This window comes from Diospyros lotus, chromosome 15 (assembly GCF_014633365.1).
Source record: "Diospyros lotus cultivar Yz01 chromosome 15, ASM1463336v1, whole genome shotgun sequence".
Lineage (NCBI taxonomy): Eukaryota > Viridiplantae > Streptophyta > Magnoliopsida > Ericales > Ebenaceae > Diospyros > Diospyros lotus.
Window position 1 is genome coordinate 29,646,812 of NC_068352.1, and position 122,192 is coordinate 29,769,003.

Genomic DNA, 122,192 nt, shown 5'->3' on the forward strand with positions numbered 1-122,192 from the left:
GCTTGAGCAGTTTGGTTGGAGAAAGGGAGTTTTTTTGGGCTCTTAGTTTGTTTTGAGACACTTTTAGTTGGGCCCAAACAGGTTTCGTGTTCAGCAAGGGTAGTGTTTTCTTGGGCTCTAAATTAATGTTGGTTTTCTTCATTTTAGTAGTGGGCCATGTAATTTGATGTTTGTCTAGTGTTTTTTTTTTTTTTTTTTTTTTTTTTGCTTTTAGTTTATATTTTATCGAAAAATGTCTTCGAACCCCAATCATCTTTTATAGTTGTGCCTTGACTTGAAAAAAAAAAAAACTCAGTGTATTTGTCTTTTATGGGTTTATCGTTTAATAAAATGAAAAGAGGATATATAAATCGCACTCAAACCCTTTATGATTTGAGTTATTTATTCAAAGACAACATATAGTTTAAAAATACCACAAAAAATTCTTATAATTTATTTTGTATGTCCGAACACTCTTTGTATTAATTTATAAATGTCCGGTGTCTAAGCAAAAAGAAGTAAGGGTTAGTAACTTTTAGAAATATTTTTAAATTACAGAAAAAATTTGTGGAAATAACTTGAATAATAAAGAACTTAGGTGCAATTTTTAAAAAAAAAAAAAAAGAAGAAGGCTCTCCCTTTTAGGGAACAAAATATAATCAATATATATGTATGTATGTACATGGAATATTAAGTTGGATGGTTGTATATGACTATACTTAAATCGGGGTACCAAATAAGGCCAGATTTGTCCATTAACAGTGACCATTTTGCATGATTCTTTTCAACAACTCTCCACCTTTGAGGTGGTATGTCTAAGATATTACTTTCTATATTCAAATTGAGATGAGACTCACTGCCCTCATTAGGGTTACACACCCATATTGATTAGGATTTTTAATCTCCTCACGAGTTGAAATGAGCAACATTTTGATTAAAATAAAATAATTAAATTGAACTAGTTAGAATTATCGATTCGATTCAAGCAATAGGTTAACTCGGTTTGATTTTTAAATTTGGCAATTTTGATTTTTTCGCTTTAGTTTAGTTTTTATATTGCAAAAATTAAAATAATTGAACAAACTAAAATTAAAAAAATGTTATTTTTGCACTTTGTTATTTTGATTTTTTTAATTTTTTTCCATTAATTCAGTTTTTTTATTTTTTTTCAATTTTTTAGTTTGTTCGGTTTTGAGTTTAGTCGGTGCGGTTCGTTTTTTCATACAAATTCAGTCTAGTTAGTTTGAATAATTTGATTGGTTTGGTTTAAGTCCTCACTCTTGTTCATGAGTCAATTTTTGAGTGACAGTTTTTTATTGAAATAATGTCGCCCAACACTTCTCATGTAGGGTTCTTTGCACCTAAATTTGAAAGTCATTTATATAATTGTGTAGGGTTATTTTGATTGAATATAGAGTCGATGTTGTTAATAGAATTAAAATATTATTAAATGATATTAAAAAAACATATATCATAATAACTAACTTAACCCTTAATCTTAAGATATAATAATTTATTTTGACATTTTTTAAAATACAACCACTAATTTAATCTTACTATTAAAATATAAAAATTTATTAATCATCACTTTTTAACATAAAATAATAATCAGTCTAACTTAACATCAAAATACAATTATTTGTTTGATATGTTTATTAATTAAGAGAAAAATCCAAAAGGAGTAGTCAATTCGAATGGCTAGTCCAGAATGGATGATGCAGGTAGCAGTAGCACCGGCTTCACCGGCCACTGCCTGCGCATGGTCTCTCTCTTGTCCTCTGCCGAGGACTCATGTTGCCAAGCCAACGACCACAACCATTTCATGTATTATTATTATTCTTTTGTTATTATAAGATGAGAACATTTATACAAAATATTAGGTAAAAACAAGACTTGACTCCACTCGATTAATTGTTAAGTAAAAAATTAAACATATATAGTAAGTAAAAATAAAATTGTATTATATATACGATCTTACAAAAATTCTATATATTACTGTACAAAAGTTGTCACATGTAAATAGATTTAGGCAATTTGACTAAGTCAGGGGGCCATTAACATCTCGAGAATGTAGTTCCAACTAGACTTTACATATGCTAATCTGCCTTTCATGTGCCAGATGTATGGGCTCTCCTTATAAGACTAATTAATTGGCATGCATTCCATATATATTTAATTATTTATTATTCAATACCTAAGAATTAAACCACAAGAAATGGGTTTCCACTACCTTCCCAATTCACCCACGCAACTATTAAAAACAAAGTGAAATGAACACTCAACAGTCATGCATGGGAACATAAATCTCTTCTTCTTCTTCTTCTTCTTCTTCTTCTTCTTCTTCTTCTTTGTGGTGTCATCCATGGCCAGGATTTATATATATATATATATATATATATACAACAGATAGCTAATTAATCAAGAGTTGACACACTTTAATCAAGATTAAAATAGTGGGTATACGTACCGGCCGATTGTCCGGGCAATTTTTCAATGGCAAGATCAGATCAAGACATTAATACCAAAGACAGATGTCCACAAAAAACTGTGCTGCATGCTATGGATCTACAGCGCATAAATAACTAGATTTCATGTATCTGTATCCATTATTTAAGCATTTTGTGGAGTTATAGTGCTGCCCAAATCAATGTTTCATCTGAAGAAAGAAGGAAAGAGAGGGGGGAAAAAAACAAACAAACAAATACTGTTCATGAAAGTCAATTTGGGAACTGGAGATGCCTTAAAATCATTGACTCTTGTGACGAAGACAAAGAGATGAGCCCCAAGGTGTGAAACAAAGAGGCCTGTTCATGGCCCACCTGAAGAAATATTTGGAAGACTGCCCTCTTGAAAAACAACAAACATATATGAAAGGCTCTTTGTCTTCATTTTCTCGGGAAAATCCTTTCCCTCTCTCTGTTGCCCCCCCTCTTTATAACTTTCCCCCGTTTTTACGTATCCATTTGCAAGCCTCTTTCTGATCTTCCTTCCTCTCCTTGGAGGGCCCTTCTCGGTTCAGAAAAAGAGTCATATTTATGCACAGCTATTTCCCTTTCTTTCTCTCCGGGTTCAATTCAAATTTTGACGCCATGAAGAGGGGGAAGAAGCTTGCTGCAGCTTGTTCTTTGCAGCCTCCTTGAAGGCTAGCTCGGCGAAGGGGTTCTCATCGGAGAGAAGGGTCTTCAATGGCGTACATGGGAAAGCCAGGCATTCACTATCTTCTTCTTCTTTTTCTTCTTCCTTGATTATTGTATTTTTTCCCCCTTTATTTGTCGTTGGAATTACTTAACCTTAGAATGGATACTGATAATTAAACAGTTTTTAGGAACATATCAAAGGAAAAAAGGAAACTGAAAACTGCTATTTATACAATGGCAAGGCATATTCATATATATAAATGAAGATTTCCATGATTTCAAGTCCCCCATATTTGTAGCTTCTGTATTGAAATGCTTTACATCTCTCTCTCTCTGATTATTTATATGTATATATACATACATACTGCCATTATTTTCTGCAAGCTAGCTTCAACAGAGAAAACCAGATGCAGCAATGGACATGACAGTGGTGCAACAAGGAAGCACCATTAACCTTCATTTTTTGCGCTCAATCTAATTATATATTTAAAGGGTTTTGTTAAGAGTGTTGCATTCATATCGTTAAAACATTAAATGCAAAATTCACTACCAAAACCCTAATCCAAATTAACCAATAGGTTTGGTGGTACAGCAGTTAATTAAGTCGACAATTTCAACAAATTTGGCGACTGTCAAAAAGTCATTTCGCCAAACCCATTAGCACGCTCGGTGACTATATTAATTAGTCTTCACTCCACTATTATGCATTTAATTTGTGACAGAAATCATATTATTATAACTATATATAAACATGATTAATACATTTAATATTCGTGTAAGAGACTTAGTTCAAAATTATACGGCTTGCATTACGCCCGAGGGCCTCCATTTATTGACCTTCTTGCTTCAGTGCTCTTGACTGTTCCTTTTTAATTAGGTCTACATTTCCATCCAAAAGTGACTAATCTCATAAAAATACAAATTAATACACAATGACACTGTAACAAATTTTAATCTCACTAGATGAGATTGATTATATAAATCCTATCCCGTAAGAAAATTTTATACCATACTCCAAAGTCTTCCACTAAATTTTTCTTACTTTCTCTTTCTCTTTTGCTAAAATTTTGTTTTATTTCATCCACTCTTCTCGAATGACTAAATCATCTTCCTTATGTATTTCAGCCATCTTATCCGAGCTACTCTATTAATCTTATAAGTGATTTATTTTTAATTTTAAACAGAAAAAAAATTAATTATTGATTGATCACTTTCAAATGACAATTCTTTTTTCTAAAAACCCGCAACTATTACCAATACGTCTCGAGGAACACAAAGTAAATTCATCTCATTCATACTAAGATCTATAAGTGGATTCACCTAAAAAATGTTTGCCACCTTAACGGTGGCAAATAATTAAAACCCTTATAATCTTTTATCACCAAACAATCAAACAGAGTGTTTTTATTAAATTAATTTATTAATTAGTGAGCCTAATTACTATGTGATCATAGGGAAATGAAATGAAACGAAAGGAAATGGAGCTTTGAATTTTCAACGACAAGAATGCCTTGGAATCTTGCATCTGATTAATCTCTGCTAATTAATTTATAATATCCATGAATTATGACCATAGAACATTGCCCGTTTCTCCCGGCTCCATACCTTTCTACGTGCCCACCACACGTGTGGTGTCATCAATAATTAAAAAAATAAATAAATATAATTTGAATTGAAAATAATCAATCCCATAATATAATTAACTATAATTTTTGTAGTTATTATAGATATATATATATATGAAGAGAATTCATAATTGAGAGTATATTGTATTGTTATTTTGGTTGAGATTTTGATGACTTTTATGATGAATTATGGGTGAGGCCTCAACTTTGAAGGCATTTATTTTGTGGGCTGTAGTGTTCCCAAACTGCAAGGTTTTGGTTACTTCCAAGAGAGTTTATAATTAAATGTGTTATGGGGATGGTAACTTTTACCCGTTTGACTGGGCCATATAGATTTTGATCCAAAATGTGATGCACTTAATAATAATATATTTAGGGGTGTTTGTTAACTAAGATAAAAGGGAGAAAATGTCAGATATGGAAAGCATTCCGGATGTTTGGTCTTTCCAACGTGTTTGTTAAGCTTATCTGGCCATTTCCGGAAAAGGCATCACTTGACCTCTTATCTCCCTCTTTCAAGATAAATTTATCCGACTTCCCCCATCGGATAAATTTATCTGGTTCTTTCAAGATAAACCTCAATTACTTATCTACCCCTTGTAAGATAGTTAATGCCATTTAATGCATTTTAATGATTTAAATTTATTAAAAAGTTTATTTATTTATCTCTTATAATTAATATTATTTAATCTATTTTTAAATTATTATATGTTTTGACAATTTTTAAAATTTAAATGACATTATTCATTTCATTAATTTTTAAAATTTAAATTTCTCTCTCTATATATATATTTTATTAACTAATATAATTCATTTCATCAATTTTTAAATTATTTTATTTAATTTTATATTTTATTATCTATTATGAAAATATGTTTTGGCTATTTTTAATTATGTAGGTGGAATTATTGTAATCCTAACAATTATTATTTATACTTTTCAACTCTTTTTAAATTTATTTTTGAACTTGAATTTAGAAAATAAAATATTATTTTAAATTTTAATCTTAATTTTTTTGACAATTCATATTAATCATAAAATACTATTTTAATCATAAATTTGGTAATAGGGATATTTTGGTAAAAAAACCCTTATCTTGGTGCTTATCATATATATTAACAAACACCTGGAAAGAAAAAATACAGTTACCAATGGATTCTAAAAAATTTAACAAACAGTCTGATAGAAATCTTGGAATGCTTCCCGGCCTTATCTTGATCATTCCATATTTTGGTCCGGAAAGTATCTCAATCTTATCTTGATATCACCTTATCTTGCTCATTTTAACAAACGCCCCCTTAGTGTGATATTTGGATATTGATATATTATGTGTTAGTATCAATTAGATACAAAAAATAATGTGTCAATACAAAAATGTTACACATATTATCGGTTGAACACAACGATGAATTTATAAAATGAAAACGTCATCATCCAATAACCTAGAGTTTGTAAAAAAGATAATGATTAAAGAGTATAAAAAAGTCACCGCACAGACACTTTGATGTTTAAATCAAATATTGAAAACTTGAATGTCCTATTGAACATAATATTAGAGACGTATATTTTCTATAATATGAATCTATTTATTTATAGATAAACACAGAGTTTTCCTAAATTATCGATAATTAGGATTCTTATAGATAATGTTTGTCCTGTCATCTTGGAATCCACTTCAAGCTTGTATAAATAACATTTACCTTGATATTATAAAATCTTGATAGAATTAAAATTCTTTATAAATAATATATATCTATCTTTTTTAGAAAGGCTCTCGGATAAATTTTTGGATATCTAAGTTATTTGATTTGTACTTTTGTGAGGAAACTGCCCCTTTCCCGATTAAGGGAAAATTTACACCTTCTTTTAACTAAAAAAATTATTTGGAGTTTTTAGCCTTTTTTTTTATCTTTTAATGGGTTTTTGATCATCATGACACAACAACATCAGATATCAATAGTGTCTAAGGAGTATTTCTGAATTTTAATTAACTTAGATTGAGTATATATATATATATATGGATATAAGTTATTTTTAAGAAAATATTATATCGGTAATAAATTTGACAAATTATTTGCTTAACTAGCATGATAAATATAAAATTTATAATAATTTTATTTAAAATTAATAATAATCTATAATTGTAAGTAAATTCATTGTTAATTTTTAATATAATTATCATAAATTTCATGTATCGTATTAATTTGTGAGAATTATTTTATCTAATATATTAATTTTTATTTACGTGATAAATATATGATTAAAAAAATCCAGTTAAGTGTGTAGGGTGACAGCTATGTGTAGGACTCATTGACTGTAGATTACATGTATTTAACAAATACATTTTTTATTTTATTTTATATGGATATTGAATAGAGTGAAGCTCGTTACCATCAATTGTATAGAAGCGTAGGCCCTTGTAGTGAGTAGTGAGACATTGAACGAATTTTAATTTCAATGGGAATTCAATATATTAAATTCAAAACTTTAATCCCCAGATACATTCAATTTTTTTATACTAGTTGAAGTGCCAGCTAGGCTCTTTTAAAATTTAATAGAAAGTTCAAATATATTATTCAAATTTGAGTGTTACTAGTATGGTATAGATTTAATTTATATTCATTAAGACCTTCGCCCTCAAGTGCAAAGTCTAGCAGACCAGCGGGTCATATGGGGTGTTTGCAGGGACTCCTTGATTTACCTTGTCTACCATTTCCTTCGGACATGGTGGTATAGGGTGTTCGCGAGGGGACGTCATCCCAATGAGATTAGTTTTTTATAATTTTATTGAAAAAGAGAATAATTATGAATAATTTTATATTTAAATTTCGTGTCAAGGTAAAGTTTATAATAATTGTGATTCAAAATTTATATTTGACTGTGATTGAAACACATCTATAATTAAAGATTTATTTTCGTGTCAAGATTTATTTTTATGACTCATCTTCTGATTATATTACGAATTTATATAAATTTTTTTATATATCTATAAATAAGTGGTAGATATATAAATAAGTATTCAATACGTTAGAATTATTGTAGCAATATTATCATAATGATATTTTGCTCTTTCTACCCATAATTTTTTCTAATTTAAATTTTTCATGTAAAATTTTTATATTTATTTATGGGTTTGATAATTTTATTGTAATTTATTTTCAATTCTAAATTCATAAAATACGAAATAATGTAAAGCATTAATCATCCTTTGTTGCTATTGTGGCATGAAGTATTGGTTGGAGCAATAATAAATTGTAATCATATTTCTTGAACACAAAGTATGTATGTATACACATACAGCCATTGGGATCTCATGTGTCAGGGGTTCAGTGCTTTATAATTATTTGGGTAATAATGTATTATAGGTGAAGTGTGATGAAAGTTCATTTAGGGTGGTATTGGAGTTAAATTGGTTATTATTATATTTTATAACACATGAAAATCTTAGACTTTATGTAATCAAATTTATTTATTCAAATTAAGACTTAGAATTCGTGTGAAGAAAACAACTCCCAAGCTTTTTTGTATAGAAATTAATTACGAAAATGTTATTTAAACATTCAAGAACACACTTGACACGATATTTGTATACTAACGTATACCTGTATTTAAAAGTACAGTGTAAATAATATTAAGATTAAAATATAATTATAATTCATACGTATTATATTGAAATTTATGAAGAACTTGTAATAATTTTACTTGTATTAAACGTTTTACAAAACTCAAATGAGAAACAAACATATAAGATTTATAATGTTTACTAATATTATAAATCAAAATATAAGAGCAAGCAAAAAAAAATTATAAACATTGAACAAAAAATAAAATTTAAAATTATTATATACTTGTTAACGTTTTATAATAAAAAAATAAATATTAAATCTATATAATAAAGTACATCAGTAAGTCCTCTACAATTTGAACAAATTAAATTAAAAATTAAATATCAAACAATACATACCAGTCGCCATAGCCACGGCCATCAATCGGGGGAACCCCGGTTCGAGGTCGGAGAACCTTGAGTGGTCGGGAACTCTTTGATTTTTATATTATTTTAATTTTAACAAAAATTATTGTGCTTAATTAAAATAAAAAATAGAATTAATAAAATAAAAATAGAATTAAAAAAATTAATGAAATCTTTTTGAATATTTGCATCTTTAAGTAACTCAATATGATAGATTAACCAATTTCACATTTTTTTAAGTATTAAAGATTCAACACCTAAAGATAAAAATATTAAATTTCGAATTAAACTTCCTACTTTGATATCATTATTTTACATCAAAAATAACATTTAATTATCAATGATTTAAAAAAGAGGTCTTTATTTTTTTTAGAATTGAATCATCCATATTAAATTCTAAATGTCAAATTCTTATACATTAAAACTTACATTGTTGATGTTTTTTTATTTAAATTTTTTTAAAAATTAAATATTAAAACTTACATGATATTTCAAAAACTTACACAGTTGATATTTTGAATACTTAAAAATTAAGTATTAAATGCTTTAAAAATTAAATTTTAAAAAAATTAAAAATATCAAAGATTCAACACTTAATACTTTGATATCATTATTTGAATAAAGTTTTACATTAAAAATAGTATTTGATCATCAATGATTTAAAAAATAAATTTTTATTTCTTTTGAAATTGAATCATTCATGTCAAATTCTAAATGTTAAATTCTTATACATTAAAACTTATACTATTGGTGTTTTTTTATTTAAAACTTACATAATATTTCAAAAAAATTTAAAAACTTATACTGTTGATATTTAGAATACTTAAAAATTGAGTATTAAATGCTTTAAAAAAATTAAAAATTTAAAAAAATTGAAAAATAGTCCTTGACCTTGGTATAAAAAAATTACACTTTGGTGTTTTTTTATTTAAAAAAATTTCAAATACAATTAAGTATTGATATTTAGAAATTAAAAAATATATATTAAATTTTAAAAAAAAATTGGAGTCCTTGACCGTCGCTGGTCAGGGGTGTCAAGGGCCCCTGACAGCAATCGATCGGGGGCCCGCAATTCAGGGGTTCCTTGAACCTCTATCTCTGTTAATTGTGCGAGTATATATATATATATATATATATGTGTGTGTGTGTGTGTGTGCATGTGGAGCTCCTGATCGTCGTTGGTTAGGGGCTTCAAGGGCCCCCGACAGCAACGGTTGGGGACTCGCGGGTCAGGGGTTCCTTGAACCCCTCATTGTCGCCAATCGAGGGCGATGGGTCTGTCAACCGATCGTGCGAGTGTATATATATATATATTTGCTTGTGTGTTTGGAGGCGATGACAACTGCCGACTGCGATGAGAGCAAGAGGGTTGTGTATATATGTATGAGTGTATATATGTGCTTGGGATGGGTCGAGAAGGGGTTGCGGCCAACGATAGAGGGAGGTGGCGACAACGGTGGGGCTGGGCCAAGAGAGGGTGTAGCAAATTGCAAAGAGAGGGGCGACGACGACTAGTAGGACGAAGGGGGGTCAATGATGGCGTGGATTGGTGAGTCTGTGAGAGAGGAAAAGAAAGAGACAATAAGTAAATGAATGGAAAAGAAGGTGCAACAAACGAAGAAATAGAGGTAATGAGTAGGCGGGAACATTCATTCATTTCAGCTAATATCAACTATTGATATATATTTAAAATTTATCTTAACTATTGAAATATTTCTCTCATACGTATAAATTTAATAGAGAGGCAGTCACAAATTATTTTTTATTAATCTAGTAAATATTAAATATTAAAATTTATTGTAACTTAATTAAATCTAGCCCTTTAGTAAAAATATACCTTTTTAAAAACAGAGAAATCAAAATTTAGTAACTGTAATAATAAAAAATAAAATATAATAATTAATTTATTATAAAATCTAAAATTTAAAAACCGGCGATATAATTTAGCCCTTTTGGTAGGAAAAATTTGGAATTTTTAATGGTGAGGGCTAATGGCAATTCATTTTGACTTTCAATGATTTAAAATGCCATGAGAACTGAGATAGTGATGATTTGACTTTACTGCTCGTCCACGTAAATTCAAGTAGGAGAAAACCTCCTTACACATCTAATTTACTGCAATTAAAAACTAACAGTTAATAAACTGTTAAATCCCCCAAAATTAACCTCAAACCCATCGAAATCCCTAATCTCACCTCACCTGCCAGCCACTCATCTCTAATCCAAGCATCGATGTCGGCCGCCGGCCACCGGCCACCCATCTCCTCACCGCACCACCGCCGGCCACCCTCCTTTCCTCTCCTCTCTCTCTCTGTCGCGAGGAGTCCGCGTGTGTGGGTTTCGCATGTAAATCTGTGTATATAGATATATATATGTGTGTATATAGATATATATATATACATGTGCCTGTGTGTGTATATAGATATATATGTGTGTGTGTTTGAAAGGAAGATGGATGGTTGCGTATGTGTGCGTGATGGCTGCGCTGTGTGTTTGGAAGGATGGAAGGGAAAATTTTTAATCTCAGTCATCAAGTATCAGAAAGTGATCACAGCCATTGAAATATCTCTCCATTGAGAAATTTTCAAAAATTTTCATGTTTTATTATATAGATTAATATATTATATTATATATTTAATTAATAAATATATAATACATTAATATAAACATGTCACGTCAAATATCATTCTTAATTAGTTAAATAGCATTTCCCAATTAACTCCACTCACAAAAACGAATTTCCACTTTTCTTTATCTCTCTTTTTCTATACATAAATGTTGTAACATTTCTTAAATTTAACATGAAGACACTCTCTTTAATTTAATTTTATTTATTAGATAAAATTATATTTAATTAAATTAAATTAAAATTAATTTAAAAAATTAAATAAAATTATAAATTTATGAAAATGATTCATGATTAGCGAATTGTGAAGGTAAGAATGTTGTTATTATTATTTAATATTAAAAATATTTTTCTTTTTTTATTAAATTAAGAAGACAGTATAAAAAATGTTTTATAAGTCAAATATATATTTATATTTTTTATTTAAATATTTAATTTTTTAATTATTTTTAAAAACACTTTTGAACTCAATTACACTTTTAAATTTTTTGTTTTCTAATTATACTATTAAATTATATAATTTCGAGTGAATTATACATCTTAATAAATTTATTAAGAATAATAAATTTAAAAATATAATTAATTCAAAGATATTCTTAAAATAATAAAAAAATCGATTCGAGTGTATATATTTTGCCACGTGTATATGCAGAGGTGGGGTTGCCTCCGTTGCAACAGTCAGTGAAGCTTAACCTTTTTCTTCTTCCAATAAATATATTATTTCAATGGTTTGAATTTAAAATATTTTAATCATAATGAAAGAATTTTACCATTATTATAATTAATCAAGAAATAATTTATAAAGACAAATTAAGTGCATTATTATTATGGGAACATTGGATTCCATCAAATCAAAAGGTGACAACTTAGAAGGTCAATCAGTAATTACAAAGCTTCTACGTTAAAACACTAATTTTGCAAAAGCTAATCATGGCAATGATTGCATCTCCCCTCTCTCTCTCTCTCTCTCTCTCTCGATATGGTCTCTGCAAGCGCCAAAAAAGCAAGGATGTATATTTAGAAAGAAAATTTGGAAGTTCAAATTACAAACCCTCCAATTAGGCCAAAACCCACTTCAGACAAACCGATTCTTCCTCCCAATCATCCATTTCCTTCGGAACCCTCTTTCATTTTTGTTATTTCAGGACAAAAAAACACCTTCTCTTTGATTCCTTATCTTCTTCTTCCCCACAAAGTAGCAGCACGAAGATCTGTCTGCTTCTAATTTTTGTGCTTCTATTTGTGGGTTGTGATTTAATCCCTCTCTCTCTCTCTCTCTCTCTCTCTCTCTTCTGAACTGTAGTTTATTCTTCTGTTTTCCCTTGTGCTTTCTCTTTCTCTGATCTGGGGGTGGTGCTCTGTAAATTTTCAACTTTCTCGCGAACCCAGTTGAGAAAAGCTTCAGAAATAATTTTCTTTAAGATGTGGGTTGCTTTGACGTTCTTTTTCCTATCAAACCCTTGGTTATCCATTTCCAGAAAGTTCAGCTTTAGATCATCCACTTTCAGGTTTTTAGCCTTCAAAATTGAACGTTTCGTGGTTCCAACACCCTACGGATTTCAAATTTAACCCCGCTTTCCCTCATTTTCTCTTTGTTTCTCTTGATCCATTGTTAGTGTTGGGGAATCAGCAACGGCAATTTTGGAGTTGACAGTGATCTATAGTTTATCTCTTCTGTAAAGCCGGTATTCATGTAGTAAATTTCGTTTATCTCTTAGCCCGTGGATGTAGGTAATTTGCTGAACTATGTTAAATATGTGTCTTTGAGTTTGACTCTACGTGGGCGTGATAGAATTCGTTTCTGTTTGTTTTATTCCGCATTAAGTGGTATCAGACTCAGGTTACGTAGCAATTAGAATACCATATACAATGTTTGGGACTCAGAGCACAAGAGACATAGCCTTAGAGTTTCAGGCCCAGTTTCCAGTTTTGAGGCCAAGCATTCATGCCAGAAGGGCAAACATCATTGTAAAGTTCCAAGACATTTACGGGTTTACAGTAGAAGGCAATGTGGATGATGTTAATATATTGAATGACGTCAGGGAAAAGGTTAGGCAGCAGGGTAGGGTTTGGTGGTCTTTGGAGGCCAGCAAAGGAGCCAATTGGTATTTTCAGACTCAGCTTTCATCTACCATTAAATCTTCCCTTAAATTTTCAGCTTTAGGTAATGCAATTACGCTTAAGAGGCTCATCAGGAAGGGGATTCCCCCAGCACTGCGGCCTATGGTCTGGTTTCCACTCTCTGGGGCAGCTAAGAAGAAGTCTACAGTGCCCGACAGCTACTACAATGATTTAACCAAGGCTGTTGAGGGTAAGGTCACCCCTGCGACCCGGCAGATCGATCAAGTGAGTTATTGCTTTAGGCTTGGATGAATTATTGGGATATTTTCCTGGATTTGTTAGTTGTGGCATTAATTGTGTAAAAACCGGATGGTGATCGATTGTTCTGGATGCAATGTTTATGGTATTTTTATCGCTATAATCTATAGCCAATGTTTATAATAGTTATGCTATCTGTTTGATTCTGAAAATGAAATCTCCAGTTTCAATTGCGCGTGCACTCATGACTAAACAGTGTAAATGGTATTTTCATGGTCTGGCCTTTAATGAATTAGCAAATGTGAGTGATATTAGGAGCTTTTTTTTTTTTTTTGTGTGTGTGTTTCTGCTCCTGGAAATGTTTTTATCATTTTTTTTCTAAAGGGTTGCATGGATGGGGGGACCTTTGGGTAACCGAAATACAAATATAGCTAGATTCTGCATATTATTTATTGTTTATGGTTACTTGGGACACCAAACTGAAGGCAAGCGGTGGTAGCATAGGTAAAGTTGTGGAAATAGCCTCTTTGTAAGATAAGTGTAAAATTGCGTACAAAAACGACCCTTGCAGACCCTCACACAAATGTTATTGTCAGTTCCCTATGTAGAAACATGCTAGAGCCCTTTAAGAGAGGTCAATCAATATGAATAATGGCCTCATAGGTAAGCCATGGTTCTGCAGGGTAAGTTTACTGAAACAGGGACGGTAGATTATAGAAGTTTTTTAATCTGTTAATTTTTTATTTTTGACATGAAAATTGAACAAAAATCTTTCGTGAATGGTTAACAATCCTTGATTATCATCAAGTTATTTCGTACTTAGCATTTGGAGTTGAAGATGAGAAAGTGCAAAGTTATGTTTATTGAGGGTTGTCCTTGTTGCTTATTTCATGATGTCTTGGCTAGATATGAAGTTTAATTATTGATTATAGGATAAATGTAAATTTCTGTTCTTACTGAAATTTGTGAAAATTTCTTAACTGGATAGATGTTTCAATTTGCGTTTTTGAAACTAAACCATTGTTTTTCTGATAAGTGAAAGTTTCTTGATTCCAAGGCACACCATTTGGTATTTTGCATTAAAGTGATAAGATCATGGTTGGCGCATTTTGTTGTATTGATTTTATCTGGATAGGACATGCAAGGCTGTCTTTTCAAGAGATGCCAATATCACCGATGCAAAGATTACCATTCACTTCTAATACTTTTGCCCACATCTATGTACAGGATCTACCACGAACGTACCCGGGTCATCCATGGTTGGACACTCCAGATGGTCATTCTGCTCTCAGACGTGTTCTTGTGGCTTATTCTTTCCGTGATTCTGAAGTTGGTTATTGTCAAGTTATGATCCATTTTCTCTATTGATATCATTTTCCTTTTTTTGCTAAGTAGATCAATATCAATTAATAGTACAAAACTTTTGTGAAAAATAAAAGAATAAGACATAAGAAAAGGTTTATAGAATGATACAATGAAGCACTTAACAAATTTGTATCCTTACCTTCTCCATTTCTACTTTGTATTGCAAGTACTGGAAGTATACTCAAGTACTTTGTATTTCTACTTTGTATTTCCACGACGGTCAAATGCATCTATCCCATTGAAACCCCAAATAGCCCAAATACATAACCTCGTACCAAAAGGGCCAGATTCTATTAGAATTTACATCTTTGTTAGAAGATGTGATATATCAGACCGACTCTGTCAATTTTGTATTTAGTTGTTTCCTTTTGGTACATTGCTCCAGCTTGCAGCAAATCATTTTTTTTTTCTCTTTGCCGTTGCTTATTGCATATTCACTTTTTTTTCACAATTGATCTAGTTATCAGGTTCCATTCTATTTTGGAAACCTAACATATTCATCAGATATAAATTCAGTTTATGCCACAATCAAGGCATGGATGTTACTTTTTATCATTGAAGACAAAGTGGGTAGGCAATAGGCATGGATGTTATTTTATCATCAAAGAAAAAGTACCTATGAGATCAAATCTGATGATGAATTGCATAACACCTCACATGCGTGTCACCACTACCCAGTCTCTTTGTTGCTTGGATTAGTTGGGTTTTTGTTTATGCGTGATGAAAAAGGAATAAATGGCCTTCTTTTATTCTTCAAATGAAACAAATTCTAAAATTTGTAATATTGAGCTGATTTGCCATTGTGCAGGGTCTCAATTATGTTGCAGCACTGTTGTTGCTTGTGATGAAAACAGAAGAAGATGCGTTTTGGATGTTAGCTGTGCTCCTAGAAAATGTCTTGGTTAATGACTGCTACACAAATAACTTATCAGGATGCCATGTTGAGCAAAAGGTGTTTAAAGATCTTCTAGTGCAAAAATGTCCAAAGTAATATCCCTTTTTTGCTTGATAAGACAGCTGATCTATCATGTTCTTTTCCAGTGTCTGTTCTTTCTCTGTTTCTCAAATTGGAAAAGAAAATTGCAGGATGGCTGCTCATTTAGCAGAACTTGAGTTTGATGTCTCCCTTGTTGCCACTGAGTGGTTCCTCTGCCTCTTTTCCAAGAGCTTGCCCTCAGAGGTCAAAACATCTCTCTCTCTCTCTCTCCAGCATGATAAAATTTTCAATGTAATTGTAATACCACATTCTCGTGCCGCCTCTTTTCCAAGATCACAAATGCGTGGTAGTTGGTGGTTTTGATAAATTTAAGTTTTATCTTCTCCAACTATCAGCATGATGGCATGATATCACAATTACATTAAATATTTTCTCCTCTAACAACATAGTAGCTCAGCGCACTTCAAGCTCTTTAGCTAACCTGCCTTCATGCCTGCAAATTCATTTTCAGACAACTTTGAGGGTGTGGGATGTGCTCTTCTACGAGGGAGCCCAGGTCCTATTTCATGTTGCTCTGGCTATATTCAAGGTAAATCTAGTTCGTATTATTTTGAGTTTCCGGTGTTTCTTCAATATTGATCTTTTAAACTTGACGAAACATACAAGTTCAATGTTTTAATATTTCCAGTGGATGGTTAACAGATGAAGGAAGAAGAGTTGCTTTTAACGTGTCAGCTTGGGGATGTAATTAGCATACTACAGAAAACCACCCATCACCTCTTTGATCCGGATGACCTACTAACGGCAAGTATTCTCTTCTGACTCTATTTCCTTTTTAACCAACGTATTAGATATTGTACATATTTAGAATTAATTACATATGCCAGCTATATAACTAACTCTAAATATGTACAATATCTAATACCGATCTAAAATGAATTGCTAAAAGCGGTGTATTTTATGCAAAGATGGACTTCATGGCAGATGGATCACTACAAAAATCACAGTGAAAAGAACCCCTCCCCCCCCTTGGAAAAAAAAGGAGCTTCGTGCGCTGGAGATGTTCTCTTTTAGTTGTTAAACTTGTCCTGATAATATTGTTTGTTGTGGTTGCTATTCTTTTTTCCTTAATATGGTCCCAATTGAATTCACCTACAATATTTGCAGGTTGCTTTCGACAAGATAGGATCTATGACAACCAACACCCTGTCAAAGCAACGGAAAAAGCAGGAACCGGCAGTCATGGCAGAGCTCGACGAGCGATCCAGACGCCTAAATTCTATGAGCACGAGTTACAAATAGTTGAGTTTTTGCAACAAAGTAATATCAAATTGTATCATATCAGGCATGGATGGAGCTTAGGGGTGAGGGGGATGACTCAGTTCCCTCTTCTTTCCCACCCAGTTCATTTCCTCCAAGAAAAAAAAAAAAAGATTAGTTAGTATTCTAATTTAACATTTACATCTATAATGATGTTTTTTTCTTTGTTTGGTCCATGTAAATTAGGAGAAGTATGCTTGGGAAAATGATTGTGCCAATGATTACTGTTTTAATTAGATTCTCATTTTCATGGAACTACTTTCAGTGACAAAACTATTTGGTGGCAAGTATGTGACTACATTTATTACTATTGACGGGTTTAGCTGCTCTTCGAAAAGATTGAATTAAGGTTTATGATTATTATTATACTTGTGGGCTGGGGCTCTTAGCAAAATTTCCAGGCTCTTTCCCTTCAATTGGTCTGTTGTTCTGAGGAGAAAATATGACAAAAGTATGCTTCTCAGTTGTCAACAAGAGTCTCTTCTCTTGTAGTTGTTGCTGGTGATTCTGAAGTTTTTAGGCTGTTAGCTGTTATGGTTTTTAATCAGCAGTTCAGTTGGTTAATATCCATTCTGTTGTTTGTGTTCTGATGGAGATGTTCACAGCCTTAACAAAATGGCTGAAGATTTGGTTACCTAAGACCACAAGATGGTAGTTTAGTGGTTGCCTTGTTGGTTCAAATTTGTTGCCTTTATTGAGCTATATTGGCTCATAGCACACATGATAGAGAATCCGTCATTCACAGTGGCGGAGTCAAAAGTTTTTATCTAAATGGGCAAAAATTAAATAGTAGAAAAAAAATTAAAATAACATAATATTAAAATTATATATTAATAAATTACTACAATTATTTTTGACGCATTTTCATGTATTACAATTTCGATAAACAATTTCAAATTAATTGTCTTGGCATCTAATGGAGAGCTAAATAAAGAAATGATTGAGGATGAAAGGTAGCAAGCCATTTTTGTCTATTTATTAGACTACCAGCAAAATCTTCATGAATGCTAAAAAAAAAAAAAAAAATTCAAGTATGCCTCAAAATATAATCTCAAAATCTTTTAAGAATCCTTTAAATTGCAATTATTAAAAATGCCCCAAAAAATCAGTCTCTAAATACTTTAAAAAAATCTAAAAAAAATCAGTCAATAAATCCTTCAAAATAGCTCTAAAATTCAGTCCATAAATCCTTTAAAAAGCCTCAAAATCCAGTCTCTAAATTCTTCAAAAAAAAACCCAAACCTTAAACCCTTAAATCCTTTAAAAAATCACTAAAATTTAGTTCTAAATCTTTTCAAACCAGTCAAAATAGAAAAAGAGATACTAAAGAAAGAGAAAACACTATTGTTGATCAGTATTTGATAAATAATTTTATTTGATCAATTAGAGTGAAAGATAATGATAAAAGATCAAGAAAATAAATAAGATAAAGACTGAAAGTTTTTTAATATCGTGTTAAATATGTTTTGTAATTTTTAATTAACTAAAAAAATAAAAATTTAAGATATTCAATAGCCTACCCTTAACCATAGGTGGTTCATCATATGTCATTCAATTCATCGATCACTTATTTAGGTTTTATACTTAGCACATAATATTACAAGACAAAAAAATAGAAAATAAAAGAATGTGGATAACTTTTAAAATGACATGAAAAAATAATAAATAATCATAACCCATATTTATAAGATTGAGAGAGAATAAACATTTATGACCACTCCAAGGAAAGAGATTCTTTGTTTATAAAATCGTAAAAAAGAAATTTGGGGAAAAAAAAAATTCTCATGTATCTTTCAGACATCCCTCCTAAGATAGCCGACAACTTTTTTCCCCGACGTGACAATTCTGCCCCTTGGATTCGCTTCTTCCACACCCTATAAAATCCAATCCCGCTATCGTCATCCAGCTTTCGCTGGTCTATCTAATAAAACCCTAACCGCAGCCGGAAATGTTCCTCCGTTCGAACCCTAGCCCCTGCTATCATGGATTCGAAACCTAATTTGCTTAGAACTGGAGACGAAGACCTAATAATATTCGAATTATGTCCAACTCAAGGTCGTGGACCATCGACTCGGACCTGGACGGCATCGACCTCGACCCGCAGGACTTCGCGGCGTCCGTTCCGCTGAAGAAGGTGCCGTTCGGGGATGTGTTCGAGGCCTCCCGTGCCGGTGACGTCGTCCGGCTGCGGGACCTGCTTGAGTCAGGCGTGAATGTCAACGCGAGGGACCAGTGGGACTCGGTGGCGCTGTACTACGCCTGCTTGGCCGGGCACCTTGACGCGGCGAGGATGTTGCTGGAGAGCGGCGCGATTTGCTCGGAGCATACGTTTGACGGTGACCGGTGCCACTACGCGGCGCTTAATCTGAAGGTGCGCAAGCTGCTGAAATCGTTCGAGGCCCGGCCGCCGCCTCTAGGGCCGTTGCAAGCAGCTCTGAGGGAGACGTTCTTGGGGTGCCGAGCGAACGGGACATACCTCGAACAGTCTGACAATCTGTCCGAAGTTCCAGGTTTGATATGGACCAGATTACTGTAGCTTGAATGAAACTTCCAAGTGTTCTTTTTTTTTTTCTTTTTATAGTTTTCTATTTGACTGGGTAGAGAATGAGAGAAAAATGCACAGGTATTAGTTAAAAACCTATGTAATCATTTGATTATTCATTCGAAAGAGAATGTGTATAGGAGATTCTTCGCTCCAAGCACTTAGAATTATTTACCTTGCTTGAAACTTAGTAAAGACTGCTCGTGGAACTCTAGCAGAAATTCGTTGGATGAGTATTATCTTAGGACTTACTGTGGCTGAATTTTGGAAACCAAGGAAACCAATAATAAGTAACTCTTCTACTGTAGGCAGTTTTTCTGTGGCTGAATTTTGGAAGCAATTAATGCTATTGGAAAAGCAATATATGGAGACCACAATTTGTTGAGACTAATATTTGACTTACGGAGAGCATTTCTTTTACATGCAGTGCAGCAACGAGGAAGAATTAGCTGGGAAGAAGATATCTACTAGACCTGAAAAGAGCCAAATATTATATAAATGTATAAAAGAAATCATAGCAAAATAATGCATCTGCCTTAAATATCAGGGATAGTGTGTGTGTTTCTCTCTCTCTCTCATTGCTATAGCTTGTTATACTTCTAATTTACACATGCGAGGAATTTTTCTCCTAAACTCATCTCATTAAGGGCAATCATGAGAATTGTTTGGGGAAATCTTCTTCTTCCTCTTTTCTTTTTCCCCTAAGTAGATATCATTTTTATGTAGCTTACATGACTTATTATCTTATGCAAGCCTTACCCTGGATTTTGAAATCCATTTCAATCCAAGTAGCAGCTCATATAATAAGGAGAAAAGCTAAGCCTATAAGGTATTCTTCCAAATGTCAAACCATCATATATTCTTTCTGACCTCCTTGGAGACCCAATCATGTTTCATCCAAATGCCACCTTCCATCCAAACTCCACTTACCAATAAATTGCCCTACAGTGGCTTGTTGAAGACCTCGAGCTATCATACCACTCTATCTCAAATGGATAGCAAATCACTTCTAAAAGCTCTGCTTTATACTTGACTAATTGATAAGCTCCTTGAAGGAAAATGTTGTCTAAACTGTAAAGTTTCTCAGGCTTCTGCAGTGGAGGCTGGAATCAGGCTATATGCATGTAGTGTGTCTGCACCGGGCTGACTTATGGAAATGCATTTATTAGCGGCTGAAATATATTTTGGACTGAGTTCCAAAAATTATCAATTCTTTACAGCTGAAACAGTTAATTTTGAACTGTGCATCCAAATAGAGCCAAGAAAGTTTGTTACTGTATGGTGCAAACTGCAAAGTCTGCACATCAGTCACTCATGCCTTAGATCCATGTCTCATATTTTGTTCAGATTTTAATTAGGTTTTCTATTTAACATATGAAGATAAAAAAATCTTAATTTGAACTTCATCATTTATTGTCTTTATTTGGTTGATGCTAAATGAAGGTTTTCTAATCTAAACGTGAGAGAAAAATGATATTCTTATATAAAATTTACACAAAAACTGTGACCTGAATAACATGTTAATTGGTTTGTCATGATTATGAATTACTAATGATTAATTTTAGGAATCTAATAGTTCGTAATGAGGGATGCATTCTCTTTACATTCTTGTATGATACATATCAAGTCACTTGATTGTGGTTTTCATATCTTGTGCTTTATATTTTTTTCTTGATAAGTTATGCTTGATTGTTTATTTGATTTTGCATGTTGATCTTCTTTGGCATGGATAGTAGATAATTCATCCACCGGGGGATCCACTTCTGGTCACTTCCTTCCAGATGTTGTCTTTTATGTGCAAGGAAGACCTATTGAAGCTCACAAGGTCATCTTGAGTGCTCGGTCACCTTTCTTCAAGAGAAAATTTGAAACTGATTGGAAGTATCGAAAGGAAGTAAGATTCTCAACGGGGGGTTTATTCTATCCTGCTTTTTATAGCCTCATCCACTTCTTTTATTCCGACAGACTGGAAATTGCAGTAGATGACATGGAAGATCTTTTGAGAATTTGCAAAGGTTGCAAGTGTGGGTCATTGCAGAGGGTCCTTGAGAAAGAATTGATTCACCAAAAATATGCAGAATACAAAGCACTTACAGATATAGATGACTCTCAGAAGCGGTTTATCTTGGAGGGCATGTCCCTTCCTGAGGAAGACCGACTTCCAGCTGCTTTAAATAAGATTATCCAAATTTGTCTTGCAAACTCCAACAAGGAACAGAACCCTGACGGCAGTGTTGATAATTTAGTATCTTGTCTTGGTGCAACGCAAATGAGTGAGTTTGATGATGATCTTGCAGATGTTTGTGTAAGGGTCAACAAAAAGACATTCCGATGCCATCAAGTGGTTTTAGCTTCCAGATCAGAGTACTTTAAAGCAAGATTATCTCGCATGAAGGATTTTCTTGAAGGAAAAGATGGCTTACCTGATTATATTCTTCCTTGTCTTGAAGAACATGATTTGAGCACAGAGGCATTTGAGAAAATGATTGAGTACATGTAAGTTTCTTCTTTCTAACTCAAATGCAAAACTCATTGAGCACTTTTCACTGAAGAGTACATCAACCTCTCAATGCCCTAGTTTTGGTTGTTTCGATAAGTTGCAAGTTGGCCCATCAATCAGACGTACCACCTAATCAATTTTGTCCTCTGATAATTTTTACCTTCTTGTTGTCCTGAATTAGCTCTTAGGTTACCCTTAGGATGCCTGTACGAACTTCAGACCTGAAATCCTATTCCATTTTAACTTCTGTCTGATTGAATTAGTCTACTGGATCAGGTACACTGATGGTTTGACAGATATAGACCCAGATCAGGTATGCTAACTGAAGAAACCTTAGGATGCCAGATCTTACTAGCTTGTGTGTAAGCCTCATTGTTTTTATGGACCAGGCTGAAGAAATGTTTGATGCGGCTTCAAGGTACTTGTTATTTCCTCTAAAGCGTGCTGTTGCTGATGTACTGCTGCCACACCTAGAAATGGTTCCTCCAGCAGAATTGTGCCATTGGCTGATATTATCAGACTTGTATGTTTCCTTCCTTTAGCTGTTTTTCTTGAATTTCTTGATAGAATTGGGAATTTTTAAGTTATGCTTTGCTTATCAAATCCATTGGTGATCTTCCAGTGCTTGTTTGAACTTTTGAAATTTTTCTTATTTTTGGTAGTAATTATTATTATTTTTTGAACATTTTTTTTATGATTGAGGTGCTGGTTCCAAGGACAAATCATTTTCTTATTCTGTAATTTGGATGAAAAGAGCCGTGTGAGGGTCATTTCTTTGATTCTAATTTCTTGTGAAAAACTAATGGGATGCCCATGATGGTGATAGGCACCTAGTACATCTGCTTGGCTGAAAACTTATGGCCCATTCCATTGAATTTTCTTGTCAGTTTTTGAGCATTCATTTTTAGTGTTTGTTTTCAAAGTTGTGTATTTAGTTTTTGTTTTCAGTTGGAGAGATGAAAATATAATGTCTTTGACTCTTGCTGTCTTCTACTCATCCTCAGAAATTTTGAAAACAAACAAAATGTGGCTGATGAAGTTATTTGTGTTATTTTTTTCTTCATACTGTGATACAATTTTTGTAAGTATAATATAATCTTTTTTTTTTTTTCTAGATATGTAATATAATCTTATTTTACATATGTATTGATCTTTTTACTTAATATTTGCAATTATTTGTGATAATGCATATCTTAAAAAGCTATTGAATAAAATCAAGTTAGGAAAATTGACAGATTGAAGACGAACATGACATAAAACACCCAATTATTCTTTTGCTTCCTTTTTTGGTAAACAATAACACCCAGTCAAACAGTGTTCTCTGTTATTGTTTTGGTTCAAAATTTTGAAAATAAACACAAAAAACTGAAAGCAACGGAATCAAACAGGGTTTAGCTGTCACAACTGTTTACCCTTGAAAAATTGTAAGAGGAAATTGGCAATGGTGCAGAGTGATGAAGACTTGCCAAGATTCGATACTTGTTCTACCAAAAGATGGACAACATTACATGAGTATCCCCAACCCCATCTTTACCCAACTGATTTAGGAGGAATATGGGTCTTGCTGGTTGATATAAGACTTGAACATTCCTCTACACTACATACTGAGAATTAGGGAAAGGTCTAATGATTGAGTCCAGTTCATGCTTACGATGGCTCTTGAACTGACTTCGACTTTGTTACGGTTGCCTGCAGGTACGGTGTTCTGAAGATTCGGGAGTATTGTCTGGACGTGATAGCTTGTAACTTCGAGACATTCGCTGAAACTCCCGAGTTCCGGGCAATGTTGCTGACCCTTCCCCCTCCATCCGGAGATTCATCACTCCGAACCACGGCCCCAAGTGCTCCGGGAGCTGGGGGGAATACGGACCAACAAAATCTTCTTGACGATCTACGAGAGAAATGGCTGGAGGCCGAGGCTGCAGAGCTCGACAAGAGAGATGAAAGTGCACTGTTGTTCGATAAGCGGCTTGAGATGCTAATGCTGGTTGCAGAACAAGAAAATTCAGGTGCTCTTAGCAGTGATGTTCACCAAGAGTGCTCTAAAGAAGAACCTGCCCTTCCCCCGTCATCCATTGTTACCCCAAAATGGGCCTAAAGGAAAGATAGACGACATTTGTATTCTTTTTATTTTTCTCCTTTTCAAATGTATCTAAATAAGTGCCTTTTCAGATAGTAGCATTCGAGAGAGAGAGAGAAAGAGAACATCTTGTGCTTCTGCATCTTCCTTCGTGGCAAATGCCCAATGTATGATGAAATTCATTGCCCTTCAAAGATTCAGCTTGGACTGTTTCAACCCAAAGTATTTTACTTTTGTATGAAAATGTTTTACTCTATTATTTTCCCATTTTTCTGATATTTGGCTTTGCCTTTTCAAGTTTTCAAACAAAAACCAAAATTTGCCTTCAAATCCACATAAATCTAGTTTTGCATTTTGTATGTGAAGTGTATATGTGAAAATGATATGTTTTACATTCTTTCAAATTATTATATTTTATGCAAAAAACACTTTTTATGGCAATTTTAAATAAAAAATTACAAAGTCAAATTCTCGAGTGTCTAATCTAACAATATTCCATGTACGTGTATAATAAAGTCGAACCGAAGCTGTATATTGCTGGCTGGGTGAAAAAAATGATGATTCCGCATTGGCCCATGCAGGTCTCGAACCTGCGACCTTCGCGTTATTAGCACGACGCTCTAACCAACTGAGCTAATAGGCCACGCGATTCCATCTCATATCTCTCAATCTTTGTTCTTTGCTTGTCTGGTGAGCACTACCATACGAACAAGAAAAGCATTTCAGAAAGTAAATTTATTCCCTTCAATTCAAATGCAGGAGGCCCAATAAAAACCCCTCGAGATTTACAAGGTGTGTTTCACAAGCAAAGTGACCACCACCAGCCCCCATAAATGTGAAGAGACTCTTCTGAAAAATGGCCCACTAATGAGCATCTCCCATGTGAGATTGGTTCGCTCCAGCATATATATATATATATATATATCACTTCCTTTTGATGGCGACTCTCGTAGCAGCGCGACGAAAAGATTTACGTTTTTTTATGACAGGAATGTCATTAGTTCAAGTTATAAAAATAACCCTTTTACATAAGCGCTATACAGCACGGGAGAACAAAAGAACACAGCCATTCTCAAACTCAAAACCAAGTAAAAATGCCATTTAAACAAAGAGAGTAGTTACAGCAGATGAATCCAAATTCTCATACATTGTAAATCTTAAGACAAATTAAATAGCCGGCATAATTCAATCGCCCTCTCGCTTACAAGAACAATACAAGGCAGCCCGAAACAGCCAAAGCCAACTGACTCCAAGTACTCATCAGGCCAGCAATCCTACATGAGGATGATGATCTAGGGGAAGATGTTGGACTAGATTTGCTGCCTACAGGCCCAGCATGAGCATTTCCATCTGGAGCAATATTAGGCAATGGAGCTGGTGCCGGGGTTGGAGGAATGTTGGTGCCAAAGATGGCTTCGGGAAGGAGGACCTTGTCAACCTGATAAACGGCGACAGGATAAGTCGAATGCACGCTGCTGCTGATTTTTGTGTGCGCCCATCCTGAGCTAAGGTGCACCGTTCCAGACTCATCGGTGAAATTCAGAGAGTATTGGGCACCGGCTAGGGTACTAACCGGGCTTAATTGGCTGAGGTTCTTGAAGTCTGCTAGGCTGTAGTAGTGTGGCAAGGCATGGAAGAGGCAGAGCGATTTGAGCTGGTCTTGGGTGAGGTTGGAGAGGGAGGGCTTCTTAAGGGATGAGAATGCTTCATCTTTTGGCACAAAGATGGTGATCCCTTCATCACTTTTGTTGGCTTGGTTTTGGAAGGTTTCAATCACTTTGGTGGATTCAAGGTATGTCAGGAAGGTATGGAATGGGCCAGCCACTGTGAGAAGGTCTGTCAGGTTGACGAATTCTGGGCCCGGAGCCGGAGCCGGGGCCGGGACCGGGGCCGGTGCCGGAGATGCAGCAGTTGCGCCATGTGTGGATGGACAACAGAGCAAGGCTAATGCGGTGCTGATCATGAAAATCAGGCTCAATTCCAGTTCCATATTTTCCCCAAAGTTTTAGCCCTAAGTCCTGCTAAGGACAAAAACCCAGATATCAGTATTTTCAGTTTTTATAGCACATGTATTTGTTAGAAGAAACAAGTAGCTCATAACAGTAAATTTTGTATAAGGAAGTTATACAAATTGATGATCTGATTCTGTGGTCTCAACGGCATTAGTAAACAACACCCCTAAAATCAAGGAAATTGTGGTGAAACTGTCCAAATTCTCCAAGATTAAACCCTGGCTTTGCGATCCATATTTGATACCTGGCTTCGGCCTTGGTTTTCACTAGATCAATACGCCGTTGGGAAACTATCATAATTTGACAAAATAGCTTCAAGTGAAACAAGATGAGCATCAAATATTGGGAATCTAGAAAGAACAATTGCAGAGCCTGATCAAGAATACCCAAATAAACCAAGAACAGAGGGAAAAAGAGAAAAATGAGAGATGGCAATTACAGATGAGAGTGACAGTAGAAACGGTGAAGAATGCCACTGGAGGACCCAGATCAAAAACACCCCATTTTGATCAGATGGACTCTTTCAAAAACAATACTAAAGACAGAAAAGCGAAACCCTTTTAACCAAATTGACATGAAGATCAAACTAAAAGATGAGCCATGACATCAAACCGGGAAATGCTGAAAGTACTGACCTGAGCAAGAGGGATTCAGAGAGACGCGCTGTGTTGGGTACCAATGCAGTGCAGTTTCTTATGATAATTGAGACTATTTAAAAGGAATGTGCTTGTTAGGAAAGAAAGGTAGCAACTGAACATTGGAGGGTGGCAGCTGGTGAAGGTAAAAGGAGAGGGAGGGAGAGAGAGAGAGAGAGAGAATTAGGTAGAAATTACATACAGCTGGGAGTTGGCTTTGGACTGAGGAGGGCGATTTCTTGGGAGTAAATGTAGTGGCATGGACAGAATGCTCATGTGGGGTGGGCTTTCTCTGTCACAATTTCAACTAACTCATATTTCAAATAAAAAATTTGTCCTTATTAGAAAGTAAATTATAACCACAGAACTATTATCACCATATTATTTAGATAGTATTTTTGGGGGTAAATTACATTCCACACTTGAGATTTCATCAAATTACAATAGGCAACCTTCTCATTTTAAAAATTGCACTGACTTCCATTAAGTCGAAAATTGTTAAGAAATTTATGTAATAATTCTATAAAACCTAGAGAATATCCATTTGAAATAACTTTTGAACATTAAAAGTAGTTAGTGTAATTTTTAAAAGTTGATAAATGCTCTTTGTATTAATACCAAAACTCAAGGATGTTGAGTACAATTTATCTAATTTTTCTATGATAGTGCCATAATATTTTCACAAGTGTTTCTTTAAATTTATGAATATTGATAAGTCACATCATTTTATATGAAAAATGCAATACCTTAATTAATGATATTTTTTTAAAATTATAAGTTACTATAATGAATTTTCTTTTTACTTGCCATTACAATGATATAAATAAGCCATTCATTTTTTTTTTACCATATTTTCTATAAAAATTTTATTGTTTAATATTATAAACTAAGATAAGATGATCAATATCGCTCTTTTTTAGTCATTAGAAAATCACCCTCACAAAAAATAGAAAGTTCATCTTGCTTATAATTTGTTAATATAACATCATACAGATAGAATAATTCATGAAAAATAATCAAAGCCCTTTGCCCTTGATTAGATTTGGCACTTCGATGCCGGTTGTTCATCGCCTGGAGCTATAGTATGTTTCAAAAGTTGGACTATTCGCCCATTAAGATAGTACGTAAATTGAGTTTAGAATATTATAAATAGATTCTTACAAGTTACTCCTCAATCCATCATTAGAAACACCACTTTTTTTAACTAAAATTCCATCCATGAGCTATTAATTTTTGGATTATTATGGCTACATTATCTTGTGTAAAAAAATATTAAGATAACTTATTTTCATTGTACTAATATTTTTAAAAAATATTTTCAAAAAAAAAAAAAGATAATTACTAGAAGGACCACAAGATCAAAGTCAAACTAGCAATTGAATGGTAGAAGATGTCATCTCAACCATCAAGCTGTGAATTTAATGCAACAATTATAGGACTAATTAAAACTATATCACTCCTTAATAATTATACTTAAAAATAAAAACTATTTAATAGGCACTCACTATTCTTTGAGTGCATATTAAATAAACCCACCAATAAAATTCTTTTTTACACTTAATTTTCACCAGTTTTATTTTTTTTTTTTATCAAAGAAAGACTTATTTTTTTAATTAACTTGGCGTGTAAAATAAGCATCATAGACCATATTTTATTTATTTATTTAATTTACTTCTATATCATTTGAATTTTATTATTTATTTGCAACAACTCTATTCAGGCTTTGTGGGTGGAAATGCCTTGGAAGCAAGAGCCAGTGGACATCATATAAATTAATAATTTTGGACACCATCTAAGATTGTTTATTAATTAGTAGTTGCAATGTGCTTATCAAAAGACAGCCTTGGACATGGATCCAACAGTCAATCTGTTTTTCTTTTTTTTCTTTAGGGTTGGTGATGTGAATCCATTGATAGAGTTAATCAAATAAACTAGTCAAATCTTAGTTTTGTTAATCTTGACTTTTGAGATGTGGAAAAATTAAAAAATCGATCTTTGTGTTAAATATCAAACAAAAATAACAATGCGTACAAACACTACTATTGTACGTACATACATACACTATTATATGTTAATTGGATCAGTCTAATCTGATCTTCTCTTTATTTGATTTAGTCATCAATTCAAATTTTATTAATTTTAATTCCAATTTGATCCGATTTAAGGCAGATCAGGGACACTTAAACACCATCAATGAGGTGATAGATATAGAAGTTAATTACACCAATAATCACTCAATTTTGTATTTTGTTACTGTTTGATCACTGAATTTTGAAATGTTATCTGTTAGTCACTAATATTTCAAAATCGTTTTCTTACCCATCACTCGTTAGTCACTGAACTTTAAGTTCACGAGTGACGGATGTGAAACGGTTTTGAAATATTAGTGACTAGTAGATAATATTTTAAAGTTTAGTGGCTAAGTAGTAATAGTTTTGAAATATTAGTGATTAACAAGTAACATTTCAAAGTTCAGTAACCAAACAGTAACAAAATATAAAGTTGAGTGATTATTGGTATAATTAATCCTAAATTTAGAGTTAGTTTGGAAATAATAATGTCAATTACATAAATATAATCATTAAAACATTGACCACCATCATATACAATAGATACAAATTAATTAAAATCAATGATAAATTAGATAAATATTCTAGAAAGAGCTTACTTTTATAGTAAAATTGGGACACAAAAAACATTGATGAAGGGGCAATTTTGGACTGTTTCCATGCTTACCAAATCATAGCTTCACATCATTGAGAGTTGAAAGGGAGAAAAGATCTTTGTTTATGATTAAGCTTGGGTGCTATACCAACTTTTTTTAATCATAAAAACCAAGTCATTTGGATAAACAAATATTTGAGGGAATTTATATCATTTTCATCATCTTGATTTGATTGATGTTTGCAGACCTAAAAGATTTGGTGGAGACTTGTTTGACTATATGGTTGAGATTTTGAAAAAAAATTAGGGTTATTTATATGTGGAGAGTGTTTTTTATTTTTTATTTTTATCTTTGTTTTGATTTGAGAATTGAAAGAGAAATTGTTGGTGTTGCAGTGGCGAAGGGAGATATAATGGTGTTGATTGAGAGATGAGAATGACAAGATTAAAGGAATAGAATACTAGGAGTGCTCATGGTCGCAGTTGCAGAAGAAGCCATCGCAGTAGCAAGGATGAGAATAACAAAAGAAAATGTCGGTTGTGCTCGCTATTACAATGGTAGAAGGCATTGGGGAAGACAAGATGAAGGTGTGGTAAGTAGGTGGGTGGATGTGAGTGAAACACTAGGAAAAAGGAAAAAATTGTTGTTGATAGAATTTGAAGTGGAGCTCAAATTAAAAAATGTGTTTTCTCGATATAACATATTTTAGATATTTGCTAAAGTCTTGATAGGAATCAGGTGAACTATGAAGTTAGTAAAGTAATACAATTGAGGTAATCGAGTAACAAAGCAGAGAATCCCACATAGCACTTAACCCTAATCGGGGAAAATACAATCTCTCTAAAGGCGACACAACCACTTCGGCCCATTGGCAAAACAATCCTGCTTAGGAGGGACAACCTCGGCATATGAACTCGGGAATCACCCCATTGTCATTGTTAGGCTTTACGCTCCAACCCAACGCAACCCTAGCCTCAAGAGTGTCACATCAGCACTATCCTCGGAATCGACGTCACCTCGGCATTAATGCTATTGCTCAAAGGAACCTGGGGTGGTGTCCACTCGCAGCCCCGCCACTTGAGCCAACAACCGGGGTGGTGTCCACTCTCAGCCCCGCCACTTGGGTCCCGTAGGGTGAAGTCCGTCTCAGCCCCGTCCTAAGTGGGTCACCTAGCATTAATCCTAGGTACGCATCCCGAGTGCTGTCACTCTGTGCTACGTCACAAGTTACCAACCCACGTCCCCATGGACGACACAAAACAAGCCAATGCCGAAAAATCATAATATGCATAAAATCAACATCTCAATGTATGCAATTTACCGTATGAAATTCAATGCATGTGTAAATAATTGTTTGGACAACCATAATAAACCAAGCCATAGGGATGAACATTCACAGTAAACCATTCACGTGTCACTTAAAGTCTTTTCGGGTAGAACCACTCACAATTCAAAACAAAGTTGGGGGAGCGAACACTCACCTTGACAGATTCGGACTGCCTCGATCCTCGTGCACAACCTCGTTATGCGTGCCAAATCACAGACACTTGAATTTACAGTTAATCTCGAACCACAACACTTCCTAAGCACCATAAGTAATAAAGGAAACATTAAAATCCATTTTCCTCAATTATTTCACAACTTTCTCTATTTTCTCCCATTTTTCACCTCGATAATTCCAAAATAATTATTTTCTCAACTATTTTTCCAAATATTTCAACACCATAATTCTTAAAATAATTAATTAAAAATACTGGAGTTGAAATTACCGAAATACCCTTGCTCACGCGCCCTTACGCGCTTGGCGAGTGTCTGGGCAAAATTTGCTGGCGCGTGGCAGTCACACGCCACCGTCTTCAACCTCTAGCCGGCCGCCGGAGGTTGCTCCGATCACCACGAAACTGGAACCCTCCGAAAGCCCTCGATTGGTCGATCAAGATGCCACAAAAATTAGGCCGAAAGGCCACCGGAAAACGGCCCAAATGGCCAGTTGCAGGCGGCAGAAGGCGGACCGCCTCAAACCCTCGGCCAAACTCGAAACCCCCTCAAACGTTCACCAAAATGCTTCAAAATACTCCCAAAATGATCCTTGATGCCTAGAGACCAAAAGCCCTCTATCAAAGCTCCAAAAATCGTTCAAGAACGAGCTCGATTTGGTGCTTCTTTCTCGACCGAATACCTTCGGTATTTATAGGTAAAAACGACCCCTACGTGGCCTGATTTTCGGCCATTTCTTCCTCTTCACGCCACCAGGACTATCCTCGGCCATCCCTTGACAAGATTTGGCTGCCAAATGGCCGGATTTTCTGGCCAAAACTCGCGGCCAGGCTGCCATGTGCGTGCGAAATTTCTGAAAAATTACACTTTAGCCCCCCGAAATTTTTCTTTTGCATTTTGGCCCTTTCCCTTAAGCCCCTGGTCTTTCTAACATCCTCACTAAGACCCTCAAGATTAATACTTTTCATTTCCCCCTTGAAACTTTTGAAAAATTGCCATTTAGACCTCTCTCGGGCAATTTTTGAAAATTACACTTAGGCCCGATTGATTTATTTGACCTTAAATCTACTCGATTTAATCTGAAACCACTTAAGGGTTGTTCTATACATCGAATACTAGTCCTTGACACTCTCCGTTGACTTTTTGGTCGTTGTTTACAACAATTCGATAATACGGCCTAATTGGCAGTTGTATTTTTGCTATACCGAAAACTGTTCCCGATCTCATTTCTTTTATCACTAAAAATCATAATTTTAATTGCTCATCGATACTATACCATTTTCCTTAGCTATCTAGGGTCCGAGGTACCTCCTCTGATTAATTCGGTCGTCCAAAGCTGTGTTAGTGTGCCCTATAGTCTTATTTTTTCCAAAATTCCAATTATGCCCTTTTATCAAATATCATTTTTATCCTCAAAATTATTCTCGGGTGTTACACAACCTAAAGCTGCGTTCTCTTTGCTATTTTCAAGTTATTTTTAATTTTTAATTTTTTAAAATAATGAAAACGCATCCTCTTTACTGTTTTAAAAATGTATTTTTTTAAATAAAAAAAAATTATAAAGAAAACTCAAAATAACAAAAAATTATTTTCAGTGTTTTCATCCAAAACAAACTCTAAACTCAAAACATATTTATTTATTTATTCATATTTTATTATTATAATGGAAAAAATATTACAAAATTTATTAACTTTAAAATGTATATATTTTTAATAATATATTAACATTAAATATTTTTAATTTACTGAATAATCAAATTTATTGAATAAAATATTATTAAAATTTATTTTCAAAATTTCAAAGAAAATGCGTTTTCTAATTTTTTGTTTTGAGAAATAATTTTTCAAAATAACAAAGAGAACGTATTTTTAATTTTCTAAAAATAAACTTCCAAAACAAAAAATTAAAAATAAATTAAAAATTTAAAATTAAAAAATAAAAATTAAAAAATAAAGAAAACACAACCTAAGTCCCGACTCTTCACTGAAAAAAAGTTAACACCTATTGGAGGATAACCTTAGCAGTCACTAGAAGGGTGTTCATGGGTCTTGGGTTGGTAGCAATTGGGTCGGAGCCCATCTTCGTCCAATATCAAATTTCGTGATATGGTTTTGGAGATGGATCGAGTTACTGGCCCATATCAAGTCTATTACAATTTAGAAAATAAAAAGATTCTTTTATATTCTCCAATTTAAAAAAAAAAAAAAAAAGTCTTGAACACAATTTTTAATTTTCAGGCACTGCTATGTGTTCACTCCCTCTTTCTCAGTCAGGCAACTGTTAGATTGCCCGACGGTGGGCAACATAACAGTTGTCTTTAATTTTCTATCTCTGAAGATATTTTTTAAAAAAAGTATTCTAATTTTTTACAAGTAAACATGTTCTTATTTTTTAAATAAAATTACATCTACAATTTTTTTTTCCATTTTTGGCCAAAAATTATAATTATGTTTTTAGTGACAGTAAAAAGTTATTTCTCTAAAATGCAACTAAATTAAAGTAAAAATTTTGAAGATTTTGCTTTAAAACAAAGCATGAAATTATTTTTAAACAAAAAATAACACCAATCAACTTTTTAAATAACATTAAACTTATGCCAAACACATTGACTAAATACTCTATTATAATTTTATTTTTTATTTTTTTAATATAATTGGCCAAACACATAATAACATTATGGGCAAATAGTAAAAAAAATTCAAATATGTAAATTTATTCAAATGTTTCAATTTTAACAATTGTATCCCAATTGGCTCAATTAGAATACAATTGTTAAAATTGAAACGTTTAGATAAATTTATAAATTCACGAAAATATGTGAGTTTTTTTTAGCTATTTGGCTAACGGGTGCTTTTTGCAAATACCTATTTTTGCAACTTGCCGTCACGAAGAAACAATAATACCATTGCTACAAGGACTCACACCCAAAGTTCTTCCACCACAATAACACCAAGAGCAAGTGATCAGAATATCCATAATTGCTTACAAAATGTGGTTCTTTGAGCACAAGAACTATGAAGGAATGATCACTCTGTTCAACAGTTCCACACAACACAACGCGAAAGCAAGCCATTCCTCAAATACTTGACCTATCCGCCATGATGATCCTTTCAATTTCTCATCAATTTTATTGATAGAGCTTAGAAGAACTCTCTGGAATCTTGGATTGATCGAGAACAAGTGGAAAGGAGCCATGAAAAGAGCAAAATAGAACAAAGATAGATGCAATAGCCAATATAATTAAGAGGAAAGAAGAAAAGAAGATACAGTGATCAAACAAATCAGATGCTCAACTGCATTGCTCTGAAACTCCCAACATATCTACTCTACTAATGGTTAAAAAGATTGGTTACAGAGTTTAACCTGACAAGACGAATTTGAGAGAACTGACAAGAATTACACGATAGAATCGAGCTCGAGCTAGTAGCAGAAGGGGAACTTAGTACAGGATGAAGAGTGTCTAAAACTGAATCTCTAGGATATCTCTACACTAGCATTATGCTGGCATGGATCGGTTAAGAATGTAGTGGAATTTGATAATTAATCTGTGCGACGGAGGCAGACTGAAGTCATTGTGTTACAAGGACATAACTGGATGAAGATAGATGCGAGTACTGGACACAAGATGTGTGTTTTCAAGGGGTGGCCCAATCCTTCTTGATGTCAAACGTGTAGTTGATCTCCAAGTGGCATTTGTTGTCATCGTCGACGAACTGAAACCAAGAAAAAATGAAACCAGAGTATCAGCATAATTGCAGTTGCAGTCCCAATGACAACATTAGATAATGAAAGTTAACGATCAAATTTCATGCACAGTTTGGTTCCCGTGGTGCATGGTTCTGTGGGTTTGAGTTGTGAGACGGGTTTATTGTTTCTTTGAATTACTAAAGAATGCAAAGGGACGGGGGGATGAACTCATAAAAGCTAGTAAAAGAAGGTCGCTATGCAGTATATTAGCCCTAGCCTTGCAAAGGAAGACTTTGGCAGGAAGCTCGCGAGATGGAACCTTCATAAAGAGCTAGGCAAGGCAATTGGTACTCCTTCGTCATCAAGACAACAAGGGGCAATTCAGAAATTGTAAATAATCATAAATATATTGAAATACAGAAATTACACAGGATATAAGATCAGAAGAGTGGGCACTCTTGGCAAAATATTTAGCACACGAATTTCTAAATGGTAATACCCATAGATTTTCAGTTAAGAGAACAAATACAATAACCCAAAACAAGTCAGAGAAAGCTTTTAATGTCTACCATACCCTAAGCTTTACTAGTTAAAGCCAAAGTTGGAAAATTCATTGCTAATTTTGTCAAAAGAAAATGCAGAAATGGACCCAAAAAAATGTTTTCTTTTTAGATAACAGACCCCCAAAAAAGAAAAATTAAGGAACAGCTTTTTGACATTCCCCTAATTCTCATCTCAAGTCAAAAAATGAGATCACAGAAGCAAATGGATTGTAGCAAGAATTCATACGATAACATGTAGCTGTTATCATATAGCCGTTGAAAGAAACACAATTCTGCAAGTTCCAGAAGCACTATTTTTTCACCTTCCTCATTTGAGTTGTTCCAAAACATAAGAACTTCAAAACCTTACATTGTGAGATTACAAGCAAGGTGAACTTACCATAGATAATAACGGCAAAAAATTTTAGTATTGTTTATAAGTTCACTAAGGTGCTCTTGTACAAGCAAGATGAACATACCTTTGTTCTTGCTGTATATGAACCTCTGGCAAAAAAGCCAGAAGGGGTGATCTCTTCAGGTATAACATGTGTGTAAGGCTCTTCCTGAGGGCTAAAAGTTCCAAGCATCTCTTTTGAGCTGTCCACTGAAATGAAACCCAAAATGAGGTGAAACATTCAAATGGTACGGTTTCAAAAATTCTGAATCTTAGATAAGATTTTTGAGTACATTACCTTTCATGCTGGTTTTCCAAACAGTGTTTCGGTATTTTAGACCCGAAACAATGTTATTCCCGACTCTGAAAGAAAATTTCAATCTGTAGCGACTACCTTCTTTCAATGTAAACCACGACCCTTTGGGTTTTCCATCTTCCGGAATAGGAAGAACAATCTCAGGTCTATCAGGAGATAGAATTGAGAGACTGAGGATCTCACATCCGGTTCCAGTGTTTCTACAGTACGCGGAAACAATAAAGTCAATGGTATGAAGCCCAAATTTCATCAGAAAAAGTAGTGCAAAACAAAGCTTAGTTTTGAATTAACTTAATCTACATTTAAGCAGGTGATAAGATCAGTGAACGTGAAGAAGTTCGAATAACTGAACTATTTGAGTTCCAATTTGAGTTCTGAGTGTTAATGCCATGATAGCAGAAGAAAATGATTTGTTAATACTCATGAAACTCTGAAAATGATTCGCGGGTAGAAAATGATATCTAAACATTAGCAGACTTGACTGTTGGGCATTTAGGATGGAGACGAACTAAAATTTTGGTCAGAAACCATGTCTGAATTAGCATTTTAATAGTGCAAGTATATTTACGAACCATCTCTCTCTCTCTCTCTCTCTCACACACACACACACACATTTGCAAAAGCTTTCTTTTTCTAGGAAAGCTTAAATTTGGAGAAATCAGGGATATACTTCTTGATATAAGCTTTTGCAAAAAGAGCTTGTGATATCTTATGGATTGATGGTGGAATATCTATAAACAGAAACCCAGCGAAAGCAACAGAGGTCAAAAACTGTAATCTGTTCAGGAAAGTCGCTAAATTGCCGATTTATGAATCTTTAATTTTAACAAATAGAAAATTACTGTGCTATATAGAAGGAAAAACAATAGAGTAATGCTAGCATTAAATTCCTTAAACATTAGCAGAACAAAGCAATGAATTGGCTTACAGATCCAAAATATTTCAAGAAGCTCATGCTGAAATCAGCAACTAATGCCAATTGGGGAAGGAGAAATATTTTATATATTTTGTGAAGCATCTAGTAATCCAGTTTGATCAGGACTAAATCAGTAATTGATCTTTAAAATCCAAATTGAGTTAAATTGGAATCATTCAATACCTCCAACACTTTCCATATCCACACTCCCAAGAAGCTGTTCCTTCCACCTCCTCAGGCTCTCATCCTCCTATAACACATCAAAATCCGAACAAAAACATAAGTTAACCAGAACTTGCAACCACAAATCAAAGATCCAATGAACTACTTGTACATCAAATTGGAGAGGAAAGAACGACCTTGTCCTTCTCAAGCTGTTCTTTGAGAGAGAACTGAGGGCCAGGCTGAATCTCTTGGCCTTCATCTTCTTCTTCTTCCTCCTCCTCTTCAGTTGTACATAAGGAGTTCTCGCTCACGCTTCTCTTGAGGCTTTCATCAGTAATCTCTTGTGCATTGCTCTGCAGTCCGGTAGAACCCTCTTTGTTTTCATCCAAAGCCATGTTTTTGGAACTAGAAACAGCTCCAACCGCCAAAGACATCAATTCGTCAAACAGTAACCCGGAAACCTTTGAAATCTTGAACCCCAGAGAGGGAGAGAAACCCGCGAACCAAAATCAACGGAAGAACCAGATTTTTTCTTTTTCTTTTTTTTTTTTCTTGTTTTTGTGAAAAGATTGGAAAGTGGTGGAATCCCAGAAAGGCAAGAGTTGTCTATGCCCAAGAAAATCCAACAAAGTGAACCCAACAAAAGCAAGAACAGAAAGAAAAAGAGGACAGGTCCCACGACTCCCACCAAGAAAAAGCGGAAGACAAGAGGGCCACTTTCTTGAAGAGGGTTGTTGAATAATCTCAAATCCAAGACTCACAAGTGGATGAGAAATGGGGAGAGAACGTGACGACCATTAATGGAAGTTTTTTTTTTTTTTTTTTTTTTTTTAATGAGAGAGAGAGAGAGAGAGAGAGAGAGTGTGTGTGTGCGTGTCTTGAAGTTTGGGTTTGGCAGAGTCTTAACGTTTGGGTTTGGGAGAGTCTTGAAGTTTGGGAATTCTTCTTCTTCTTGAGAGAAGAAAGGCCGGACTCAGAGGATTTCTGTGACTCTTCGTTTTTGGGATTGAAGAAGAAGAAGAAGAACGTGAAGAACGGTCTGATACATGACGTGATGGTGATAAAGCTGGTCCCTTTGCTTTTTATGTGTACTATATTTCAATGGTCCCATGTTCAGAGATTGATTTGAATTGTTGGGTGAATGATCATGTTGCCAGTTTACCGTTTGTTACCATCATGTCTGCTTGGTTATTTCCATCGAGTCATCCACCAATTTTGTAAGAGTTACTGAATTATTACACATAATAATAAGGTAGAATCAAATTTAAATAATTGATTTAATCAAGATAACTAAAACCACTAGGACTAAGGACCTTAGTAGGGTCTAAAATATTGCCTTTAGACCATCTCCAACTCAACCCCAAATTTGAAATAAAATCTCAAATTTGGGGTAAAATCTTTTCCAACCCACCCCCAAATCCTACCCCAAATTTGAGATTATTAATAGTATTACCCCAAATTTAGAGTTGCACTATTTCTTCACCCTAAATTTGGGGTAATATATTTATTCTTATTTTGCCCTCCTTATTTTAACTATAATAAAATTTAATTCCTTCTGTATTTCACTTTTATATATTTTTATATTTTTATTTACTTATTATTAGTATTAATAATATTTAAATACTAATAATAAATTATAATCAATTAATGAATAATAATTAATAAATTTTGTCGTGTTCAATATAATGTTTTATTAATTGAGATAGTAAATGTAATGTTTTTATTTTTTTAATATTATTGATAATTAAATTTTTTTAGTTAATTATATAATTTTTAGGTAACAATTTAAATTGATATATAATAAATAAGTAAATAATTTACATTATAAAAAAATATTTAGAATCAAAAAAATAATAATAATAAACTATTCCTTTACCCCAAATTTAGGGTTAAGCGTTGGAGAAGAATTAGGTCTTACCCCAAATTTGGGGTGAAGGGTTAGAGATGCCCTTAGAGCATAAATTAAAATAATTGAATAAGTAATATATCGGTGTCATTTCGGTCAATTGCGAGTTCAATTCTCGTGCAGAGCCAAAAGTTTAACTTACGATTTATCTTCCTTGACATAATCGAGGGCATGAGCACTAAGATCTCGTAAAGACAGTCATCCTAAATAGGGTCTAAGATATTTTATAAAGTATAATTATTATCATAAATATCAATTTAAGTTTATTTTAGTGTTAATTCTAATTTCATAAGTACCTATTTATATGAGTAATGCTATTCATTTAGACTCGAGATGGATTTCTAATCTAGTTAGCACTCTTTTATTGAAAATTGAAGAGGTGTAAATGTCTATATTTATATGAACACCTTCTCAAGGGCGAAGCCAAGTAAGGCCAGATCATAATTTTTTTTACTTTATATTATTTTTAACTAAGTCTAATTCCTAAAATCAATTCAAAATTATTGTATTAAAGTTTAGCCTAAATAGGTCAAATAGTCCTAATCCACTTATTCCTAAGTCCTAATTCATTTTATTTCCAAATTTATCTCATTTCTTGCTTTCTTTCCCAATATCTATTTGATTTTCTTTCTTTCGATTGCTACTGCTATAGTTAAAAGAATATTTTTCGTAATAAATATTGTGAAGAATCAATTATGTAGTAGAACTAAAGACTAATGGATAAATGATAATTTTGTTGTGTATGTTAAAAATGATATATTTAATAAAATTAATAATAAAATCATTATACAGTGTTATCAAAGTATAAAAAATTATAGAAAATAATTATAAAAAATATATATTTTAATATTATCATTATTATTTTATTTTTAAAATTATATTTTTTGTATTTAAATTTACTCAATCAAAATCCTGACTCTACCTCTTGCATCTTATGAAAAAATCTTAGCTAGACTAAAGCACTCATATATACATAATTTTTAAACTATTATAATTACCCAAACCCAATATCTAAAATTCCACTTGATACACTTTAAACAGTAGATATTAAGTAAGTTAGTGTCACCCAAATGAAAGAAATAATAAAATAAAATTATATTATGTTAGTCAACATCTTGTGCTTGATGATAGCATGCCATTGATTGACAACATCATGTTTGACTTCTTTGTTCTTTCATTTTTTAGAAGTAATATAAAAAGAGGCCCATGATTACCATTAACATCCTCTTTCTACTAAAAACAATATTTATAAAAAATATTAATATCACTTCCCTTTTTATATATTTAATTTATTTGGTGCATAAATATTATTTTTCCTATTAGAATCAGATGGCAACACCTGCAAAACTGGTGGGGCCCAAAACCGTCCACCAACTAGGCTCCACTTTGTGGGCCCAACCCAGCGGCCCAACCTTTAGGCCCACTATCTCTCAGCCCATTCCTTGAAATAGAAATGTTTCGTGCAAACAAGGACTCATTGAGCAACTAACCCTGCTTGCCCTTCACAACTCAATATACTTAAAAGCTACTTCTAAAAATAATATTGACAAGATAATATAAATTGTAGTTAAAATTAGTCAATATGAGTAATATAGGCCTACGAGTATTACACTCACCGATGAATCACGTCACATCAATTCAAATCAGCCGACGTTGACATATGGGCTATGGGCCCAGCCCAAGTTCACCCTGCGGGGCCCATTCCCACCGCCCGACAACTCAGCAGTCAGCACTCCCATGCCCACCTCCTTACAACTCTATATTGTGTAAAAATATATATATATATATATACGATATTAAATAAAAATAAAAAAATATTTTTTAAAAAAGTAAAAGACTAAAATTGGAGAAAAATTCATAAATATTAAAAAATTTAAGTTATGAAATTTTTTTTATAGCTATTCATAGATAAAAATGTATTTTTAAATTGAAAATATATTTTTGATATTTTTTTAATATTACAAAACAATCAACAGAAAGTTCCTAAATTATCTAACATTTAATGATATCTTTTTAAATAATTATAAATGTTTATTATTTCGGACGGTGGGGCTAAAAGAAGAACTATAATTATATAAATATTAAATAAAACTTTTATATGTAATATTATAATATGTATTATTATATGATTTATTTTATATAAGGTACAGGTGGCATTGGTGGCTAATATTTCAGGGTAAGGCCATGATATGGTCACATGGCGGTGCTTCCACAGTGTAGACAGCAACCAACGTACGAAATTTGCAGTTAAAACCCCCAGATTGGAATGGATTATTTTACGGTGGGAGGGGGGACATGCCAAAATAATGAAAATGTATTTCACCCAATTGTGAAATTATTTGTCCCCTCCTTTTTATATCTTTTTTTAATTTTTTTTCTTGTAGTCATTTCTACTGGTTGTCGTCATCTCTTGCCAATCACTCTTATATTCTTCTCTCGTCACGAAAAAAAGTTTTCTCTTATCAATCACTCTTAAGGTGTATTTGATAAATATAAAAAATAAAATAAAATTTTAATTTCATAGAATTTCAATTCTCACTCCAACACGTAGAAATTCAAATTCTTTGATTTCAAGAAAAATTTTTACTTTTTGAACTAAGATGGAATTAGAATTCCATGAAAAACTATTTGATAAAATTTCTTGAAATTTAGATAGAATTCTAATTCCACTCTCATTTTCTACCTTTATTAAATACACCTTATATTCTTCTTTCTTGTCACGAAGAAAAAAGTGTAGCGATAACCGACATAAAATAGGCAAAGATGGTAAAAAAAAAATTATTAAAAATAATAATAATAATAATAATAAAATAAATTTACAAATAATTAAAAAATATTTTCGTCATTTTAACGTATCTCGATCACCTTCTCGATAAGTCCGTGCAACAATGTAAAATAATCTGATTGGGATCGACCATCGTTGCCCCTGGGAGTTGGGAATCTATGTGACCAAAATACCCTTGCAGAATAGCTACACGCAGGCAGTGGAAACGGGTGCATTATCGTACTTTTACAAATCTATAGGGGTATCATGATTGCAACATATGATGTGATGATCACGAGTCTGACGGTGATCCAGCGAGGACAATGCCGTGGGCCCCACGTGGTGGCCGTCCCATCTGCCGTTTATTCTGTGGACCCCGCCGGCTCCGTTTATCGGACGGAAGTCTATGACCCTATGATGCTTACTTGGATTTGATATATTTTCCCCTAAAATTACAAAAGAGGCCAGCTTTAGCCGGTAACATGGCAAGAATAAATGCCCATCTAAATGTTTTAATAATTTAAAATTGAATAAAAAGGGAAGAAAATTGATATAAAAAGCCAAATTAGGTCAGAATCAAGGTGGCCTTTAGAAAGGCCAACTTTTCTAGAGATGACTCATTTCATAGACTAATCTAGGTGCCACGTCATCATTGCCCACATTTTCTCTCAAGCTATAATGTGCTCTCACCGTCCAACCATTTTTCCTTCTCCTTTTTTTTTTTTGTCGTTTTTATTTAATATTTCTTTAAAATAGATAAAGACAAGCACTTGACAAGTTTAATTATTAAATCCATGGAACTGTTTAAATTAAATAAAAAAATATTTTTTAAAAATTAAACTGAATCAATTGAATAATTAGTCAAACTAAAAAAATTAAAAAATTGAAAAACATAAAAAATAAAAAGTTCGAACAAATAAAAGTAATACTTCAGTAAGAATATGTGTTATTTAAATAAAAAATAATATTTCATTATGAATAATTTTTATTTGATTAATTTTTATGAATAGATTTTAGTTTTAAAAAATTACTCAAGCAAAAATGATATTACTTGATTAAAAAAAAATTTTACCTAAGTAAAATTGATATTACTCAAATAAAAGGTTTTTCCTAGTCAATTGATAAATTGAGTACAAAGAATAATACTCTTGTTCAATTATTATTACTCAATTAAAGCATTTAGTTACTTGACTAAGTACTCGATTAAGAATAATTTCTTAGTCAATCAATAATTCTAGCACATAAATTTTATTTAATATAGTTATTTTAATTTTTTCAATAATTAATGAGATTGAATCAAAATAAAATAACCAAAAAACTCAAATTTATAAATCGAACAGAATCGATCTACAAATTGAACCAAATCGAACTGTTAGTATCAATCGATTCGATTAAGTTAATTTGATTTAATTGAAATTTTGATCACCCATAAAATAGGTAACAAATGTTATATAGAGTAATATATTTCTTCAAGGTTCTTGAATAATATAGATAAATATTTTTTAAAATATTTTAATTAGTTAGACATTTGTAATGGCTTTATCATGTCATTGGAATTAAGAGACGCTTTAGATGTTTTGTAACTAGAGTGCAAATTTCTCTAAGAACTAGCTCACGTTTACATTTAATTTATAGTTTATTTTTAAAAGACTTTTCAATTACGAAAAATAATTTTATTATTTCTATCCACCTTGACAATAACTTTTCTCTTAATTCTTTCTTAAAAAATTATGTATCGAAAGAGTATTAAAGCAGCCTTCAAGAACATTAGTCCAGTGATTGGGGCAATCGATTATGAAAAAAAGTTTTTTATCTTTACGTTTGTTGTGTGTCAGTATTCGAGCATTGGTTATTGCAGTTCCCTGATTTATATTCTCTGTTGGAATTGTGAGGCCAAGTAGCGGAGTGTCTATGATGAAACGTCATCCAAAAAAAAAATATATATATATATATATATTAAAATAGGTACTTTATACTTGGTGATCAGAATACTAAATCTCAATGAATAAAATAACACAATAATAATCATAAAATAACACAAACCACGATTAATACAAATCTTAATACAACAAATATTCAAAGCAATAATCTGATTGTTACCATCAACATACATTGAACCCAATTAAATGTACATGAAACAGTGGAATATTGGGTGGGGGGTTCCGATTATTGATGTGCTAAACATGTCACCTCCATCCCTAGCTGCCCCAAAGCACAAGATCACACAAAACCAGAAACAAAATGGCTTCCATAATTCATCAACCGTACCCTGGTTGGCTACCCACGGGAATGATAAAAGAGTAGAAGCAAACAAACAAGTCTAAGTCTAAACTATACAAATTTATTGATATGGCAAATCTCATCTCATCAGCCCACCACCCTTTGTTTTTTCATTTTTAATTCCAAACACTCTAATCTCCCACTGCTCATCGAGATGAGTTGCCATCTTCCTAACATTCTTCATGGACCCCCTGCAGTACTCCCCTCCTTTCCCTCTATTTATACCCCCCCTCTCCCTCCACTCTCTTCATACCCTACCAGTCATCCAAACCATCTATTTTTCTCTCTTCTTCATCCATCTTTCTTGCTTCTTCAATGGCCACTGTTGAGGTAATTAACCCCACATCTTCCTTCACAATCATTTTTCCTTTTAGTTTTTTCGTTCGTCCAACCTCAATAGCTTAGAGTCCCTAGCTAGCTTTAATTTATCGCTAAATCAAGAATATAACCTTAGCAAAAGGCCAATCAAACCCAAAATTTATCATAAAACCCGAGTCGTTTCGCGATATGATATATATTTTTTATCATCTTTTTCATATTAATGTATATTTGTGTGCATGTATCTCTTTTCTTTTGATACGTAATGCTATCAGCTATGACTAGATCACACGCATGAATTATGAATATATTAGTAATCTTTGTGGGGTTATTGTGATCGTGAAGGTTGTATTAGCCAAATCGGCGCTTTCGGAGGAGACCAAGGAAGAGACAATCATCAAGGAGGAGGAGGGGTCGACAGCAACCACAGAAGAGCAAGTGGCAGCACCGCCGCCGTCGGAGCCTGCGGCGGAGGAGGCAGCAGGCGAGAAGGCTGAGGCGGCGGAGGAGGTAGATGCTGCTGCCGAACCTGAAGCCCCAGCTGTGGAAGCTGAGACTGAGGTGAAGACGGAGGTGGAAGAAGAGAAGGTGGAGGTGACCGAGGAGGTGGTGGTTGCTGAGGAGAAGAAGGAAGAGGTGGATGCTCCGAAGGCGGCGGCGGAGGAAGTAGCTGAGGAGGCTACCGAGGCACCGCCGGCCGCCGCAGAGACAGAGCCGGAAACAGCCCCTGAGGGACCGAAAGATGAAGTCGCCGGCGGGGAGGAGGAAAAGCCAGTGGAAGGTGCAGCTGAGAAGACTGATGAATGAAGAGCTTAATTAATTAGTGATCAAATTAAGATTTTAATTTTCTGGGTGTGGAGTTGATTATGTTGATGCAGTGGAGTTTCTTCTACTATGATGGCTGTGTGTTGATGCATGATGATGGGTTTGGCTATGATCTTCCATAATAATATACTTTGTGTCCACTTTTCAATGGCTATGATCTTCCATGACAATATTTATATACTTTGTGTCCACTTTTCAATGCATTCATATAAATAATTATAATTAAATAAAACAAAACTTAATTGTAATTGAAGATTCAATGTCTTAATTGTTAAAAATTATATTAATTTAAGTTTTTATTCTGATGGTACGATACTGCTTGTATGAGCATGCTCATTTTCATGACTGACATGCCATAAAGTTGATCGATTTATAGTATTTAAATAGATTGAATAGTTTATTTTGTTTTTTTAATAATTAAAAAATATAAGTCTTGTTTTATTTGTTGTTTTCAATTTTCTAAAATAGTGGTAACGTATTTACTTTCGTATTTTTAAAAACATATTTTTAAAAATAAAAATAAAAAATTATAAAAAAAACTCAAAATAACAAAAAGTTATTTTGATTGTTTTCATCACAAATGTATTCAAAATTTTCAAAACGCAAAAAATATTACAGATGAAAAGAACACGTTTTTAACTATTTCAAAATAGACACTCAAAATATAAAATTGAAAATGAATTTAAAACTTAAAACTAAAATATGAAGAGATCAACTTATAGCGTTAGATTCTTAATGTACAAAAAGTCAAGATTATGTATTTTAATTATTAAAAATTATTATTTTAAATTCTTACCTTAAACACAAAAGAAGATATAAATAAAAGAGTGAAAGAGCGATAGAACCGAGTTTAATAAAGAGAAATGAAACAGATTAGTTCTGCTATATTTTATGATTGAAAATAAAAGAAAATATCGATTTTTGAGTTAGTGATTCAATGATTTAGATATTTGAAATTTAAGATTTTTTTTAAATCATGAGTAATTTGATCTTTTTTTCATCAAGATAAATTTTAATTTGACTTTTCTTATAACATTGCATATCCTCTTTTTTACGTATATGTTTTATATGGCGTAAATAACAACTTTGTTTACTCTCGATCAAGGTAATAACTTAAAGCAATAATTTTTAATAATTGAGATATAAAATCTTGATTTTTTATATATTAAGGATCAAAATAACATATTTTTTAATTATTATAGGAGTCCAACAACCAATGAGACATATTTAAATACTATCAGCTAATCATCCACATAACGTGTCACTCTCGAAAATGGTTAGTTCATACACACGTTAACGTTATGTCATAATAAGGATTTAAAATAAAAAAAATTAATAATTAAAATATCAAATCTGATAGAGAGAATAATAATAAAAAAAAAAATCCTTTTAACACTAGATGGCCCATACTTGGTGGAGGACAAAAGTAGAGGCCATAAAATAATAATAATAATAAAAAAAAAAGAAGCATGACGAAGCTGTGTCAACGGAGAAGGCGGCGGCGTCGTAAGGTAATAAGTTTGGCTTAGATTCTCGGTTAATAGATTAAATCTAAATTGTAACTTAGAGCTCTCTTTCAGTGGGGGCTCTATCAAAGCTTTACTTAAGCTCTACGGCTATCAACGGGTTCTACATTTTTAAATTTATGTTCAAAATGAGAAACACTATATATATATATATATATATATAGTAGGGTGATCAAAAGTTCGATTAAACCGAACTGAATTAATAAATTTGATCGATTTGGTTCGATTTTTTAAAAGGAATAATTTGGTTCGGTTATTTTTTTTCTTCTTAAAATCAGTTATTCGATTCGATTCAATTATTTTAGTAAAAATAACCGAACAAACCATATAGCAATAACCCTCTTATCGAATTGAACCAAACCGACCCCTCACCCTCATGCAGGCACAACACTTTCCCTATCGAACCGAATCGACCCCCTCTCCCTCACGTGGGCGCAGTACCCCACGTCTTCTCTTCTCTGCGAACTATATTCTTTTCTCTTTCTCTATGATTCTATCTTTATCTCGCCATTTCATCTTTCTTCTCTTTGAGATCTGGCCAACCGCAGCATTACCTCATCTCTTTATAGATCTGGTCGCACGGCAGCACTGCCTCATCTCTTTGTCCCTTCTTTCTCCCTCCACCATCCCTCGTCGGCGCTGATGGTGAAGATGAAGACGAAGGCCGGAGACGAAGATGACGTCGATGCGAGCTGCTGCTGATGGTCGAAGATGAAGATAACGCCGATGCGAGTTGCTGCCAATGGCCGAAGACGAAGATGACGCCAATGGTTTTTAGGTAAGTTTTCTGGGTACAACTTCTCTTTTATATTGAAAGTTTGAAACCTAAATCTACTTAAATTTAACTATTAGATACTTTTAATTTTTGGGTATGTGAGTTACCGTGGTTGAGGGAATCTGATGATCGATTTCGATCATCGGAATCACCAGCCGACTAGGTGGTCAACGACAACAGCAAGGTCAATCTCTTAGTTATTTTTGTGTTTCAATCCATTTTCGATTAGCATGGTTTAGGGTTTGGTTAGTTCAGTTTCGGTTTGTTGGGATTAGTTGGTCGGGTCGGGTCGATTCGGTTCGATTATTAGATATAGTTTGGTTCAGTTCGGTTTATAATTTTTGATCGGTTTAGTTTGGTTATTACTGGTTGTACATCCCTAATATATAGGATTAAAAATTTAATGAAAATTATATTTTAAAATGATTTGGGTCTATTGGGCCAATGGTGTAATCCAAGCACAAATCCGATGTTATGCTCAATCCAGGTTGGCCCACTTCATTTGAGCCAATGCTGGCCAAGAACATCCAAGCGTCCTCATCCACAGAAGTCCAATTCTAGATGTATAGCAGACACACAGTTCAAACTGTACAATCTAGGAAAGAAATGGTCACTGGGCAAGCTCAGCAATGGCGTCTGTGCTGAGCAGTACCGCCACAAAATCAGCATCACTGATCAGAGGAAGAAGAAGATCAGAGGATGAGGTGTACGTTGCAGCAGTGCCCTTAAGAGCCACAAAGGGACCTGCCAAGCTGGCCATGGCGGCGGCTTACTCCCTCAACCTCTGGGAGTTGCAGCACTTCATCGTCATCCTCAAGCCCCCCTCGTCTCATGAGGTCGTCCTCTTGGATCAACATCATCTTGAGACTCACAAAGACAAAGGGAAGGGATCATCTGTCCTTAATTAAACTCACATATTCTCTGCTTCCTGTTGCAGCCATTGGTGTTTGATTTCCAGCCTCAAGATCCTGAGGACATATTTGTGGCACTCGCAGCCCTCTCAGGAAGACAAATACCAGGTAATGATGTTCACTCAGAATAAAGGTGCCCATCAAATCAGGTAGATTCGAGAATCAATTTGAATTATTTTTTGATTAATTTAATTCAATTTCAAACTAGTACTCTATATTCTAATAAATCTCAGAACGTGACTTGAACCAACTATGATAAGTAATAATTATACATATTATTATATTATTAAGGTCCTACTCGAAAGTGTTCCTCATGGTTTTGCTTTTCAACCTGATGTGAAGGGGTGGTTCTTGTGAGGAGGATGAAGAAGCTGCCAACAAGGAGATGTTGGTTCATTGGACATTCCAGAGGGGATGACGCCGTGGATGTAGCCCACAAGTTCAATCAGAACTGGCAAACTGGTTTGAGGATAGGCAGCCATGATTGCAGAAACTACACAAATGGTAATCTTCCATTATATATATATATATATATGCAGCTAAAAGCTAGGTTTATTTTCTTTTTTTTTTTTTGGCTTTTCTTTTCATGTATTCTGATTGGGTTTCTCCTGGCTTTGAAGGATTGGTTGAGCATCTCACTGGTGAGAAGTGTGTCTTGGAGCAGCTCAGAAGGAAACAAGTGCATTTGGAGAAGTGAAGCTATCAGACATAAAGAAGCCATTTTTGTATTCATGTTTTTCTTTAATTTACAAAACAAATTACTTCAAAATTTATGTATAAACTGGTCTCACGCAGGGCGTCCTTTTCTTTATTTTATTTTATTCTAATTATTTTAGAACTTAAGAAGATTTAATTATTATTGCTTAGTTAGTCTATAATTCTTATTTTAGAGTATTTAAGATTTTTATTTTGTTCTTACTTTTACTTTTACTTTTTTTATTAGAATTCTCTGGCCTCTTAGAAATAGATAAAAACATCTTTGATATTTGAATTTAATATTTAAAAATGACAAAAATTGTTTCCAGACTTTAAAACTCCCACCATACTTTTTCTTGCTATTATTTCAAACATTTTAAATTTTTTGTTATGAAAAATAATATCATTATGTATGTTTTCTCTTCCTCTTCATCTCTTCCTGTCAGATGATAAAGTACTCAAAATCTGATTGTCTGTCAATCTCTTTATTTCCAGTTGAACGATGGCTTCTTAATCATCACCAAACTAAAAAAAGAAATAAAAATAATTAAAACTAATTCACTGGATAAAAAGGAGAAAAAATATAGATTATTTTTGTCATATTAACAATTTTAACAGCTATAAAAAAAAATTATAAAGTCATAGGAAGTCACAATCATTTCTCTAATACCAGGAGTCTCTATTTTATTGGCCAAATCTCAACATCACCTATATTTTATTTTTAAGGGAGTCTGTAAAATTTTTGCCAAGTTAAAAATATTTTATTTTTTAAATTATCATCTTTGTGCATTCCCTTTGTACTCATGTCGTTGATTTTGTAAGAGAAGGTAAATTGTTGGATGTGTCTTGAAGATGATGAGGTTCGAACTCACAATTCACTAAAATAATACTAACACATACAACCCATCTTTTACTATCCGAACTATGTTTTGAAGATAAAAAAAAAAAAAAACTCAATTATTATTTTTTTTATTTTAGATGACGCTCTATCACGAGTGCTCCCACCAACCAACCCCACAATACGGTGGATAAGTAAATCAAAAATGTGGTGACTTTAAGTTTGCTAAACGTAAACATGATGGCAAAGCACCAAACAAGAGTCGCCAAGACCACCAGCTATAGCCCTGGGGGTAGAATGCTAAACCCAAAATATTTGGTTATTGATCATACAAAGTGTAATTCTAATAGGAATTAGAATTTTCATGTTCATGTAAGTGTGATATTATGTCATGGTGCACTAACTTTTGGTACAATACTCAGCACTATTAAAATATTTCCGTATATTATATTCTCTTGGCCAATAAACTTGTGTTCTTCTTTCTCAATGGAATTGGATCTCTCCATGTGCATGTTAAAAGCCCATTAAGAGAAAAGAGACAAAGTGGCAAATTTTAGAATAATGCTATTGGTATACATTTGTATACATCTTAACCTAAAAGGTAAAATCGTTCACCCCGGGGCCCCCCACACCCGACCCGATAGGACGTGAGGGAGGTTAATCATGGTGACTCAGCCGGACGCAGTGGCTAGATCCGGGCTCATCGCGCACAAGGAGCCCTTTCTCACTTTGAAGAAAGGTACCCCACACTGCCGCTTACGAGACTCGATCCTCGATTTTGGTCTAAGATTCACCACGAAAGGCACTTTGTGTCCCCTTCTTAACCAACTGGGCTGCCCATGCGGGTTACTTTTGTGTACATCTTAGACTACATAAAGGTGTACTAATGATAAAAATATCCCTCATAAAGACGAGGGATATTTTGATCATAATACCTTTTTGTGTAGTCTAAGATGTACAAAAATGACGTACATCTAGCATGATTCCAAATTTTATGGGGTTGTAGCAGTTTTATTGGTAATCTCATTTAAGTGGTTAGGTAACTTATTGGTAGTATTTATTAATTAAGATATAGATAAAAAAAAAGATAAGATATTAAAAATATTTTAAATTTTTATCATTTTCAATATATTTGTTAAACTTATTTAGCAACTTTTAAAAAAAAATTACATGACTTCTTATCTAATATTTTTCATATATACTTATCTCTCTCTCCTCAAGATTAATATATTTTAAATTTTACAGCTAAAAAAAAAATAACTCATATACCCTTTAGTGCATTCTAACAAATTTAACAAATATTATGATAAAAATCTTAGAATATTTCATAATTTTATTTTGATAATTCTATATTTTGGTTCGATAAATATTTTAATATAAATTTATCTAAATTATTTTAACAAATGCTAAAAGAGATTTCAAGACTTTTTATCTTATAATGATTAGGGGATGATGATATTTGTAATGCAACATTTCATATATTTTTCGTAAATGAACTATAATCTATAGTTATAAAAAAAATATCTTGTTATTATTCTCAAGGCTCCTATTATGGTAGGTAACTTAACAATTGGAATCAAGTATGACTAATCTCATAAATATGTGCTACAAAGGAGTCTTTTTTTCTCGCACACCGTCAGATTATATCGCACCATTTTCAAGTTATATTGCATAATTTTTATTTTTTATTTTTATGGGACACCCAAAAGTAATGGTCTCATAAACATAGACTACATTCTCTTTGCATTTTTTATTTTGAATTTATTTTGAATTTTCTATTTTCATAGTCTATTTTTAAAAAATTTAAAACGTGTTATTTTTATTATTTTAAAAAATTATTTCTTAAAATAAAAAATTATAAAATGTATTTATTTTAAAATTTTGAAAAAAACTTATTTTATAATATTGTATTCAATAAATTTGATTATTAAATAATAAAATTAACTATTTTTAATAAATTCTACTATTAAAATAAAATAATAAATTTGATTAATAAATTACTGATATCTAAACGATAATTTATATTAAATACTATTATACATAATATGTGTAATACATTTAATAATATACTATAAATTATCTTATATTTTTAATTATAATATAGATATACTATATTTTTAAAATTTTAAATAAATAAATAATTTTATTTTCAAAATTTAAGAATAAAATTTTCTCCTTTTTTTTTTTCCTACTTTTCTTTTTTTTTTTCTCTTTTCTTCTTATATTATCTCCGGCACCCTGCATCTTCTCTATCATTAGCGACTATCGTCGGCCGAAGATTCACATAATCAAAGCCTACTATTAGAAACGCTAAGCCAAGAGGGTACACAAAAATGGACCATATTTAATGGCCTGGAAAATAGATCTGATTTTTAATTTTCGGCCAATACTGAAAAGTGCACTGTCAATTGCCATTGGCCACCCGACACCCCATCCCCATTGACCAACATATCAAAAAATCAACAACATTTAATAATCGAATCTCCATAGATCTAAATTTAAACTTTCAGCCAAACTCACACACGCGTAAATGTACTAGCAGTCGCCACCGACCACTGTGGCCGATGGTTTTTGATGATCAAATCCACCCACCCAACACATTTATCCCTATCGACCAACATACCTAAAAGGAAGAGAGAAGAGAAAAGACGAGAGAAGAAATGAGACAAAATCAGTGGGCAGTCGAACGACGAGGGGCAATGATTGTAGCGACCTGTAAATTGCTATTTAATTTAATTATTCATTATTGAGGTAATTTAATTTAAAAGAAATATTAACATAATTTGTTGTTATAAATAATATTAGATTATGTGATTTTAAGAAAATAAGAAATTAAGGTAATTAATTAATTATTTTAGAATATTTCTGGAATAAAAAAAAGAAATAAATTAAATTGTGAAATTTTTAGAAGTTTTGGGCGTTAGTGTAATTAATTAAGGGGGTGTGTGTGTAAATAATAGAAGTTGGAGGGTGTTAGTGCAAATTCCAGAAAAGGTCGAAAAATCACCTTAAATATAATGTAAGGTGTATATAGGTTGAAGGTGGCGTGCGGGCGCGAGCGATCGCGGGCGAGGGCAGCCGTGGGCGAGGTGCGAGTTCGAATCTGCTGGCAGGCGCGCGAGGCTGAGGGAAATTGGCTGATTTTAATCAGCCTTGGGCGTCGAAACGACGTCGTTTCGATTGAGGCAGTGGCCTCCCAGTGGCTGGCCCGTGCGCTGCCATGTGGCCGCGCCCCTTCCGCTCGTTTTTGCCCGATTTCGAGCGTTCCTTTTGCAGCAAAAACAGCAAAAATTTTGGGAGAAAAGCAGCGTGCGCGCAGGAGAAAAATTGGGAGATTTTGGGGCTGAAATTCAGATTAAATCCAGTTAGATTGAAGATTTAATTTGCCAAGTATGTAGAGAAGCTAGTAATAAATATTCTGTACGGTCGGAATTTCGTTTGGAGTCCGATTTTGTTAATTTTAACAAATAATTTGGGTGTTGCAATTTGTATAAATTTTACCACGTTTGGTCGAAACGAGCCTAAGGATATCTTCGTAAAGGCAAGTTCTTTATACCCTCCTTGTCGATTCTTTCGTTGTCAATTTATTTGACCTCCCTTCGTTTGTTTCGGCCGTTAATTAATTATAGAATTTTAAATGATTTGTTTTAAAATTTAATTTATTAAACTGGTCTCGAGGATTTTATTCGTTGGCTGCCTACGGGGGTTTGTGCCACCCCCAAGCCTGTGGGAATGATGCTGTACTCACTCGGGGCTAGGTTCTTAGCTGTTCGGGCATTATTATGGATTTTAGTTGTTTATAGGCTAGAGTGGTTGAGCAGTGGGGGCAAGGATCGGTTATTTGGTGACGGAGTGACTATCGTACGGTCTATCTTAGGTCGTCGACTGGTCTCTCCTATCCACTGAATATTGACCAGTGCCAAGCACTATTGACTAGCTCTGCCGTTACGTGATTATAGCATGACTGGTATCATTTATTTCTTGTTGCATGTTTTGGTGTGCACATGAGTACGGGCTGCATGTTGGGGTTTTCATGATCTGGTTATGCTTGGTCACGGACATCCTAGCTTGGTTATGATGCATCCAGCACGGGCATATGCATTGCGTGTGGTTTACTATATGGGCGGAGCATGGCCTGATGCCTAAATGTATGGGCGCCAGTGTATCATGTTGATGCTCACTACGCCATTGCATTGTTATGTGCATTGTATGGTTACTGGTAGTATTTAGTTCTCAGACAAGAGTACCGTTCCGATGGAGCCTATGGCTCGGGTGTCGGGAGTACCGACCCGGGACAGCGCACGTAGGTTTGTTAGAGATTTATGTTGCCTTTCAGGGCAACGGCAAGTTGGTATGGGACTTGGGTGCCAGGTGTCTTATGTGGGCTCCAAGGACCGGTATGTGCTTTTATTATGCTGCACTATTGTATTGTTGCGTCTCATGGTTTGTGTGTATATGTGGGACGGTTTGGGGCGACCTTCTCCTCTATTTACTGTACACCATTCCTTTTCTTATAACTTGTTGAGTCTTGCGACTCATCTTGTTTTCCATCATTCCAGGTAAGGGTAAAGCAAAAGTCGAGGGCGAGGATCGTTCCACCTAGCAGCCAGCCGTGTCGGTAGGGTATACATTTAGCTTGCTCCCGTTGTTTCTGATATTTTGTTAGGGTTTATGTCTCTCATTTTTTACTGTGCCGGGTTGTTCCTTGTATCTTTTATTTGTTGGCACAGGTGTCTGTATATTTTTATATACTCCTTGACCGCTGTTCCAGCGAGATACTTGTGGACGTGCATGTATATCGTTTTGCTTCCGCTATTGTATTTTTTTTTATGTATGCATGTCAGGGCATTTTTGTCTTATGTTTTTTTCTCTTCCCTTATATAAGCGTTTTCGTTCTGATAAACCGGATGATTGGGATATCCAAACGGGGGTGCTTACAATGATGGCAGTGGCAAGCATGGTCAATGGCTAAGCCTTGAGAAGAAAGAGACGAGAGGAGAAATGAGAAAAGAAATGAGAGATGTTCTTGTTTGTGAGATTGGGGAGAAAGGGAGGTGGAAGTGTTTTCCACATTTTGGTATTTCCAGCTTAGTTTGGCTGAAAATACCCAAAACAACAAAAAAAAATATTTTGAGTTTTCTTTATAATTTTTTTTCTTATTTTTGAAAATGCAATTTTGAAATAGTAAAGTAAACGTGTTTTTAGTATTTTAAAAAATTAAAAACTCAAAATGAACTAAAAATAACAAAGAGAACGCAATCTTACCTTCTTAACACCCTTCTAATCTTGTCATTTCGCCATTTTAATTGGAGCAGAGCTATTTGGTGGAAGGTAGCGGTGCCCAAGATATGATTTTATCCATTTCAACTCTTAAACATAATTTCTGAATCAAATAATCATGGAAGGTAAGAATACAATCTCAGTTTTTGGGAGGATAAGTAAGTATGTGACCTTGTTCCCATCATATCTGATACGAAATGGATCCCTTCAACATATATAAGATAAGCCAATGTGGCAACCAATATGTCCATCCTCCAAACAAGACATCTGAGAGTGGGAAGAAAGATTAGAGGAAGGGAGTTTGTCATCATAGTTTGGTTTAACACTGCAAGAAATAATTGGACAAAAAAAGGAGAATAAATGGCATACTTCACCATTTATAGGGACTTATGGGATTGTTATATGCGTCAGGTTTTTGGGTGGATGTTTATCAATTTCTCTCATTAGTGGGGCTGTTTTTTTCAAAAGGGCATCTTGACTGTGATTGGTCTGAATACCTTGGACTCAAATGCCTTCATCCTAAAGGGAAAAAAGGTATCTTCTGCAGCCAGACAGTTGTAGAAAATGACAGATATTCGATTTACAAATTTAGATTGAATTTGTGGACAGAAGAGATGAAAATCTCATTTCGTTCTTGCATTAACATTCACTGTGAGCACATCAACTCCCAAATTCATTTAGATCGAATATCAGAGTCCTTAATTTTAGCAGTAACCATGGTAATTGTTATCTATTCAGTGAAATATTATTGCTCTTGCATAAGATTTCATTATCACCTACACCAGCATTAGGAAGTTTCTAACTTCTTCTTCCTTGGTCTTTTCTCAAGCACGCTTGACCAGTATTAAGACAATTATTTGCCTCATTTATTGGTAATCCACCTTATTTCTTCCTGTCATTTTCAGTTTAGATGAAAAAAGATAAAGGTTGGGGAGGGAATCAGAGTTTAGCACTTAAACAAAACTCCTCTGTTAAGCAATAGATAATGACAGGACTTGCAAAGGTACTTTGGTTGGACACATTGTTTTTGTGCAGTGATTATTGGTGGATCCTACTTTTGCAGTTACTTTTACTGTTATTAGTGGCTTCAATCTTGTTTTACCATAATCAATTGATTTCCAGGAAGAGAATGGAATAAAAGGAAGAAACTGGAAACCCAACACCTTGTCCAAAGGTTTCTCAACACTCAAGTACATGGGACTTCAACTTCCAATATAAAATTTGTCAATACATGATATCTTTTTTAGTTTATTTTTGTTTTGTAAGAGTCGAGGGAAGATCATACTTATACATGGTATTTTTTTCTTTTTTACAAAACTACTGTTCTCTTAACTCAAGCTCCTAACTATAAAACAACTGAAAACATGTACTAATCCTTCAATAATCACCACATTGGAGTTACTCAGAGTATTGTGCTGTAAGTGTGAGTGACATGTTCAGACTCTGTTTTCTAGATAGAGGAAAAAAGTTTCATTAGATTTGATCATTAGGGGAAGAGTTTGACAAAAAACATTTCCATACCAAGTGGTTTCCTTCAAATTCATGGTTGGCATTCACCACCTACGGCGCACATTAGTTTTCCCACCAGGATGAGCCTCACAAAGTTGAAGCAGTTGACCCTTCTCTTCTGTCAAATTGTTCCTTGTAATATGGACATAAACCCAACCACATGATTGCACTTTCTAGGCTCTGCCTTCATAATCTCATTTCAAAAACACTTAAAAACATCTTCCACTAGATGCCTATGGTATTACCCATAAATCAGGATTTTCTTTCCTCTAAAGGTAAATAATTCCTGGCTAGCATATGTACTGAATATGGGTTTATATGCTAAACAAGGCTCTGTTTGTGGATGATATTTATTTGGTATCATGTTGAAATTGAAGGACAATGCATGTTTTACACCCACAAATTATACTCGTTGGCTTTGGTGTGAGCCCAAAATACTAATAAAAATAAACCATAAAAAATAACAACACATCAAGCTTCTCTTCTATTGCTTATTACTGGTCATGTCAGTTACATAAATTTTAACTTTTCATTAATTGCACCGAATTCGTGTTTATTTTATTTGAACCACAAGAGATTAGTGTGGAATTTTACCCTATTTTTTAAGGGGACATAGAAATGCTTGTAAAACCCTATATCTGAACAGATAAAAATAGAGTAGTTGTCCTTGCAAGCTTGAATTTGGTACGGGAATGAGGTTCATGTGGCTTGACATTTTCAGGCTTCTACCAGTCAATTGCCATCCAGGTGCCCTACAGGTTGTCAATAATCACATAATTCATTTGGCCCAGAAAAGATGGCCCTGGCCCTGGAGGACCCCAATTGAAGCTCAGAACAAAATGACTTCCCGCATGCTTCATGTGTGGGATTTTTTATCTCAGAGAGTTAATTTCACTTTTATTAAAGGTTAATTACTTTTGTTCCATTTACAAGTTCCTCATCAATCATATCACTTTTTGGAAAAAGAAACAAGAGAACCCCAAATGGATCAACTGTTTGGGATTTCTAATTCCATTACATAAAAAAAAAAAAGAAAAAAAAAAAGAGTGCTCTAATGGTGTGGAGACAACCAACCTAATCAACTTGGAACCTATTCTTTGATTACAGGTCTACTAGTATATGAACACAAGTGCTTAATTTCTACCACAGCAGATCACTGATACAAAATGGAAGTACATGAAAATGGATCTCAAATGAAGGCTATTCTGTCCCTTTTGTTTTTTGTTTTTTTTTCATGAATCCATCATGTATTTACCTGGTTGAGTAACCAAACAGCCGCCTTCTTCCTCTCCCAGGATCCCCAGAACAAGCCTACATCAAGATGGCATAGCGCATACTGTCATTCACCATGAGATGGTTCATCTCAGATATCCTAGCCAACTCACTGGACACCCACACCCCATCAGCTCCATTGATGTGAGGCTGAGAAAGGCACGAAAACAGCGCGAGAGGGGCCCGAACCACGCTGCAAAGGACCGAGAAACCACCCCACCCGGACCTTCTTCCACCAGCAAAGATTGCTACCTCGGCTCCATTCCCATCCCCAAACATGTTCTCATCGGCCACGCGGGGGCTCTTCCTGATGTTCTGGAGGTTCCTCCTCATCGCCGCCACCATCCGCCACATCCTACCCTGTAGCGTCCTTCAGGATGTTTCCAGACTTCGCAGAGGGCGCTTAGCAACTGAGGAGAGATTGGCTTGAGGGCTCACTCCCTATATGGCTTTGGATAGTGGCATGTTGGTGGTGGCCTTGCTAGTGCTTGTGCTTATCACAAAGCCTTATGGGGTGTGCTTTTGAGGACTCTCACTTAATGCTATTTTTCCCTATTCTGGTGGGGTCATTCAAGCCCAACTTGCCGACAAAGCTGCCTGATATTGCTAGAGCTTTTTGTATTGGGATTTTTGAGCCATCTATTTCACTAGATTTAGCATAACACAGAGAGAAGTTTAAGGTACCCTTCTGATCCATACAGACTCCCGAGTGATGGGTCCTAAGTTAGATCAGGAAGATCTAAACCATAGAAACTTTCTTGATCCTGAGATCTCAACCGTTCGATGGTGAGACATGATTTCCCAGACATGCTTCACCATCCATGGCAGATGGAATCAACTTCATGTGTGTATTATACTAACCAGCACCCTGCATTATTTAAGAGCTTAATAGGATTCTCATGTGAGAATCTGTACCCCTATGTGACTTGTCTCCAGAATAATTTCACCACTTTAGTGGTCTCTCGCATTGTTCTCTACAACATATCATCCATTCATATACTTAAAAACACAAATGTTACGATAATGATTGTCTTTAATCAGACAATAGCATCAAAATGATATGACAATGATATTTAATGTAATGATTTCTTGTGTTAATGTTAGGATAATCATAGTTTTTACAGGATTCTTATATAGAAAATATTATCAAAATGATCTGACAGTGATATTTTGCAGAATGATTTTTTGCCAATTCTGTTCATTAATATTACGCAAACTCTTAATCGACAGCGATTTCGAGACCTAATTACATTGTTAATACATTAAAACTAAACTCTTATTTGTAAGGCAACTTTACATGCAAAAGCACTATTAGTAGTCAATTATACCCATTGATAGACTCAACTCAAAACTTGACTGAAATATAATATAAGAAAATTAAAAAAAAGTTGATTTGCTTTACGGTTATCCCTCTTGCTTAATTAGTTTAATCAACTTGAATTTTCTAGTCATCTTCAGTTTTGTTTTCTGGGCATGAATGCTTTTCACCTGTTTAGTTTATGGCAAGAGAATGGATAGTTGGCAAACCACTATCGCTATGATTAGGTTTCAGTTTAAAAAATGTTTTGTCATCTGTAGCTACCTTTCTATACTATCACATTAATGAATGGCTCTTGGAATTGTCTTAAAGGTTCTTTTGTTTGCTAAACAGCCCTACATTCTCACCAAACATACATTCAAGTCAAAGTAGTTCGTTCCAATGGAAGCCAATTGAACTATTCATTAGGGCTTGACTGCCCAATATCTGACTGAGATTAAATAACCAAATTTGTATGCGGATTGTGGAAGATTGTTCAGCCCAAACCTTTTTGGTACCCATAAATGAAATAAGAATAACCTTTTTTTTAAATGTTGATATTGGCTGAAACGCGTTGAGTAGGTCTAGATAATTTTTTAATTCGTCCATGATCACTAGCTTAAGTTGAATTTAAGTTTTAATCCCACAAATAAAAATTTTAAACAGAATTTTCATACAAAGCAATGTGTCTCGTTAATTGCATAAAGAAAAGGTTATGAAATATTTTCCTAGTTACTATTAAATTGTATGATTTTTTTTTAAGTAAATTGTATGATTTTAAGGGGGGTGTTGAATGAATGTGGACGTTTTTAGGGTATGTTGTGCTGTATAATGGAATTAGGTTCTGTAAGCAAGATTTGCACCTACCATAGCCCCATCTAGGCCATATTTTGCACTGGGTAGACTCCAAAATCTTCTAGGGGTAGGCATCATTTTCTTTGTGGCCCTAAAGTAGAATTACTAATATTAATAATACTCATAATAGTATTCTTACATGATGATGAGTTCTCCTTCAAAAGACTTGGGTGATTGAGCAATGGAGAATCCATAAAACTGAGGATGAGTTTTTCCCCCGCGGGGGAGATGGAAAGGACATTTTATTATTTAGATTTATTTAATTTTTAGATTCTATCATTTGTTGAAATTTCAGGCAATAAATAGGCTCATGATGCAACCGGATATTAAGTTTTGCTTGATATTGTTTTTATGGAAGGAAATGCACTTGGCCATGTTCCATTAGAATGGTCCCCACCTCACCAATCCAGAGCCAATTTAGCAATCCATTTTCATAGGGTAATGTGTTGAAACACAATTTTTATACAAATTTTCAAGCACATCCAAGTAAACGGCATTACTCCATATATGAATTCCTGTCTACAGTTGGTCCCAAGCTCAGACCAAAAAAAGAGACTTGCATTAAGCGAGCATCATTCAAACATGAATTATAATCCCACATAAGACTTGATATGTTATCATGCAAGTAAACAGCCTCTGTGCAGAGACACTAAATGTTATTTTTTCACTTCCCAAAATCTTTTCTATTATCACAGCATAATATAAAATGCTCCAGAACTCCTCTTTATGTAATCAACTTACTCATTTATTTTCCATCACATTTCCACATGGAGATAGGCCAGGTAAAGGAATAAAAAAGAAAGAAAGAAAGAAAGAAGATTTTGGGACTAAAATTCTCTTCTTCATGCTATATCCCTTTTTATCTTTTATCTGTGTACACCAAGTAATTGTGGTAAGAGAGAGTACCTTTCCATCATAGACTGCCAAGAATTGCAGACAGCCAGAGTTTCAAAATGATGATCTGTTTGCTGAGGCATATTTGGTTCTGCTAATAAAATCATCAATTGCCATTGTACCCAGTTCCCCACCAAACCTAGATCTAACAGTAACTGTTTGTGTCTCCACCTCCTTGGGCCCAACAACAGCCATCAACGGTATTTTCTGCTTCTCTGCAGTTCGGATGAGTTTAGGGAGTCGCTCGCCACTGCAAACTTCTGCTCGAATACCATTTGCTTTCAGTTTCCTGGTCACTTCATTACAGTACTCAAGCTGTTTAAGGAAGAAACAACAACAAAGCAGTCAATTAAGTGCAACAAACTACAACCACCAATGGTGCTACAAAAAGGAGAATATTATCCATTTAGTTTTGCATGGTATACAAGCGTATCCATATTCTAAATGTAGGAAGAATAGTACACAAAAGCGAGAAAAAGACTAGTCCACAGACTCCACAAACTTCATTCAAAATACATGTTTTATCAACATTGGAGTGGACAAGACTAGAGGTAGAACAGGAAAATTAGGTACTCCTGCAGGCAAAATGAACAATTAGCTATTACATTAACTTAATTGCTGATTATGGCTTTGGATGTAATATTATGTTTCCACAAAATACTAGTAAAACCAATGTATGTGCAGTATTGCTTAAACCAATGTGAAACATGGTACCAAAATTGATTGTTGTCAAATTTATTACTTCACCTTGAAATGGTGATGACATTGCATTAAGGATGTGAAAAAGGTTAAATAAAAAGGTAAATGTGCAAATATGAAAAAATAGGAAGACATCCATAATAGCCTATGATGCAAAGTTTAGACTACCGTGCAACAAAAAATGTAGTAGTTCAGAGCATATAGACGTCATTGGAGGGATCTTTTTTACAAGATTAGGTTTTCATTCCTTTCAAAAGAAATCTTAAAATTATGGAACTGAAACAAACAGCAAATGAGCAAAAAAAAGAAAATAAGGAACTGCAAATGAGCAAAGTTGTATTTACTTGTGTATCTGTCACTGGTAAAACTCGAGCTTGGACTGGAGAAAGCCATAATGGAAAATCTCCAGCATAATGCTCTATGAGGACTCCAAAAAATCGTTCCAAGGATCCAAGAACTGCTCTATGAATCATGATAGGCCGCTTCTTCACTGAGTTTGAGTCAACATATGTGATTTCAAAACGCTGTGGTAAATTAAAATCAACCTGTATATATAGGGAAAGAAAAAATCCATCAAAGCAGTTTATTGAAACTAAACACTGGCATTCAAGCTTGCAACCCAGTTTCATTTACACCAACGTGTTTATTCTGTTAATTAACCAATCAATACGCAAGGAATTGTGTTCAGGGCTTGCCTATATATGGTTGAGCAGTTTATTGAAACTAAGCATTGCTATTCAAGCTTGCAACCCAGTTTCATTTATACCAACATGTTTATTCTGTTAATTAAGGGAATCAATACACAAGGCATTGGGTCCAGGGCTTGCCTGTATGGTTGAGCAGTTTATTGAAACTGAATATTGTCATTCAAGCTTGCAACCCAGTTTCATTTATACCAACATGTTTATTCTGTTAATTAACCCAATTAATACATAAGGCACCATGTTCAGGGCTTGCCTGTATGGTTGAGCACTGCCATTTCCTTCCAAGAGCATCTTCTATTTTGAGATCAATCTTTGGACCATAGAAGGCACCACCCCCTTCATCAACCTGATAGCTCCAACCTTTATCATCCAATGCATCTTTAAGGGCAGATGTTGCTTTTTCCCATATATCATCACCTCCCACAGCTTTCTCTGGCCTGGTAGAAAGGTTCACTTCATACTTACTAAAGCCAAATTGCAGCAATATTTCTTCTGTGAGATCTAGAACACCCCTGATCTCATCTTTAATCTGATCATCTAAACAAAATATGTGTGCATCATCCTACACATAAAGACAAAGAGAACTAATTGTGAATAATTCCAATACCATGCCTGCGAACATGTAATAAGCTATTCAACCTTTCAACTTTGACAACTACCAGAGCATACAAATACATGGGCTAACAGTATCCTCAGTAGGAAAAATACCTGCGTGAAACCCCTTACTCGGAAAAGGCCATGTAAGCTTCCAGACAATTCATATCTATATACAGTTCCCAGCTCTGCAACTCTGATTGGAAAATCCCTATAAGAGTGTGGCTTCCTTTTATAGACCAAAATATGGTAAGGGCAGTTCATTGGTCGAAGCTGGTAAAGTTCTTCCTCAATCTTCATCTGGTCATACATATTCTCTCTGTAGAAGTCCAGATGACCACTAATCTTCCAAAGATCTGCTTTTGCCACATGTGGAGTATATAACAGATCATAACCATGTTCCATGTGAGTCCTTTTCCAGGCATCTTCTATTATATTCCTAATAACAGCCCCTTTTGGATGCCAGAACACCAAACCTCCGCCAGCTTCATCCTGCATAATTTTCATGGAAAGTTGAGTTGGAATTTGTAAATTCATCTTTGCAGATGAATAGGAATGAATTAACTTTTAGAAGAACAAAATCAAATGAGCAAAGGGTAAGCCATTAATCTTCGATATAAGTTCCATAATAGTAATACAGTTCAAATACAATTGAGGTGAGAACTACCTGTATAGAGAATAGATCAAGATCTTGGCCAAGACGCCTATGATCCCTGCGTTTAGCCTCCTCTCTAAAATGAAGATATGCTTTCAATTGTTCTTCATTCTCCCATGCCGTGCCATAAATTCTTTGAAGCATTGGCTTATTTACATCTCCTCTCCAGTAAGCACCAGCAACAGATTCAAGATCAACAGCTTTCCTGTTAATTTTTCCTGTAGACTCAACATGGGGCCCAGCACAAAGGTCCCACCATTCATTACCTGGAAAGGATTATAGAATAAGAAAGTGAAAAGAGCAAGCACAGAAGACATTTTCAGAACTTGAATTTTTGGCATAAGACTCTCCATCTTTTGTGTATATATACACTATTGTCCAAAGGGAGGGATGCAACCTTGCAAGAAAGGTTGTTAAAATCAGATTTTAAGTGGGATCGAATGAGGGTTCATAAAATTGAATAGTAAAATCATAAGATTTAAGAGACAATTAAAAATACCCTTTAATCTATGTAAATATAAGTTTATAATGACATAATTTTATAAAAAATGAATTAATATTGCTTAATAACATGATTATTTCAACCTTATTCCTTATTATGAATTAAATACATGTTACTTATTTCAAAATAACTTCATCTATCAATTTCAAAAATACTAAATAATATAAAATTTTTAAATATTAAGTCCATTTATCATCATTCATCCATCCATAATGAAAATTTCGAATATTAGTTTATATAATGTAAATTCAATATAAACAAAAAACACACATTGGCAAACTTCTACATTACAAGAAATAATTATAATAAAAGCGCCAACAAACATTCAATTGTTTATAGAAACCAACAATAATTCACTTTCAAACTAAGGAAACCAACAATAATCAAATTATAGAAAGGCAGATGAAGAAAAAACAAATGAAGCTGTGGTGGACAGGAATCGTCAAATCAGACTAAGAAATTGCAAAAGAAGAAATAGACAAAGTTGTATACTCCTTTAAGTTAAATCAACGATAGCACCAAGCAATCAGAATTGTGAATCAATTTGTGTTACATGAAAACGGCAGCACTGAGAAGGCAAGCACGAAAACGTCAATTCGTGTTTATGAATCGACGGTGGCTCAGCCAACAGTTTGTGTTTGTGAATCGACAGCGGCACCAAACAATTGAAGTTGTGAATCGATAGCTACACCGAGCACCAAGCAACCATGCAACAAGGGGGAACGACGAAAGGCTGTGACGAAGTTGTTTGAGAGAGGCAAGGGTTCACAGAGGCAAAGGGCATCCCTCGAATCAGAATTAATACTATGCTGGCTAGAGACGGTTGTAGAATTTTTAACCTTTCTGTGCATGAAATCTAAAATCGGTAAAATTATTGTCCAACTCTAGATTCTACCAATTTTACCGAGTTAAATTAGGATTCACTCCAATTCTACTACAATTTAGATTTTATATGGGCGTTAAGTCGTTTAGAAGTTCCTAACATATAAAATTGTACGAGTTGAATCGAGATTTTGATAACCAGTGTATCCAAGAAGATACAAATTTCCTAAAAGTTCTAAAAAATAATCTCCCTTGACCAAAGATGCAAAGAGCACTCTAATTCCTCATAGAATGTTTCCTCTCCCCCACACACCACACCATTAAGAATGGAGCTATCTTCCAATTCTTCTTCTCAAGTCTGCTCGGACATTCTCATCCCTCTAAGGAACATAGCTGCCTAACTGACCATGACGTTATCCATTCCACCCAAAACTCCCCAACCATTTGACGATACAGCAGCATATGATATGATTCACCCATTCCCCTACTTCCTTGGACGTACAAAATCATTCATCATAAACTTAACCCTCTACATTAATTTGTCAATAAGAAAGCCTAGTGTACTCTAGTCCGAACATAAAAGCTCAACTTCAGAGGCCTCCATATCATATGTCAAACATGTCTTCATTGAAATAGGGCTTTTTCCCCACCATACTGAACAAAACCAAAAAAAAAAAAAAGGGCAATAACAACAAACAAAATTCACCCAAAGTAAAGAATATGCTTCCTTTTTACTTACTCAAGCATACCAATGGACCATAAAAGAAAAGTTCAAGCTCTTACTATTATATCAAGCAAGGATGTGTATTTTCCTTATAGGTTACTAACAATTTTCTAACTGATTTTGCCACAACCAATAACCAATACCATATTTCCATGTTCAGTTTTTATCTTCATGAAGTACCAATCTTTTAATGTGAAAAACCAAAACAGCATTGAAAACATTTTAACTGCTTACAAGCGGTACTAGCCAAGTTCCAAATCATTAAGTCAATTTTGCTTCTTCAGTATCGCAGCATAAACAAATAGAATCTGCCACCTTTATGCATTAAGGCCATGAAATAAGGGTGGTAGAAGAACATCACAAGGGGATCAAAGAATAAGGTTGCATATGAGAAAATGCAAAACATAAAGCAAAAAAGTTCAAAATGCATAGGCAAAAATGACATTTACAATTTCTCTTAACAAAGTGCAGGCTTTTTCTTCTGTTTTTTTCCCTCATAACCATTGCCTAGGAATGTAACTCAAACTGAGCAACCTGAACATTAGCATATTTCACGCTGCAAAGTTGGTTTTATATCCTTTAGGAACCCTAAAATAAGCCTAGCTCATGTTAGTACTTAGTAGTTGCCTTTAGAAGCCATTTTGAAGTCATAAATAACAAAATAGCCTAGAATAACGACTTTGTAATTAATATGCATATTTGAACCCTAGCCCCTTTGAAAGTTCACATAAGATGCATCAGCTACATCACTAGTGTCAAGCCTTGAGGAAGAGGCTTGAGTTCGACTATTTAAGAAGAGAAAGAGAGAAGGATCGGACAAAGAATTTAGGAGGGAAAGTGAGAGAAGAAATTAGAGAGAGAAAATTAGAGGGAAAGAATTCAATTCTCATTCCACAATGAATTCCCATCCTCCCACTTAAGAGCCTTATATAGGTTGTTCCTCGTGGTTTACATGCACCCCGAGGGTGTCAGGTCTAATGGATCTGACAAGAATTTCTCAAAAATTCCGCAAGGAATTCTAGAGAGTTGGTAGAAGACTTGATCGAAGGAAAAGAAAGAGAGAGAGCGAGAAAGAGAAAGAGAAGGAAATTTAAGAGGGAAATTCGAGATTCAATTCATTCATATCCTCTTTGGATGAGATCAATCTCTATTTATACTTATCTCTCTCAACAATTGAAGTTCTCCCGCCTAAGTACAACTTGTATCCTAACGGCCAGCGCCACTTGCAATAGGCATGTGCGCATTAGTTATTTTGTTCCCTCCTACTCTCCCAAGTTACACTTAGTTATTTAGGCGGTACATGACAATTACCCACCCCTTGAGGAATTTCTTATCCTCAAGAAATACAAAGTAAACTTGCTGCCCTAGGGAATTGCTTGAGCAAGTCCGGAAGATACTCCCACGTGTTGTCTTCCGTGGGTAGATGGTGCCATTTGACCAGTACTACTTCAATTAGGGGCACCCCCTACTAATAGATCACCCTTCTATTGAGGATAGCTTCTGACTTGGTTGTAGGCTCCTCGCTCCGAGTTCCAGTTGGTAGTTTAAGGCTTTCAGGTTGGCCCCCCACGTATTTCTTTAGTAGGGGCACGTGAAATACGGGATGGATTTGAGAATTTTCCAGCAATTGGAGCTTGTAGGCTACTTTGCCCACCCTTGCTAAGATGGGAAAAGGGTCGTAGTACCTCAGACTTAGCTTCGTTATTGGCTCATCAATTATGGCTTTAATCTGAGGAATTCTAAGCTTTAAGTACACCTCTTCTCCTACTAAAAACTCCAATTCACTCCTTCCTTTGTCTACTTGTTGTTTCATTCTGTTTTGTGCCAAGGCTAGGTCCCTTTTTAGCTGTTGTAGCAACTCCTGCCTCTGCTGGAGGTGGTCATCCACTGCTACAACATTAGTTAACTCCGGTGGTGTCGGTAGTAGGGGGGTTTGTACCCAAAGAGGGCTTCAAATGGTGACATTTTGATGGAACTGTGGTGACTATAATTGTACCACCACTGGGCTAGAGCTAGTCACTTATACCATCCCTTGGGCTGTTGAAAACACAAACACCTTAGGTAATTTTCAAGGCACTGGTTAACCCTCTCAATCTGCCCATCTGTTTGAGGGTGATAAGAAGATGACATGTTGAGCCAGGTTCCCATTGATTTCAGTAATGTCTGCCAAAAAAGGCTAGTAAATACTCTATCCCAATCTGATATGATAGTTCTAGGAACCCTACGTAGCTTGATGACTTGATCAAGGAACACTCGTGCAACTTCTTGAGTGGTGTAAGGAGGAGATAGGCCGATGAAGTGGGCAAATTTCGTAAATCTATCAACCACCACCAATATACAATCTCTACTCTCTAATCTGGGCATCCTTTCAATAAAATCCATGGAAACACTCTCCCACGCTTGTTCCGGAATGCCTATGGGTTGTAGTAACCCCGGTGTGGCCACAGTTTCATACTTGCACCTTTTGCAAGTGTCACAAGTCATTACAAATTAAGTTACCGTCTCCTTTAACTTAGGCCAAAGAATAGTTGTTTTACCTTGTGGTAAGTGTTTTGAATTCCTGAGTGCCCTCCCAAGAGGGACCCATGTAGGGCCTGGAGAATCTTGTCTTTCACCTACTGGCAGTCTCGAACCACTATCCTTCTGTTATACCGGAGCACCCCATTATGTAGTGTGTATCCCTTTCTGCTATTAGGATCCAATATCAATTGCTCTAGAATCCTTTTGATTTGATCATCTGAATCATAGTTGCTGGCCATCTCCTGGTACCACTCCGACATTACCGTCGTGATGGCTGCTATCTCTCCTTGCTCCTGACATCACGATAAAGCATCTGCCACCACATTGTCTTTCCCTTTCTTATACTATATAATGTAATCGAGACCCATCATCTTAGGCATACCTTTCTTTTGTAGTTGTGTGGAGTTTCTGTTGTAGCAGGTATTTCAAACTCTAGTGGCCAGTCCTGATCACAAATTAGCTACCCTCCAAGTAATGCCTCCACTTTTCCATCGCCATTAAAATCGCCACAAACTCCTTCTCGTAAATGCTCAATCCCACATGCCTTAGGGCCAGTGCTTGGCTGAGGAATGCTATAGGTCTACCCTCCTGTGTTAGTACAACACCTATACCATTATCACCCACATCGGTCTCAACCACAAAAGTCTTGCTAAAGTTCGGTAATCCCAATATCGATGCCTCGCTCATGGCTTGCTTCAACTGCTCAAAGGTTGTCTCAGCTTCTGGCCCCCATCTAAACCCTTCCTTCTTTAGCAACTGCGCTAAGGGTCTACTTATCAATATCCCTTCACAAACCTTCTGTAGTACCCAGTCAGACCTAGGAATCCTCTTAATGCTTTAAGGGTGGTAGGTCTGGGCCATGCTTGCATGGCTGCTACCTTGTGCGGATCAATGCTAACCCCCCTTCCGAATATGATAATGATATAACCCAAGTATTCGAATTGTCTTTGAGCAAATGAGCACTTTGACTTCTTAATGTACAATTGGTTGACTCTAAGGATCTCAAAAGTAGCCTTGAGGTGTGTAAGGTGTTGGTCAAAAGAATGGCTATACACCAATATGTCATCGAAAAATACAAGGATAAAGCTCCTTAGGTGCGGTTCAAATATCTAGTTCATTAAGGATTGAAAGGTAGCTAGTGCGTTAGTGAGGTCAAAAGGCATTACAAAGAATTCGTAATGGCCATGGTGGGTTCGAAAAGCTGTCTTAGGAATGTCTTGTGGGTTCATTCTAATTTGGTGATAGCTTTCCCTAAGATCCAGTTTAGAAAAAATGGTGGCATCCCTTAGTTCATCTAGGAGATCTTCAATGAGAGGAATGGGAAATTTATCTTTGACAGTTAAGGCATTCAATTGTTGGTAATCCACACAAAAACGCCACGACCTGTCTTTCTTTTTTACTAATAGCACTGGGGATGCGAAGGGGCTATGGTTGGGTTGAATAAGAGAGTGTTGCAGCATTTCTTTGACCATTCTCTTTATTTATGTTTTCTGTGCTGGGGGGTAACGATAGGCTCGGGCATTACAGGGTTCTGATTGAGATTTCAAGATGATGGAGTGGTTGTGGGTTCGAGGTGGAGGTAAGGTCTTAGGCTCTTTAAATAGATCCTCATATTTAACCAAAAGTAAATCGAGTAAGTCAAGTTGGTTTAACTCCCATGTTTGTTAGATTGGACTACTGACAACCAGCATCAGTTCTCCCCAGCCATGCATCACCCATTTGAAGTCAACACACTTACAATGGTTGTACATTTTATGCCCATTAGCTACGGTCACTGATAGTGGGGTGGGGTGGGTCATTTTGCATTTCAGTTCGTGAGCAGTAGTTTCGTTCAGGAAGCTATGAGTACTGTCACTATCGATCAACACCATCAGCCTCTTACTCCCTACTTGTCCCACCACCTTGATAATCTTTCCCATAAGGCCACCCTTAAGAGCATGAAAGGAAATTTCTCCCCCTTCTTGTCCTTGATCTTCTGCATAATCATCCTCTGTCTCTTTATCTTTTTCCTCCTGTTCTTCTTCCCTTGGGATTTCCTCTTCCTTCCCTTTTGCTCCTTCCATGTTAAGCAGGTGCCTCTTACACTAATGGTTAGGTTAGTATTTATCACCACATTTGAAACATAATCCTAGCATTCTCCTCTGATCCATTATTGGGACTCTATTAACCGTGGTATTAGGACCCCCTTTTGCTCCTCCCATGGACACTATAGGCATCAATGCCTTAGTGTTGCCCCATGTTAGGTATCCAGCCACTTGCAACCTCGATGCTGATTTGTTCCTCTTACATATGGCCTATAGAGTTAGTTCTAGCAACCTTGTCTTATCTGTTGCTTCCCTCACAGTGACCAGTAAGAACATTTTTACCATGGACGTTAGCTCGTCTTTTAGGCCACTAATGAAACTAGAGATAAAATATTGGTCTGTGAGAGTGAGTTGAGCACTCCACATCAACGCCCCCAGCTCTTCGAATTTTTCCTGATACTCCATAACCATCCCTTCTTGCTTGAGTTTGTTGAATTCCTCAATGACATCAGTCATGTTCCTTTCTCCAAACCTCACACACAATTCTTCTGTGAAGGTAATCCATCTCACCCCCATACCCTTAGATTTGGACCATCCTTGGTACCAGCTATCGGCCACATCATTAAGATATGTTGTAGCTATGGCGATCCTCTGATTCTCGGGTATGTGATAGAATTGAAAATACCTCTCACATCTTCGGATCCACCAGGGCGGTTTGGATCCTTCAAAAAGAGGTCTCTAGCCTCAATAGGTGACCTAGGCTAGATCTAGAGGAATTCAGCTCTCTTACCTGATCACGCGTCTCCTCAAAATGCAATTCTCCTGCCTCCGAAACTCCCTGTGGTCTCGGTAGTATGCCTGGTCCCGATGATCCCATCTTTGGCTCTACTCGAGGAGGAAACTCCGGTGGCAATCGAAATTGAGGCAATGCGGAAAGCATGTTAATCACGTTGTTGATCCGCTGATCCATAGACTCCCTCTGCCTTGTCAATTCCCTTAGAACTCCATCATTGGATGCTACGATATCCACCCGCAGCTTTTCCCGAATCATTCGCATTTCTTCTATGCTTTGCGTAATCACCTCCTGCGTTTGATTGAGCCCGACCTCTATCACCTCCATTCGATTCTCCAATTGCTTCATTCTAGTACCTTCTGCCATATCTCACAATGCCTCTTGAATCATAAGCTCGCCAATTATGTTCCACCTTCACTGGATCACAGCCGAGGATGACCGACTATGATACCAATTGTCAAGCCTCGAGGAAGAGGCTTGAGTTCGACTATTTAAGAAGAGAAAGAGAGAAGGATCAAAGAGAGAATTTAGGAGGGAAAGTGAGAGAAGAAATTAGAGAGAGAAAATTAGAGGGAAAGAATTCAATTATCATTCCACAATGAATTCTCATCCTCCCGCTTAAGAGCCTTATATAAGCTGTTCCTCATGGTTTACATGCACCCCGAGAGTATTATGGTAAGAGCCACTAATAGAATCGGTTAGCTCCCTCCAATTCTACAATTGAAAATTTAAAATGCAATTGAAAATTACAAGATAGCTCGTGGGGTCGTGACAACTATGAATACAATTAACAATGAAAAAATTTGTGGACGTGAGATACTTTCTAGATTAAAAAAAAAAAAAAATTTAAAGGTCTGGTTTCACAATGAAATTGAAAGGGTTGGCTCTAAAAAGAGTCAAAGGCTAAAATTAATGAAAACATGCATTCAGAAGCCTTACCAATGTGATAGATTGTTATGGTATCGTCCTTGATGCTCTCCAATATTTCTATCTTGTAGGGTTCATTGACAGCCATTATTCGTTTCTGAGCTTCATCTCTGGTAACTTCTTCTCTGATCAATGGTAAATTTTGACCAATTATGCGATCCTACAGATGATTTAACAAATAAATTCTGTACCCTGAAACCATAGGTCAATGAATATTCTTCCAAGTTTTTGAAACCATGGGTTAATGATTAAGAATGCAATGCTAGTAATCATGACAGAGTCAGCTCACCATCTCCTTCTTAATCCTTTTCAGGTCTTTATCAGCCAAAGGATCCATATCAAAATCGTAATAAAACCCATTTTCTATCCACGGACCAATGGTCACTTTCGCATCAGGGAAGAGCTTTTGAACAGCCATGGCCATCACATGAGCACACTGCATCCATGCATAAGACTGCTTAGTCCAGAAACCCTGTGGTATTTGAAAACTATTTCTTTTTTCACCTTACATTCAGTCTGTATATGTGCTACATGTGAATATACTTAATGCATATACTCATATATGACTGATAACAATATACCTAGAATCAAATGCAAAAAGCACATGAATAACACAATTGACATGATATCATATGGTTCAAGATTAGCACATGCTGAGGAAGAAATGCTTGAATCAACTCCAACTGCCAGCAACCGTTCAAGATAGCTTGGTTTCTTTAAACCCAACCACAGGTTGACTTTAACCAGGTATTTTCCTCAAACAGAAGCAGAGCCCATAGCTTTCTGGATGCATTTACTAAACACATATCTAAACTAAGTTAAGTACAGCCTGGAGAACTGGTTTTTCTGTTTTCCAAACAGGTTCTCAAAGTACGCAAATATAGCATCATAACTAATTAGCAATGCCATCTCCAAGTAGAACTTTGAACGATAACAATTCCATTGAAACAACAACCGCTAGGCTTGCTAATTCGCAATAGTTGAAATAGTTGAAAGGAATTTAAGATTCTTCTTCTTCGTTCCATATTCATATGCTTATCAAACAAAGAGGGCATGAGAATGAATTGCCATCAAACAATCGAACCAACAGCAGTGATACTACGGAAAAATCGGTTCTTTGAGAGATAACTTTCAAAGTGTTACGAATACAGATACTCTAGTACTATGTTTGGAACTAGTATCTTTTACTGAAAAGGGAAACCAAATTACTCATACATATACATTTCCAATATACAAGCAAATCACCAGAAAAACGATATATATAGTCAACTTTTTCTACTACTCCAAATGTAACCCAAAATTCCAACTCCACTTCCTATTTCCTCATTTTTCTTTCTTTCTGTTCCTCTAGTGGGAAAGCAAACGGGACAAGAAAACGAGCAGCAAAGAAACAGAGGAAGCGCAATTACGGTGTGGCGGATCCTGAGCAGCCTCTGGGACGACTCATTGGTGGGGAGAACGAGTTTCTCCTCCTCCTCGGGCGCTGCCTTCTGTTCAGCGCTGGAGGCAGCGGCGTTGGTGGCCACAGCTGACAGAGTAGAGAGTCCATTTCTCCCCCTGCGGAGAGCTGAAACCCTAGTTTCTGGCTCTGAAAGCGGCCTGGAGACTGAGAAGGCTTTTGCGGAAGAGTGGGAGAAGAAAGGAGGCCTTGTGAACAAGAGAGAGCGAGGCGAGAAAGCCAATGCCTCCATGGCCAGCATCTTCTTCTTTGCTTCACTCTAAGCCGAAACCAATCGTTTCCTATGCTTTGTGGTGCAAACTCTCTCTCTGTCTCTCTCATCTCATCTCCACATTAGATTTTTGTTTCCAACTCAAATATATTTGAAAGAAAACTAATATAACTATATAATATAAAATATATATTTTATTTTATTATTAATATTTAAATAAACTTATATATTTATTTATATTTTTAACTCTCTCTTTTTTTTTCATATGATACTCGAATATTTCGTTATTTTAATTATATCTTTAAATTTATATTTTTAAATCAATTTAATTATGTATTTTTATGTGATAATTTAAACTTTTTATTATTTCGAATGCACTCCTAAACTTATATTTTCAAGTCGATTTAATTCTTAAATTTTAACGTAAATAAAATATTATATGTATTTTTTTCATATAAAAATATATGAGTTAAATTGACTAAAAAATATAAATTTAGAGTCACGTATAATCGAATTAACAAAAATTTAATTTATCATAAGAAAAAAAATTAAAATACATAGATTAAATTGATTTAAAAATTAGATTCAGAAATATAATTATAATAACAAAATATTTGAATAGTTGTAAAAAATGTAAAATTAAAAAAATAAAAATGTGACTTTAGCTATTAGTGAGGTGTAGACATAAGTGACGTGAAAAGGCTGCAATTTACTTTTTAATTAACCTTAATATAATAGTTAAGTTGTTTAAAAAATTAGTTTATTATGTAAATATCATAAATTTAAACTTTATAGACATAATTAATTTAGATTTTTTAAACAAAATAAATAAATAATATTTTAAGAAAACATTTTATTAATAATATTTCATAAAATTAGAAGATAGTATTTAATTTAAAAGATACCTTTTTTAATTTTTAAGTTAATAATATATAGAAGGATAGGATGAGGACAAACGAGGCGGCCCGAAGCCTATAAATACCCTCCCCGTCATTCGCATGCAAGGGTTTGGTTCTTTGCCCTTCTTTAATGGTCTCTCGCTCTCGCTCTCGCTTTTATCTTTCATTCGGTAAACCCTAGTTGGACGAAGCCTTAATCGCTTCGTCGGCAAGCCCTAGCTCGCTATATACACATAGTTCGTGTAGTTGTTTGGTAGTAGTGGATCCAATGAAGCGAGCGGGGAAGGAGTCGAATCATGCGTTCATGTGCGTTGCTTTGCCCAAGAAGGGGCTCTTCTTCAAGTCCAAGGCACGTCGGACGCCCTCCGAGCTTGTCGGCCAAGTCCGGCACCTTCTCAACTACATGCTCCGCAACAATGAGCCTCGCGAAGCCAAACGCAAAGAGAAGGTTTGATTTGTTTCCTCTTTTATAGTCGTTTTAATTTTTCATCTATGTGAAGTGCGCGGACGCTCTGTCGTCGATTTAGGGCTAGGATTTTTGTTTGGTTTTTTAACTTGTAGAATGTCGTTGTTTAGCTGAACGGAGGAAATTCAAATGGTTGATTTGGACGCGGTTTCTAGGAATTGATTAATACTCCATTTTCAAAATTGCTTGAGTTTTAAGTTTCAAAAGTAGCAAGCACATGGGGGAAAAGAAAAATATAGATGCTGTAAGCAAGAGGATCAGAAAAAACAGCAAATTTTCTTCCATCTTCCTTTACAACATTTTTCATTTCTTCCACTCCTCATACGCATGTCTAATTCATCTTTTTCGTCACATGTATAAACTATCTTAATCATGTTAATACATTTTATTTGTAATAAGCATTATTCTAACCTCATGAGATATGGTCTGATTATCACCTTAGTTATACTCATATTTTACAGATATTAGTACTTAATTATCTAACACTTTGCCATACAAGTATACAACAAATTTAGTCTTATCCTCATCCAAAAAAACTTCACTGTAGCTTTAAAGGGATTTTACAATTAAATAAAATATTTGGCACACGTCTCTACTTTACCCGTCTAGTTTTGTTTTTAGGAGTAGCATCTTCAATAATCTCCCCTTCCTATTGATCAATAACATGAGCAAAGATTACTATGTTGCAGGATCCTTGAACGGTGGGCATTTAGTATCTTAACTCCATTGTTTATCCATTTGAGTCACATTAATCAACTGTGACGTCATATTTTTCTTACTCTTAAAATTTTCACTAAACACTAAGTCTACATGTTTAAACCCAAATCTTCAATGTGAAACTCATTTCTTATTGTGGAATATAGCTCTTTATAGGCGTTTCAGAACATACAGTTTTGAACTGAACTGACTTATTCACTCTGTGCAGATATCTGAACTGAGTAAACTCTTCCTGGAGATGAGGACACTTCTCTATGGTGATTCTGAATCAGAGCCAGTACCTGAAACTTGCTCACAGTTGACGAAGGTGTTCTTCGAAGGCGACATCTTGCGCCTTCTAATTAACTGTCTTCCCAAACTGGATTTGGAGGTAACTAACTTCTGAATTCTCATATGTTCTTGGTTTTAAGTTGTATGTTCTTCATGTTTGACTCATGATAATTCGTTATCTCCAGGCGCGTCAAGAAGCCACTCACGTGGCTGTCAATTTGCAAAGACAGCAAGTTAACTCGCGGCTGATTGCATCTGATTACATGGAACAGAATGCAGACCTTGTGGATGTTTTGGTATTAGGGTAAGCTTTATATTTATTCAAATGAATTCTTAGAAGTAAACTGTTGCTTCTGCTTGAACATTAAAGATTGAAATTTCTACAATGGCTTATAACTTCTTCTTTTACACTGTTTTTGTTCATTAGATAGACTGCTATAGCATTAAAATAAATTCGTACGGTTCAAACAATCATAAAATCAAGCCCTCTAACCCATTAGAAAGCAATGGCTTGTTTTTGTTCAAGATTTGTACCATTAGAGCATGTCATTTTATTAACTACTTCAATGGCATCATTGTTGGTACTTGTAGGTTTTTTTCTAATTAAGTTGTAACCCTTTGTTTCTAATGGTATTTATGTGTTGGAGATCTGAATTCTAGTTGTTAGGTTGGTGGATTGATCTCTTTTATATGTTCATTTCACCTTTTGTGTTTCTGGTCGCCGGCAACGCTTGATGGTTAGTTATGGAGATCCCAATATTGCACTATCTTATGGTCCGCTGTTGAGAGGCTGCATTCGTCATCAAGTTGTCGCAAGGCGAGTGATGCTAACACAATCTAGCAAGGCCGTTTTTTAAAGCATCAGTTTGGTAATTTACTGGTGTTAGAAATAAAGGATCCATCAGCCTGGTTTGTGTAATCGACTTCTTGTGGTTGTGTTCACAGGCACATCTTAGAGTCAGAGCACTTGAAGTTGTTCTTCGACTATATACAGAGCCCAAACTTTGAATTAGCATCAGATGCTGCAGCTACTTTTCGAGTTGAGTATGGTGAAGATAATCTGTGATGGTTTGTATATCTTTCGGTCCTGTGTTACGGTTATCATACTGTTGGCTTGAATATCGACACAACTAATACTTACATACGATACCAGGAACTTCTGACGAGGCATAAATCTACAGTTTCTGAATTCCTTTCCAGAAATTACCAGTGGGTAAGTGTAGCAGTGGTACAGTTACTTAAGTTATCAGCATATATAGATGGTGAATAATGTAGCTATCTTAATATAGATTTCTGACCATTTACTCCCCAAAACACATTCCAACCATCTTTCGGTTACAGTTCTTCCAGGAATACAACTTGAAGTTGTTGGATTCTCCTAATTACATCACCAGACGGCAAGCCATCAAGGTACAATTTGCTACAATTGCTTCTTTATACTAGCGCTATGGATGAGTCGTCAACATAATGTGTCGTTCCCTTTAGTTTCTCTCGCGATCATGAGTTTGTGTTAGATGATCGATCCTTTATCCCTCTTTGTCCTTTACTGCCTTTTAAACTATCGTATCGACCACCTTGATTAAATCTATACTGTGTTATTTATGTAGTATCAGACTCAAAACATTTGTTGTCATATCTTCCAGCTCTTAGAAGATATACTAGTCAACCCTTCGAATTCTTCAGTGATGATTCATTATGTGAGCTCCTTGGACAACTTGAGGATCCTAATGAATCTGCTGAGGGTATGTCACTCTCAATATATATGCACGTTCACACCTAAACACGCTCCAAGGGTGTTCTTGGTGCACGAGAGTTCCCACATTGCATATATGTACTTTCACACCTAAATACCCTCTCTTTATACAAACATGTACATTTTAAGATACGTCTTTGCACATCTCACAACAGATTATGTTGATTTCATTTTCACAGGACTCAAACAAGGCAATCCAGTTAAATGCTTTTCATGTGTTCAAGGTCTATTACAGATCCTGAACTTTTATAGTATCATTTCACATGTGAATCAACAGTTGCTTATGGTTTATTTTCGTGATCTCGATTCATCCATCTCTGTGCCTCCATTTTACAGCTCTTTGTCGCCAATCCACATAAACCTCGCGACGTCGCTGCCATACTCATCGCAAACAGAAGCAAGCTCCTCCAGTTCTTGGGCAGCTTCAATCTCGACAGAGGTACGCACGCTAATCTTCCTTCTATCCGATCCTTTACAGTCACTCAAGTGAAGACTTACCGACTAAACTCTGTTCGCCTTGCAGCAACCGAAGAGTTTGAAGCCGACAAAGCTCAAGTTGTCAAAGAAATAGCAGTACTTGAACTCAAAGATACTCCCTTCCCAGCTTTGGAGAAATGCGGCATCGCTTGCTAATTAACACTGAATAGGGAATGCACCAGTAGTTTAGTTTTTAGCAGAACTGCAAAGCAGATTATGCATCAGTTTAGTCATTTCTAGTTTGTGTGCTTCTGTTTTTTTTTTTTTTTTTTTTTGGGGGATGTGCATATATAGATGGTTTTGCAATGACAATGTTTAATTTGTTGTGTTTGATAAAGATTAGGGATGTTTACAGGTCTGGGTAGATCCAAGAATCGAACTGAACAATGCTATTGGTTCAGTTTTTTTAATGGTCAATTTTGGTCATAGATCCAAAAGTTTGCACCTAATAAAATGCAATTCCATTTAGGGTCTAACCCTTCCAAGTATAAACTCTACTTAAACCGATCCATATAATAAACTTGCCACACAGTGTAGCCCTAAGCCTAAAACACATGAACTTCATCACACATTGCAAACTGTTTAGAGATGCAATTAGTTAACTCACTACTACCTGTCTTAGCATGCTTATTGGCTATTACTCGGTGAGCTAAGTGCTCATCTCTCCTTCGCAACTAAATTTTACAGGAAATTGATTCACAGCTGATTGCATCTGATTTCATGGAAAGTACAAGGAACTTTCATTAATTTTGAAAGTTCCAAGGCCCAGTATGTACGAGATATAATTTTGTTTTCCAAATTTGATAGTATTTTAGTTGTTTTAAAAATTTTAACAGGGGAGGGAAAAGTGAAATGAGCTTTAACAAAATCAAAGAAAGTTCCTATAATTTTCACAAAATGCAAAGATATGTTCCACTTTTGGTTCTAGAATGGACCCTGAAACAGTTTTGGAGGGGCATTTGGTAAGACTTTCCATGGAGACCCTCAAGCTTTATGGCCAGTTCTCTTTCTTTTCCATCAAGTTCTCCACTAGTTTCCAGTAGGTTTATCAGGCGGGAATTGTTCCCAGCCCATGCTTTCTTGATGAATTGGTGTTTAGGTGGGAAGACTGAAAGCAACATGTCACAAGAACCTAAAAAACAAAATCATGCAATAAACTCAGACCTAACAATGATAACAGCAATCACAAGTCTTAATTCTACTATAAACAATGAAATTCAGGACGAATTGATCAGCGTGGGTGAGATGCTCAGTCTTGCCTTGCTAACAAGGGCAAAGTGAGCATTTCAACCACTCGATCCAACAGCTCAATCGACTAACTCAAACGGGTAGAGCAAGCGCTTCACCCAATCCACTCAGCAAAGGAAGAGCTGGCATTTCACCCATGGACCAGACAGGCCAGTCAGCCGACCAACCAAGGCGAAATATAGTTATTCTCCTACAAGACAGAATAGGGTTTCAGTCTAACCTAAAATAGAAAGTAATCGAAACCCCCAACTTCCAGCATATAAGATCCACATATATCACGCAAATCCTCCATCTTCCGGCCTAGATGAATTAGCTTTCTCAATACCAATTGTCATCAAATTTATCAGAAACTACAGACCTGAAAATTTTGAGTGTTTCCCGCTGAAACAAAAGGCATGGCTACAAGCTCAAGAGCCATAGCACTGATTTGCATTCTTGGTTCTCTTTTCATGGTTACCTCTGCTCAGAGATGCTTGAGCCACACTTTCACATCGAACAGAGTCTTCAGTTCTTGCGCAGATCTTCCATATTTACAGGCTCATCTCCACTGGAACTATGTTCCATCCACTCGAAAAGCTGAGATTGCATTCAGAGTCAGCCAAGCTTCAGAAGGATGGATTGCGTGGGCAATCAATCCAACCAGCACAGGCATGGCTGGATCACAGGCACTCGTGGCTTTCCACAACTCTAATGGAAGTATGACTGCTTATCCAACACCAATAACCAGTTACAGCCCCTCAATGCTCCCAGGAGCTCTTAGCTTTCAGGTATCAAATCTATCTGCAGAATACATAGAAGATGAGATGACCATCTTCGCTATTGTTGGCCCACTGGATCATGCAACTAGCCTTAGTCACGTCTGGCAAGCTGGAAGCTCTGTGTCGAGCAATATTCCTAATATGCATGCAACATCTGGGGAGCATCTCCAATCAATGGGAAAACTAAATTTTCTGTCCGGTTAGTCCAGGAGGAAGGATGGCAAGCCAGACGTTGAGTTCCAAATCATCAATAAGGTTATGTTCTATTAGTACCAATATTTGAGATTGTCATCAACTACTTGCAGTCTTGAGCGCATTAAAGACATATATTCCCAAAATCACTGTAGATTTTTGGTGCTGGCCAACTTAAACATTGTCTGACCTTAATGAACAAAATTTCATAGGTTCCCCCTAGAACTAGGACTAAACAGAAGGGTCTTTTAAGAAAATAGATACAATGGGGGGAAAAAACCCAAAAGGGCATGGCTATTCATGTGTAACCATATTACTGGTTAATTTCTGCAGCTCCTCAAGCTTCAGCTTTGTTATTAGTAACTCCAATGTTACCTGTTTAAAACACATGGAGATGAAAGTAATAAAACAAATGACAAAACATTTAGAAAGGAAAGAGGAGAATTCATCATTGATCAAGAAATTGAATTTCAAATATCTTTCTTTTTAAATTCACGTCCATTCACTAACAAGTATATATTTAGGAAAAGAGGTAAAGGATGAACAAGAAAACCTTAAAAGGAAGAACAAGAAAAACTTAGTAGAAGACATGTAGGTATGATATGGGTTATAAAAGAGGTCTTGTAGAAGATTAGGCCATGGATAAAAATGATTGGTAAGCTAAAATTCATATAGCTGACCCCACTAAGTGTGATAAAAGCTTGAGAAGTCATTTTTACATCCATTCACTAGAAAATATATACTTCAACACCCCTCACATTCATCTTAAACCCCTCCTCAAACCCGCCAAACCCCCACTAAAACAATGCTTTATTCAATTTTCCATTTGTTTTCATCTTAAGTACCTTTTAATTTAACTTCAACATATGCAATTGGTTCGGTTTTTAGGTAATGTCAATATCATGGTGAAGGATGAAAATAGTTTATCATATCAATGGATAGCATCCAATATATTATCCTCAGTAACTAAGTGTCAACATGATTAAGTCAAGTGGAACAAAAATTCATTATCCAAAAGATTTTCAAAAATTTCCACCATCACTGGAGAGAAATACTAGGTCAAGAAAAATGAGCCAACTTTTCTAACAACTGGCTGACAGGTTCAATCACATGAATAAAGGCTCTTCACCTCACTAACTGGCACATATAGTAGGAACCTGAGAACCATAGAAGCTATTGTTATGTAGGTCAGTGAAGTGAAATGATTAAGACGATCTAACAATCAATTTAAAGCAAATAAAAAACAATCAATCGCAAAGATGGGATTAATCCCTAGGTTTGGTCTAATGAACTTAGGATCCAGAAGCTCCCAGTTTTGCATGGAACACAATGAACTACTGATTAATAGCATTGCTCTGGTTTTCTAGTGCATGTAATGATGTAAAGATAAAAGCTTACCTCTTTAAAGATTTCGCTGTAAGAAACCTCCTTAAATCCCTACAACAAGCATATGAGGCATTTGGTCAACTAAACAAAAGGATAGATTTATTTGCAGAACTACAAGTATATGAAGCATAACAGAATGAATGAAGGGTGTTGATTCTTGGACACCTAATAAATGACCAATAATGCATGAGCATTTGGAAATAATTACCAACTATGATTCTTATGTGTGTGTCTGCATGTCAATAAAAAAAACTCACACACACACGCAGAGGATAGGAGATGGACCATTTTCCAGAACAAGCTAAGAGAAGCTTCATTTGATTCTCCAATTTTAGCACGGAATACATGGATGGAAAAATTCTCGATTGCAAACCTCATCATCATCAAAATTGCCTCCTTTCCAAGGCCTTTGCCACGACTATCCTAGCCAATGTCACACAAAATTCAATTTAGTAACTATGTGGGCAAGTGGCATACAAAAACAAAATGTACTAATAATCAAAGAGATATCTTCCACCTATAATACACGTGCAGCCAAATTATATCCACATTAGTTGAGGGTGGACACACTCATGAAGGCATGGAATGAATTAATGGAGAACTTGCCAGAAGAAATTATTTGGATTAATATGACAAAAAGCAAAGCTAATCCATCGCAAACATGAGATGCATTTGAATCCAGGAATCCCCACGCAACAGAGAAACAGGGAAGAGCTTGAAGGCTAGATAAAACAATTAAACTAAAAACAGAAATACCTACCTAACTCTTCTCATGATGCCCTCTCTAAAGCTAAATTGGCATCTTTGAAATGTTGCAATCACATTCTTGCACAACCATAACGAGTTGGACGTGGAAACACCCTGATATAATAACAGAGGGGAAGTGTCCATGTATTTTTATGTTCACGACTTCACCAATTAATCATGTGTAGTTTTTCTTTTTTTCTTTTTTTGGATAAATTACATTGTTAGTTCTTGAATATTGTATTTCGTAACAAATTAGTCATTGTACCTTGACTTTTATCACTACAGCCACTGAACTTTGATTTTTGTTACAATTCAGTTCCTCTTGTGATTTTTCATCAAATTTCATTAAAAAAACTAACGTGATATACATTAATATAAACCTCAAATATCACTTGATTGTGGAGTTTACGTTAATTCTCACAATTAAGTATCATGTGGTTTCTATTACGTATATCATGTCAGTTTTTGTTGTCAAAATTTGATGAAAAATTAAAAGAGGGACTAAATTATAACAAAAATTAAAGTACAGTGACCAATTTGTTATGGAATGCAAAGCTCATGGACTAATCGTGTAATCTACTTAAAAAAATAGGTTGGCCATGCAATCTGTCATTTGGTAGTGTTTGTTAACCAAGATACAAGGTGGAAAAGATCAGATATGAGAAGCATTCCAGATATTTGTCATTTTTAACGTATTTGTTAAATTTATCTGATGACCCTGAAAAAGAAGTCACGGGACTTCTAATCTTGATTTTTCTAAATATGCTTAATCCCCCCCCCCCCCTCAAGATAAACATATCTTAGTCTTTACAAATAAGAAAAAAAATCATGCTTGTGTTCTCTAGTGCATTTCAAAAAATTTAATAAATACCTTAATAAAAATCTTGAAATGTTTCACAATCTTATCTTAACCATTCCATATCTTGGTCCGGAAAGCATTCCAGCCTTATCTTAATACTCCTTTATCTTGCTTATTTTAACAAACGCTATCTTAATGGAACCCATTGAAAACACTATGGAGTTCTGTATATAGTAATCTAGTTCAGACGAAATCTTCCCAACTTTTTTTCGAAGCAATGCATCATTAGAGATATAAAGAGAAAGGCATCACTTGGACTAGTCATAGCAAGTGAAGATGATTGATAACAAATGACAATCTAGCCTTTAAAATTCATTTCAATCACCACCAGTCAAAGCTGACGAGAAGAGTAACACAATGTATAGTTTAAACTTTAAATCATTATTTTTATGTCAACAAAAATTACATAATATTTGATGAGGGAATATTTACAGGGGACAATTTTATTGTACTACCCCTGGGAGGTTACCATTAACTTGGAGCCATGTATGCCAGTAAAGGCCAATATGCAATCGCCATGTGTCAAGTCCTAGGAGCCACGTGTCTTTATAATCTTTATTATGATTTTGAACTGGAAAGAGATAGAGAGGAAGATTCAGTCAACCAAGAATATCTCCAACATCCCAAGAATTATCTCTATTGGGGAAGGTTATCCTTTCTCCCCATGAAAAGGGGATCGGCCTCCATTTTTTAAAGATATCTTATCTCCTAAGGGAAAGACCAAGGGACATCTATAAATAGAGGACAGGCCTCTACAGGTATGGGGATCTGACCCCTAAGGGACTTTTCTATTTTTTCTATTATTATCTCCAATTTATAACCCTATGAACTGACTTAAACGTAGGAGTGATCACGAGGAGCAACTCCCCACCCTTTTTGCAGGTACTTGGTCCGAGACAGAAGAAGGTGATCGACTCTGCATCATCAATTGGCGCCCACCGTGGGGCCGTCGTCTTTTCTTTCTGTCTGCTAAGTACAATTTCAAGCCATATGAAATCTATTCAACTCAATTACATGTATGTGCTGATTGCATCATGAGTATGCTCGTTCTTTTAATATTTTTGTGCTTGTTACAGTTTTATTTTTCAATTATTGTTTTATGCAAAAAATAATTAAAAGAGAAGGCCGAAAGATTCATATATATATATATATATGTATATATATGCTCTAAGAAGTTCTGATTGAGGCATGGTAGAAAATTTAATCACAGAAAACAAGAATAAAATAATTTTGCCATTGTTTTGTATCATACGCACACATATACATCATATACAAATGCGAATGGAAGAACTGACATGAATGGGAGGAAATTGAAAAAGATGGCATTATATATATCCACCATTAATTTATGTGAGCAAGCATTGATTTATATATAATGGCTTCTCGTGAAATTTGAATCAGAAGGGTGTGCATAGATGATGATGTATATATTACATACTGTAAAGTACATCTATATATGCGTACTATTATGGGTGGAGACAAAACTGCCAAGTATATGTTTGCATATTATATTATGGATTTTGTTACCTTCCCGTCAATTTCGCTCTTACATTATATTATGAGAAGTTTCGGAGGAAGCCTGGAAGAAAATCTCATGTGCAGCATTCTAGAGAAAAAAGAATTTTATCTATTATACCGGCATATTAAAGCTTCTGGGTAAGAAGAGAAGCTATCTTCCATGTAGGTTTGGCCGAGAAATCGACCATTGCCTACTTAGGAAAAATCTACTTCAGGTCAGAATCTGCTTTAGAGCAAGTTGATAAGAAAAGGTGGACTTCTGTTTAGGAATGGCCACGTACACTAGGGTCTCTGCAACTAATTCTGCAATAGCATCATGCAGTGATGGTAAATTCTCTATTTTTTCTAATTTATGAGTCTATGTGTTTGTTTATCATCGTTGCTTATTAATTGCACTTGTTGAGGTTGAAAACCTCAAGATGAAGCTTGATTTTGTTCATGTTGTATACATTATATTTTTCTAGCCTATCTTTTGGGCTACAGCGTCAATAAAGGGCTTTTCTGATGAGCATAGCATCTCTCTCTACCCATGGGAGGTTTTATTCCAGGACTGCTAGGGCCAAATTGGGCTAGCCTCGAACCCTCAAAGAGATGGCCAATGGCTAGTAGGATGCATCTTTGCATGACAAGACGGTAGAGATCGTTATCACGGACGTAGGCATCAGGACCGAACCTCGAAGACAAAATATTAACATTATCTCTGATTGCGGACGTAGGCATCAAGACTGAACCGCGAAGACAAAATATGAACATTATCTCTGATTGCGGACATAGCATCAAGACCGAACCACGAAGACAAAATATGAACATTATTTCTGATTGCGGACGGAGGCATTAAGCCGAACCGTGAAAACAAAATGTGGATGGTATTTCGGATTGTGGAAGTAGGCATTTCGACGAATCGCAAAAACAAAATATGAATGTTCTTTAAAATCCCGATCATCAACTACAATCCAAGCAACCATGTGCTCACGAAGACCGAGGTCCGAAAAGCTTCGGCACGAAGACTCAAAGGGGACCACCCTTAATAATTAAAGAACGAGTTCGAGACTTTGAACCTCGACCACCGAAGACTAAAGGGGACCACCCCTACTAATTAAGACACCAGTTCGGAGGCTACGAACCTCCACCAAATGAAGACCAAAGGGGACCACCCCTAATAATTAAGGCACTAGTTCGGGGGTTACACACCTCCGCTAGGCGAAGACTCAAAGGGGACCACTCTTAATAATTAAGGAATGAGTTCGAGGCTACGCACCTCGACCACCAAAGAATCAAAGGAGACCACCCCTAATAATCAAGGAACAAGTTTGAAGCTTTGAACCTCGACCACCGAAGACCAAAGGGGACCACCCCCTACTAATTAAGGCACCAGTTCAGAGGCTACAAACCTCCACAAAATGAAGACCAAAAGGGACCACCCCTAATAATTAAGGAATCAATTCCAAGAATCACTCCCAAAACAAAAGGAAGGTTCGATGTAAACCCCCCCCCCCCCCTCGGGGTTCAGAAAGAACCTCCAACAAAAGCCGAAGGATCAAGATTCTCGCTAAGCAAGCAGCGCTACTTGAAAAAGCTGTCTCATCAGGATAGTAGAGCTTATCCTAGTACACCTAAATGGTTAAGAGCCAAGATTTTATGAGCTTTGGAAAGCAAGCGAAAGAGGGAAACCTCGGCCACCATAGCTTCGGCCAGCAACTCCGAAGACGAGGCACGCAGACTCGGCCAGCGGCCCCCAAAGATGAGGCGCGCGGCCTCGACTAGCATAGCCTCGGCCCTAGGCCCCCAAAGCCGAGGCACGCAGCCTTGGCCCTAGGCCAAAAATAACAATAAAAATATATATATGTACTAATTTAAGAGCTGGCCCCTCTACCATAGGAAAATTCCCGAACATCTCCATCACCTCAAGCGACCTAATCACCTTCTGCATGGGAAGAGTGAAAGGGCACTGAGAGACTTGAAAAGCGAATTCGACATCTGAGATTGCTAATCCAATTTTTAGTAAAACTTTTTTACATAGGCTCCGACCCTTTTTTTTTTTCTCTTGACCCCTGCCTCTAATTGGTTTTTCTTGGCTGGCTTTTTTTGTGCAAGCTTCCCACGGGGTACAAGAGACTCTAGGCGGCGCCTTCAAGTTCAACAGGGGACGGACTGGCTCCTTTCTAAGGGTTCTCCCGTGCATTTTCCTTTCGTCTCTGGAATTCTTCTAATCAGTCGATATTCCTTTGCCTCCTTTATCTTATTTTCTATGGTTTTTTGCTATCTCTCTTCCCCAAGTCACGTTATTTTAGTAAGTCGATCCACATGACCTCCTTTAGCAACTCGGATGGGAATAGCTCGAACTATTCTAGCACTTCCTCTTCCCAGTCTGGTATGCAAATAGGAGACGCTAGGATCTCCCGGCCCCATCCTGATGCCTTCTCTTTTGATAACGACATTAACATAGAGTTAGAGCTCGATCGTAGCGGTCTCCCTGATGATCTAACACATGCTTATTCTATCTTGTCCGAGGACGAGGTCTCTGGACTCGTTCAGAAATATCATCTCCCCATCAAGGGCTTTTGGTACACTGCGCCCTCTAATCTTAGAGCCCATCAATCCCCTCCTGGTGGTTTAGCGATCTATGAGGCCTCTCTTGAAGCCGGGTGCTGATTTCCTTTTGAAGATAACCTAGCTGAGATCTTTCGTCTCATAGAGTTATGTCCCTCTCAACTAGTGCCCAATGGGTGGAGGAGTTTAGCCGCCTTCGTTATATGTTATCGGGGAAGAGGTATCATTCCTAAGGCTGAGCTCTTCTTAAAACTACTTCGCCTTATATGCGTTGATAAGTCTGAATTTCACTATTCCTTCATGGCATACCCTAGTTGTAAGTTCCTCGTAGATACCTCGTCTTCCTTGAAAGGTTAGAAAAACCTAGTTTTTCTTCATGGGTTCTTCCTCCGTTACTATGGGTGTGCCCTCCGCCTGGCGTCGACCTCCCTTTACAAGTTTTCCACGTGAAATGTCCCCATTAGAGAGGAGGGATGCTGAGCTTTTGATGGGTTTGGAGCACGTCAGCACCACCAGATTAATTAATGAGCAAACTCTGTTTCTCGGGAGTGTGTGTCGATACCCATGCCCAGCAGCCGACATTCCCTTAGGTTGATTTTTTCAATCCTCTTATTCCGCTTCATGCCAGTAATTTATGTTTACTTCCTCGTCCTGACACTCATCTTATTTTGTCATGCTTTTTAGCAAAGATGATTGACGACGCGGAGCTATAGGGGACCGATAAGCAAGCCGCTGAAGAGGCCAAACGGGCCCGGAAGAATGCTAAGAGGCATACCAAAGATTCTTAGCTCCCCCCTCGACACAAAAAATCGAAGGCCTCTAGGTCCCACTCTACGGCGCCTTTGCCCCAACCCGAGGAAGGGGGCTCTCAAGGCACCGAGTACCTTTCTGACATGATCCAGGAAGAGGAGGCGTCCATCCCCGCTCGGGCTTTTCACCGGCCAAACTAGAATGTCCATGAGTCAAACCACAACAGTGAGGCTTGGGTGGCGACTCAACTTATCCAGGGCCTACCGACTCAAGCAGACATGGAGGGAGCCGCAAATCTGACATCGGAGACCTTAGAGCCTTGCTACTGTCAGGGATTGGTTCAAGTTAGTCTCTCAGTCCTTTGACACGGAGAACTTTTGGCCCCCATATTCTAATTTTTGCTATTTGAGCATAAAATATTGTCACTCAGAACAAGCTCTAGAGGCGAATGGCGAGGAACTCTTGGAAAATGCTGGAGTTGGATAATGCCCTTACTGACTGCCATAGGACCATTGAGCAGCGGGATGAGGATCTGAGGGCTCAACATCAACGAGCAGCGAAGCTAGAGGCGCGTCTCCAGGGGCTCGAGATTAGCCGTCATACAATGGAGGGAGAGTTGGGGCAGTCTCAAGAGTGCATCTAGGAGCTAGAAGAGAGATATGCAAACCCCACCCAACTCCTCGAGGTGAAAGGGTTTATCAAACGGGAGTTGCAGGGTGTCTGGAAGAAAAGCTTCCTTCACTGCAAGGAGGAAGTGCAAAAAGCCTACCCTGACTTCGACTTTTCCCTCGTCAAGTCCATGGAGGACATGATCGCAGAGCTCAGCCGAGCATCATCCTCTCAAGTCTCTGCCATTGAATTCGAAAAAGAAGAAGTCTAGTTGTTAGTTCTATGTTCGTATGTATCTTCTTGCCGTGAACTTGAGTTGTACTAGACCTTTAGATCTTTGTTAAATAAAGTGCCTCCAAGTTATGTTTTTTTGTAATAGTCTGAGCTGGGTGGTCTCTGTTATCTGATTTCTCTTACACCTCTACCACAAAGATCAGCTTGAGATGTGATGTAACCCCAGTCGTGTCAACATGAGAGTTGTGGTAGAGGTGTAAGAAATCAAATAACAGAGACCACCCAACTCAGACTATTACAAAAAAGCATAACTTAGAGGCACTTTATTTAACAAAGATCCAAATATCTAGTACAACTCCAGCTCACAGCAAGAAGATACATATGAACATAAAACTAACAACTAGGCTTCTTCTTCTTCAGACTCCTCAGATTCAATGGCAGAGGCTTGAGAGGATGATGCTCGACTGAGCTCTGCGATCACGTCCTCCATGGATCTGACGAGGGAAAAGTCGAAGTCGGATAGGTTTTTTGCACTTCCTCCTTGCAGCGAAGGAAGCCTTTCTTCCAGACACCCTGTAACTCCCGTCTGATAAACCCTTTCACCTCGGGGAGTTGGGTGGGGTCTGCATATCTCTCTTCTAGCTCTCGGATGTGCTCTTGAGATCGCCCCAACTCTCCCTCCATCATATGACGGCTAATCTCGAGCCCCTAGAAACGTGTCTCTAGCTCCGCTGCTTGTTAATGTTGAGCCCTCAGATCCTCATCCCGCTGCTCGATGGTCCTATGGCAGTCAGCAAGGGCATTATCCAACTCCAACATTTTCTGAGAGTTTCTCGCCATTCGCCTCTGGAGCTCGTTCGGAGCGACAATACTCTGTATTCAAATAGCAAAAAATTAGAATATGGGGGCCGAAAGTTCTCCGTGTCAAAGAACCGAGAGACTAACCTGAACCAATCCCTGACAGTAGCAAGACTCCAAGGTCTCCGAGGTCAGATCTGCCCTCCATGTCCGCTTGAGTCGGTAGGCCCTGGATAAGCTGAATCACCACCCAAGCCTCACTGTTGTGGTCTGACTCAGAGACATTCCAGTTTGGCCGGTGAAAAGCCTGAGCGGGGATGGACGCCTCCTCCTCCTGGATCATGTCAGAAAGGTGCTCAGTGCCTTGAGAGCCCCCTGCCTCGGGTCGAGGCAAAGGCGCGGTAGAGCGGGACCCAAAGGCCTTCGATTTTTTGTGTCGATGGGGGAGCCGAGAGTATTTGGTATGCCTCTTAGCATTCTTCCGAGCCCGTTTAGCCTCTTCAGCTACTTGCTTATCGGTCCCCCATAGCTCCGCGTCATCAATCATCTTGGCTAAAAAGAATGACAAAATAAGATGAGTGTCAGGACGACGAAGTAAACATAAATTAGAGGCATGAAGCAGAACAAGAGGATTGGAAAAATCAACCTAAGGGAATGTCGGCTGCTGGGCATGGGTATCGACACACACCCCCGAGAAACAGAGTTTGCTCATTAATTAATCTGGTGGTGCTGACGTGCTCCAAACCCATTAAAAGCTCAGCATCCCTCCTCTCTAATGGGGACATTTCACGTGGGAAACTTGTAAAAGGGGGCCGACGCCAAACGAATGGCACACCCATAGTAACGGAGGAAGAACCCATGAAGAAAAATCGATTTTTTCGACCTTTCAAGGAAGACGGGGTATCTACGAAGAACTTACAACCAGGGTATGCCATGAAGGAATAGCGAAATTCGGACTTATCAATACATACAAGGCGAAATAGTTTTAAGAAGAGCTTAGCCTTAGGAACGATACCTCTTCCCCGACAACATATAACGAAGGCAACTAAGCTCCTCTACCCATTGGGCACTAGTTGAAAGGGACATAACCCTACGAGACGAAAGATCTCAGCTAGGTTGTCTTCGAAAAGAAATCGGCACCCGGCTTCAAGAGAGGCCTCACAGATCGCTAAACCACCAGGAAGGGATTGATGGGCTCTAAGATTAAAGGGTGCAGCGTACCAAAAGCCCTTGATGGGGAGATGATATTTCCGAACGAGTCTGGAGACCTCGTCCTCAGACAAGATAGAATAAGCATGGGTTAGGTCATCAGGGAGACCGCTACGATCGAGCTCTAACTCTATGTCAATGTCCTTATCAAAAGAGAAGGCATCAGGATGGGGCCGGGAAGTCCCAGCGTCTCCTATTTGCATACCAGACTGGGAAGAGTCCGAGCTATTCCCGCTCGAGTTGCTAAAGGAGGTCATGGGAATCAACTTACTAAAACAACGAGACATGGGGAAGAGAGACAGCGAAAAACCACAGAAAATAAGAGAAAGGAGGCAAAGGAATATCGACTGATTAGAAGAATTCCATAAACGAAAGGAAGATGCACGGGATAACTCTTAGAAAGGAGCTGGTCCGTCCCCTGTTGAACTTGAAGGCGCTGCCTATAGTCTCTCGTACCCCGTGGGAAGCCTGCATAAAAAAAGCCAGCCAAGAAAAACCAATTAGAGGCAAGCCGCAGGGGTTAAGAGAAGAAAAAAAGGGTCGGCTGGACCCCCATAGGCCGCAACACCAGGGCGAGGCGCACTGCCTCAGCCCGCGCAACCGAGCCGCACGACACCGGCCAACGAGGCCTCAACCCACGGCTAAGGCCAAGACCTCTGGTCTCGGCCACACACACACACAAAAAAAAAAGGGGGGGGGGGGGCGGGGAGAAGCCTCTTACCTTTTACTCCACTCCAATAATGCTTAGGAGGGGACCATGTCCATCCCCTTTTATAGAGTTCTTTAAGAGCCATGAGAAGTGGGAGGGGAGAAGTGGGAGGGGACATTGAGTTGAGAAGCGAGCCCAATAATTGAGATAGTTAATCCTATTTTTTGCAAAACTCTTTTTTGCAGGAGAGTAGGAAAACTTGGACGACTACTCCTTTAGCTACCCAAGCTTCTCACCCGCACAGCTCAAGGAGTGGGGGGGGGGAAATGGTGAGGAGATATTTCACTAAGGGCAAATTTACTCTACTACCCTCGGAGACTACCAGCCTGGTACCGCCACGTGTCTATCTCAAGAAGCACCACGTGTCCTCCGGATCTCCATCCCATATTTGATTTAAACGAGAAAGACCCGGTCAACCGAGATTTTCTCCAACGTCCTCTTTCAGAAGTTATCTTATCTCTTTGGAGGGAGCTTTACACCATCTATAAATGGAGGTCAACTTCTACAGGCATGGGCATCTGACTACTAAGTGACTTTTCATTTCAGGTATCTTCTTCTACTAACTTGAGCATCGGAGTCCTCCTGGGGGATTAAAGCCCCGCCCTTGCAGGTACTTGGTTTGAGGCAGACCTCGGTGATCGGTCCAATATCATTAATATTATTGCTATTGTAGAAAAAAGTGCACAAGAAATATAGACAACAACAACATATCCAGCCTTTATCCCACTACGTGGGGTCGGCTATATGAATTCTAGACTTCCATGTATTTCTATCTTTTGTCATATCTTCATTGAAATCCATACACTTCATATCAAACTTTAATGTCTCCCTCAAAGTCTTCTTAGATCTGCCTCTACCTCTTTTTTTGATTAATTGTTCCATTTCATCAACACTCCTCACAGAAGCGTCTCTTGGTCTCCTTCTCACATGACCAAACCATCTTAGTCTAGTCTCTCTCATCTTCTCCTCTATTGGCACTACTCCTATCTTATTACGAATAACTTCATTTCTAATTTTATCTTTTCTTGTATGGTCCCACATCCATCTTAACATCCTCATCTCCGCTACACTCGTCTTTTGCTCATGTTGGTATTTGACTGCCCAACATTCTGAGCCGTACAACAAAACTAGTCTTATAGTTGTCCTATAGAATTTTCCTTTCAATTTTAATAGGATTTTATCATCACATAACACTCCCGATGCATTTCTCCATTTTAGCCAACCTGCCTTAATTCTATGTGTGACATCCTCGTGAATTTCTCCATCTTTTTGAATCACTGATCCCAAATATCGAAAATGGTCTTTTCTTTGTAAGATTTGGTTTTCCAATTTTATTATAACATCCTCCACTCTTGCATTCTTACTAAATTTACATTCCATATATTCTGTTTTCTTTCTACTTAATTTAAATCCCTTAGATTCTAAATTGTTTCTCTATAACTCAAGCTTAGTGTTCACTCCTTCTTTTGTTTCATCCACCAACACTATGTCGTCTGCAAATAGCATACACCATGGCACATTTGTCTGAATATCTTTAGTGAGTTCATCCATTACTAAAGCAAATAAGTATGGACTTAGTGCAGAACCTTGATGCAATCCTATTGTAATTTTAAACGGTTCAATATCCCCTCCGCATGTTCTGACCCTTGTCTCTGAACCATGATACATGTCCTTAAGGGCTTGTATATAGGCTATTCGGACTCCTTTCTTCTCTAAAACCCTCCATAATACTTCTCTAGGGACCCTATCATAGGCCTTTTCTAGATCTATAAACACCATATGTAGGTCCTTCTGATGATCCGGATACCTTTCCATTAGGCGACTCAGTAGGTATATAACTTCCATTGTTGACCTATTGGGCATGAAACCAAACTGATTTTCTGAGACCTCTGTTTCTTTTCTGAGCCTCTGCTCTATTACTCTCTCCCAGAGTTTCATGGTATGGCTCATTAACTTAATTCCTCTGTAATTTTCACAGTTTTGAACATCTCCTTTGTTCTTATATATAGGGACCAAAGTACTCTTCCTCCACTCATCTGGCATCTTTTTTTATTTAAGAATCGCGTTAAATAATTTCGTTAGCCAGGAGATACCCTCTTCTCCCATACATTTCCATGCTTCTATTGGTATATTATCTGGTCCTACCGCCTTATGATTTTTCATCTTTTTTAATGCTTGCCTTATTTCATTTGGACTTATGCGTCAATAAAATGTATAGCTCACGTTCCCTTCGGAGTTACTAAAATGTCCCAACCTAACTCTTGTGTCACCATCATCATTGAATAATTTTGTGAAATACTCCTTCCATCTCTCCTTAATCGCTCCCTCATTCACTAATACATTTTGATTTTCATCTTTTATGCATTTCACTTGATTTAAATCCCTTGTTTTTATTTCTCTTGCTTTAACTAATTTATATATATCCCTTTCTCCATCTTTTGTATCAAGTCGTTTATATAGATTCTCGTATGCTTTTGACCTTACTTCACTAACAGCTTTTTTTGCTGTCTTTTTTTATTCTTTATAATTTTTTGATTTTCTTCATTGTTGCACTGATATACAGCCTTATAGCAATTTTTCTTATTTTTAATTTTCAATTGCACTTCTTCATTCCACCACCAAGACTCCTTAAGGTTAGGGGCTCTACCATTTGTCTCTCCAAGCACTACCTTTGCTGTGTTTCTCAGGGCATTAGCCATTTCTCTCCACATTTGGTTTGTCTGTCCTTCTCCATTCCATTCTCTTCTATCCCTTAATTTTTCTTTGAAGATTAGTTGTTTCTCCCCTTTTAAATCCCACCACCTGATTCTTGGATTTTGTTTTATGTGATTTTTTCTCTTCCAAATTCTTACTTGGACGTCAAGTACTAGAAGTCTATGTTGAGTAGTCAAACACTCTTCTGGTATCACCTTACAATCCCTACAACATACCCGGTCCTCTTGTCTCATGAGGAAATAATCTATTTGGGTGCTTGATGTGACATTTTTATATGTGATTAAGTGTTCGTCCCGTTTTTTGAACCTAGTATTGGTTATGATAAGCCCATATGCCATTGCAAAATCTAGAATAGACTTACCCTCATTATTAATTTCCCCAAATCCATACCCTCCATGTACCTCTCTATAGCCGTTTCCGTCTCTACCCACGTGACCATTTAAGTCACCTCCTATAATCACTTTCTCTCCTCTTGGTATCATTTGTATGAATCCCTCTAGGTCCTCCCATAATTTTGCTTTTATCTCCTCACCTAACCCCGCCTGTGGTGCATATGTACTAAAGATATTCATAGTCATTCCTCCTAGAATAACCTTCACCATAATAATCCTATCCCTTATTCTCTTTACATCCACTACCTCATCTACTAAGCTTTTATCCATAATGATCCCCACTCCATTTTTTGCTCGATCATTTCCTGTGTACCATATTTTATATCCATTTTTTGACAAAGTTTTTACTTTTTTCCCTACCCATCTCGTCTCTTGAAGGCACATAATATTAATCTTTCTCCTAATCATCACATCTACCACTTCCATAGCTTTGCCTGTTAATGTTCCTATGTTCCATGACCCAATCCTTAATCTATGATTTTGTTTTTGGCTTTGACTTTGAATTTGATTTTGTTTTTGATTTTGATTTTGTTTTTGGTTTTGATTTTGATTTTGTTTTTGGTTTTGATTTTGATTTTGATTTTGATGTTGGACTAATTTCTTTACCCACATCCGTCCAAGCAAATGCGGGAACCCTTGCTCATTTGTCACTACATCCGGGCGCCAATGCAGCGGCCCTAACTCACTTGACACTACACGCGGGCAGTGTAGCGCGTCGCTATGAAAGGTTACGCCCACGCCCAAACGTTTTTTCATAATTTGTCTAGAGTTCATGTTTTGGATCCGACTAAGTTTTACGTTGGCTGTCGGCTACCTAACACAACCCTCCTCCTTTATCCGGGCTTAGGACCGGCAGTGGATAACATCTCCAGGCGGAGTTGCACAAGAAATATAGACAGTTAGGCAAAATATAGAGGCAGATTTCCATTCATTATACAGTTATTTATTTCCTATGTGGCAGTTTTTCGTATGAGCAATTATTATTTGTGTATAAATGTGTCCAACCTAAATAATAAAATGAGAAGTTTTAAGAAGTTTAAAAGTTCAAACTTCTTCATGGTATCAGAGCGGTGAGACAGAGAGTTCAGAGAGAGAGAGAGAGAGAGCGACGAAGATGGTCACAGAACGAAGCCACAGTCACAAATCAGCCACTCTCATAGAGAAAACCCACTATCTCAAATCGGCCACTACCCATCTCCTTCATCTTTGTCTACCATTGTCGCAACCATCTCTCCAATCCCACAAAAAAAAAAAAAAAGAACAGACACATTAAATCAAATCCTAATCAGCCTTTGAGGGGTTGTTGCCAGTCATATCTCTTGAGGAACTGAAGGATAATGTTGGTTGCAATACCAATAAAATAAATCTACTGTCAATGAAGACACAGTAAGTCAGAGTAAAATGTCATCCTCCACAAGATGGCACAAGAAATCTAGGATGTCGTAAAAGAGAAGTATTTTGACACTAACGACACAATAGAGGCGTTGTCAATGAGACCTCTCAAACACCTAATATTTTAGTCATCTAACTAAAATATTGACAACAACTCAACATGTTCAAAGTGATCTAAATAGACAGGCACTTCATAAAAAGAAACATTGAAGATGGATTTTTTACATACCAAGGATCTACCGGACACGACCTCCAAAGACCCAACTTAAAGATATGAAGATCCAAACTACGCTTCATTAATATTCACAGCCCAGCTCAAGAGGACGTGTAGAAAAACGTGTACCAGAATATAGACAGTTAAGCAAAGTATAGAGACAGATTACCATTTATTATACAGTTACTTGTTTCCTAAGTAGCAGTTTTTTCTATGTGTAACTGCCTCCATATGAGCAGTTACAATTTGTGTATAAATGTGTCCAATCTGAATAATAAAGTGAGAAGTTTTAACGTGTTTAAAAATCCAAACTTCTTCAGCTATCAATCTTAAAATCTATAATTGTTATCCAAAAAACAATAATATAAATAATTGGTGTTATTTTGATACTTTATTCTGCCACTCTTTAACAGATCATCAACGGGGAGATTGTTCCAACATCCATGCTCATTCTTAAAAACTTTATAGCAAGGAAAAATAGTATGTAGAAGCAAATAAATACAAATTCCAGGAGAAAGAATTAATGTACACAGACTCATACATCAGGGAATCAGTTAAAAATGATAATAAGAGAAAATTGATAAGGAAGTGACCTGGAACCAATCATTATTCATAAAATCACAAGAAGAAAGTGAAAGGTATGTACCTTTTTGGCTCAGCTATCATTATTTCAATCTCTGCCATTTCAGAATCATCTAAGTCATTCATGTATATATTCACATCACCAACCATGGCTGAAAAAGAGGGTTTAATTGTTACTCCCTTTAGAGAGATGAATATACCAAATGCTCATAAGCAACAGAGAGAATCGAAAAGTCTGATATCTCTTTACGGGAAGTGAAACTGAAATCCGTAGACAGACAAGTTTATCTTATAAAATTATGGTATTAAGTGTTCTTTTTCTTTTTATAATAAGTGAATAATAATTCAGTCTTGCCTTTGTTCGTCTTAGTAAGGAATTAGTACTTTTAAATCAAATCCATTACTGAACAAGGTACTTCCATATATGAAACACTGAGGAACTTGAACACTAGGGCCTAACTTAACGATGATCCTGAAAGCGATTGAATTTAAGAGGATGCATTAGCTATCAAGATTGTGATGAACTGTAATACTATTAATAATTTAAAAGACTAAAAGCCTGAGTGAAAATTTTACAACCACCAACAAAATACCATAGTAAACTAAAGAGAAGACAAATTCTCTGCAGCAATTGAACCAATTGTAAAGATCATGCATCCATATCATTTATGATCTTCAAGACTCAAGAGATCACTCTTTTACTGAAGTGCCACTATGAAGTAGCTTGAACTGCTATCCCAAGGAAATTCCACAATAGTAAATAAAGGTGCTACATAGTATATTAAAGAACACGAACTAGAAATATATTTCTGCGCTAGTATTGAACTGATTTATTTACCTATGTTTGTAACTCTTTTTCCAAGTTAATGAAAATATTTAAGCACTTACACAAAAAAGTTGAGCAAAGAGATGTATGTAAAGTTCTCTGTCCTCAACATTCAAAGTCTTAGCTTGCTCATCTGTGCCCGCCTCCTTATTCCTCTAAACAGACCCAACCCCTTCCCCTCCTCTTATATTAAACCAATAGCACACACGCTCAGATGTATAACAGAATTTGTAAGTGTAAGAAAACCCACACAATCATATATCATGAAACCCAAACCAGAACAAAGAAAATTGACAGCTCTCGAACAAATTCAGACAAAATTTCACAGATCCAAGTTGCCCAACTCTACACGAAAATCAAGCCTTCACAAGATCAATAAGAGTACGACTGTAAACACATAAGGATTCTAATAGAATTAAGAAATGGCATAATCATTATATTCATATACTGTCTATCACTATCCAAATTGAACACAAGTGACAACCAACACTCACCTGCCAGAAACAAGAGCACCAAAAGTTGAATGACAGGAAATCGAAAAGGTTGAGCTACATTGGGAACTAGCATTCTCAATGTATCAAACCAAAAATTGAACTTGTTTATTTCTTCTCATTTTCTGGCTAAGTGAAAAATAAACAAGTAAATCCACTCTCAATTCCTTCATTTTATTTTCCAATCTGTTAGGATCACACATAAATCAAAGGTAAAAACACACTAAAAATTTAATGTGGTTCAGCCTCAATACCTATGTCCACAATCCTGCAACAATGGAATAAATCCATTCAATCTATAGTTTTGCATGGTGAAACTAAAAACCCTCCTGTAATACGGTTTTTGCATGGGCAAAACAAGAAACCATCTTCATCACTACTCTAGCTGTAGAACACACAACCAGAATAATTTGGCCACATCATCTCACAGATTATTGGTGTAATAAATCAACAACTCAATTAGGGGCGCCTGTTTATAGGCAACAACTCAAACAAAATTAGGTCTCCTATGTCTATATCCCCTATTCACAATCAAATTGGGTTTTATCTGAGAGACTTCTATCTCAATCAAACTTGAATTTGAGGAGCTATCCAACGACTATCATCTTCAATTCCTCCTATTTCCCCTCCCCAAGTCCATGTTCCCCGCACATAGCATCAGCAAGCAAACAACAAAGCGGAATAACAAGTTTAACTGACCTTCAACATGGGCATGCCCATGGATGAACTCTCCAGCCACCAATTCCTTATCCAAGACAATGAAAGTCTGCTCTGCAGAAGCCCACAAAGAAAAACACACACACAAAAGGGACTTGAACATGTTAAGAATTGATGAAAACAAAGACAACCGAGAAGAGATAAACAGGTGAGAACAAATACTGTGGGGATCCTGGGTCCAGGAGAGCTGCATCTGGTACTCCTCTTGGAGGGAAAGGGGCTCCGATCCGGTGGCTTGTAAGAGGGCTGGATCTTGCATCCACTCGTGGTACTTTGCAACGTGCTCCTTCATGTACGGTACCAATATCACCTTCTCTCCTTCCAGACTCTTCACTCCCATTCTCTCTCTCTCTCTCTCCCCCCTCTGGTTTTCTGCTCGCCGGGGAAAAGAGGCCAGCAATTGGCAATAGCAACGGCTGCAGAACAAAAACGACGCCGTTTCTTGACTTGGGCCAGAAAGACCCAAAAATACATTTTGTCAAGAATGGGATTCGAACCCATGCCCTTTCGGACCAGTACCTGAAACTGGCGCCTTAGACCAACTCGGCCATCTTGACCCCATGACCTACCTGTACAATTATTATCTTCTTCAATGGAACGAACACATTTGTTCCAAAAAATGAAATCACTCATCCCAGGCACCCCACCCTCAGCCCGACAGGAATATGAGGGGAGGTTAATCATGGTGACTCAGCCAACCAACAGCAACTAAATCAGTGCACACTGCGCACAAGGAGTCCCCTCATTTGAGAGATTGCTCCCACACTGTCGCTGGTGAGACTCAATTTTGAATTATTTGTTCCAATTTCACTACTGCTAACCAACTGAGCTGCCCATACGAGCAATAGAACGAACACATTGCCTCTATGTTTTCACAAATCTTCGTTATTTCCTTGTTCTCTTTTAGCCAAATCAAGGATTCATTTCATAGACATGAAGGAGGATCAATACCCACTGGCCACTGCCTCGTCTAAAATGGCATCCATTAACTATTAATTAATCCTTATTTAATAGAGGTAATACTAATAGGACTAAAACAATAATGTGGGTAGTGCAATGTATGTTACAACACATTAATAAATAACTTGCCATGTTTACACGTCACTTTTGGGAAAAGACAGGAATCTTGTTGCTGGGTCAATTAGGTGACATGAAAAGCTTGCTTGAGCCTCGAGGGCATTAAATTGTGACCACTGCCCTAGAGATTATTGCAATTAATCCCTTATTATATTGTTAAGACATCTCATCACTATCTTTAGCCCCATTGTGTCTGCTTCTTCCGACCAAAGTTAATGCTTTCTAGCTGTGATTGTCATAATAGATGTTTTATTTTTTTTGTTTTTTTAGCTAAAAAAATATTAAAATTTTATATACCCTAAATTGTTTTGAAATAAAAATGAGAAACTGATACGGTATAAAATAAAAATGAGGAAATGATATTTTTCAGAAAAATAGAAAATTAAAATGCGGGAAAATATGTAAATAAAAAAATATAAAGCTATTTTTGTAAATATAATTGTTAGTATAAAAAATAATTATTTAATTAAATATAAATATAAATTCCATCGTCCGTTCAAGCAAATATAAATACAAGTTATTTTTTGTCTCTAACATGATTGCTAAGATAATAGAGATGGAATTGCTTTCGTTTCCAACGTAATCGTGAAATAAAAATGTGTTTTCAAATTGAAAGGACGAAACGATCTTGAAAACAACTCGAAAATAATTTTTTTAGTATTGTTTGACGTTTTAGAATAAAAAATGTTTTAAAAATGTCAAAATGATAATGTTTCAATATTTCCATACTTCAAAACTAATAACTATAATTTTGTTTTGTTTTAAATGGATACCACAAATCCCAAGTGCAAAACTAAGATATAGTTTTAAAACATATCGAACCCAAATGAAAGTCCTATCCTAAAAGGATTAGATCCAAATCTAGACTCATATCACTTATTGTCAAAATTAACCCATAGATTCAAATTTAATTTGTTCATGTGACATTATTTCAATGATCGATCAGCTTTGCATCCAATATTTCATGTGAGGTAATCATAGTATTCCACTAACTTCACAATGTATCGATATAAAAGTATAAATTATAATAATCAAGTACTTTATTAATTGTATTATCATTACATCACTTTATATTGTAGTCTTAAAGGTGACTTCACAATATACTTATATAAAAGCATAAATTTCAATAATCAAGTATTTTATTAATTATATAATTATTACATCACTTCATACTGAGTCTGTAACTAACTTAATTATTAAAAGACATATCAAAAGAAAAGTCCCACACTCTTTTAAATATCAAATTCATTTTAAACAAAAAATAAAAAGTCAATAATATTTCAAATTCGAAAAAAGTTAACTAACAATACGACCCTCTAAATGAGTCTTGGTAATGATGGACTACAAGACACCATCCTATTATTTCCTTTACTTTCCTTTGCACATCCATGAATTCCCTAAATCATGGCTAATCTACTTGTCAATATATCTTAATCTAACAAGATAACAAATTTGAAAAATAATTTCAAAGTCCAAATAGACTTGAGACTTATATTTCCTTCCAGAGACAAATTCTAGCCATTTAATGTTTGGTGGGTCTACCAAACATTAATCTTTGAGTGGAAATGAAAAAGTCTTGACTTTTCCCCATCAAAATTTAAAGGAGGTATGACCAATCCATTTCAAACTTGATTCTGTTTTTGGGTTTCTTTTTAAGATTAGAAACAAAAAAAAAAAAAAAAAAGAAGCTAAGAAATGCCCTCTAATTTTGTGTTTTGTTTCATTTTGAAGGCTCGTAGAAACATAAATCACAAATTGAACTCAAAATTCTGAAAATGAAAACTCCAACAAGACATGAAATTAAAAAAAAAAAATCTGAAATCTATAAAAAAAGAACGATAAAATCCGAAATATAAACGCAAAACTCTAACAAGATAAGATGAGAATTGAAAATTGGGACGGCCGTTGTCATGTATTGATCTCACCATCGAAGTGGAGACGCGAGCCAGAAAATTATATATAATTTTCCCGGAAAGTGTTTACTTTCTCAGTGGCAACAGAAATGGTAGCGATTTTTGTATAAAAGAATGGGAGATTCTTTGGGTATGGAACATTCAATTCAATAGATAAATTGGTTGGACAGTGGGCTTGTGACGGGATTGGATTCGATTCGATTCAGGAACGTCGTTTCTCTCCCCTACAGTTTTCTAGATATTCGTCCACCGACTTCAGAGAGCTCTGTATTGACTTCTCCGCAAAAGGCCGAAATACAAAGATAAGCACGGCTCTGATTTTCCACTCTCTCTGTAATCCCTCTCTCTTTCTTCCAAAAAAGAAAGAAAGAAAATATCTGTATTATTGTTTGTACTTTTGAAGGACAATTGTCTCTCTCTCTCTCTCTCTCTCCCTCTCTGTGTATCGTTGCCTTGGATGCTTACATCCGCTGTATTATTGAGGAAAAGGTCGGTGCTTTATTGGCGTCCGTGCCTGCCTTTTCATTAATTGTTCCTGGGGTTTGAATTTTGATTTCTTTCGGTTAATTTGTGTATTTTAGAAGGGTTTGGCTTCTGGGTTTTTGAGAACAACTCTGTTTTAGCTCGCCTAGCAGTTGAGTGTTGGGGCTCAAGGCGCAGTGTCAAAGTTTGCGTCTTGTTTGAGAGTCTCAAGGTTGTGTTTTATGGGATCTACCAGTCAAGATTCAGCAGTCTTGACCTAGGGTTTTGTGAACTACTTATTTTGAGCCTTCAATTGAGCTTTTGCTCTGACCTCAACTCTTTGGTGTTGGCGAGAACTCTGGTTTTAGTTGACCTGATTTCGTTGTTTCAAGGCCTGTTTTGTTTTTGCCCACCATCCGTTTGTAATGGAGTCTCACAAACCAGAGATGCTGCCAAACTCTTCTGTTACCCCAAATTCCGTGAAGCCAAAACCCAACTCCACAACCCAGAATCCTGGTGAGCCATCAGAAGAATCTAGGGTTCATGGCCAGGAAACAGCGGTGGTAAAGAAGCAGGGGTCTATTGGGACTCTTGAGGTTTTCATACATCAAGCAAGGGACATCCACAACATATGCATATACCACAAGCAAGATGTGTATGCCAAGATTTGCTTGACTAGTAATCCTGAGACAACGGTTTCAACCCAGATCATTAATGGTGGAGGGAGGAATCCAGTCTTCAATGAGAGTCTCAAGCTCAAAGTCAAGACAATTGGTTCATCTCTGAAATGTGAGATATGGATGCTGAGCAGGGTGAGGAATTATCTTGAAGATCAGTTGTTGGGCTTTGCTCTGGTGCCTCTTTCTGATGTTGTCACCGAGGATGGGAAGCTGGAGAATGAATTTTCCCTCTCCTCCAGTGATCTTTTCCATTCTCCTGCTGGTTTTGTCCAATTGACCCTCTCCTACACTGGAGCTTCTCCGGAAGTCTTTGAAATATCTACACCCCGCTCTTCTGCCGCTGCAAACCCTGTTTCTGACCCTAATGAACTTGATAAGATTGAGTTCCCCGATCCAAAGATTGTGAATGAAAATGAGTTGATGGTTTCAGAGTATTTTGGGATTCCTCCTGCTGATTATGAGTCCACAAATCCAGAAAGCCCGAGCTCAGTAGAGAACGGTGAGCACCTTAGTTCAGAAGATACCACTGTTGAAATGGCTGAGGACCTTCCAACGGGTGGTCTCGACGGTGCTGAAGTTTCAAAAACTGAAACTCCGCCTAGTATCGTTTCAACTAGTGTCTCTCCTTTGGCATCAGTTCCAGCAAGCCCACCATCTGCATCCAATACCCCGGGAGCTTCTAAACAACTAAAGGAAGACAGTGTTTCGTCTCTTAAGGAGAAAAAGGAAGATGCCAGCGAGGCTGAGAGCGGTTCCTCTGCATTACCAGTTATTAATGTGAACATTGAGCCCGAGCAGAAGGTTGTGCAGCAAGAGATCGTCGATATGTACATGAAAAGCATGCAGCAGTTCACTGAATCACTGGCAAAGATGAAGCTCCCTCTGGACATTGACAACGCGCCTGCTAATTCAGGTGATACGAAGTCGGATGAGAAAGTACAGGCCCCAAAAAGCAATGGCCGAAGCCCGAAAGTGTTTTATGGGAGTAGAGCGTTCTTCTGAGCTGCCGTTTAATTGGTTCAGCAGGCAAGTGGGTAACTTACAATGTATAATCCCAGCTCTAGTTGTACTAGTGAGTCCAGTAAGTAGTGAAGTGACTATGTAAGGTGAGCAAACTAGATGACAAGTAAGCTTGCCTTGTGTGTGTTTCAAGCTTTGTTGTATTGCAGCTGATGCTAGTTCTTTAATGTAAGCACTCTACCTTGTTTTCAGTGTTTCGAGTACATTTCTTCCTTCAATTGAATGTATTTGTGGATTTAGGTTTCGAGCGTGTTATGTTCATGTCTCTCTAAATTCAATAATCTAATGTTTCAAATCCTCTTATCATGTCGTATTGTATTGACAAGTTTTCATCCATTCACATGGTTATGATGACCTTGTAGAGAACAAGTCGCTGATAGAGACGTGTGACAAGTTGGAATCCATCCAGGTTGCTGGCCTTATTTAGTAGGATTAAAGCTTCAACTGGTAATAGTGATCTCTCTCTCTCTCTCTCTCTCTCTCTTTCCTGCAAAAATTATTCTAAAACTGAAATCTAGCTTACCTAGCTCGGTACTGTTCCGTGATAGCCTGCCTGAGGCTTTTCGTCTTAATTTTCTGTTGATCAAAGTGTCAGACAGACTTGGGAGATTCAATTTACAGAGTTTTCCTGCTACCCTTTTGAAGTGGATGGATGGAAGAAACGGTGACTCACGTTACCTCTCCATTCTTCCCATAAGAGCTCCATGAATATTTCAAATTCTTTTTCTAGTTTTTTACATTGTTTTAGGTAGGTATAGGCGTGTGAATGTGCTTTATAAACCAGTATGTGCTGATTCTATGAGTTCACAGCTTCCTAAAGTAATGAAGGAAAAGAGAAACATGATTGATACCTTCGTTTGATTTGCTAGCTTGGTTTTACTGAACTGGTAAAGCCTCTGGCAGTGCAAAAACCGGTTGAAAACTTCAACTACTGGATCGAATTGGCTTGATCTTTACGATCTCTGAAACGTTCGCTATTCACTACCCATTTCAAACTCAGACAGATGTGCTGAAATTCCAACATGAGGTTCTTGTTCCTCACTGCAGAAGCAACTCAGAAAAGACCCTGAACAGGGTCTTAAACAAAAGCTTGCTGGTTCTTGGTATCACTTTGAAGCTCTCTCTCCAACTTTCTTCCCTTCCCAACAGGTAAGTAATAAGACTCCGTAGCATGAATGCTAATGTTTCTTTGCAGCACCATGGAGGGGTTTCACATAGCTTTGAAGCAAGGCTTTTCTAAGTACCGTTCAAAGGTTTTTAAGAGAAGGCTCCCCCATGGAACTGTAAAGATGTCTGTTGCCCCATCATTCTGCGACATTTCTCGTATAAAAATTCTGTAAGAATATCATTTTTGTCGCCACTAATGTAGCTCTTTGGGCTTAGTATTCCATCGAGTCCATTGTGGATCATCATGTCATTGTACTCTTTTGACACAGCATCATAATTTTGACACCTCCATGTTCTTCCCAACAAGAAAGCCAACTCACTGAGGAGCCAAAAGAGAAAAGGCTAGCAGCTCTTTAGTAGTGGAAAATGTTTTGTTGTTTTCTATTTCCCAATTCTTTTCAGTTTTATTTTTTTCATAAAATTCGAAAAACGCGCCCAAATATTGAACCTATAAAATCTATGATTCATTTGATTACTTCATTTGGCATAATGAAGTTCGAAGTATCAACAACTGGCAAGATGGTCTCACTTTAACGCTTCCCTTGTCAAGTTCTCGAATTTGACCAAAACAGGGGAATTGGGGACCCACTGGGATATGATTTCAAAAAACAATTTTTGCTTTTGGATTAGATAAATTCGAAAGCAAGTTCAATAAATTCGAAAGCAAGTTCAAGTTCAACAAGTTTTCGCATTCCGAAACTTGATGTTAATTTAAGAATAATAAAAGCAATGGTGTTCCAAACTTTTTTGCTGCTTTTGGTTTGGAAAAAGCAAAAACAAGAAGAAAAGAATGCAAAAATCAAACCAAATGGGCATGATGCTTACTCTGCCAAGCATCCCCTCAAGCATGCAGAGATGGAAAGATTAATAGAGGATCATTACTGCCTGCATGGTCACACCATACAGCTTTCTTTCCTATCATGGAAGGCAAGAGATGCACTCTTGCCAGTGAGTCTTCCCATTCTACAAGGGTAAGGAGAAAAGTCATTTTTGTAAGTTTACACAACTCGAATTTGTAACCTTACACTTTACTACGAGGATTGGGTTTTATACGCAAAAAGGAGAGAGGACACAAGATTATACTTGCATCATCTTCCTCATTACTGCTTCCAAATTCGCCATACTTGAGGCCAGAGCAGCAAAATTGCGAGTGATAAACAAGAATGGCAACTTCTGAACTTATAGCATCTTAGAATTTATCTCGAATCCTATGCTTACCCAAAGAGGTTTTGCGGAAACTACTAAAGAAGCTGATTATTTTGCTATGGTACAGTCCTCGCAACTCTTGACAGAAGGATAGTGATAGATGTACCGAATTGGGGGTCCCAATTGTGCAGCAGAGTTCAAAGCATGGTCAAATCTGACTTTTGACCTTTCCGGCTGCACAATACGGACCCCACCTCCTTTTAAAAATCATTATCCTCGACAGAATAGTCATTAACAGCATATTTACAGCTATGGTAGACAGAAACCTAGTTTCCAATCAACATAAAAGCCTCATAATACCATCAACTGCAGAATCAAATGATAAAAGCAACTTGTGTCTTGCTAAGAAACAATACTTGCCCCACGGATCCCTGTCGAAAATTGTGGCTCGAGCAATGGGAGATCAGGTAAGGAAAGGCATCCCAAGGCTTGCCCTACAAACATGGCGTAATAATAAAGTATGTAGATTTTTTTATAGAGAATATTAAAAATTAAATTCTTGCAGTAATATTTGTTTCACGGGTGTAAATTAAATGTCATGTTCTATGTTTGTATAGACTATAACTCTATCCAGATTTACGAATTTTCCCGAGTGAACTGGAAGGAAACACTGCCTGTCCCGCAAAGTTCGAAACTTAAATTATTAAAAAAAAAAAAACTTAAACTAACAAAAAAAAATAAAAATAAAGATGTTTTACGATTTAGAGGCCATCAAAATTTTCAGACTAGTTGGTCCTCAAAACGACGAGATCACTTGTCAAATGCTCTTTGAACAGTCAGTTTCACGCACGCAAAACTCGTATTAAAGAATACTCAAAACAGAAAAAGAATCAAGAAGAAACTTATTCCTCGGGACCCTAGATGGGCATCCCTTAATGTTTCATTCTAGGAAATCACAAGCTCCTCTGGTACAAATCAAGGGAAAATAGAACACAATGAAGGGAACAAGAACAAACAAGGATTATCTGATAAGCACCTGCAACTGTGCAGAGAACTTTACAGCAACGAACAGTGAGCTAGAAACTAAACCCAAAATCTTAGTCTTTATCTTTTTTTTTCTTTTTTTTCTTAATGTATCGCAGCCTCACCACTGATGCACGATACATCTTTTGACTATATGCCGCAATCTGATTTTACACTCAAATACCAAAAGAAACCCTAAAACTGTAACTCAAAACTCAACCCTTTAACACAAAATTTCTGGTAACTTCTACACTACATTCTTCAAAATAGGCACTTCTGGTTAGCTTAATATAAGATGATAAATTTCTTTTCAACTTTTAACTGATATATCCATGAAGGAGTTTGCAAAATTCACAGTTCACCAGCTACGCCAAATTTCTTCACATACTAGAACAAACTGATACCTGATATCCTCTCTAGCCAGCAAATCCTGCACAAGTGAAAGCAAAGAACCATTAAGTATTGTTGCGTTTTGAAACAAAACAGCCTGACATATGGTAGTGTTTTCCAATCAATAGACACGGCTTTCAATTGGCTAGAATATTCAAGCAAACTCTTCTATAAAAGAATGATTTCGTATTAAATAAATAAAGCCTTACAGAGAATACCACTAATGTATTTCAGAACAAATGCAATAACATGCAGCAGCGGCTACCAAAGTAGGCCAAACTCAGATAGTAATAAGAAAAACACGACTCATGCCCCTTGGGCATAGGTCAAGTGACAAGCAAATGATACACTGGGGTTAGTAACTCTAGATTACGAGTTCGATACTCGGTTTAGGCAAGGGCCAAAGGCCCGCCTGCAATTTACTTCCTCTGCCGAAATCGAGAGCACGAGCGGCAGGGGGCCGCTCAAGGATGATAATCCCAAGAAAAACACAACTAATAAAAAATGAAGAATGATGAACCCCCACTGCCCACACAAGCTGTTGTGCAGAATGGACCAATGGTTTAAAACGTTCCTACTTAGCCAACCTTAAAAGAAGATCTATTATCTATAACGGGCTAAATAGCCTTTATTTACCATAGATCAATCCTCCTAATTCAGTGTCTGTATTCATTTTTCCCATTAGAACCTGTTGTAGTGAGCCAAAAGGGGGAGAATGGAGTTCATAAAAGAAGACGGCACATCAAATTGATAAAAACAAACTCCAGGGGAAAAATAGTGTAAAAGACTAGAAATGAAAGGTGGGGAAATGTGGCTTTAGCGGGAACTTGAAATGAAGGGTTTCAGGTAGGTGTGTCTATAAATGTAAGGGTTGAAACCCATTTTCCTTGGCCCAATTCCAACTTCTGATATGTAACATCTATAAATTGGAAATGGGTAGGTATATAGGCCTCACAACCACAAGAAGAATCCAGTTGCATATGCACAGAGAAAAAGAGTAGCAAAACTGAGCCTCGAGTCTTTAACTTATAAACGAGCGGCATAAGAAGTTCAGCAGTGGTGCATCCCATTGGCTTGCACAGGAAGGGAGAGATAAGTTCATCCATCTGAACCTTTCATTACTATCAGTCCTATGATTTATACATCTATTATCATGAGAGAAGTAAGTTGAGTGCCAGTGAAGTGAAATGTCCTGATTATATTTCTCTGCCTGCCAAGCATATAGGCGATACCAGTAATCAGCACCTAACAGATGATGTTCAGAAATATAGAGAAGTGATATCCATCCTGTTGTTGTCTAAACTCTAAAGTAAGAATGTTAAATGTTAATGAGATCAATTGTGTATTTGTATAGACAGTGGAACAATTTTGTCTGGCATGACATAATTGATTTATACACATAAGTGCAGGAGAATGCAAGGATGTCCAGAAAAAAAAAAAGTGAAAACATGATCGTCCACGTAATTAATTGTCATGTACATAAGGGCAATACGTTGTATAAGAGCGGGCAATAGCAGTTACAACTCCTATTACGTGTACCTAAAGATAGCTTAGTGAGGTTGTACTTGGCGAGCAGTTAGCGTCACATGGAGCGTTGGATCAATATATATATAACTGACCACACCCAAGTTGAGATCATGCAATACAACAATTGAGAACTCTTTTCCCGCCTCTCTTTCTCTCTCTCTCTCTCTCTCTTGATCTTTCCTGCTCTATGCTCTCTAATCCCCCCCCCCCCCCCTCCACATTCTCCCTCAATTCCCCAATTCCTCTGAATTCTCATCGTCTTGGTGAGAGTTTCTTTGGATGTTGTTCTCAATATATAACATCCCCAATCAACAGAGGGTCACGTTGGGCTCTGCCTACCTTAATGACATGGGAGACGCATGGTTCTAGGGATGATTCCAAGGTAAGGAGGGTTGTCAGCGGATGGAATTCACAGAGGGCCTTTGTGAAAGGTTTGGGAACCAAAGTATAAGGGATGTGGTTGAAGAATTCAACAAGCTTAAATAGGAAAGGTCGGTACGATCTTACCAGCTTAAGTTCGAGGAGTTACATTCGTTGATGTTGATCTATAATCCCCACTTGACGGAGGAATACTTTGTTTTGAGTTTCATGAGCAGCTTAAGTGATGAAGTAAGGCTGACTGTGAAAATGCTACAACCAAGGACTGTTATGCAAGCAGCAGAAAGTGCCCGACTACAAGAACTAATAGTGGAAGCTTTGATGAGGAAGTGGAGAATACAAATGAAGGGGATGGGTACTAACAACTGGCAAGTGGTAAGTAGAGGGAGCAATGAGGAATCCGGAAAGGGTGGCCAAAGGTCTAAGGGAATACTAGCCCTACCCGCAGCCAACTGGTGCAAGCTCAAGGGAGACATCTGATAGAACAGAGGAGGTAGGTAGGGTTGTGCTTCCAGTGTGGAGACAAACACTCACCGGGACACCAAGGCAGGAGACTATTACTTTTATTGAAAGGGGAGGAAGATGAAGAAGGGAATGAATCCACAAACCCATTGGGGACAGAAGGATAGGACAATGGGGAGATTTCTTTACATGCTCTCAAGGGTGAGGAGAAGATAAAAGACTGTCAACTAATGGTGCTCATTGATAGCGGGAGTATCCATAGTTTCTTAGATGAAACCACAGCCCAAAAATTGAATTGCAAACTGACAAGCACTCACCCCCTTTCTATGACTGCGGCTAATGGAAACAAGGTCCTAAGCCACTCCGTTGCATGGGTTTTGCTGGGAGACGCATGGCAAGGAGTTCGAGGCTGATTTGAGATTGCTGAAATTAGGGGGTTGCGACATTGTATTGAGGGTGGATTGGATGAAGGAGGTTGGCCCCATCAGTTTCGACTTTAACAAAATGGAAGTTACCTTTGAGAAGGATGGCAGAAGAAGGACCCTCACAGGCAGCTCGGAAACTGGAGTCTGTAAGATGATTTCAAGAAGAAAATTGCACAAAATGTTTAAGAAAAACTGTCCCATGTAGTACAGTTGGTCTCCATTCAAACGGTGGACTATGGGGGAATCGAACAGGAACAAGAAGGTGAACTAAGGGTGACAATGAGCAGCCAAGTGGAGGATCATTGGGAGGTAAATAAATTTTACTCACTTAACATGCTTTTAGTTGAATTTAAGGACTTATTTGATGAGCCTAATTCCTTACCCCCCCCCCCCCCCCCCCCCCCCAAGATCTTGTGATCGTTCCATTAACCTAAAGCCAAATGTTGAACCCATCAATATAAGGTCTTACCGATATCCCCCAAGACAGAAAACCGAAATTGACAATGTAAAAGACGTGCTACAAAAAGCTATCATCAAACCAAGTCACAATCCCTTTGCCTCACCTGTACTTCTTGTCAAGAAAAAAGATGGGGCAAGGCGGTTTTGCATTGACTACGGTCATCTAAATGCCATCACCATCAAGGACAAGTTTCCTATACCGATAGTTGAAGATCTACATGATGAACTCAAACATGCCTCAATTTTCACTAAGCTAGATTTGAGATCTGGTTACCACCAAATAAGAATGAGGCCACAAGATATGCCCAAAACCGCTTTTAAAACCCACCAAGGGCATTACGAATTTATAGTGATGCCCTTTGGGCTCACTACTGCCCCAACCACTTTTCAAGCATTAATGAACCAAATATTTTACCTACGAAAATTCATTCTCGTATTCTTTGACGATATCCTTGTATATAGTCCAACCTTTGTCCAACACCTAGACTATCTAAAGACCACATTTGAAGTCCTTAGATTCAACAAATTGCATGTCAAGCAGTCAAAGTGTGTCTTTGCAGAGGCAGGTGGAGTACCTCAGGCACATTATATCCAGTGCGGGGGTAGGTACTAACCCAAAAAACAGTGGTTGCTATGGTTGCATCTTAAGAGAGTTCTTGGGGCTGACTGGCTATTACAAGAGATTCGTCAAGAATTATGGAGTGATCAGCCAACCAATAACAGAATTGTTGAAGAAAGAAAGATTTCAATGGGGTCCCCACACTGAAAAGGCATTTGAAAATCTTAAAAAGGCTATAAACGAGGTATCGACCTTGGGACTTCTTGATTTCAACAAGCGTTTCACATTGGAAACAGACGTGAGCAATATCGAGGTGGGAGTAGTTTTGGTGCAGGAGGGCAGGCCCTTAGCATTTCTAAGCCAGGCCCTAGCCCCTTAGCACATGGGCTTAAGTATATACGTGAAGGAATTGCTGGCAGTGCTAATGGCGATTGAAAAATGAAGACATTATTAGGAAGAGGGTCAATTTGTGATTAAAACTAATCGTGAGAGCCTGAAGTTCTTGTTACAACAGAAGTTACATACATAATTGCATAAGGGTATGATGAAATTGATGGGCTTGGACTACGTGATATAATATAGAACGAGGAAGGAGAATGTGGCTACAGATGCCTTATCCAAATATTCTAAAGGAGGACATTGGTTGCTATTACCTCCATGGTTATGGATTGCTATCAAGAGGTCACAGCTAGCTATGCACAGAATAAAAGCACTAAGGAACTACTGGAACAACTAGTGATGGATCGCTCAGCTAAGCAAGGTTACACTCTCATCAACAGGCTTATTTGTTATCAAGGGAGACTAGTGATCGAAGATGATGATCAATAAAAGAGAAGGATATTGAGGATATTGGAAGCCTTGCATGAATCACCCCTTGGGGGACATTCGAGAATAGTAAATACTTACCACAAAGTGAAGCAATTGTTCCATTGGCCGGGACTAAAGAAGTATGTCATGGAATTTGTGCTGGTTTGTGATGTGTGCAAAAGATGTAAACATGAGACAGTTGCACCAGGATTACTACAACCCTTGGCTACGTCGGGGCTTTCTTGGAAAAGTATTTCAATGGACTTCATTGAAGGGTTACCCAAGTCAAAAGGGAAGGACTGTATTATGGTAATTGTGGACCGATTCATGAAGTATGCTCACTTCCTGGGATTAACTCACCCTTACACAGCCCAAGAGATGGCTAGCTTCTTCCTCGATCGAGTGGTCAAATTGCATGGGACCCCCCACTTGATTGTATCAAACAAAGACAAAATCTTCACAAGCTTACTATGGAAGAAGTTAATGAAGGCATTGGGTACCAGATTACATATGTCTACTGCCTACCATCCCAAATCTAATGATCAAATAAAAAGGGTGAATTAATGTTTGGAGGCTTACCTACATTACATGTGTTTCCTACAACCTAAAGGGTGGCACAAATGGTTGGCCTTGGCACAATGGTGGTACAATTCAAGCCACCACAGCTCTATCAAGATGTCCCCTTTTAAGGCTTTATACGGTTACAAACCACCCCTACTTCCAGCCATCAAGGGACTCAACTGCAGTGGCAGTAGTGGATGCTTATCTGCAACAAAGGCAACAAATCCTACAATTGTTAAGGAAGGAGTTAGCCACCTCCAAGAACCTCATGAAACAATTTGTGGACAGAAAAATGAGTGAACGGAAATTTGTTGTGGGAGATCATGTGTACTTAAAACTCAAACATGGGCACCTCAAGACATTACTGCAAGGGCCAATTTCCAAGTTGAGCCCCAAATACTATAGTCCTTACCCCATCATTGCCAGAATTGGTAAGGTGGCCTATCGACTGCAATTGCCAGAAGAATCCAAGATCCATCCGGTATTCCATGTCTCACTACTAAAGAAATCAATGGGGTCAAGTCTAGTAAGATCTTCTCTACCAGCCTCATCCAACATGCCTATGGAATCAGCAACCATAATGGACAAGAGGGTCATCTATAAACACGGGGCTCCAATAACCCAAGTCCTAGTCAAATGGGCCCACCTACACTCAAACAACAACACCTGTGAATCCCTACCTGATTTACTCAAGCAGTTTTCTCAAGCGGCTAGCTTACTCAACATTTCTTGAAGACAAGAAATTTGTAAAAGGAGGGCGAAAATTGTTATGTACATAAGGGCAATAAGGGTAATACATTGTATATGAGCTGGCAGTAGCTGTTACAACTCCTATTACTTGTACCTAAAGATAGCTTAGGGTAGTTGTACTTGGCTAGCGGTTAGCATCACATGGAGTGCTGGATCAGTATATATACAACTAACCACACCCAAGTTGAGATCATGCAATACAACACTTGAGATCTCTCTCTCTCTCTCTCCTCTTGATCTTTCCCACTCTTTGCTCTCTAATTCCCCCCATTCTCCCTCAATTCCCCGATTCCTCTAAATTCTCATCATCTTGGTGAGAGTTTCCTTTGTCAGATCCCTAGATGTGAAATTAGTCTCCACTTCTTGGCGATGCTCCGCATGATTAATTGTAAATATATATGACCATCCATTTCTTAGAACATGTGGAATCATATTTATTTATTATTTCTCATAATCTTCTGATGATATTATCCCTTTGGGAATGTGCCTGACCTGCATAGGCCTTTGAGCACATGTGCATCCTTATATAACCTCCAGTCAACAGCTTAAACCTCACCACTGGCATTTCCTCCCAAGTGAAAAGTTATATATTACTTCTCATATAAATAAAGGAAGAAACACCATTCTAAGGACATGCATGAAACATGATTATGAATTCATCCATTTCATTGGTTAATGCCAAACTTCTCAAAGTCAAGCATAAAGAAGTTTGCATATGTTCTAAATAGTTGGTATATCTCCATCTTTATCCACTACAGCTAGTGTTTAGCGTGCTTAGCCCTGCCTGCACAAATATCCCCAGTGAGAGAACATTTACATCATTGCAGACAAAAATGGTCAAAAACCAACAATAAAATAAGCTCAATAGTTGACCCATTCAATGGTCAGTCTGGATATAGAAACTAGGCTCCAATTCGAGCCCGAAATGAATACTAAAGCCCATTGCCTGGGAAGCATGATAAAGGCTTCAAGGGGATGAGTGCATTAAGAATCACAAGTTCAACGCATCAAGGATCACATCTGCAGTTTCAAACTATCTGTACTTCAGCCATGAAGGCTTCAACCATTTCCATTGGTTTACTTCTGCTGCTAAGATAAAGAAGACCACATGGACCATGTTTATTGATTGAAGTTCTACTCCATTACCCTCCCCACGCCAAAAAAAAAAAAAAGGATTTCTCTAGAGAAAAGATATCCCTAGAACATGGTTCTTTTGGGTTAAAAACCTCACCACAAATTTGAGTCTAAACTCATAATCTCAAAGTATGAAATATATGTATTTCATATTCGCTTCCAGGACCATGGCATAAATTAACCACTCTGTTGAAATAAGTATTACCACACCTAAGAATTACAAGAAAAGGGGGCTATGAACTGTATATTGTATTCTAGAAATATCACAATTGTCTAACCAATGCATATATTGAATATTGAAACTAAAAAGCTCTGCACTAGATTATAAAACAAAATACTGCAATCAAGTTTCAGCAGACAATAGCTTAAGGTTATGTGTGAGTGGTCCTTACCTCTATGTGGCTGCCTCTTAGAAATGCCATAGCCACCAACATAATTAGGAGAACTTTCCATAGGAGCATCAGACACTCCACTGCCAAGCCCAAAACCAAATGCACCTGATCCCTCTCTCTCAGGTTCTTTTAAAAGCCAAGCAGGGTCCCCATAAACCGAACTACTACTGTAGAAGTCTGTGAGAGCCCCACCACTGCTATTTGATGATGAGGTGGGTGCATTAGTTGCACTATTTCTTCCATAACCGCCCCCTCCTAAAGCATAGCTGTTATTACTAACACTGTAACCGAGATTCCCACCATGACCAGAAACATTACCACCACCTTGGAGTGAAATTGGAGATGAACCCCAACCAACTCCACTGTTGGCAAAGGTACCTCCAATGGTTCCACTTCCAGATCCCATATAGGCATTTGAACTTGTTGAGTTTGTTCCATAATTAAGCCCTCCATTCCCCCACAAGTTTCGAGTCCCTGAGCTAAAGAAGGAAGTGTTTCCTCCATTCCCCGCATCAAACCCAGCAGGAGTGGTAAATCTGTTTGAATTACCAACATAATACGGGCTCAATCCCCGACCATAGCTGAGAGTGCTATTGAAATTTGCACTTCCTCCAAAATTTGGGTTCAAACCCATTCCATAATCAGAACCAACTGCAGAAAAGCCGCCTCGACCACCTATAATTGGATTGAGTCTGCCATCCATTCTAGGACCATAACCCCCAACTGTATTAGGAGAGTATCCAGGAGTGTATCCACTAAGGAAGCTATTGATCCTACTCAAGCCATGGTTATATCCACCAAGTGGACTTCGGGTAGGATCTTGCACCAACTCTTTTGGGACCGCACGCTTTACCTCAACCATTTTACCATTCAACTCGTGGAAAGTTCTTAGCAACACTTTGTCCACTGCAGCCTCTGAATCATATGTGATGAATCCAAAGCCTCTTGGTCTTTGAGTGTTGTGATCGTACATCACCACAACATCTGTAATGGTACCAAACTGCTCAAAATACTTCTTAAAGTCGCTCTCTGTGACTGTGGACGCCAAACCTCCAACAAAAATCTTCCTCGTACGTCCTGGACCAGGAGAGCCATGAATGCTACTACTGCTTCTACTCATGGTGCTTTGGTCATCCCTTGGAACAGCCTTTTTGGCCTCAACCTGAATAAGGTGAATACCAGACTTAAAAGACTACTTAATCTCAAACTAATTCAAAAATCTCAACATTGCAAGCAAAATTCAATATGATTAAAGATTGGCAGAGAGACAAGAATAAAATGCAAAGATAAGTATTTACTCAAATTGATACTTAACGACCTACATTACCAAAACGAACCGAACTTCACAAATCTAGATTTGTGTAAAGATAACTCCTTTTTCGCCCTCCTAACAATTATAATGGAAAGGTTAACTTAGCAGCAAATTGACTAATATGCGTAATTGTGTACGGCACTTACCATCCTACCATCAATACTGTGTTTCTCCTTAGTCACTCTCTCTGCCACTGAAGGATCAGCAAAGACGATAAAACCAAAACCTCGGGCACGCCCGGTGCTCCGATCCTTCATAATCACTGCTTCCAAAACTTCCCCATATGCACTGAAGTACTCCTTCAAGCGCTCTTCATTGGTGTCCCACGAAATTCCACCAACAAACAACTTTCCAAGATCGGATTGCATTTCCCTACACCAAAAGGTAAAGTCTAAGTTCCAGAAAATGCAAATCTTCACTACTCAATTCCAAATCAAATCTTCTAAATCTGAACCAATTCCCCAAGCCAATTCAATCTCGATATGATAGTAATACCACTGAAATTGAAAGACCCGTCAAAATTCACCCTTTCAATAATCCAACCTAACAATACGACCTCTTCAAATACAAATGCAGATCAAAACCAATCAACCAACTACATCCATACCTTACTTATGAAGAATATAAGGAACCAAAGAGCTATGTGTCTGATACAACTTAGATAGTTAGATATGTTCTGATTCAATTCAAGGGCATCGGATCCATCCACTTTGAATACAGAACAACTCACCAATCCTGAGAAACCCAACTACGGAATCAGACGCAGAAATTTTTCAACACAAAACAACACCACCCAAATCGATTCTCGGACAAAACCCACCGATTAAGGGCAACCCAGATGAGAATTCTTGGGAAAAAAGCTAAGATCTAACAGGAGGCATAGTGAGAAATTGAGGGCACCATGTTTCTTCCTCTCCAAAATGCCCTCTCTCTCTATATATAATTTTTCAAATTCTCTCACTTTCCATTGCAAAACACGATAATTTAACCAAGAGATGTGAATGGGAAGATGATCTAGTAGTATTTATATATTTTTTTTTCCCTTTTTTTGGGGGAAAAATGGAAGTGTGTAGTATCGAGACAGAGAAGGCAGAAGAAAAAATAAAGAGAAAAAATGAAAAAATGTGAGTTTTTTGATCTGATAAATGGAAGGATTGCTTGTCCTCCCATTCCTTCCTTATATACTTTCTTGCGAAAATGGATCTGCTACTTTGCGAACTCATTCATGCCCATGCTTGCTCGCTGTCTTGGCCGTTGATTTTTATAATTTCTGATTGTAATGGCTAGTTGTCTCTTGATCATGTTGACTTCCGAACAGATCAAACGGCCAGAGGCGCAGTAGCAAGATATAATCTTTATGTTCCGTGCAGAGTCAAGCAACAAAATTGATTTCCAAAATTAAAAAAATACATACATATATATATATATTCTTTAGAAGTGGCAATTTTCTTTCTCAGACAAGAAAATTTGTTTTAGCCCCCAAAATATATCAAATTGGTCTTCATCCCTCCAAAATTAAAATATATCGAGGGAACCTTTTTTCCCTTCATAAATAGTTTTTTTTTATTAAACATGTATTAAATCAAAAGTTCTGATAAATATTTAATAACGTAATTATCAACATTTCTTTTTTGGCTTTGATTAATTTTACCTAAACAAACCGAACTATTTTATGACTTAAACAAACCTATAAAATTATAATTTTATTCTGTTTAGATATAACGATCGAAGGGGTAAAATAAGTTGAGTTGAGTTAACTTATGACATGATTGCACTTTAGATTTTATGACTAATTTAATAAATGAGTTTAGCTTAATCCATTTTGAGGTCAACTCATTTAATTCATGAGCTAGTTAAATTGAATTACATACGACGAATAAATACAATACATATTTTATGTTGTAATATATATTAGTTAATAATACCAATAATTATATTATGTTATATCTTAATAGTAAAATACATCAATTTTATGTATTATAAAATACTTTGTTTGTAATTAAAAATTTATTTTTTACTAATAAATATCCTATAGTAATTTAATTTGCACATAATATATAATTAATTATGGTAAATTTATTCATTTAAAATTATTACATTTGATCAATCCATTTTATTTGTCAAGGGATTCATTTTTGGTGTGTTGGTATAATTTTTTTTTTCTTTTTCCTTTTCTTTCTTTTCTTTTTGGTTTGTTGAATTTAAATTAAACTATGACTCAAGCTAACTCCTTAAGGTAGTACAAATAGATCATTATATGTTTTGAAAAACATGAGATACTATAAAATCGCTGATTCAATTATATATTTGTGGATGAATATACAATCGACTATATTTATTTTAAGGGTTAGGTTTCCAAATTTTTGCTTGCGACGAATCTATCTATAATCTGTTTGCCTAAAATCGTGGAGTAGATATACCGTGAGTTTAGAGATGATGAGATAGATTTAGATCAAAAATTGACTATGATTGATGAACCCCTAGAGGTTCACACATTATTAAAAAAAAAAAAAAGACTCAAGCTAATTTTAATTGAGTTGAGTCACACAAAAGTTGAACTCAATATAACACAATTTATTTATACTCTAAATTAATTAACAATACAATAATATACATCACAAAATACAAATTCAAAACTCTGCTATGACATCACAAAAGAAAAAAATACATAATTGCTCGAACATTATTCAAATAATAATAATAATATACTCATAATCATAAATTTAAAAATAAAATTATTTTCAATATGAATTATACTTATTTTTTGCTGTTTGAGTTATAAATTGTATGGGAACAAAAAGCTGTTAAAATAATTTAAAACATTTTATAGTTCGAATCGTAAAAAATTAGTATAATCTAAACTAAAAATAATCAACTTCTAAACTTAAACGTTACCTCCAAAAAGAAAAAATCAAAAAAAGCCTCCCTCAATGATTACTCATATTTCATATTTACTCTTATTTCAACTCTCTTATGTAAATTTCATTTAGATATACGAGTTTTTTTATAAATTTGTATAAGTAGTTATAATACAAATAATTATTAAATTTTTGTATAAATATAACTATATCATATTTATTTTTATTAAATTTATAGTGCAACTATTATTATTACAATATTTAATCTCTCAACTTATTTCCTTAAGATTTGCCTATTAAGTTATACTTATTTGAAATTATATTTATTGAGTAATGATAAGAGTCACGACTAATGTTATTGGTCATATGTCACATCCTCATTAGAGGAGGTGCTATACAGACTAATAACATGACTCGTAATATTATTTTTTATCTAAAAAATATATCATATGAAATAAATAAACAACGTTAAACTAAATCTACATTTTTAACGATACCACCAAAAATCATCATAACTGCCCACCACCATGTGCCCATGCTCATAAATATTTATTTTTATTTCACTAGATCTCCAATAATAAAGTACAAAGTGGGAGTGTGCACAATAACATCAAGTCAAATTATAATTTTATGTTTACTTAGATTGCATATATGGCCAAAATATGCAATTTTAGGTGAGACCACAGTTAGAAAAGCAAATATTTTGTAGGGAAACATCTAAGTTTCAATAGAAGAAAGAGGAAATGTGTTTTAAAAAGTCACTTTTGGGTTCATTTCTAGCACCTTTTGCTCTTCTTTTTCAAACCCATTTGCTTTATTTCAGATTGTCCAAATTACCCCTTTCCATGGATTTTCTAAATCTTCATGAACTGCCATAAATAATATTTTTAGCAAAATATCATTATATCTTCGAAAGAGTTTTTTTATTTTATTTTGATTTTCATCTATTTCAAATACTATAAAGTAAGGGTGTTTATGATTGACCGGGATGAACGGGGATGCACTAAAGAATCAAACCAAATTAATATGATTAGATCGACTTAGTTTAAAATTATATATATATATATATAATTTAGTCTAATTTAGAATAAGCTAGCTATAAACTAATCCATAAATTATGGTTGGTAAATATTTTTATATATTAATAATATGATTTATGAGTTCTGATTTTTTTTCGTAATACAAGTCGTACAAGTCAAGACATCAGGACGCGTAAATCATATTCTTTAAGAATTAAAAAACTAAACTATTTTTTTAAAATAATTGAATTGAACTTGATTTAATTTTACAGTTTAGATACATTTATGTCACTTTTTCACTTATTCTCACGTTATGATGTGCGATAAGAGATAATTAGTTGATGTCACCCGATCGAATGAGGTTAGATTAGCATTTTCTATATGTGCACACTTGATTGACAGAAATGAATAAATAATTTACTCACAATTATAGATAATTAAAAAATACTTTTTGATTAATGAGCTCTCAACTAGAATTCAAATAAGTAACAGTATTGTAGTCGAAGTGTTATGTATTGTGCTCATGACAAAAGGATGTCCAAGCATTGTCCTTTTGTCACCAACATTGTTCGTGGCCCTGCATTATGGATAAACACGAGGAGGCAACACTTGCAAGGATAAAGAACAAGTTTATCAAGGTAGATTGTTTATTATCTCATCAAGTTAAGTGTGCAAGTGTGAACACATGCAGACTTAGCCTTATTTGATTAGGTGACTTCGGCTAAATATCATATTTCCTAACATGAAAATAAATCAAGACGTGACACTTACATCTTTCATAATTTATGTTATTTTTGAGCATGAGCAAACATGTAATGTACTATTTGAGATTGTTGGAACATTTGTTTGTTAAATGGAACACAGATTAAATTCTATGTCAAGCAAACGCCTAAAGGTTGGCAGCTTGTACTTTAATTTGATTTTATTATTCTCTTCAAGTTGAGCGAGTTTAAGCAAATATAAAGCCATCTAAGCTCGATTATAAAAAGAAAACTCTCCAAGCCCAAGATTAAACAGATGCAATCAGTTTATATAATTGGGCCAAGCCCAACTTTCGCTCCCCGGCCCAAACCATGCACAAAGTTTGAGGCCCCGTGGTTTTTTCTTTTTAAAAAAAATTGGATTAAAGCAAAATATCAAAGGAAAAAAAATATATATGCCACTAAATAGAGATGGCTAAATTTATATTTTTGCCTATATATTTTAACCTTTTTTTATGTGATTATTTAAATTTTTTGTTGTTTTGATTACATTAATATATTTGTATCTTCGAGTCAATTTAGATCATGTACTTTGATATATTTTTTTTCATGTGTTAACACGAATTTTTATTATACTATTGTACTTATATTTTTTAGTTAATTTAACTCATGTACTTTAACG

The 122,192-nt window shown here is 36.2% G+C and overlaps 13 protein-coding genes and 2 non-coding genes across 29 annotated transcripts; 7 read left to right on the forward strand and 8 right to left on the reverse strand.

The window, feature by feature from the left end:
* Window positions 1-12,278: 12,278 nt before the first annotated feature.
* LOC127792531 (uncharacterized) lies at window positions 12,279-17,533 on the forward strand. Its single transcript, XM_052323055.1, has 7 exons — window positions 12,279-13,683; window positions 14,884-15,000; window positions 15,830-16,008; window positions 16,108-16,201; window positions 16,470-16,547; window positions 16,661-16,762; window positions 17,126-17,533. The coding sequence occupies exons 1-7, from the start codon at window positions 13,207-13,209 to the stop codon at window positions 17,258-17,260; spliced, it is 1,182 nt and encodes a 393-aa protein (XP_052179015.1). The 5' UTR covers window positions 12,279-13,206; the 3' UTR covers window positions 17,261-17,533.
* A 1,638-nt stretch (window positions 17,534-19,171) lies between these two features.
* LOC127792385 (BTB/POZ domain-containing protein At2g04740) lies at window positions 19,172-24,622 on the forward strand. Of its 2 annotated transcripts, none has more exons than XM_052322860.1 (5): window positions 19,172-19,788; window positions 21,554-22,316; window positions 22,597-22,633; window positions 22,710-22,843; window positions 24,016-24,622. In XM_052322860.1, exons 1-5 carry the CDS (start codon window positions 19,320-19,322, stop codon window positions 24,416-24,418), a joined length of 1,806 nt encoding a protein of 601 aa, XP_052178820.1. In that variant the 5' UTR covers window positions 19,172-19,319; the 3' UTR covers window positions 24,419-24,622. The 2 variants fall into 2 exon arrangements, with proteins under 2 accessions (XP_052178820.1, XP_052178821.1); XM_052322861.1 differs by having other exon boundaries at window positions 21,557-22,316.
* A 347-nt stretch (window positions 24,623-24,969) lies between these two features.
* Window positions 24,970-25,043, reverse strand: TRNAI-AAU (transfer RNA isoleucine (anticodon AAU)). The gene has a single exon. It is a non-coding gene; the product is annotated as a tRNA-Ile (tRNA).
* A 426-nt stretch (window positions 25,044-25,469) lies between these two features.
* On the reverse strand, window positions 25,470-27,315 carry LOC127791350 (fasciclin-like arabinogalactan protein 7). 6 transcript variants are annotated; one of them, XM_052321166.1, is made up of 3 exons: window positions 27,048-27,254; window positions 26,529-26,702; window positions 25,470-26,421 (listed from the first exon to the last, which is right to left on the reverse strand). In XM_052321166.1, the coding sequence occupies exon 3, from the start codon at window positions 26,388-26,390 to the stop codon at window positions 25,602-25,604; it is 789 nt and encodes a 262-aa protein (XP_052177126.1). In that variant the 5' UTR covers window positions 26,391-26,421; window positions 26,529-26,702; window positions 27,048-27,254; the 3' UTR covers window positions 25,470-25,601. The 6 variants fall into 6 exon arrangements, 5 of the variants coding, with proteins under 5 accessions (XP_052177126.1, XP_052177125.1, XP_052177123.1 ...); XM_052321165.1 differs by having other exon boundaries at window positions 26,529-26,724; XM_052321163.1 differs by lacking the exon at window positions 26,529-26,702.
* A 7,164-nt stretch (window positions 27,316-34,479) lies between these two features.
* On the reverse strand, window positions 34,480-38,295 carry LOC127792007 (rho GDP-dissociation inhibitor 1-like). The gene is given in 6 exon segments (XM_052322285.1): window positions 34,480-34,923; window positions 35,919-36,043; window positions 36,132-36,329; window positions 36,332-36,349; window positions 37,249-37,315; window positions 37,425-38,295. Coding segments are annotated over 6 exon segments (726 nt in total). The 5' UTR covers window positions 37,665-38,295; the 3' UTR covers window positions 34,480-34,845.
* Window positions 38,296-44,342: 6,047 nt separating this feature from the next.
* On the forward strand, window positions 44,343-45,471 carry LOC127792012 (uncharacterized). Its single transcript, XM_052322290.1, has 2 exons — window positions 44,343-44,510; window positions 44,844-45,471. Exons 1-2 carry the CDS (start codon window positions 44,496-44,498, stop codon window positions 45,303-45,305), a joined length of 477 nt encoding a protein of 158 aa, XP_052178250.1. The 5' UTR covers window positions 44,343-44,495; the 3' UTR covers window positions 45,306-45,471.
* Window positions 45,472-48,203: 2,732 nt separating this feature from the next.
* Window positions 48,204-49,381, forward strand: LOC127792011 (uncharacterized). Its single transcript, XM_052322289.1, has 4 exons — window positions 48,204-48,460; window positions 48,562-48,643; window positions 48,878-49,039; window positions 49,156-49,381. Exons 1-4 carry the CDS (start codon window positions 48,254-48,256, stop codon window positions 49,230-49,232), a joined length of 528 nt encoding a protein of 175 aa, XP_052178249.1. The 5' UTR covers window positions 48,204-48,253; the 3' UTR covers window positions 49,233-49,381.
* An 8,552-nt stretch (window positions 49,382-57,933) lies between these two features.
* LOC127792013 (uncharacterized) lies at window positions 57,934-58,718 on the reverse strand. The gene has a single exon (XM_052322291.1). The coding sequence runs from the start codon at window positions 58,482-58,484 to the stop codon at window positions 58,170-58,172; it is 315 nt and encodes a 104-aa protein (XP_052178251.1). The 5' UTR covers window positions 58,485-58,718; the 3' UTR covers window positions 57,934-58,169.
* A 1,998-nt stretch (window positions 58,719-60,716) lies between these two features.
* On the reverse strand, window positions 60,717-73,931 carry LOC127792004 (threonine--tRNA ligase, chloroplastic/mitochondrial 2). The gene is made up of 8 exons (XM_052322278.1): window positions 73,550-73,931; window positions 72,430-72,576; window positions 72,153-72,300; window positions 63,841-64,094; window positions 63,288-63,665; window positions 62,833-63,141; window positions 62,220-62,420; window positions 60,717-61,491 (listed from the first exon to the last, which is right to left on the reverse strand). The coding sequence occupies exons 1-8, from the start codon at window positions 73,838-73,840 to the stop codon at window positions 61,231-61,233; spliced, it is 1,989 nt and encodes a 662-aa protein (XP_052178238.1). The 5' UTR covers window positions 73,841-73,931; the 3' UTR covers window positions 60,717-61,230.
* An 899-nt stretch (window positions 73,932-74,830) lies between these two features.
* Window positions 74,831-78,860, forward strand: LOC127792006 (putative MO25-like protein At5g47540). Of its 4 annotated transcripts, XM_052322282.1 has the most exons (11): window positions 74,831-75,157; window positions 76,101-76,262; window positions 76,348-76,466; window positions 76,905-76,979; window positions 77,108-77,201; window positions 77,316-77,375; window positions 77,504-77,572; window positions 77,806-77,904; window positions 78,095-78,139; window positions 78,252-78,354; window positions 78,439-78,860. In XM_052322282.1, exons 1-11 carry the CDS (start codon window positions 74,978-74,980, stop codon window positions 78,546-78,548), a joined length of 1,116 nt encoding a protein of 371 aa, XP_052178242.1. In that variant the 5' UTR covers window positions 74,831-74,977; the 3' UTR covers window positions 78,549-78,860. The 4 variants fall into 4 exon arrangements, with proteins under 4 accessions (XP_052178242.1, XP_052178241.1, XP_052178244.1 ...); XM_052322281.1 differs by having other exon boundaries at window positions 78,252-78,860; XM_052322284.1 differs by lacking the exons at window positions 77,806-77,904; window positions 78,095-78,139.
* A 1,175-nt stretch (window positions 78,861-80,035) lies between these two features.
* LOC127792009 (cytochrome b561 and DOMON domain-containing protein At5g47530-like) lies at window positions 80,036-80,602 on the forward strand. The gene has a single exon (XM_052322288.1). The coding sequence runs from the start codon at window positions 80,036-80,038 to the stop codon at window positions 80,600-80,602; it is 567 nt and encodes a 188-aa protein (XP_052178248.1).
* A 123-nt stretch (window positions 80,603-80,725) lies between these two features.
* On the reverse strand, window positions 80,726-99,699 carry LOC127792008 (uncharacterized). 2 transcript variants are annotated; one of them, XM_052322287.1, is made up of 6 exons: window positions 99,451-99,699; window positions 99,271-99,342; window positions 97,319-97,406; window positions 82,234-82,394; window positions 81,989-82,027; window positions 80,726-80,965 (listed from the first exon to the last, which is right to left on the reverse strand). In XM_052322287.1, exons 1-5 carry the CDS (start codon window positions 99,626-99,628, stop codon window positions 82,020-82,022), a joined length of 507 nt encoding a protein of 168 aa, XP_052178247.1. In that variant the 5' UTR covers window positions 99,629-99,699; the 3' UTR covers window positions 80,726-80,965; window positions 81,989-82,019. The 2 variants fall into 2 exon arrangements, with proteins under 2 accessions (XP_052178247.1, XP_052178246.1); XM_052322286.1 differs by having other exon boundaries at window positions 82,262-82,394; window positions 99,451-99,696.
* Window positions 99,700-99,764: 65 nt separating this feature from the next.
* Window positions 99,765-99,845, reverse strand: TRNAL-CAG (transfer RNA leucine (anticodon CAG)). Its single transcript has one exon. It is a non-coding gene; the product is annotated as a tRNA-Leu (tRNA).
* A 2,599-nt stretch (window positions 99,846-102,444) lies between these two features.
* LOC127792005 (uncharacterized) lies at window positions 102,445-104,690 on the forward strand. The gene has a single exon (XM_052322279.1). It carries the CDS (start codon window positions 103,166-103,168, stop codon window positions 104,420-104,422), a length of 1,257 nt encoding a protein of 418 aa, XP_052178239.1. The 5' UTR covers window positions 102,445-103,165; the 3' UTR covers window positions 104,423-104,690.
* Window positions 104,691-106,889: 2,199 nt separating this feature from the next.
* Window positions 106,890-118,083, reverse strand: LOC127791927 (heterogeneous nuclear ribonucleoprotein 1-like). 5 transcript variants are annotated; one of them, XM_052322115.1, is made up of 5 exons: window positions 117,540-118,083; window positions 117,079-117,304; window positions 115,621-116,782; window positions 108,181-108,206; window positions 106,890-107,247 (listed from the first exon to the last, which is right to left on the reverse strand). In XM_052322115.1, exons 2-4 carry the CDS (start codon window positions 117,298-117,300, stop codon window positions 108,193-108,195), a joined length of 1,398 nt encoding a protein of 465 aa, XP_052178075.1. In that variant the 5' UTR covers window positions 117,301-117,304; window positions 117,540-118,083; the 3' UTR covers window positions 106,890-107,247; window positions 108,181-108,192. The 5 variants fall into 5 exon arrangements, with proteins under 5 accessions (XP_052178075.1, XP_052178076.1, XP_052178077.1 ...); XM_052322116.1 differs by lacking the exon at window positions 106,890-107,247 and having other exon boundaries at window positions 107,635-108,206; window positions 117,540-117,667; window positions 117,753-118,083; XM_052322117.1 differs by lacking the exon at window positions 106,890-107,247 and having other exon boundaries at window positions 107,635-108,206; window positions 117,663-118,083.
* Between the last annotated feature and the right edge of the window lie 4,109 nt (window positions 118,084-122,192).

Coding starts and splice junctions, on each gene's coding strand:
- LOC127792006 (XM_052322281.1), top strand. CDS start 74,978: ATGAAGCGAGCGGGGAAGGAGTCGAATCATGCGTTCATGTGCGTTGCT. Junction 76,263..76,347: donor TTCCCAAACTGGATTTGGAG/GTAACTAACTTC, acceptor CGTTATCTCCAG/GCGCGTCAAGAAGCCACTCA. Junction 76,980..77,107: donor CGTCATCAAGTTGTCGCAAG/GCGAGTGATGCT, acceptor TTGTGTTCACAG/GCACATCTTAGAGTCAGAGC.
- LOC127792531 (XM_052323055.1), top strand. CDS start 13,207: ATGTTTGGGACTCAGAGCACAAGAGACATAGCCTTAGAGTTTCAGGCC. Junction 15,001..15,829: donor CTGAAGTTGGTTATTGTCAA/GTTATGATCCAT, acceptor GCCATTGTGCAG/GGTCTCAATTATGTTGCAGC. Junction 16,202..16,469: donor CCAAGAGCTTGCCCTCAGAG/GTCAAAACATCT, acceptor ATTCATTTTCAG/ACAACTTTGAGGGTGTGGGA.
- LOC127792011 (XM_052322289.1), top strand. CDS start 48,254: ATGGCGTCTGTGCTGAGCAGTACCGCCACAAAATCAGCATCACTGATC. Junction 48,644..48,877: donor CTCAGGAAGACAAATACCAG/GTAATGATGTTC, acceptor CCTGATGTGAAG/GGGTGGTTCTTGTGAGGAGG. Junction 49,040..49,155: donor TTGCAGAAACTACACAAATG/GTAATCTTCCAT, acceptor CTGGCTTTGAAG/GATTGGTTGAGCATCTCACT.
- LOC127792385 (XM_052322860.1), top strand. CDS start 19,320: ATGTCCAACTCAAGGTCGTGGACCATCGACTCGGACCTGGACGGCATC. Junction 19,789..21,553: donor CAATCTGTCCGAAGTTCCAG/GTTTGATATGGA, acceptor TGGCATGGATAG/TAGATAATTCATCCACCGGG. Junction 22,317..22,596: donor GAGAAAATGATTGAGTACAT/GTAAGTTTCTTC, acceptor CTACTGGATCAG/GTACACTGATGGTTTGACAG.
- LOC127791927 (XM_052322115.1), bottom strand. CDS start 117,300: ATGCAATCCGATCTTGGAAAGTTGTTTGTTGGTGGAATTTCGTGGGAC. Junction 116,783..117,078: donor ACAGTATTGATGGTAGGATG/GTAAGTGCCGTA, acceptor CACCTTATTCAG/GTTGAGGCCAAAAAGGCTGT.
- LOC127791350 (XM_052321163.1), bottom strand. CDS start 26,390: ATGGAACTGGAATTGAGCCTGATTTTCATGATCAGCACCGCATTAGCC.
- LOC127792009 (XM_052322288.1), top strand. CDS start 80,036: ATGGCTACAAGCTCAAGAGCCATAGCACTGATTTGCATTCTTGGTTCT.
- LOC127792005 (XM_052322279.1), top strand. CDS start 103,166: ATGGAGTCTCACAAACCAGAGATGCTGCCAAACTCTTCTGTTACCCCA.
- LOC127792013 (XM_052322291.1), bottom strand. CDS start 58,484: ATGTGGCGGATGGTGGCGGCGATGAGGAGGAACCTCCAGAACATCAGG.
- LOC127792008 (XM_052322286.1), bottom strand. CDS start 99,628: ATGGGAGTGAAGAGTCTGGAAGGAGAGAAGGTGATATTGGTACCGTAC. Junction 99,343..99,450: donor CTGGACCCAGGATCCCCACA/GTATTTGTTCTC, acceptor GGGCTTCTGCAG/AGCAGACTTTCATTGTCTTG. Junction 82,395..97,318: donor ATGATAGCTGAGCCAAAAAG/GTACATACCTTT, acceptor TGGCTAGGATAG/TCGTGGCAAAGGCCTTGGAA.
- LOC127792004 (XM_052322278.1), bottom strand. CDS start 73,840: ATGCTGGCCATGGAGGCATTGGCTTTCTCGCCTCGCTCTCTCTTGTTC. Junction 72,301..72,429: donor AAAGGATTAAGAAGGAGATG/GTGAGCTGACTC, acceptor AATCATCTGTAG/GATCGCATAATTGGTCAAAA. Junction 63,666..63,840: donor TTGATCTATTCTCTATACAG/GTAGTTCTCACC, acceptor AAAATTATGCAG/GATGAAGCTGGCGGAGGTTT.